This window comes from Clytia hemisphaerica, unplaced genomic scaffold (assembly GCF_902728285.1).
Source record: "Clytia hemisphaerica strain Z4C2 unplaced genomic scaffold, Clytia hemisphaerica genome assembly, whole genome shotgun sequence".
Classification (NCBI taxonomy): Eukaryota; Metazoa; Cnidaria; class Hydrozoa; order Leptothecata; family Clytiidae; genus Clytia; species Clytia hemisphaerica.
The window spans coordinates 786,965-920,712 of NW_027104274.1; the positions used below are offsets into that span (position 1 = coordinate 786,965).

Genomic DNA, 133,748 nt, shown 5'->3' on the forward strand with positions numbered 1-133,748 from the left:
AATTACCCATTAAAACTTAGCACTTTTTATAAAAGAAGGTGATGCAACATATTATTAACGTTTTTTTAAAGTTCATAATGTCATTATTGCAATTAAGTTCTTAATTACTCTTAAGGGGTTTGATTAAAAAGCAATTTATAAAGGCAATTCTTTATTAAAAGTGTTAAAGAATCTAAAACATAACTTTTATGTTCAGATACCAAAATCAATTTTCTGACTATGGTCAGAGCCCTTAATTCAAATAAAATAGCACACTGAAAAGATAGAGGCGATAGACCTAGAAAAGAACTTTCCGATGAACCCCAACATGACCTGAGAAAATTGCATTTGAAGTTAACGTACCATGGCTTAAACTTCTCAATAGTACTGAAAGAGTAAAAGAATGAAAATTGAATTCTTTTTCCTGCTTAATATTTTCTCACAATAAAAAACGATAAAATATTTTACAATTGTTTGAGTATTCTTGGGTGCTGGTCCCAACAATCGTCTTGATCATCGCAAGTTAAGAATTTGATATCATTTCCATCTTTACACAATTTAACCTCGTGGTAATGGTAAGTGTCCAGTGAAGTTTGAACATCCAAGCCTTGAAAAGGTTAACACAAGAATTAAAGATACACCCCTGTTTCAGTGCTTCGGATGATACCCTTTCAGTAGATATTAAGTTCCTTTAAAAATCTTATTCGTCTATAGAATTTATCTCTTGAAACTTGATTTATTTTGCTTACTAGAGGGCTAACAAATTAAATTATTTCTTTTAATTAAATTCTTGGTCAATTTGTTTTCATGGAAATGTTTCTTATAAAAAAATGTATTCGAATAATCATTGAAATTTTCATACCTGTTCCAGAGTTGCAGTCAGTTTGGTGCAGAGCAGCATCTTGAATATCAGACAAATCAACTACATGAACATGATGGGTAACATATGTGGCTTGTGATAATTTGAGCTCGTATTGCACTGAGTAAACGGTGGCAAAAAGTGCAACGAAAAGAATGACCTTCATTTTCTATGGACAAACAGAAAAAAAGGAAACAAAAAAAATTAAAGAGACCGTTACGTAATTTGAAAAAACTAGGAATCCTTTAAATCTTAGCCGTTAAGGCCGCGTTAAGGACAAACGTCCGGAATAATACTTAGGGACTAGCCGTATTATAAGGGGTTATGTTGTCAGAAAATCCAAAAAATGAACAAACTTTTATCTGAAACTTTCTTAAACAAGGCAAGATTCCAAAAAAAAAAATATAGATGTAGATGAAGATTCTCACCTAAATTTTCCTTCGATGAAGTCTCTTTATGAACATGTCCAAAAAAGCAATATTGAATATATCTCAAAAATACATTTACCCACCTTATAACAGTTTGCTTGCAAAGAAAAGCTGGACAAACTATCGAGGTTGTTCAGTTGTCTAAATTATAGGATTCAAATCCTTTGATTAAAAAAGTCCCTATTTGATACCAAAATAAAAGTTTAACTTTTTAAATTCAGCTGGACAAAAACAAAACAGATCAAGTAAAAGCTCCATGAATGTTCGAGAGAATTTTCATGTAGCGGTTTAATAAAAGGTTTCTTTCAATACATGAACCCAGGCTAGTCGATTTTATATGCCTTTGTCTTTATAATAGCGAGTTTATGTATTTGCACTTCTAAGGACGGTAGAGCGGTAGAGTGACTAAAGTGATTTGAAATAACCCGCAGTTCTGACCTACAAAACCGAGGACGATAAAAAGTGCTTGTTAACCGTTGTTCTCAGCTGGTCTAGATCTAGTTAGAACCTTACCGTCTCCGTCGCAAAAAAACACATTTACATAAACTCAGTAATATCTCGAGTACAGAGCTTCCGTGAAGTTACTAGACAAAAGTCTACTTCTGAATGAACTTTGCTTCCTGATGATTTTGATGGCGCTGATTCCAGTTAAGTAGAGCAAATTATACACCGGGCCAATTATCAGCGTCATCCAGTCTATCAAAAAGTGCCCCCCGGGCTATGAAGTTACAAGAGTTACAAACGCAAGAAAAATCATTTGTGAGAGCCTGCAAGAAACTGTACTACAGGTGGTTTTGAAGAGGTCTGCGATTCAGACTCGCAAAAAACCGCCCAATTAACTTTAAGAAGAAACTTTCGCAAATAGGCGAATTTACGAATTTATTTCACTTCTCGAGAATTATCTTCCGAGGGTCAAAAATTTCAATTTTATCTCATATATTTCCCTTGTTTTGTGCAACAGAAGAATTATACAATAAAGTTTTGGCCCTCAGCGCATCCTCTAACAGAAGGGAGCTATAGATCAGAGAATGTGACTAGAAAATCACGTTGTGTTCTCGTGAGATGATCTTTTATTTCTAAGAATAGCCAATTTTTACGTGGTCATTAATTAAATCAAAAGTTTAATACGTTAGACATGAGCCGGAGGTATCTGAACTTGCACGTGATTGCGTGATCGATGGGAAAAGGAGTGACAGACGGAAGAGACCCCCGTGATATCAAAACAAGAATCTCATTACAAATGGACTCGTATTTCAATTAATTTGTTTGTCAATTTCAATCTCCAAAGCCATTAATAATTCTCTACAGCTATTGTGACGTTATTGTTCTAATTGTATAAACAAAAGGCTCTCGAAAAATTTGCAATATATAAGGAAGGCAGCAAGCAACGACTTCAGTCAAAAGATAATCTACTGACAACATAAACATGATGCAAAGATGTTGCTTTGACAACTCGTTAGCAAATATTTAAATATCGTTTTTCTGTTTGAAAAATGGTAATATATAAAGGTATTCGAATTCAAAATGTTGTCTAAGGCTTGATGAAATGCTTAAGCACTTTGTTTTGGTCGGAATATCAAGATATTGGTAATAGGCTTTGAAAGAGAAAGTAAAAAGAATTCTTTGTTTGACGTTGTTCATAAACCATTTTATGGTTCCTAGTTGAAGCAAAAAATGCTAGTAACGACACTACAGTAACATCGTTTTGTTCAAGTCTTAATAATTTTTTTTTATTTCTAGTGAAAACAACAAATCCAAATTTTAGATATCGAAATTACAGATATCAAAATGAAGACAATATCAATCTCTTTATTGGTGATCTTTGCATCTTTGGCAATCTCATATTCAATGAACCAACAAGATGCTGGCAAGATTAACAAGTCGTGGACGAAATTGCTTGATCTTCAAAAGAAGATTGAAAATGATGTCAAGCGATTCGAAAATGAGAGGTCACCTCCAGCAGGTGCAATGAATTTAAATCCTAAAATCCAAAAGCTTGAAGACATAATTGCTTACTTTCAAACGCAGGCTAGTGATTCAACCTTTCAAAGTCATGTTCACAAAATCGAGTTTAAACCAAAGGATGATAAGAAAATTACACCGGAGAAATTCAAACGTGATATGATCAAAAGGTTGAAGAAAAGTAATTGTGACGACCCTAAAAAGAAGAACTTCGTTCATATAGAACGTACCGAACAAGTCTATTACCATTTCCATGATGTTATCCTGTGTAGACGGAAATCTGATGGCAAATTTTTGATGAAACAGTGTGATAATGCTGATGATTGCTGGGATTCACATCCAAAAGAATTGGAGATCGTTTTCAAACCTGGATATCAAGGCACAAAAACATATAATTGACTCTAAATCATGACCTTATGGTTAATGGATTTTAGATGGGAGATCTATGGCTGGTATTAATTAAGATAGATAGAAGTAGAATTGGCAAGGCAAGGTCATATATCTTCTTCCAGGGCAAAATTTGCTTGATAATGAACTTTATGGATTGTAAAATATAGTCTAGTCTGAGATCTGGTAATGACTCAAGCGCCTGGCATTAATAGAATCAAAATGACTTGAGCAAATCAAAATACTGTGAATATGAAAAATGATGTAAAATATTGTCGTCGTATGTAAATAGTAAATTGTAATGTAGGTTTGAGATATTTTCAGACTAACTAGCTAAATGTACCAATATTTGACTTTTTTCTAAGGATCAAGAAAATTTTATTCAAAATTCAATATTTCAATTTTCCCGTCTTCAGTGAATTGTCAAAGTATTTTGCTAACCTGATAACAGATGGTTATAATTTTTTTTCGCACGTAGTGAACCCCTGACGGCGTTTGAAAATTAACCATCTTAGAGAAAAGGTACAATACCGGCAATAATATTTGAGAAAAAGGAAATTCCCACGAAATTTTTATAGCCACAATCAATTTGGAAGCGCTCTTACTTAGGTTGGAAGGGTGGAGTTTTAACTCTGAGTTTTAACATGAGACTAAAGACTTAGGATCTTAGGATCGGAGGATTCAAAAGTTCAAACGGTCCAATGGGGCTCAGAATATGGCCTGAAAGTATACAAACCCCACCCAAATTGAAATATAATCTGACAAATAGCCCAAAAGCCACTTTCTCGCCCGAACTTTAAAATGCTAAAAACGAGGAACTAAACAAAATTCTCAATATATTTTGACCAATATTGTAGTCAGTTCTATGAGGAGAATCTTTTTACCCGCTGGGATTAATTAATCAATCCACGGAGCTTTGTTGTTGTATCCCGGTTCACTCTTAGCGATGTGTAGACCTTACACAATTGGGATAACCTATTATTCAGCTAGAATTCCGTTAGTTTTTAGCGTAGTCAGCAGAAAACAATCACGATCTGATTTCTGATATTTATCTTGATGGAGAGAGAGGGATACAAAAAAGAGCGGTATGGTTGACATAAAAGTTGACTGAAAAAGTATGATGATAAGAGCAGGCAATTTCCTTTTTTCTTAATTGCACTTTTTTTGAAACTCGACCCTAAGCAATTGACATTTTCAAGTAATTGATATCTCTTGAGATATTTTGGAGTGGTTCTCAAAAAGGCATCTTATTAAACTCAGGTTTCAGTAACATAAAGTAAGAGGTCTCAAGAAAGTCAGGTATATTGAGCCTAGGTTGTTACCAATTTTCGATCGGTAAAAATGGAACCTCCAGTACTTGAATATTCTTAAAAGTTGATTCCACATGAACGGAAAACATTATGTAAATGAAATTCGATTTCTTACTCCGTCCAAGTTTTTAATTTAGCAGGGAGACGATCAGGCAATAAAAAAATAAATCAACTTGAATAAATTGTCTGATTGATGTCTAAATTTAACGATGGCGCCATATTGATTATTGTTATGACTACTTCCTAGAGCTTCGAACCATTTCAATAATCTCTACTCCATACCTCATTGCAGTGTCTTCCACAGAGCCAACAGCTGATTAGTTGAATAGGACATATTGACTGATTTTATGTTACTTACTACCAATCAGCTATTGGGTCAGCGAAGTAATATCAGAAGACATTACAATGGTGCATATCATGAATAGTGATGTGATTGAAACAAGCGTAATAAAATTCTTACAGTCCGTCCTCACAGGTCAATTTCAGAGAAAACTAAACTGTGACACCCCCTTCTCACAGGCCCACTAGGAACCCTTCCCACTGGAAAAGTTGGACAAAATATCGTCCCCGGTGGAAAATTATCCTCCAATTTTTGTCCCACTGAAAATAATCAGATAAACCAATCCTCACTGCAAAATATTATGCTTTTTCCCATCCGCACTGAATTTTCTGACTGGAAAACAAAATAATTGAAATCCCCGCCCATAAAAAATATAGGAATATCAATCCCCATCAAGTTTCAGTCCGTTATTTTTATTCCCACTGGTTGAAAAAATCATACCGGGTCTGTGAGGGGGGGTGTTGTGATGCTCATGGTAGACCTTCAAAGAGTGAGGATACTATGATGTAAAATTTATAGAATGATTTTACCAGGAGTCACTTAAATTTTCGTATGCTAATTTTCCGCTGGGTAAGGAGGAGGTGGAGGTGAACCTTCCCTTAGCACAGGGAATAGGCCCTAACTTAACTTAGGGTTCACAGCGCTATGACAAATAAAAAGTATAGTAAAAAACGAAAACATTAAGTGCAAATGATAAACTAAATATAACTATCAATAACATTTTTCCATTCCACACGATTCAAAGCTTTCCCATACCACTCACATTTCAATATACCAACTTTATTCAAACTTTTGTAAACTCCACGCCCATACGTGAATTCAGGGGCCCCGCGTGGGCGCCTTTCGCTAACCCAGCATGTCAGCATCTTACGGGGCAAACGATCAGAGGGCATTCGGGTTACGTGCCCTAACCAGCGCAGTTGGCGACGTGTAACATATACATCAATAGAGAGCAAACCAGTGCGCTCAAGCAGTTCAGCAGTCGAAATTCGGTGGGATCTCACATGATTTAAGTTAACACGGCATATGGTGCGGACACAACGAGCATGAAAAACTCTCAACTTTCTATAAACAATTTCAGTAAGGCACCAGTGCTCAGAGCCATATAACAAAATCGCCAGAACAATGCCTTCGTAGACAGATTTTTTTGCTGCGAACGAAACATTTGTAGAACGGAATAAACAATTTCTCAAAGCTCCAAACGCACTGCTGGCTGCTTTTATTCTCGACTCGACGTCAAGGGTATCTTTACAATCACGCGATAGGATTGACCCCAGGTAACAAAAACGATCGACGATCGGCATATGGGATGCATCATCGATTTTGACATTACTAAGATTCGTATTATCGAAAGACAGGGGATCGGTATAGGTTTGGTTCGGAGCAGAAACAAACAAAATTTCAGATTTAGAGCTTTTCTCTTCGGTACCAACATGGATTTCTAGACCGAATCTTAGAAAATGCTTCACTAGTGGTGGAAGATAGGTTTCGACAGAGCTTCTTGATGTGAATAGAACTCCGGTATCGTCAGCATACTCAGAGTCCGGTAACGAAAACTGTTCACATTTTTTAGTTGAAGGTCGTCTACCGGTTAGGATATCGTCAAACTTGGTGTGGAAGATACAGACTTCTCGTGTGTGAGTGGTTCTCCAAGATATCATTACAGCAGCAAGGTAGAAAATGAAAAGGAGTGGACCCAGTATATCACCCTGTTTGACACCAATTATACTTTCGATCCTTTTAGTGATGTCATTTACAACAAACTTAACTTCCACATTTACGTGAAGTGATTTAAGCAGACGTACAAGTTTATCAGGGACACCAAAAATATTTAACACTTCCCAGAGAAGCTCGCGCGGTACTCGATCAAAGGCTTTGACCAGGTCGAGAAATAATATCCAAGTCTCTTGGCCGTGTTCCCTGCGCTTTTTCATTGCCATTTTTACTGTGAAGATCCCGTCAACACATCCACGCCCAGGACGAAAGCCGCACTGGGGTTCATGGTCAAGGGTTTCTACAATTGGGCTGAGTCTATTATGAAGGATGATAGCGATAATCTTGTAGGCAGATTCCAACAACATGATCCCTCTGTAATTTCCCGGTAGGCTTAGGTCTCCTTTCTTTGGTAGAATCTTGAGAAGACCAGTTTCCCATTCAGAAGGGGGGTTTTCAGAGTCCCAAAAATTACGAACAATAGTTCTTAAAAAGGTAAAGGTAGATTCATTCTCCGAGAGTGCTTTCCAGACTTGGGGAGTGATTCCAGAGTCACCAGGTGCTCGTTCCTTGAGGTTGCGAACGGCTTTCCGAATTTCTTCATCATCCGGACGATGATCAATACCATCAACAGTCTCTTTGCGATCAAGAGAATTCAAGACAGAAGCATCAAATACGGGCGTTCTGCTATACAATTGTTGAAAATGATCACGGAAGACAGTAGCATTTTCTTCCGGTGATGTGCATATAGTGCCGTTTGGCTTTCTCATTGAGCGTTCATTACTGTTTTTAACTTTTGTTAGACCAGATCTGATTTTATTCACTGTATCCCAAAATCGTTTTGTACCTTCTTTCGGGACACGGTTTAGTTCGTTGCATTGGGCTTGGATCCATTCGTTTTTGGCTTTCGATACTGCCTTCTTTAGACGTTTACGGACGGTTTGTAATTTCTTAACGGTAGATCGAAGCGGACGGTCAATTTTTCTCATCAAAGCTTTGTTACGTTCATCAATTAAAGGTAACAGTTTATCTTGGGCGGCTTGGAACCAGCCCGGTGAAGGTTTTCTAGCTCGGGGCAAGAGTTCATGAGAAGTTTTTATAATTGCTTCAGCAACCCTACTGTAGGTACTATTTTGAAGTTTGTTGTCATTGTCGTAAAGGGACTTGACTCTCAGACAAAAATTGTTCCTTTCATCTGGTATTTTCAATCTAGAATAATCTAATTGGACAAGTCTTTGTCTTGGTACAGATTTCTTTTTCAGGCGAATAATGAAACGTAGCTTACATTTGATTGCTATGTGATCAGAGAAACAAATGCAGCTTCAATAAATTTGCGGCATTTTTTGAAAAAACATATTGTTGTGAATGTGAATGGACTTTAGCCACGAAAAGCTAGCATTACACAATTGTCTTGATAGCAAAGCAAACAGGCTTTAAGGTGTGCAAATAGAACGTGTGGTAAAATAATTTGCAAATTTTACAGTCAAAATGGAGATTTGCCAAAATTACATTAGCTGACATTGATGAGTATTTGAGCCTCTTAAAAATAATTAAAAGGGGTTAAAACAGCTAATCGTCTTATCATTAGAGATCTCTCTTAAATTAACTCACTATTTTTTGTAGATGGGATCGGTATAGCCATTCAAGCTCTAACTAGTTGTTTTAAGTTATTTGATACGTCAAAAGAATTGATTTATTTGATTAAGATTTTTGATTAACGAAATTGAAGTAAATTCAGTATCTCTTTTTACTGAAATTATTATATTACACCAAAGATTACACCCTCTTCTCACAGACCCGGTACGACTTTTTCAGTCAGTAGGGGTAAAATAACAGATTGAAACACGATGTGGATTGATATTCCCATGCTTTTTATGGTTTGGGATCTGGATTCCATCGTTTTCCAGTCGACAAAATTCAGTGCGGATGGAAAAATAGCACAATAATTTGCAGTTAGGATTGTTCATTTGATTGAAGCACACGTTTTTTTAAGAACCTCCAAAATTTTTGAAGTCTTCAGATGTTCTTAAATTTTTGAGATTTAAGCTTAAAAATGCTTTTAACATTTTTGTCTGTTTTCCTAGGAAATCGGGTGTTTTAGAGTCTACGAAGCCTTAAAAAGTTCTGAACTTGTTCTTAACATTTTGGCCATCGTTCTTATATAGTTTGCTCTTATAAAAAAAACTTGCATAATTTCACACTGGAAATTGTATATACTATTCAAAATACAATTCGATTTTTAGCCTAAAAAGGAAGATTTTCGACAAACCAAAATCAGTGGTTAATGCAAACGTGGGAGGAATGTAATTATATATGAAGCAATTATGTTGATGGTAGGATAGATTTAAAGGAAGGATATAAAATTTTTTCTTGACGTAGATAAAGATAATGGAATCAGAACCCAAAAATATCAATACCATAACACGTAAGATAATTTGACTCATTGATTTGACGCTTGCTCAAGATTCAGTAGCAACGAAATCAAGCTATTTGTGTGAAATTTTCTTAAGCCCTCTCAAATTCATATTAAATATGATGTTTTAATCGCAATGAAAATTAATGCCGTCATCGAGTAAGGCTGCACTATGATCATTTTTTGGTGCCTCTTTACCTAGTTGTGTTCATTCTCTAAATATTGTCATGAGGACCTAATCCTAGGTCATCTCATATATTGGGTATCAGCAATTGATTCAATATGGCCCAATTTGAGACAACGTGAAATGACCATTCAGATCTGTAATCACCCTTTTGTAACCCGCTAATGACCCAGACAAATGGAAGGCAAAAGCAGGTCCATCAAATGAGCAATCATATAACCTATACCAAATTTAGACAGGACACACAATAGCGTCACGCAAAATATGTTTTGGAAATGCCTTAGCTCACCTGAGCGCCACAGAGTGTATGCTAATGAACTATGATTATTCTGTACATTATTATTGAAGCTAGTATTGAAGCGAATCAGCGTATGCGTCTTTTTCTAGTGGAAATGCGTGGTTCCTTTTAATATCTATAAAGTAAAGGGGTAGAACAAACCTCTTCAAACCTGAAAAATTCTTGAAAAACGAGTGGATACCACCAGGAGAATGTGACGAGAAAACCCTTGAAAAAGGTTCTAAAAGTCATTCTTTTATCCCCTGAAAGTTTAAGTAAAATTAAACAGGTTCCCTGTAAATTCTAAAAATTTTGTTCGACGCCGGAATATTTCGTCATATCTATATCCTTGAGTAAACATTAGCTCAACTCCCTCCTGGTTTATAGGTTGATTTTCGCCCAAATTTACTCAAAATTTGATTTGTATTTCCACTTTGATGTTACCTTAGTTTAATAGTTACATCCTTGGAAATCATTCAGTTATTGCAAACATCGTCGATGTTTTTATTTGGATGTTGTTTAATGAGTTCTAGCCCTAGTGTCCTGATTGAACTGGTCCTTGGCTCTTGAAAAAGGTGACGTAACCCCCATCAAAGGTTTAGGCCAGTTTTCTTATTTTTACATAAACAATATGTTGATACAATGTATTGCAAACAAGCTAAGTTAAAATTACAATGGTTTTATAAAAAATAACAATAGTAACACAATGTTGGTCGTCCGTCAATAAAATCCAAATACTAACAAAGTTTTTATGAAGATGACTAAATAAAACTCCGACATTATTTACCCCGATAAGGTACAAGAGCAGCCTCCGGCTAGGAAGCATGAAATATTTGTTATTGGGTCCCTTTCTCCTGGAAAAAACTATCTGGATCATATCATCTGTTCTTTAAAAATATTATGCTCCTTGGAAAAATATAACAGCTATTCTCTAAAATGCTCCTAGAAAACGAGACCTTTCAAAGAGCCCCCCCCCCCCTAGCGGACCCAAAATTCACGCCCACCATCACGCCAATTTTTTTTTCAATTTCACGCCATCACGCCTGAAAAATTTTCTTTTCGCGCTCATATTTTATTCTCTGAATAAATTCAGTTTTAGACCACGTTCAGACCCATTGGTATGAATAAAATGCCGTTATTATTTAAACTTAATTTTTGCCCACAAATAGGTGTCGTCAATCAGTTTTTTGGCATTCTCATACGCTTCAGTCAAGATTATATCATTTTTTATATCAGAAACACCCGAAAAATCTGGAAGGAATTTTTGACCTCTGTTTTTCTATTTTTAGTAATACACAGGGGTCAAATTCCAGTTTATTTGGGTGTTTCCGATAGGAGGAATGACGTCATTTTGACTTATGTATATAAAAAATTGTGAGCTGCAAATTTCACGCCATCACGCCTAAAAAAACTCGATTTCACGATCACGCCGGCACTTCATTTTCACGCAATCACGCCGTTTTTTTCAAAATTTCACGTCATCACGCCACGAAAAACCCTCCATCCACAGATATCTAAGCCCGAAGGGCTAGATTTGCAGCTTTAAGCTTTCTCCAGCAAAAAAAAGTGAAGCTAAAATTTGACTTTTTAAATTTCGTGCCGATGGATAGGATCTAGCATTTTGATTGTTTTCGGAGCGCGATATCAAAAAAATTAGGCGGCAAACGCTATTTCACATCTCTCAAACCGGTGAAATAGCATATTTTAGTCACGTGACTCTGGTAGGAAATCCTTCCAAAGATGAGCTTCACTTTTTGAACAAAGCTGCAAATCTAGCCCTTCGGGCTTTACAGATATCTGTGCCTCCATCACTCCATCACGCCAACCGGTGGGGGGGGGGGGCTCTTTAAGAAAATTATGAAGCTCCCTGGAAAAAAATCTGGCATCTGGTTGTGTTTTTCGCACAATTTAGCTTTCACGATTTATTTTTGAACAGATTGTCCGCTGGAAAATTGTATGTGTTTTTCCTTAAAATGTGCTCCTGCGTCCTGGATTTAAAGAACATATGTCTTTAAGACGACCCCTGGATTTTACCTGGGTGTTTTGAGGAAAGTCTCTCCTAGATTTATCCATAAAATTTACTCTCCTGAAAAAACAGCAACAGATCGCAACAGATATTTCAAAATCTGCCGGCGGCTCCTCTTGAAGGTATTGAAAAATCTACCCTTCTTAAGGGCGGGGTCGGATCATGCCCCCCCGCCCCGGAGAAAAAAGCATGGGGACGAGGTAAATGCTGACACATGTTGCAAATGACAACAGGCGCCGCGGCTCGACATTTTAAGTGGTCGGGCCACATAATATAGTGTCTAAGGAGGCGCCACCATGGTTGGCGCGGACGGGCTAGAAAATTTTGCGAATTTCACTCCCCTAGATTAGCTAAAACAGCCCCTTTTCTTGAAGAAGATATCTTCACAAATCCATAAAATTTGTTCCAAAAGAGAAATTTAGTCAGCAAATTTATTAATGTTAGACTGTGTTTTGTAGAGCCTTAAATGATAATGTATAAAATATATTCATACATTGATTAGTCAAGATGGATGAAATATCTGAAATAAAAAGAAGTTTACAAATCGTTTTCTGTAAATTTGCCGAAAATATTTAGTCGCTCAGGTTGAACTCTAACAAACTCATTGGCAATATCAATCAGGGATAGTGAATCTAATGTTTCTTTGTGTTCGTCATAGTTCAATTTTCTTTTTCTAACTGACTTTTCAAAACATTTGAAAAATTAATTTTTTACTTCAAAAACAATTCTTTACTCTGAAAAAAAGTGGTCGGGCCATGGCCCGACCGGCCCTACCGCTGCCGCGGCGCCTGGACAAACATTTAAAAAGAGCAGAATGATGGTCTGTGAATTCTAAGAATTCCATTCAATTCAATTTGGCCGGCACGCGAAACTTTAGCTACAGGAGCTTTCGAAAGCTCTCTAAAGCGGAGAGTAATGGCCAACTTTGATTCCACTTTCGTTTTCACGTTTTTGTTGTGATTTCTCATTCGATTTATCAGAAACAGACCTGTGGCACCCTGCAGCCTCTGTGTCTGAAGGTTAAAAATGATGGCTGACTTCCTTTATTTATCTACCAAATTTATCATGATGGTGACCTTTTTGTGTTGCTTTGAAGTTTGTAAGTATTTCAAAATAGCATGCTCTGTAAAACCTTTTTATTTCATTGTTTTTATATCAACTTTTGTTTTGTTTTCTCGCAGCACACACAATTTTAATAATTAGCTTTTCTGTGAGTTTTCTGCTAATCCAACAGCAGTTTGGTCGCTTTTCAATCCTAGACAGCTAGATATATTTTAGAACCACTTGAATGTTAACCAAGCTTGATTGAACAGAAATCTGTAATCGAACAGTAATACTAGCTAGACAGATACCGTAAGTTGGTCTAATGTCAACATCCGTCTTCAAATTTCGACACCCTTCTTTAGAGATGGGAACAATAGAAACTGAGGAAGGTCAGAATCGCTGATTGACTTTCGTTAGCGCAATGAGAAGAAAAAATCTTTAGTCTATCAGTGATTTTGACCTTCCTATTATTCCTATCTATAAAAGAGGGTGTCGAAATTAGAAGACGGATGTCGACATTAGACCAACTTACGGTAGAACTTAAGATTCCATTAAAGTTTGATTTACTGTAATTTCATTTGGCTCAGTAATTGAACAGTTACCGTGAGTGGTCCCAAATCCGACAGCCCTGCCTTGATCCGATGGGGTCTTTCAAAGATACTGTAAGTTGGTCTAATGTCGACATCCGTCTTCTAATTTCGACACCCTTCTTTAGAAATAGGAACAACAGTAACTTAGGAAGGTCGGAATCGCTGATTGACTTTGATCAGCGCGATGAGAGGAAAGATCTTTAGTCTATCAGTGATTTCGACCTTCTTATTATTCCTATCTATAAAGAAGGATGTCGAAATTAGAAGACGGATGTCGACATTAGACCAACTTACGGTACAAACCAAAATAAAAACAAACCTTTCACTGTGACGCAACGAATATACGATAGTGTCAACTAAACTGAGAGATTTGATACACTGAACTAATTGAACCAAATAACAATAATTGCTTCTAATAAAAAACATATTTTTCATTACAAAATTGTTAACATTTTAAACACGAGCAATGGATTCAGTATAATAGAGGTAATTATTTTTACAACTCGCACTTTTTTGGTCACATTAATTGACATCTTGACATTATAGTCATCTTGTTAGATATGTTTTGTTTCGAGAGTTCTTGCAATAGTTTATTGTTCAACTTGGACAGTTGGTCACACTAGGAAATCAAGCTTTCAGAAAAAACAACATCAGTCATCTACAGGATGTATTTGCAACAACAAGGATGAGATTACTAAAATTTTAGACATCGTGACCTTTAGTGATGTGGTGGTATTACAAAAAAAGCCTTAAAGCATTTTAGTACCATGTGTACTAAAATTCCAAATTAGGTGGGGTTCCAAATTTTAGGAAATTTAACTATTGACCGAGCATTTTAGGCAATACGAAAAAAATAAGAACTTTCTATATAAGATTTAAACACCCTTGTGTAACGAATTTAGCAAAAATTTTGTCCCCGGTTGGAAAATACCCTTGAGTTTCAGCCCCACTGGGAAATTGACTTTGATTTCATTCCTACTCGAAATTCCATGTTCAAAAATTGCACTCCAAAACCATCCCCACTGGGTTTTTTAACCTTGGAACAATAGAATTTCTATCCCCATTAGCATTTCAATAGGAATTTTTATCCCCACTGAGGAAAAAGGTTCCTAATGTTCTTAATGTTCTGCTTTTATATACTCTGGAATAAAAAATGTTTTCGAAGTTGAATGCTTTGTTTTTGTAAAGAATCATGGATAACTGGAAAGAAATAGCAAGCTGTAAATTAGAGCTGAATAATAACCTATCAATCTTTGCAATAACTAAAGTAGAGCAGAGCAAAAGTGTCTGGACTGTTTCTGAGTCTTTATCTAGAATAGAGAGCGATAGATCAGGTTCATTGACAGCCTAAATAACCAGAGTTGGCATTTCGTTGAAAGTCCAAAGACCCATTCTCTGAACTGAATTCCAAAATGAGCCTAATTTAGGTGGTCACTATGCTAAAATGTCAGAAAAGTTTTTAGTACATGGTGTACTAAAATCCTTTTCCAAAAATTAGGTGGGGGTATGTCAAAAATCACCAAAAAACCTTTTAGTACTCATACGTGTCTTGGATTTTACTACCGACATCCCCCTGAGGGGGTTGGTACTAAAATCTCAGACATCATGTTGATGCTTGATTAGTGATGTGGTGGAATATCCAAAAAACTTTAAAATCCTTTTAGTACCAAACAGTTAGTCTAGTTTAGTCACCCGCGTCCCACCGAAATGGATATCAAAGATTAATGCTGCGTAAGTGCTATATCGTTTGCTTGACTCGCAAGCAAAACAATGTGCCCCAAAATTTCTAAAGCAATTCATGAAAAATTAAACCGAGCCAACCTTGAAAACAAATTTTAGGTAAAACTTTCCAAGAAAAAGATCCCACCTAGATCCGTGCACTGGCAGGATAGGCTATTTCCTGGAAATTTTGCCAGACCACAAATACTGACCCATTTACATGTACAGAATTATTTTTTCTTTGGCGTGTAGTCAAGGCCTAACGAATTGAAGCACTGTCTTAGGAATTGAATGACAAAATATGGTTGGTTGATGCTGTTGCATGTCATTTTGTCTCTCAATTTTTAATTAATTGTTTGGGATCTTGAACTTGATTCAGGTAACTCTCCAGAACTCTCACCCTTGTTGTTGCAAATACATCCTGTAGATAAATGATGTTGTTTATTCTGAAAGCTTGATTTCTTACTGTGACTAAGTGCCAAAGGGGACTGAATTATCAAAAAGGTGATATCCATAGGCTAGAATTTTAAAAATTCTTTAGTACATTAGTACATGTCATCAGGAGGAAATGTGCCAGAGTTTCAGTCTCTACTCCTCTACTCTGTCAATGAAACAGAGGCCAACCATTTGCGCGAGCTCATGATTATGGTTGTAGCTTGTACTAACCTAGTCTTATCATTACGTTTCAACCAAATCCAGAAGGAACATTCTTCAGATTTTTCTGTATCTAGTTGTTTAGCGTTCTGGTGCTTTTTGCATTCATTCTTAACCTCTTCAATAATCTCCTTAAAATGTGCATGATGAAGCCTCTTGTGTCAATTTCAATAGTGATGCATTTGGCATCTATTCCTTCTGCCATGTACCGATCTACAAGATCATCGTAACGTTTCATTTTGTGTTCGTGTGCGTTGTCAATGTCCTCCCAGCAAACTGTGAGATCAATGAGCTTTAATGATCCGACTCTCCTCATCGGTGATGATCAGGTCAGGTTGCAGTGTTGAGTCTACAAATGGAAGGGAAAGGATTCATCAAGATCTGATTGCACTTCCATTGTCCCTCCCATTTGTCTTCCAAGCAATCTTCCCTCCGGCCAGGCTTGATGTAGCCTTTGGCCCTGTCCTTACAGTTCTGCTAGCAGGAAGTCATATTTTTCCATTTCAGAGAAGCGCTCTTCTCAAGGGGTCTAACTATCAATTCAAGCACTCAATTGTGTCTCCACAAGTACCTACCACTCCCGATTGGCTTGTTAAGTCCCCATTGGCAATTGATAAGTATGTGTTTGAGTGTTCCTTTACTGGTTCTGCATTTGCACGTATCATCCTCAGCTATTTTTCAGCAGACGAGGTTTGCCGGGGATGGTAGAGTGTCATAGGTCGCTGTTAGAAAGAAACTGATACTGCTTTTCTCTCTCTATTCTTTTCAGCTCACTGCTGCGTTTCATTGCTCTTTGGTTGTCATTGCACTGAATGCTTTGAAGTTACTGTGTTCAGTCAGTCTACGTGTGCCCAACCATGTCATTATGTTTCAAGATGTCTATCGCTTCATTAGCTGCTGTCTCTGCTTACCATACCATTTACTGAACGTCTTAACTTCTAGAGGGTCGTCATTTATTTCTTGGTCCCGAGATTACCGGAACATCATGTCAGTTCTGACTTTAGCACATTTGAACTCCTCCGAAATTGCAACTATCGATAGTTGTAAACTGCCTGTTTTATTGTAGATAGCAGACTTGTTGATCATTTTTGTGATAGCAACCTCGTACATCATTAAGGGCCATAGCACCCTGGGATACAAGGCATGTTGGAGGCAACATATTTTGAAACGCCTGGTCTCTGTGTCAAAATTACCCCAAAAATTTGATACATGGGTACTAAAATACCATTTCTCTAAAATGGGTGGTGGTATGCAAATTCTTGAAAACCCTTTTAGTACTCATATATATCTGAACAACCTTTTTCTAATCTAATTTTAATTTTCTCAACAGATAAAAGCATGCTTTATTATGGGTTCTGGCTCAACTAAAAAATCAAAGGAAGATAGAGAACCACGTATGGATAGTATCCAAAACAACAATAATTCTGATGAAGTATCTCTCAACAAAGACGGTGAAACAGTAGTAGATTTTCTTCAGAATTTCGAAAACCTGTTACAAACTTGTAGTGGTTTATTTGATGATGGTATCGATGCTTTTAAATGGGCAACGGAGAACTCGTGTAACCTTTTTGATCAACTGACAAGGTCATGTCTTCGGAATACTGCTGGTGGAAAGAGACATTTGGAGAGAGAGGAGCGAGAAGAAATCGCATCCAAGGTAGTGATATCTGATATAACAAAACATTTTACCGACTGTCTACAATATATAAGACAAAATTATCCAGATGCACTTGAGAAGGATGAAAAGTCTCTAAAAAATGAGTTTCAGTCTTTAGATGAGGAAGAGGACTCAAAAGAAAAACTTGAATTGACAATTTTGTTTCAAAAAATAATTTGTGCAATTGTCGGATTTTTTGTCAATAATGTTGATGTGAGTAAAAACTTTGGTGGTAAGTGTGTTGAAAATGGAACTGTTGGCATACTTCTTCAATATGTTGAATCTTATCAAAATATATGCTTTGAAGAGGACAAAACTGTAAGTCAATATGCTTTATTATTAACGCTTTAAATTGAAGGCCCCAAAATGAAATTTGCTCACCTTTGACTGAAAAATTTGAAGAGGTCTTGGTATGTACGTTTGAAAGTTCTTTTCACATTTTATATTTTTAAGCCCTTATAGATATTCTATTGTTTAGAATTTTCTGTTGTAATAAAATTATTAGCAAAAATGAATATAACTGAAAAAGTCTTTCATGGAAAGTGATGGTCCACCCTACTCCGCTTACTGATTCTTACGTAAAAATGAATGTCTAATAATTCAGATGATATTTTATGTTTGTTTAAACAGCATATTATTTTGTGGATGTGATGAATTTATTCATCAATAGAGTGCTTAACCAACCGAAACTGAAGCGTGATATGATAGTTGAAGCAGTGCAAATTTTTGTATTAATACTGACAGTTTCATGTCAATTAAAGATTTCTAAAATGTTTTTTCACAGGATGTCAAATTTGAGAATCTTCGAGAAAACAAAAGAATCCAAACAGTCAACAGAGTGTTGAGTTTCCATCATAACATTTCAAAAGATTTTTGTGAACACATGGTGAAGAATAAAGCGATCGAAACCATGGCACCTTATGTCAATAGCACCAATCCATTGCTGGCGATGAAATCATTGTTGGTGTTGTCACATTTGATCTCAGAAGAGCAGAATAATATGATCACATCTACAGATGGTAAGCTCTACATTCAAATTAAAATCGGATTTTCCAGAACAGTTCTGCGTTCACTGAAAAAGAAATGCTTAAGAAATCTTTGGATATTCAATATCATCAAGGGTAGGAGTTGAAGTATTCTCTTAGAAAAAATTCGATCTCTAAACGACCCTAAAGTGCATCATTGTAGGATAATTTGACACCGACGAGAATGTAAAGATGAGTAAAATAACACTGTCCTATAGGTAACTATCGGTAGATCAGAGACTATGGACAGTTTTATCTTTAAAGGTTTCTATTAAAAGCTAAGCAAAAGGAGCTTTGTAATTTTGTATATAATAGAATATCATTATTCTTTTTTCAGGTCCCATATCAATTCTTCTACAACACTTGGAAGGAGCTGCCAAATCAAATTCCAATCGTTACAATGGATTCGAAACTTCCGAACTTTTGATGGGTTTGTCCAAAATTCTGCAGAATGACCAAAATAAGAAAAAGGTAAACACAAAGTATTTTCATATCTCCAAATCGAAAGACAATTGACTAAATTACACCTGGCTAAATGTATGTAGGGTATTAAGGTATTTCATCGTCGTTGTGACCCTTAAGGGTAAATTTTAAACTTCCAAGAGTGCACTGTAAGTGTTGATATAAGATGGGATGAAAAAGAACAATTGGAAAATGGGATAACAAAAATTATGAATACACCGTCAGGGTAGATTTTTGTACAAATTCTTTCAAATTTTAACTAAACTCTAGTTTTCTTTTTTGCGCTGTGAGTGTTCAATTTTAAGAAGACCCCAACTTTTATCTGTACAAACAGCCGTGTCTTAAAATCGAATCCTCCTTCCTCCCCCCCTAAACTTTATATATATTGACTTTGAAAAAGATGGCCAGGGAGCAGAAAACTATTCTAATTAAAACACTGAAAGCCATAATTTTTATAGAAATCTATTTTTCTTTCTATTCGAAGGTTGGAGATCAAGGTGGTATTGAAATACTTTCCCAGATCATTTACAAAATCACATCATCAAACTCTGAAGACGAAAACAATATGAAAATCCTAGAGTTTGTTTTTAACTGTATCTATTTATTATCCTTCCACGAAGACAATAAAGAGAATATTATGAACAATGGTGTTATTGTACACGCTCTACATAATTGTTCATCAATGAACAATAAAAGTATTCTTATTGACGCACATGGCACCCTTTGGGAATTGAAAGATAAGAAAACACGTGTTCCCATGAAACACCATTATATGAGAAGCAAATCAATGAAATCGAAGAAGGCAACGCTCCCTAAACTAAGAAAGAAATCGAGAAGTCACAGCGAATTAGAATGGAATGAAAATCAGCAACTACCTAATGCGAGGGAACTCTCAGGTAAATTCACCTACCAACCCTTACTCAATCAAGATTTTTGAGACTGAGTTTACCAGGGTTAGTTGGTAAACACAAATTATTCAGCTTTTCGCGCTAGGGTTAATAGGCTTATATAAATGACATTTTCTGCTATTGTGTGACTCGCTGATCTCGGGTGATTTGGTTGTTTGCAACTGTTTGCAAGACTGATAGAAGAGAATATACACAGAACGTACTCGTTCGATTCATTTTTATAAATTATGGCATGGCTTTTTATATAAGCACATTAGAGCATTATTTACGGACACAATTTCTTTGTAAATTTCACGAAAACAGGCGCGAAATCATGAAAAAAGAACAATTAATGGCTATGTTTAAAAGGTTTTAAATTAAAATTAATGCTGTACTTTCTTCCAGTAAATGAACCAATATCAGGAGGTTCATCCGAAACTGAGGAAAAAGAAGAACAAGATGAAGAAGATGAACAACAACCTGAAGAAGAAGAAGATGTAGTGATAAAGGAACAGAAATTACAACATATTATGATCTCTTATCAATGGTCACATCAACCCATCATGCTAAAAGTATGTTCTTAGCAATACAAAAAGTGGGAAGTTTACAAGAAAAAAGGAATTCGTTATTGATTTTTCTGTAGTTTCTAGGCTTTTGTTCATGCGTTCAGGTTTTTACAAACAAATTTTAAAGGTTATCAAGACTGAAAAGTTACTTAAATCTTTATTGCTTAGACGATGACTTAATTTTTGTATACAAATATTTCCTTTCCCTCGTTAGGTTCGAGACAAACTGCAAGAAGAAGGGTTCACAGTGTGGATTGATTTGGATGAAATGAAAGGTTCCACACTGGAAGCTATGGCAAATGCAGTTGAAGATGCTTACCTCATACTCGTCACAGTGTCAAGCAATTACAAAGCAAGTGCTAATACTAGATCTGGTAAGAATCGAACATTCTCAAGTAATGCTAACAGACTCCTAATAAACAGGGGGTTCAAAATTTAATAGAGGAGTTTAACCCCATCCTAAAAACTCTAACTCGAATCTACTTTAACTGGATTAACTTTCGCGAGATTTACCCAGGAATTTTTGTCATTTTCGCGAAAATGAAACTCACAAATTGCGTGAAATCATTCATGTCTACCCGAAATTTTCTAAATCAGATTTTCAGCGTAAAATACACTGTAAATATGGTATTTTTCACGTTTAAGGGGCAATTTTCAACAAGTTTTTGACTGTTTTGCGATATTTTTTTTGAAAAAGCTGATTTTCCATTTTCGAAAATAGATCTAGAAAAATTTCGCATATTTTTTCGCAAATATCAATCCCATTAAAGTATAGAGTAGTTTCCAGTAGAGCGTTTCAAACATACTTGATTGTACATTGCATATGCATTCAACGAGCAAATGTTACCAATTGTATGTAAGAGCGTAAGAGGTACTTGTTGTTGTCAATGAAGCATTTCCTTAACAATTTTCATTGCATTCCATTAGAAGCTGAATATGCATTTCAACTGAAGAAACCGATCATCCCTTTAATGATGGAGAGAGATTACAAAGCCGATGGATGGCTTGGTTTCATCGTTGGTTCCAAATTATGGATCGATTTTATTGATGAGAACAATATCGAAAGCTCTTCATTGAATAATTTGGTGGCAGAAATCCATCGACAAGGTTTTAAGCCTGATAACGAAAATGAGGGTAGGTCAACATTTCCATTAATGAAAATTTAATTATGTTTTATTACTTATTATAGAGAATTACGTTAGTTAGGCTCAAAGTAAGAACCATTGTCCATATTGGATTGGTTTTCAAATTTTTCTTTTATGTATTTTTAGTAGGATTTCTGACTTATCTCTTAATGGTTTAAAATTTGTAATGTTGACCTCTTGTAAAAATTCAAACACCTTTGTCCACACTTTCACTTTTTTGCATTCAATCGATTTAGTCTTGAAGCCTCAGCCTAGTCCTCAACCATCCACAAAATTCAACGATCGAGAGGAGCTCCGGAGAAAAATTTCGCAATGGACACCAGATGACGTGCGTAAATGGATCACATCCAACGAACTGATAGTAAATGGTGACGTCATCGTTAAACATTTAGATGGATACGTTTTACTCCACTTATTTGACCTTCGAAAAGAGGTGTGTATGTATGGAGAAGATTGTTCGTTATTATACTCTTCCTCTATTGACAAGAAAGCGTATATAGCGAGTAGAAAGAGATTAATCCAATAGAATTAGGTTTTACCTCGAAAATGATATGTGGCTGAGTTGAATGTGCTCACCCAGCAAAAATCATTGACCTTAAAACCTATAACTCCCTTAGTTTATATGTCTTTGTGTCCGATGGAACTTTTTTACTCGTGTGTTTGAAGCTTTTCTTCGAAATTCTATCGAGGGTCTTATGTATAAACCCAACAAAATAAAGCAGGCTATGCCATTTTTTCCCATTTTCTTTAAAATGCGGAGAAGATTGTTGTGAAATATTGCTGGTGAGATAAAGGCCATTTTCTCACTTGATTATTACCGTTTGAGATTTCAAAGTTATGAACAAAGGTTCGAGAAGAACAAAAACACATTGTGACAAATCTGACTTTATAATCCTGATTAAAAAAAAAGTAGTAGAGTTTCCTCTCTAAATTTTATAAATCCCATCTTTCCTATACTTCATTTGATGTATCGTTTGTTCAGGAAGAAAGGTTTTAGACAATCAGTGGGAGGGGACATAAAACCAACCCACTCAACAAGCTTTATTTAGTGTAGTGCTCTTTTAATAAGATTTAAAAAAGAATGTATGCGAACTATATTACTTCGGATGCAAGCTCCTAACTTTCTCTGTATCACCGGGATACGCCCTGTATCACCGGGATCCCCCTAGCCACTGAAAAGTCTGTCTAAGAATCAAGAACTGTTTCAATCTCAAATACTCTGAGATTTCATCTCCATTAAAGACAACTATACTTAACAATTCTTGCACTTATCCCAATAGGCGAAACTTTGGTTCGAGTTTTGAGCAATCTTCAATCTTCACGTCAATGGACAGAGAATGTTTGTGCCCTGCTCTTTCAACTGCAAATTGAACATTGATATGTTTTTTATTTTAGGCTCCAGATACTTTCTACAAGTTCTTAAAGAAAGACCTCGCATTGGATACGCTGAAAAATCTATTCCAATTTGCGGACTGTCTGGCCAAACTTTTGGACGATACATGAAATTCTTAAGCCTTGAAACCAACACTGTGCGATGTATACAATGTGTGCAGAAAAACGTAACGATCGCCGTACTCTCTAATGTAATGAATTTGAAAATAGGAATATAATAACGACCGAAATTCCCCTGAGGACCAAATGATAAATAACAGCATTGAAAAATAATTCCAGTATGAGATTTATATCTATCATCCAAAATGAACAATGAGTATAATAAATTTACAAGAATGCGGAAATACTATGATATCAATGAAGTTATCGTCTTTTATGCTCCATACAAATCATTGGAGATTGTTTTTGTTTGTCTGCGTTTCGCTGTTTTGGTATGGATTGTATAACACAATGGTTGAAGCAAACAGTATGAGAAAGCCAAGTTCACCAATAGGTTGAAAGCACCGTCGCTTTTAAAAGCATGACCGGTGCTTTGAGTGTTTATACAATAAGTTGGAAGTGGCAGCAAGCAAATCACAAATAAAACGATGAAAATACCAAGAAGTTTGATAAGTTTAATCTCGAAAAGATTATTAAAACGTTTCTGATATGCTAAGTCAATGATAGAATGTTGTTTATTGGATTGGATTTTCGATTGTAGTTCGATTTCTTCCTCGATTCGCTGAAACGGCTTGGTTTGTATTTGTTTAGCGCTACTTAAATTACGACATTTCTCCGAGTTACAGTAAAACGTGTGAAGAAAATATTGATTCTGTTGTCTGCGTATGGTTGACATTATACGTCCGTATAAAACTACGATGATTATTGTTCCTGGAATGATTATAAAGGACACGTAATGCGTGAAAAACTCCTCGTAATTGGGAACATCGACGTCGAAAAGGTAGTGTGATACAAACACAATGAAGCATGTTAAGCACCAAGCTGCGATGCAAATTCGAATGTATATCTTACGATTGATGCGTCTATAAAAATCTATGTTGGTAACAGCTAGGTAACGAATCGCAACAAAAATGATCAAATTTAGTGAAACTATCGTCAACGCGATACGCGTCAATAAACTTCGGTAATAAAAGAGTTCGATGTGACTCTTTGTTGATCCTTCTTTAACAGCGATACATATTAAAGTTGAAACACCGACCAGCCAGTTTGTGATGGCACAGTGGATGAAAAATATTGACGTCACATTGAGCACCAGACCTCTTTTCTTGGAATACAGCATCAGTAATTTTAATGTGTTAAGCACAATGGATAAGATTGCGATTAAGAGTCGTAATTTATCGGTGACGTTTATGGAATCCATTTTGATTTTGTGGTAAGTGGTAGCACACTCTAAAATGACAAAATATGTTTGTTTATTTATATTTATTTATTAAATTTGACCATGTATTTATTTTTCTGAATTATTTTGATTACTGTACATAAATATTTTGTAGCTAATTAATTTCATAAACACTAATAGAAAAAATATCAATAGAATAAATAAATTAATATGTTGGTTGTAGATTGCAATGAGACGTGAAAGATTCTGCGCTTATTTGAAATTTTCAGTTATCTGTAAACTATGAATGCCGAAGTCTATGAAAAGTGGACGAAAAGATTTATACCTGAAACCAAATTGTCTAGTTATAACCTGGATCTTATTGCATTGCCATCCTTTCGTCTTCTTTCTCAAGTGATAATTGACAGCTTACTAATGAACACAAAATATGGCACGATAAAGCAATCGTGTGATTGGTTGAGAGGATACGCATCAATATATGTGTCCGTTAGATTATATAAAGCTATTAACAAAGAGAAAGTATCCGAATGATTAAAATAAATGATGACTTGTCATCAAATCATATTTCAGTGTCCGGAAAAAAAATCGGAACAAATTATATATCTATTTAAAATTTTCTTGTGGATACAATCATGATCGAAATATATTGAGATTTTAGTGTATTTTAACGTTTTTCAGAATTTAAAGTTCGGGCGAGAATTTGCCATTTCTTTCATTGAATATTTCGATTTTGGCTATATTCCAAGCCTTATTGGAGTAAATTTCAGCTTTTAAATCCAGAGATCCTAAGGCCCTAATTCTCGAGTCTCATGTTAAAACTCTATTTTCCAACTGTAGTTTAACGCGCTTAAATTAAAAATCTTTTGCAGTTTTTAAAATTTCGCAGGGAAATTCCCTTAGTCCCAAATATTTTGTCCATAATTGTAGTTCGCCAACCAGCCTCTGTTGCACTTCATTTCTTTCATTTTTCGGACGCCGCCATCTTGTTTTGATCTGTGCAGGAAGCTACGATCGTTTTCTAGTTAGCCAACATTGAGCCGCACAATGAAGGGAGAACAATAGGACGGCCCGACGGCTTCCCGTCTAACCATCTTCTTCAATCTATGCATGAACATATAATTACGTGATCCACTAGGGGGCATCCACATAGTACGTACGCACTAAAATGTCGAAAATCGAGTACCCATTCCGCTCCCCTGTATGTAAGCGTACGCAAATGGCTATACCCCTTCTGGTAAGTACGTACTTTTTCATCCCTCCCCCCTCGGTTGAAGAAAATTTCGAATTCAAATCGTTTGGTTCGGACCTTTATTTTATACATGAAACTCAATGTTTATTAAGAAACTTTTTCTTTTCCTTGATGCGTATAACAAGCGTAAAAGTCGACAAAGAAACAAGCGAAAAGGGCTATGAAAATTTTTTCTCTGCGTACGTACATTTTCCTTTGACCCCTCCCCTCCCCCTGTACGCAAGCATACGCTTTTGAGAAGACCCCCTCCCCCCTTAGTGCGTACGTACTATGTGGACGGCCCCCAGATTAGACTTCCTCATCGATAGGTTACCTTTGAATATGGGGACTACCCTTCTTTAACATTCATCCTGCATCCTGCATCCCGCATCTTCAATCATTTTATAATTTGATGTTTGAGAAGACGGAGGATTCATTTAGATGATGGATTTTGCGGAAATAAACAGAAATGCAATTAGTAGCTTCTAAAATCATTAACAGATGAAGACATGTTACTAATTATGCTAACATGCTAATTAAAAAAATCATAGGAAATCGAAACTAATCATTTAGGCTTCTAAGCCATCTTAAAGTAAAATTTTAAAAGCTCAAAAGCTTGTGGATGGTCGGACTAAGCTGAGACTGTAGCCTGTAAGCCATTATGCCACTCCAAAATCGAAATGCACGATTAAATAAAGTAAAACGCCTGGATTTGTCATTCTCGTCCGAACTTTCAATGGGACTAATTTCTATCTATATGGGGCAAAAAGTTTAAATTTTCCTATTTTTCCAACCCTTTGTGGGACTGAAATTTGATTTTTTGATTTCAAAAAAAGGCAAAAAAAGGCACCCTTAAGGGCGCCTCATACCCGTAACCTGCACTTGCCTTAAGTCTGTCTCGAAATAATTTGCAGCTGGAGAAAAAAATGGCTGTAACTTTTGATAGAATTCGATCAAGTTGCGATTTTGTGCTCGTTAAAAAGATATTCGTGAGTGGAACATTATCAAGTAAAAAAATTTAGAAAAAAAAGGAAAATGAAAATGAAAAATGAAGAAGAAAAATGACCAAAAGTCCAAAATAGATCATTTTTACAGCATAAAATCATGAGAAACACATGTATTTGAATTCAGCATACAGTAGCAGTAAAAGGCTGTTTTTTAAAATTACGGCCATTTTTGTCTCCAGCTGCAAATTATTTCGAGACAGACTTTAGGAACCCCTTCTCCCCTCGGGGCTGACTGTAAGAGTCGAAATGAGCAAAGATAAGAAAAAGTGCACTTGAAGAGTGTTAAATTTGGAAAACTGACCATATTATGCCTCAAAATGGTCAAAAAGAAAATGCATCGTGAAGGTGGCTAAATCTTCGCTGCACTCAAAGGGTCCGGTTTCAAAGGCCCAATTTGGGCCTGTACGGTCGTTTTTTAATCGAGTGCCCCCGGGATGTTTTCAGAAAAATTCCGGAAGCGACAAACACACATTTCAAATGTACTCTTCTATATATATTCTATCATTGCCAAATGAACTGTTACAATTTTGTATTTTATGTAAGTATGAGGAAACATTTCACGGGGGTAAAATTCTTAAAACTAATACAAGCTTGAACAGTGTGATAGCGACAGCCGATGATAAAAAATACTACAAATTCTAAATTCTTATCGCAATAATGTTTTCATAGGATACACTAACGAAACAAATCAAAATATTTTAGTACAGCTTATTTTCAATTTAATGTCTGTCAATTGACGACTGGGAAAAATTACAAGAGTTTAAAACGGGTTTTCCAAATAAAATAAATTATTTTTGAGGCGAAAATATTTTCCGGTCATTTCTTTTCAACGCATAATTGCTTAAGTACCAAAAAAATTGAATTCCATGTATAACGACTGAGGTTCTGTAAAATTGAACAAAAATCGAATGCGCTGCGAGTTACTTCGTGTCTTTCTCTGGACAGGGAGTCAAAAAACTTAATAAATAAACTTTAAAAAGTCCAGCAGAAAAAACGAAAGGATAAGCCCAAAAATAAATTCCGGATCACTCTGAAAAAAACTAAACTTTCCAGAAATTCAAATGATAAAAAAAGGTTAAAATTTACGCCGAAAAAAGCAATATATCAGCGAAATTTGCAAAAAACTAATCTTTATTTCCTACTTCTCTAAAATAAACATCGAACAAGAAATAAGCTATTTTTATAATTTTGATAAATTACGCATGTCCTAACAAAAAAAGTACAGTATATCATTAAATTTTTTACCGTCTTTATTTCAAAAAGGCGGGATAATATAAACAAATGGAGGGGGAACTTATATCATTATAAAAGTCATTAAATAAAACAACTGTCCATACTATGGATTGTAAAGTGTCTTTTTGCCAACTTTTCATGACACATTAGATGGGACACTTCTACGATTTTCTTGAATGGCGGGTGAAGTTGCCGCCCCATTCTTCTTTGATTCGTCAAGCGAGGGCGACTGGCGGGTGGCGCTTCCACCATTTCGATCGTGCATTATGTTCTTTGGGAAAGACGAAGCGGGAGCAGAAGAGTTCATCTTCGTGCTCGCGAATTTCTTGTCGCGTTGTTGGTCAGCCACCATTTTGTCTGGTGACGGATTCTCCTCCATCTTTTCGATGGAAGGGCTGCCTGTTGGTCCGTGATGTTGTTCCTTTTGGAAGTATTTCTTGGTATCTTCCAACATTTTCTGTCGCTGGATTTTCTTGAAATCGATCGTCTCGTTGGTGACGATGGGTTGTTGTTGAGAAGGGTGTTGTACCTGTTGTGCGATTGCCGTGGATGGGAAGTTAGGGATGTGTTGGTTGGATGAGGGTCGTTGTATAGGACCAACACTTCTATGAACGTGATGCTGAGGTTGTTGGTGTTGGTGAATGATGCTGGATGCCACGAAATGGTTTGGCAACGCTTGATTGGACAATTGAACGTGATTCATTTGCGGTTGACGACGTGCGTTATTCACATTCACACTGTGAGGCGCACTTCCTTTCAGGTAATTCATGTTGATGGAGCGATCAACAGATGGTTTGGAAGGATTCATTGATTGTTGTAAAGGTCTTGGGCGAACAGGCGCCACCAATGGATTAGCTTGTTGTTGCATTTGAACAATGTTTTGACGTTGTTGATTTTGCAATAACGATTGACCAGGAAGGTTCTGCGAGTGATGTTGGCGTGGTGGTGCTACTCCTCTTTGCGTTGAGCTTTGAGGGCGGAACATTGCGGCATGGATTTGATGCTGGGGTATTGGGACGGATTGTTGCATGATTGGCGGGCTCTGCATCAAAGGAGGCGTTTGAGTAGTCGGTTGAAAGGGTTTAGCGTTCACGTGTTTCGTCAGGTCAGTGTTTTGCTGTGCATGTTGCTGTGCAGCGATCGCCAAATGTTGAGGTAACGAAGTAGCTTGGTTGAGAAGTAAAGTGATGTTCGGATTGTTCAACGCATCTGAGTTGCGATACAGTTGATCTCTTCTTAAAGGGCGTCCTGAAGCGTGAACGGTAGTAGGGATGACACCCATGATACTGTTGATTGCGTTGGGGTGTTGTGTCTGCTGTTGTTGCTGTAATGGAAGGATGGGGATGGGTTGTCGTTGCATGCTGCTCGATGTCCTCTGGTGGTCAAAGTTCGAATCGTAAGACATGATCATTGGGTTGCTTGACAACGAGACGGGGGAGGTGAACAATGAGCCGTGGTTTTGTGAGGGGTATGGCACGGATTTTTGCGTTTGTTGCGTTTGGATGGTCGAGCCTGACATCATTTGCCATGTCATACCGGTGCCGTAAAGATTGCCTGCATTACCAACTTGTAATGAAGATAGTTGATTGTGTGGTAGGGTTGGCCCGGAGCTACCCAGCGTTGTGAATTGATTTGTGGCTGAGCGAAACGACTCGGAATAGTTGTTCTCACTGGTGGCGTATAAAGCATTTTCACGGTTATTAACGGGTAGCATGTAGGAAAGTTTGGAAAGAGGGTTTTGAGTGTTCGTATTGATGGTGCGTTCACCTTCAGATTTCGGTTGGTTCAAACGAGTAGCTTCGTGTGGTTGTGCGTTGGGTTGTTGAGCCTGTTGTTGGGGCTTAACTTTACAAATTTGCTGCTCAGGTCGCTTTGTCATATTCGAGAAACCAGATAAACTTGGTTTTTCGTCTGTTTTGTTTACAGAGTCGGTACTAGGAGCACTTTCAGGAGCTTTTACAGACACGACGGGATCGCTTTCCAAGAGTGAAGCTGAAGTATCTGCAGTCATTTCAGAAGATCCTGTATCTACAACTCCGATCGAAGAGACGATGGCTTGGGTATTACTGGTGGCTTCTTTGGCTTCACTCCACGGTGAAGTTTCCCACACTCTCCTAGTGTTAAATAATCGGCGGTTCATCTCGTTCATTTCTTGATCCATCGTTGGAGCTTGTGTCTTGTTAGGTGAAGGAGCACGACCGGGATCACTCGATGGTCCGGATACAATAGGTTCCGGTATCTTAACAACCAAGGGCGGTGAACCGGGCAGAGAACGCGTCTCGAGTGAACGTTCTTCGTCATCGCTTAGGGATTTGATAACGGAACGAGCCGTTTGATTTGCGTTTCTCTCATCCTCGTCCTGATATTGAAAAGAAGAAGAAAGAAAATGTCAATTGAACATCCCGATCATTCAGATTCCGCTGAACCACGGAAAGGGGTCAGGGCACAACATCATTTTAGAAAAGAATTTAAAAGGACAGCCCTAGACCCAATAAGCATAAATATGGTATAACATCAAGAGTGGTCAAAGCAAATTTTTCAGAAAATGAGCTAGAATGCTAAGCAACCCAAAGCCGGATCCGAAAATTGGATTTGCATTTAAAAAATATATGTACCTTGAAATCAGCAGATTCGATTTTGATATCAGGATCTTCACCAGTAGTGAAGCTACCAATAGACGATTGGGATTTCAAGGAGGGTTTCTTGGAACCAACTACTTTGTCAGCAGCCGACAAAATACTCTTTGCACTCTCTAGTTGAGCAACCTCTGTAGCAACAAACACATCATCGTTCACCATAGCTTTCTTGTGACTTGCAGAAACAGCAGGAGGTGGTTTTCTGTTAACATTTGGAGCTTTGTCGATTGTCCCATTAGCTTTGCTCGTTTTCGGTTTTTCGGAATCGTTGGACGTCTTAGAATCATTCTAAAAGTAAAGTATCATTTTAATTTGATTCACCATACTCAGCTCTAATATTTGCCCGACTAACTTAATTTTCTTGTTTTATCAGGCACTGCTCTAAAGGGATGCAGCGACGAATGTGATGATCTGATTAGCTTAATTTCACTCCTTTTGATGTAACCAAATACTCACGAGGTTTAATTATTGATATTCTCTGAATGTATTTGGCAAATCCTCTTGCGAACTTAAGATCAGTTTTCTATCGCTGCGAAACATGCTGATTCTATTTATTTTACGCGATATTACATTGGAGTCTCAATAACTCGAACACGCACGGGAAAAACACATTTGCACGGGAAAAACACATTTGCACGGGAAAAACACATTTGCACGGGAAAAACACATTTGCACGGGAAAAACACATTTGTTTGAATTAACGAGTAAGGTTTACAAAGCATTGTTAACTGAAGGAACCATAAAACTTGTTAAAATTGAGGAGAAATTCGAGTTATAGAAGGTCCAGTTAAAGAGTATGAGAGGAAAAAAGTTTGTATATTTTGCTTTTATAGTTTTATACCTTTCGTTGCCTGTCGGCAGTTCTTTTTCTTGATCTGGGATCTTCTCTATCACGATCAACTCTGTCCCTGTTATCGCGTTCCGATCTTTCACCGCGTTTACCGTCTCTTTCGTAGCGTTTGTTTCTATTATCGTAACGGCCTTTACCATCGTCGTAACGGCCCTTGCCATCTTCGTAACGACCTTTGTTGTCGTCGTAGCGCGATTTTCCGTCCTCACGTCTGTTGGAACCGTCTCTTCTATTCTTATCATTCTGGCTTTGGAAACGAGGGGGCTTTTCAGTTCGGTTTTCTCGTTTTTTCGGGTCACGTTTATCTTTCTTGACATCTGAATCTTTGGATCCTTGTTGCGATCTATTAGCTTGTTCAATCGTTTCTTTCTTGGATTTGGGTTTTGCAGTAGATGGTTTGTCAGTAGCCACAGTAGTGACCGAAGTGTCAGTTTTGGTTGACGCTACGCTAGCTTTCACCGTTTCAGATGTCGGTAATGTTTTGGTTGAAGTTGAAGATGGAGGGAGTTTTTCAGAGATGGGTTCCATAGCAGATGGAGAGATGGTTGAGATTGGTGTCAACGTTGGAGGTGTGACCAAAGGTGATGCAGATTCTGGTGTTGGGTGGCTTGGTACAAGGCTTCCCTAAAGAAAAAAGTGACAAAGTTTAAAAGAATAGTTTATTAAGGGGACCGATTTTCACGACTTTGATCTTTCTCAAATAAATTTCTTTAAATTCCAAATAGAATATGAACAATACACGATGACGCCAAAGATTCTTGAATTATTTTGACTTCTTTTGTTCATAAAAGACTGAGGATATATTGAATAACTCTACATACATACAAACAAAGATAAAAATATAGTTCAATAGAACTTACTTTTACTGAGGTCTGAGATGAGCTTGGTTTTCCAGTTCCAACAGCACGAGGGTCTGGTACTGAGGCGACCGCATTCAGCGTAAGCGGTCGTTGCCAGGCGTTCACATTACTGATGGGAAGCTTGGTCGCTTCAGATGGAGTAATAGTTGCGGGTGGTTGAGAGGTCCTCATGAGCGATTGAGCAGGTTCCCATCCACCTATAGCAGCCATCGCAGCGTTGCTACCTGAAGACACTGTAGTTGTTGACGCCTTAGAAGTGACCGACGTTGAAACACTGGTTACTGGTGTAGTTGCTTGAGATGAAGTTTCGCTGGATGGTTTTGTTGTTGGTGTCGTTGTTACCGGTGGTTTATTTTCTTTTGCTTGACCTTCTTTACGGTTTGCTGCCGTTTGTTGGCGTTCTTTATTCTTTGCAGCGTCTTTGGCAGCTTGTTGTTCTTTCTTCTGTTCCGTTTTCTGTTTCTTTTTCTCTTCTTCTCGAGCACGATCTCGTTGTTCCCGTAATTGTTTCTTCGACGTTACCATGGTGAAACCGTCGTCTTCGGAAATCGAATTTTTAGCGGATTGATCTTGTTGGGTGTTTGGGATGTCATCAATCACGACTACACTGCGAATGTTATTCAGATCGAATTCTCGAGAGATATCACGTTTCTTCTCTTCCCGTTTCTCCTGTGATTTCACTTTCTTGGGAGGTGAGTGCATCATGACGTCATCTGTGTTATTTTCATCCTTTTGTGTTGAGAGAGATTTGTTGTTTGAAGTATTTTTATCGGCAGCAGATGAGGCGTTTTCCTCTCTACTTTTCCGCTGTTTTCCTGGGTCCCCCACCTGCTGCCTGTTCGCTAAAAAAGGCGTCTTACCACCACGAACACTACGAGTTGCGCCTCTTCCCGCACCTCTTCCTACGCGACCAGTTTTGGCCGCTAGACTTCCACGTTTCTCTCTAGGAGCTGACGATGAAGATAGACGTTGTTTTCTGTCAGTGCTCACGCTTTTCGATTCACCGTCCAGTTCGCTTTTATCTTCGAACGATGGTCGATTTTCTTCAGACGACTTGAACTTCTCTCCATCCTCCGTCTCTTCATTACGATCTCTTCCGACTCGTTGATTAAATTCACGCCCACCGCGTCCGCCTCTTCCTCGTCCGCGTGGAACACCTTCAGGCTTTCCGCCACGTCCACGCCCACGGAATCGAGGTGGTGGTTCTTCCCAGTTGGTGGTGCTACGAGCTTCAAATCGTTTCCCTCTTCTATTTTCCTCATCAACTTCTCCCTCGGTATCACCTTGTTCACCTGGTAATAAAATCGATAGTGGGTAGGCTTACAAGGTACACTTTTCTACCAGGAGATTGAGGATGTAATACATATTTGCTGTTTATTTGAAAATATTTTTTAACTTAAAAGGTTAACCCTAAGAATAAATAATCGTCATCTTTTAATCAAAAGTCAAATATAATCACGGATATAGCGTGAAAGTCTTGGTATTAAGTAGACACAATGAAGCATTCATTTGAAATTTTAGTACACCCATTAACGTCTAAACTATTCATCAATCTATACATTACCTAAAAGGGATTTAATCAAAAAGAGGGCTTGACACAAACAAAGTATACAAAGATCAAAATAAGGTCAGAGTACAAATAACGACAAACATACCTTTATTGTATTTGTTGGACGATTTATCACGGTAACTATTGCGCGAGTAGCGGTCCATACCACCAGAGCCTCCACGACCGCGTCCTCGACCACGTTTGTTGAATTCGCGATGGCCCATTGAATCCTCACGGTCATCATACCTCCTCTCCGAACGTTCGTTTTGATGAGGTTTTGCTGTTGACTCTTTCTCGACCTCTTTCGAAGAGGAAGATATGGTTGTATCTTGAGACTTCTCACCATCTTTGCTCTCTTCAACCGTCGGTTTGGCAGATGGTTGATCGTCTGCCTTAATAGGTTGCACTGTTTGTAGTGTCGTTTCTTCAGATTTAGAGCCTTCTTTGTTCTCCACTGTGGCAGACTTAACATCATCAGTACTCGACGTCTTTTGGAAAGGTTTTTCTTTCTTTTCCCACCTCTTGTTTCCACCATCTTTGTTTCGTGGATCGTTTCGGTAGTCATTGCGGTCGTCACGCGTCCGAGATTCGTTTCGCTCGCCACGGTCACGCGTTCGTGAGTCTTTACGATAGTCCTTTCGATCATCTCCACGATCTTTACCACGTGTATCGCTGCGATCCTCTTTTTCTCTTGGTGGTCGATCTTTTCGCCAATCGTTTCTTTCTTCGTAATTCCTCGATTCACCTCGATTTTGTCGGTCTCTAGGACGCGTATCCTTTCTGTCGTCGCGGTTCCGAGAGTCGTTCCTGTAATCATTTCTATCTTCGCGTTTTCGATAATCTTGCTTCCTGTCATCGTAACTCTTATCACTTCTGTTGGAATCACGTTGACCAAGCTGTCGATCGCTCCTGTTGGCGATGTTCTTATCATCGCGCGATTCGGTCGGGCGGTCGTCTTTTCTATCTTCCTTTGGCGTCACTTCAGTTTTGTCAGTTAATGACTGCTTGCTACCTTTCTCTGTATCTCGTTTTTCGTTTTCGTCACCACGATACTTCACTTCTTCATTCTTATCACGTTTCTCATTGCGATAATCACGCCTGTTATTGTCTCTGTTGTCTTTCCTGATGTCACGATAATTGTCGCGTCGATCTTCACGATCCCTGTTGTTGAAATCGCGCTTGTCTCTGCGATCGTTGTACTTGTCAACACGATCCTTGTCAAATGGTCGATCTTTATCATACTGATTTCGATCTCTCCTATCACGAGGCGGTCGCTTATCGTCGTCTCTTCGCTCACGATATTCACCGCGGCGATCGTTGTCCTGTCGGTTGTCGCGTTGCTCATAACCTCTTTCTGTCCGGCCACTGAGTCTAGACTTTCGATCAAAGTTACGATCACCTCCTCTATCAGGACGTTCGCCACCTCTGTCAGGACGTTCCCGATCAAAAGGTCGTCTGTCGTTTCGTTGATCGTAGTTTTGTCGACCCTGCGGTCGTGGTTTGTTGCCTTGATATCTGTCAACATTGTCACTTCGGAATTTGTTTTCATCAGGCGATTGGCGTGGTTCTTCTGTCTTAATGTTGGTAGCGTCATCTTTCTGCCTTTTCTCTTCTTCTTTTTGAATCTCGACAAGTGATTTCATTTGATTATCTCCCGTAGTTACTTTCTTCTTATCACCCGATACAACATTTGCCCAAGGTGAAGGCTTATTGTTTGCTGGTGGACCTTGTGTAGTGTCAGAAGGTCGATCAGTTCTGGATTTCGTTTTGGAAGAGTCGTTATTCCTGGGAAGCCGCATTTCTTTGTAACGTTGGCCCGAGGGTGCATTCGATTCTGTTTCATGTCTTCCTTGACTTCTTTGTTCATCTTTTCGAGTGACTGATAGATCTTTAAGACCACCTTTGGGATGGATTCCTCTTCGGACAGTTTTGTTTTCTTGTTCTTTCGGATCGTCCTCGTCCCATGCAGTACGTACAGCTGTTTGTTTTTCAGGTTCTTTATCACTGGCATGGACTTCACTACTCGAGGAGTCTACGCTTTCTTTTCGTCGCATGACACGCATTTTGGAATTGTCTGCCTTGTTATTTTCTGAAGAAAGGAAAAGAGAATAACCATTGAGAACACGAATCGTGTTTATGAGTTCCGAGATTTTTCCGTAATATTTTTCCGAGCCTTTAGGCGAGGAAAAATCTCGGTAAAATCTCGGAACGAGTAAAATATTTCTCGTATTGAACTTGAAGTCATGCGATAACTTATTTATTGTCGACTCAAAAAAATCGCACTTCCGCCTTCTGTGTACGTGCAGTTTCAAATGTTTTTATTCGAAAATCTAATTCGAACGTTAGATTCGAACAAAAACATTCGATATGTTCCCATAGTGTCCTTCCCCCCTGGATTCAGGGGGGAATGGGTTTTGAGGTGAAAAGGACGTATAGGGGGGAAAGAATTTTTTTTGAAGCCAAGGGGGGGGGACGAGGGGGGGATGGAAAATTTTCATTCTAGGCATGGGGGGGGGACTCACCAAAATCAATTCAAAATTGAAAAACATCTGGTTTTATGAGATGATATAGCATAATGCTTAGTTTTATTAATATTATGGTTTAAAAACAACCATCCTTTCCATATATTCTTGAATTAGAACTACCTTAGGGAAAACAATAAGCGTTAAGTTCATCAAATTACAGCTTTTTAATTTTATGCTTGAGGGGGGGGGGGGGTGGTGCAGAAAATTTTTGGAGGCAGGGTGGGAAAAATGAGGGGGGGGATGGAAAATTTTTATTCTAGGCATGGGGGGGGGGAGAGACCCTGAAGGACACTATGGTTCCCGCCGAAAATATTCACACAAAAACAAAACAGAGAGCTTTTTTCGACTTTTACTTTGAAGTGTTGCACATAGCAGATTTTTCAGAGATGTATTTGAAAGTTTCTAGATTGATAATTCAAAATGCAGATGATGTACAGTATTCTTTCGATGAGAAGAAACCCTTCATCAATGGATTAATCGGATTGATAACATCAGTGTTTACTATGTTCTTGTTTCGATTTATGGAAAAGAATAGTATAGAGGAAAAGAGTCCCATGATGGAAATGTATGCTTGTAATAATGGCTAAAAAAACAACATTTTGGCAACAACAAAACAATTTGGATAATTTCTTGGTTATCGTCAAGCTGTAAACGTTCTGAATTTTAGAAGGAATAAATAATAATTGTTGAAGAATTGATGCTTTAAAGCCAAGGAAGTATTCTTGTAGAAAATAAGGAGGAGAACTTTTATAAAGATCGCCCGTCATCTGGTTTAATACAAGACATTAAGTTGTTATGTTATAAGAAATATTATTGGCAAAGAAGGCAAAGATTCAAGAATCTCAAGTTTTCTTTGGTTTCCATTGATAAAAAACTGTTTGGTTATCACACGGACGAATTTACCAAAAACTGAAAATATTTGGGTCGTGTCAAGTAGTTTTATAATAATTTCTATATACAGTTGACGCTCTCTAACTCGACGTTCTACTATTCGATTAGCTCCCTTATTCGATGAAAATCCAATTTCACTTGAAAATCGAATTAGAGAACGTCAACTGTAGTTCATCACATTTGATTTTTGCGTCTTTTATGGAAGAACTCCAAAGTAAAAGTTAATCTAAAAACAGTTTTGTTGCGTTTTTCCATTTGACTCCGAAAGTCAGTTCTTTTCGGCTGGTTTGTTTTGATTTTTCTCCCGCCGCTTACCCAGTCCCCCAAAAGTCAATGCGGTCATATTTCCAGACTAGGGAAATATGAAATATCGCAAATATTTCGATGTTCTCGACCAATCAAAATACTTATATTTTTTGGGTCGGCAATAAGTAGACAATATATGAGATGGAGACACTACTATTAGGGGAGTCTAGCCTCTCGAATTTCTTTCGCCCCTTGCTTTGCTAACCTAGAAGGGTTTGAAGGTTTGGGACTTTTCTACATAATATTCCGTTGCCGTTGACGTATTTCAATTGGAAGTTAGAAAAGCAGCGCATACCTTCATTTCTGTCTTTGATGTCAGATTGAGACCCTCTGAAACTCCTCCTGCTTGAATCAGAAGCTTCACTGTTATTTCTTGAACGAAATTTGGAGTCGGATTTCAATCCACTATCCAATGCACTTTTCGGTTTATCTTCCTTATACTGAGGTTGGTAGAGATCTTTCTTGGGTCGAGCCTTATCATCAGTTGTCCTAGACTTGTTCTCTGTAGAACCAGTTTCATCATCGAACGGACTTGGTTTCGTTTTCTCTTGTTTACGTTGGTCTTCTCGTACCGCGTTAGGTTCTTGCTTAGATTCAGGTTTAGATTTGTCTTCTTGAGGCATGGGCGGTTGTTGTTGCATCTGTTGCATATTGGGCGGGTACATTCCAGGTGGCATGTAAAAGAAGGGAGGGAATGGGTAACCTTGAGGAGCCCCCTGAGGTCCAGCACCAGAAGGCGGCATTGGCATTCTCCAATTCATCATTTGTGGGTGAAATGGAGGATATCCAGCTGGCCATCCAGGATGCTCTTTCTTCTCTGACGCCTATAGGAAAATATTGACAAAATAAGTTAGTTTTGACTTTTAGAATTATTGAGCTCATTATCAATAACTTCATCCATTCCCTTCGAAATAAAAACACTGAGGAGTGGCGAATGAGGAACGAAATTTTTGTTTGCAACACTTAGGTTTGAACCCTAAATCAACTAATTTTGTTTCATAGATTTTTTGCATATGGAATCCCCCTCAGGAAGATGAAGGTCAACTAGAGGGGGGATTGAATACTTTTATCTTTACGATCTTGATGAAGGATTTCATAAAATTCTATGTGAAGTGGGGGAAGAAAGTGTAAAAATTGGGTATTAATATCAAGCTGATAAAATGTTTCCAGATCGTTGTAAGGGATCGTTTTTAAATTGTTAAAGTTAAAATAGAGAAAGCAGTGAATTGATTGTTTGAGAAATAATTCAAGTTGGGGAACCGTAGAAAAAGGGTAGGCGGGAGAGAAGACCATCAGGGTCCCGGATTGGGACCTGAAAACCTGCAGACGACCTAATCTTTGTCTAAAAATACTTGAAATCTTCCTCCAAGATACGAATCGGGGTGTTACCTCTCTCCTTTTCTGATTTGGTGTCCTCTCTTTACCACGATCGTTCTTTTTACCAGAAGATCTATCATCATCAGATTCGTCAGACTCATCGAACACAAGTTTCGCGTTGTAATCGACTTCATCTTGCGCTGCTGCCCAACCATTTTCATCCTTCTCTTTGTCAAGATTTCTCAAGTCTGTATCTTTGATAGTTGACGGTCGCTCCATTTTACCTTTATTTTGATTGAATGGCGGAGGCATTCTAAAATTGAAGATGATAATTCATCACCAGAGTTGAATTGCAAGGCCAACTGCTTATTTCTAATAGTCTCTAGATAATAATCGAAATGATGAGATGAAAATGTCCCTGCTTCGTGTCAAAATGTTTGTCATAAACACAATGAAACAACAGGTTGATACGATCATTCTTTAATTTTTTTTCTCAAATAAATCAATTAATTTATTAAAAAAATAAGGTAAAAGATTGGACACCTAAACTTACCTTTGCATGAAATTGGGATCAAATGGAGGCATTTTACCGCCAGAACCAGGATAAGGAAAATAATATGGGTGAATCGGCATTCGGGCACCACCTGGACCTGGCATAAATGCCTGAGGAATGAAACAGAGACAATTTATTTTTAAAACAGATTTGGGAAATTAGACTAAAACATTAAGATATTTACATATACATTAGGCACTTTCCGCAGTCACAACGAGAACGGCAACGACAACGGCAAAACTTGTGAAATAACATATAGGTGTGAAAAAATAGAGAAGTTGCCGTTGTGGCTCATTTTTAATTCCGCAATTATTTTTCACAACGACAACGTCTATCATTTTTTTTAAAGTAACGAAAAACGAAAAACCTGGAGAAAATCTCGAAGCTTTTCATTTTCAATGCAAACTAAAAATACTGTAATGATCAGAATTATTTTGTTATGTTATTAGTAACGAGATTAACAAACTGAACAAATTTAAAATCAGGATTTCAAAAATTCAATACTTGAAACTTACACATCTAGCACAAGAAAAAAAGCTAAAAAATGATAAAAAGTTTAAAGATTCTGAAATATAATTTTCAAAATTGTCTTACTTTTTGCTTGATGTTGATTTTTATGCTAGAAAGATTTCGTTGTCTGACAACGCCAAAATGAGTGATTTGCCGTCGGGCACGAGAAGAGAAAACGGTTAATTGGGGTTTACTCAGAGTTTTGACAAGTTTTGACAGCTCAAAGGTGTGAATTTGATGTTTTCACGTTCTCGTTGTCGTACTCGTTGTGATTGCGGAAAGTGCCTAATTTATTTAACAAACAACAAAAGAGAACAAAATATTGTGAACAGAGTTGATCTAAATTTTTTGTTCGTTATTTTGAAACTTGTTTCTTTTGGTTTATCTACATTTTATTTAATATTGTCAAATATTTTCCAATTATTATGAGGCCAAATTGTAGCATTTGCGGTGAGAAACTCGTCAAAAGGCTAAAAAAATCAAACCTTATGAAGAATGAAAAAAAAAATAAGTGTGCCAAATTTCAGCTAAATCTAGCCATTGTTGATGTCAACAAGGATGCTTCAAAGTATTTGGGACATACACTTGGACAGACGGACAGACAGAAAGACATATTCTAGGATTCTAGTTCAACTCAAGTTGAGGAATGGTAAAATGAGCTATTTAAAATATTAACAAAATCAACTCACATATGGGTAAGGAAATTGATTGCCATTAAAGTTAGGATGATTTAGCATATTCGTAGCATTTTCACCAGGCTTTGAGCCATCTAAATGGAAAAGAAACGCAAGTATATAAAAAATACATTTACCCACGCATACAAAGTAGATGGATATTGATTTGGACCTACCCGATGAGGATTTTCAATAAAGAGGAATATAGAGAAAGAAAAATGCAAAATCGTATTGTTGGAAAATAAAACAGCTAATTAACAGTCAGAAAAAAAGTAGTTAAATGATTAAAGAAGCAAGCTTTTCATGAGAATGAAGAGAAAGGCAAGAGAAGAAAATAAAGTAATGTCAACATTGAATTCCTCAAGAAAATCCAAAAATCCAAGAAATTATCTTGAGCTAACAACAGCGTGGTTAAAATTCATAGGATCTCCAACAAGACAATAGCCTTGATTTACCTGATTGTTGGGGGGCCATCCCCTGAGGATTTACATTTTGATCGCCTTCTCCCGATGCTTCTCTTTTGTTTCCCTCCTGACCAAGTGTCGGAAACTCTCTTTGAAAATAAGGTGAATCTAAGAAAGAGAAAAAGTATACTTTTATGTGTTGATCAATAAATATAAGTGTAGTTTTTCATGAGAAACGTTTGTTTGGGCTCAACTTCAGGATATTTAATACTTATAAAGGCCTGATGTACAGTAGTGCTAAGGGGGACCCCCTTCTGAACATTCACAAAAATTGATCTCAAAAATTGTCCCCAAAAGTATTTTTACCCTATAACTGTGGAAAATATTGTGCTTTGTTTTGATTGCCTACCCGTCATCCATTTACACTCTATCTTATTGCCATTAAATTGCGAAGACATTGTTTTAAGCAAATATCCCGTTTGAAAATGCACTTGGGAAAATTTCCAATTCCCTTTCTTTGGTTGAGACGACCATACCCTTTTCAAAAGGGGGATATGTTTAGTGAAGAACACACCCTGGGCCCAAAAATCTAAATTTTTGAAAAAATGAAAAGAAAACCCCCGAAATTATTTAGCTTTCACGATGCGTTTTTATCAATATACAATGCATCTTCTACTCTAAAGGATAATTTGTAGGCAAAGTAACTTTTGTATTTGCTTGAAGATTCAAAATACTTGTTACAACTAATCGTTTTTCAAAGAAGATAACATTTCTTTTGCCTTCAGTTATAGGGATAGCTTAACATACGAAGCACCCCTGTCTTAGTGAGAAACATATATTCTTAAACAATTGTCTTGCTAAAATTAATCAAGTTTTGAGTTTTAAATACCCTGGCCTCAGTAACTGGGAGGACTACCAACTACTGCATACGAAGCTGACTATTAGGCTACATACGAAGCGGGCTATTAGAGTTGTACAAATAGAATTAATAATAAACCAGCTGCGCTGGAAGGTCAGCCTAAATTGCTTAATATGATTAGAAAGATATGTTGTTAAAGATTGATATGATTTACTAAAACGAGAGTAAAAAAATCATCAAATTTACGGTTGTATACAATATGGATTAACGAAAATATGCCATGTTATAATCTGTATGATATAATAATTATTCTCTTTTAATTAGGATAGATATTTAGATAATAAAAATTAGATATACAGATGAACAGCAACAAAAGGCTACATCAACAACAGATTCAAGAAAATAAAAATCCTTCCAAGGAAGTTAAATGCAAGGCTATCAAAAACCACAAAAAATTTATACACTTTTCATTTTTTATTAAGCTTAGACTTATAATTATATTCAAGCTCAAGCTGGACAAAAAATCAAAAAAGTTTCAAAAACAAAGATCCTGTAAATCAGTAAAAGTTAAAATGGTGTCATTCTTATTCATCTTAACTCCAGAGAAATAGTTTAGCTTAAAACTACATGTTTTTTATAATAAGCAATGAAAAATTCAAAATAAGGTTTACACTCAAAAGTTTTATGTTTAGCACACCCGGTGTCGTCCCAGAAAGACTGTAATTATTGTACTGTATTTTCCCTAATCTGAGCCTAAATATGCTTAAAAGTGCAATATTTATCTATTAAAAAATATTTAATCCATTTATATACATTTATTATTTATCATTATTAGTTCAGAATGTATAAGTGTCTCGCCATCAAATCACAGTGAAAAAATCTAAGTCTAGAAAAACATAATTTTTGTCAATAATTTGATGAAGAATACTCCAGCCTTTCTGAAATTTACATAGGAGCTGCACTTTAAATATATATACTTGATTAATTTCCATTTACGCTTGATCATAATTATCTCCAAGTCGGTCCAAAAAAACAAACGTAACTGCCAGTGAAAAACGCAAGTCTAGAAAAAAATCATTTTTGCATCAATAGTTTGATGAAGAACTTCGGTCTTTCTCAAATTCACATAGGAGCGGTACTTTAATATACTTGATCATAATTATCTCCAAGTCAGTCCAAAAAAACAAACGTAACTGCCAGTGAAAAACGCAAGTCTAGAAAAAAATCATTTTTGCGTCAATAGTTTGATGAAGAACTTCGGTCTTTCTCAAATTCACATAGGAGCAATACTTTAATATACTTGATCAATTTCCATTTACACTTTATCATAATTATCTCCAAGTCGGTCCAAAAAAAACAAATGTATCATAACTGCCATTGAAAAACGCAAGTCTAGAAAAAAATCATTTTTGCGTCAATAATTTGATGAAGAACTTCGTTCTTTCTCAAATTTACATAGGAGCTGTACTTTAATATACTTGATCAATTTCCATTTACGCTTTATCATAATTATTTCCAAGTTGGTCCAAAAAAACAAATGTATCATAACTGCCATTGAAAAACGCAAGTCTAGAAAAAAATCATTTTTGCGTCAATAATTTGATGAAGAACCTCTGTCATTCTCAAACCTACATAGGAGCTGTACTTTAATATACTTGATCAATTTCCATTTACGCTTTATCATAATTATTTCCAAGTTGGTCCAAAAAAACAAATGTATCATAACTGCCATTGAAAAACGCAAGTCTAGAAAAAAATCATTTTTGCGTCAATAATTTGATGAAGAACCTCTGTCATTCTCAAACCTACATAGGAGCTGTACTTTAATATACTTGATCAATTTCCATTTACGCTTTATCAATATTATCTCCAAGTTGGTCCAAAAAAACAAACGTAACTGCCAGTGAAAACGCAAGTCTAGAAAAAAATCATTTTTGCGTCAATAATTTGATGAAGAACTTCGTTCTTTCTCAAAATTACATAGGAGCTGTACTTTAATATACTTGATCAATTTCCATTTACGCTTTATCATAATTATCTCCAAGTTGGTCCAAAAAAACAAACGTAACTGCCAGTGAAAAACGCAAGTCTAGAGAAAAATCATTTTTGCGTCAATAATTTGATGAAGAACCTCGGTCATTCTCAAAATTACATAGGAGCTGTACTTTAATATACTTGATCAATTTCCATTTACGCTTTATCAATATTATCTCCAAGTCCAGAAGAACAAGCATATAAAATTTCTATCAAATCAAAAGAAAACACCAAGTTCGAGAAAACATTATTTTTGTGAATAATCAGATAATTAAGCTGTGAACTGTAATATATCTACACTCCATCAAATTCCAGTAATTGTTGGTGGTTATTCTATATTCAAGTCCAAAATGAAAAAATATGTTTTCATGCTACAAAATAATGAGGTCTAGCAGGTAAAAAATAACTCACAATTCAGGAAAAAACTTGAGCAAATAAGTTTACTTTAAAGAAAAGAACATCCTTATAATCTAACTCCAGTGTTGTATCTTTCTTAGTTATAAGTTTAAAAGCCACTTCGATATAACGATTGTATAAATAAAAGCTGGCAAGAGATAAACACCGAACGAACGAAAAAGCACCGCCTTGGCAGCCATATTGAATTGTTTTTGACAAATATCGAGAAACCAAACTTAGCCCGATTGGATGAATTGAAAGCGTATCCCAACCAGAACGCAGCCCTAAAAAAGCTGGAGAGCAAATACACAGATCGGGAAACCAAACTTAACCCGATCGGATGAAAACTTTAGAAATCGGGGAAACACATTTTTTTTTCTGACCCTGCTTCTTCTGCGGAATAATAGCGAAATGAATGCTCAGCTGGGGCTGACCAACAAGTGATAATTTTATGGACCTACCTGGTTATCAAAAACTAATCAATGAACATTGAAACAATGAAACACATAAGACATAACTTGACAAAATAAAAAATATATAATGAAAGCATATCTATTGGGAGAAACTATCAACACTATTGAAAAAGACTTGAAAAATAAGTAAAAAAGCTATTAAACGCTTTTCTTTATAAAAACAATCCACTATCAGAAAAATGCACAGCTTAATAAATAAGGTTTCTAGAAAACTCAAATCATTGCGCTCTACCATGACATTTTCTTCTTTTAGAAAAAATAATAATGACAAGCAACATGCTGAAAAAGTGACAATAATTGTACAAAAATTCAGAATGGAAAAATAATGAATAATGTAAAATGGTAAAAAGGAATGTTCCCAAATACAAAAAAAACCTTTTAAGCTGCTTTTGGCCCAAATTTGCCCCAAAAAAATTTCTTTAAAAATCTGGCTCCGTCACATTTTGGGCATTGTCATTTTGCATCATTGTGCAAAAAATCAGAAAAAAATAATGAGTCAAGTTTGAGAAAAGCTATATTTTCTTATTTGGTTAAAGGGAATTTCCCCAAAATACGAAAATCCGTTTTTTAAGGCGAATAAGAATTTTCCCAGGAAAAACCACTTCAGCCATTCTTTAGAGAATCTTGCCCTCCATCTTTGTACAAAAAATCAGAAAAAAGTAATGACAGAATTTTGCACAAAGTCCAAAAAACCCTATTTTTAGGTAGTTTTTGGCCCAAATTTGCCCAAATATATTTTTTTTCGAAAATCGGGCTCCGACACATTTTAGGCATTGCCATTTTGCATCATTGTGCAAAAAATCAGAAAAAAATAACAAGTCAACATTGAGAAAAGCTATATTTTCTTATTTGGTTAAAGGGAATTTCCCTCAAAATACGAAAATCCGTTTTTTAAGGCGAATAAGAATTTTCCGGGAAAAACCACTTCAGCCATTCTTTAGAGAATCTTGCCCTCCATCTTTGTACAAAAAATCAGAAAAAAGTAATGAGCCAATCCTGAGAAAAGCTGGTAACAGACGGACGGACGGACATCGGTTAATTTATAGAACCTCCACCAGGGCACCCGGAGGTAGGTCCAAAAATAATATTGATCTATGCTTATATTATATAGTGATTCTTATAGATAAAGATTCGTTTTTCAACCAAAAAATAATCAGTGTTTCTAGAAAACTCAAACCATCACGCTCTACCGTGACATTTTCTTCTTTTAGAAAAAATGATAATAAAAATAATAATTTGCCTAAGAACATTGATCTATCTATGACTATAAATAGTGATTCTTACAGATAAAGATTTGTTTTTTAGCCAAAAAGTTAATAAGTGTTTCTAGAAAACCTGAACCATTGCCCTCCAACGTGACATCTTTAAAAAAAACTAATAAAAATAATATGACTACAAGAACATTGATCTATGCTTATAAATAGCGATTCTTATAGATAAAGATTTGTTTTTTGAGCCGAATTTTTTTTTTTGAAAATCATTTTGGCCACCACCATTTTGCACCTTTGTACCAAAAATCAAAAGATTCTTATGATTCAATCCTGAGAAAAGTTAGTAACAGACGAACGGACGAAGGAACGAACGCAGGTTAATTTATAGAACCACCCCTGGGGTAGGTCCAAAAAACTGACTTAATGATCTCTCAACTACACGAAATGTTGCATCATGATTTTGCGGAATTTATAAATTTTTGCTTCATTTTCTAAAACGCATTACAAATTGCAAAATGTGATACGTTACTTTGCCCTTAAGTATCTGGGGCATACACTAAGATATCAGATTGCAGCTCAACTAAAGTCAAAAGAAAACAATTCTTTCTACTTACTATTAGGATTAAAATAGTGTTTCGGCCCCTTACAGACATAGATCAGGCCTGGCCATGAACAATACCTTGCCCGTGCCAAAATAGCACTCCATAAAAAATATGTCATTATAGCGTGCTATTAGCCCTTGCAAAAGGGATTTTGTACATTCTTGTATATTTTAGGGATGAGCTGGAGTTTTTACAAGATACTTGAATTGGTCATTTGAAGTGATAGAGATGACGCGTTCTTTAGAAAAAGTAACACAATTGTTTTATTACAGGTTAACGACCAACCAAATCAAATAAGAGCTTGTAAAAACTCCAGCTTGTCCCATATTTTAGGAGTGCTATTTTAGCACTCGCAAACCATTCTAGGTGTGTGCCAGCGTGTGCGAGTGTAAAAGCACGCCATCATGGCCAGGCCTGCATAGATCAATTACATAATAGCTACCTGAAGATTGTGAATTGGCTTTGCTGCCCCATTTTTTTGGCATCTGATCTGAAGTTTTGCCAGGTTCCACACCTGCATTTGGCCGAAGAACTACTTCCTGTTTCTCTTGCTTTTCTGAAGAATCTATTTTCGCACCATGTGGTGGTTGATTTGATCCAGATGTTGATCTCTGAAAGGAAAAACACTCAGTAGAAAATTCAATTTCAATTCTCCATAAAAAATTGCAGTTGAAGAACCTTAGGATCTGTGAATCCTTTCTGGGAAGCATGAGCAGTCACCTGATTTCTTATTTATTTTTTTATTTATAGTTAAGTTTATATATTTTTTAGTCTGTAACCTCAGACTCTAGTTCATGGAGTCCTCCAGCTTTTTGGTCCCCCCTAATATGAGCTAAAATCCCCCATCTGGCCTTCCCCCCACCTGTCTTTAAAATTTGTACTCCCCCAATTGGGAAATCCCCCTAGCCGTATTGTATAAGGGTTGCGAAGTGATGATCCAGACTCGCCTCAATTCGCAAGCTACTATAGCAAAAAAAGAGTCTCAAAATCCCTAGAAAGACAGGCTCATAAGCCTGAATGCCCAAACACACCAGGAAGGTCTGTATTTATCCCATTACTCCCCCCACTAGGTAGTGGACTGAATATACCCCCTATTCGCCTTTCTCCCCCATCAAGCTTGAAATTTTCACTTCCCCCCTGGCACCAAAATCTGATTCCCCCCCATCTTCCTGGGGGGGGGGGATGATCCCATGTAGTTGTCAGGCTTTAACAGAGCATCATCACAAAATGACTTCAAAAAATTTTTAGGTTTAGGTTTACAAAAGGTTTAGGTTTGGTCCAATCAATTTATATCAGTGAATCAAAAATCTTGCTTGTAAATACCTCCTGGTTGGAAGTCTGAGTTGTTTCCTTTTTCCCCCATCCTTGACTTCCAGTTGGTACTAAATTAACAAGTGGATCGTTTCCAAGATTTTCACTTTTTAACGACGCTAAATTAACTGGCTTAAGAACACGACGGCTTTGAACTTTTCCAAGTGATTGCATTCCATGACCACGATTTCCTAAAAATACAAATTCAAATTTCAAGATCAACCCAGATCAACCTCAGTTGTTATGAAAGTAGAGAAAAATTTAAAAAAAAGTTAACATATATAACGCCTGACACTGGTTAAAATCATTTCGAGATTACTTTCCTTCTTTAGAAACAGTACAGAGTCTTTTAAACTTTTTTCTACAAAAGATAAAAATATTTACAGGCTCTAAAGCATTGTAACCAGAACATGATTCTTTTATGAGAATCAAAACTATAAAGTGCACGTTCACAAACATCAATTTGTCAGATCTAACAAAATTAACAACGGCACTGTCATCAAATGACAACCAAACATACAGTACCAAAGGATTTTCTGTCAAGAACCTTGTAAACACTCAAACAACTTCCATCTTGATGATCTGCTGAGGCTAAGTTCTATCATTTTAGCGTGGTTTGAGGAATGAGCCGAGTTAGGAAAAACCATCCCAGCAGAATGGCTGCGAGCGCCCGCACAGGTGAAAACTTTTAAATCTGCCAATAATTTTCTCAAGCAAAGAGTATGCGAAGCAATTCTAGGTTTACAAAATAGTGTCGCAGATCATCAGTGGATAGTATTCTATTATCAGTATTCCTTTATTTTCATTTCTAGAACTTTTTCAAGAAAAGGATAAGTACAAAAGTTGTATTTTTCCTGTTCTATTCATACTCAGGCGAGTTACGGCGTGTCCAGCTCCAATGCAAACCAATAGCACTCATTTTAGGGTACTCATTCATACATCAAAAGAAGCGTATGTCAACGTACATTAACAAAATTGCTGTGTTGGGATTATTTTTTGCAACCAAAAAAAGTTATTACCCAAAAACATGGTTTTTGACGTCATAAAAATCAAAAATTGAATATCTCAAGAAGTACTCATCAAAATCACTTCAAATTTTCACCAAAAGTTTGTATCGATAAACTGTTTCAGTTGAAAGAAAATTTTTTTTTAATTTTTGATGACGTCGGCAAAAAATCAAAAAAACGAAAAATTGAAATTTCTGATGACGTAATCAAAAAATTTGTACTAGTAATCGTATGGTTTGGAGTGCAATTAACGATTAATCACGAGTAACAAAGGAGAAAATAGTAATTTGCACGAGTCCGAAGGACGAGTGCAAATTACGGTATTTTCTCCTTTGTTACGAGTGATTAATCGTTAATTGCACGACAAAACATACGATTCCGAGGTAATCGTCAGTAAATACATTCGAAAACCTCCTTTTTTTCTTTCGTTAAAAAGAAAACATTGCAGTGTAATTTTTCTTTGTTTTCAATTAAAAGAAGCTATTGTAACGTAAAATTTCTTTGTTCTTTTTTATATTGAAGAAAAAAAATGTCTTTGTTTTTTATTATATAGTAAAAAAAAGTCTCTGACACAGGACTTGGGAGAGAAAAGAATAAGGGGACAAAAGTGACCCCCCGCCGAAGAGTGCAAAAAATGGTAATAGTGCAATTAACGATTAATTGCACTCCTCTAAACCAATCAGATTCGAGTAATTTTGCACGGCTGACGATTAGTATATGTAATCACATGATAACGAGTGCAATTCGAATATAATTGCACGAGTTATTTTTTTGTTATTAATTTTCCGAGTCCGAAAGGACAAGGAAAATTCAAAACAAAAAAATCACGAGTGCAATTTTCGAATTGTACGAGTTATCATTTTTTTCTGCTGGTAAGTATTTTTAACCAACTCACGTGAGAATAAAGTCATGTGGTTGGTAAAAAATTAATCATGCCGAATGACGTAATTCAATAATTTAAACATGACGTAAGTTTGATGCTGTTGGATGGTTTGCAGAAATGGAATCTCAAATTTATTATCAATATGGAATAGATCTTATCGGAGGTTTTGATTTTTCTAAAAAAGCAATGCATTGTGGGATTGTTTGGGGAATATTACAATAGAAATCTCCTAGGAATTCCTTGAAGGAATTCTATTGTAATACTTCTGAAACAATCCCACAATGCATCGCTTTTTTAGAAAAATTAAAAACTCTGATTTAAGATCTATTGAATTATGCCTATGACATCACTTCATGATTTGGTAATAAATAACGATCTGAATGAGGTTTGTTTTGATTACTTTGATGACCATATTCACGCGAAAACCACTTTAGTTTTATTCAACCAATCAGAATGCTATGAGTATGCTATGGCAGAGAAATAAGGGGGGAGCAAAAAATAGCCTTTTAAAAAAGGGGGGATTTTTGTAATTTTTTTAAGATAAGGGGGGATTCTATATCAAGGGCTGCAAGAATCTATCAAAACAAGAAAAAATTGGGGACTAAAATTTGAAAATTGTTGATTGAATTTCAGATGTTATGTCTTTGGTTTTATTGATAATAATTTTCTTTATCTAAAAATATCTTCTTTCCTGTTTTCGTGCTCACAATCTCATGCCCACTTTTTTGCAGACCATGCTATATTGAAACTTTAGAACAACTTTTAACAGACCAAATCAAACCATAAGAACTATTATATATTATCCTCCCCAATTTTAGATAACGTTTTCAAGGTGTTTTGAGGGTGTTAAAAGTGAAAAATTTTCTTTGTCACCCGACCATGGTGGGCGACATTTTTTTCCAAATTCTTGGCACCCCCAACTAAAAATGGCTCGCCAGCCCATGAATCTGCATCCTCTCTTCCCTTTCTCTCTCTATTGTAAAAGTTTGTTTGCTGAAAAGGTAATAGTTGGTCGACATCAATGATCTTACTTGTGTTTTACTGCCTAAATTCTCTACTTGGGAAGACCTCTTGCTTCTTGACCTTGGTTTTATTCATAAAAAGTTTTATTTGTATCATTTGATTATAGGATCCAGTTTATTTCCAATGATTTCTTTTTATTGAATTATATTTAGTTGGATACCATTATGTACCCAATATAATGTTGATGGCATTGATATCAAACCGATCGTTGTACTTTGTTATTGTCAAACTCTAAAGATAAAAATCTGAGGGGGGGACTCCTCTTTTTTTTTTATTTTAAGGGGGGACATTCTAACAAGGGGTACTGGTAATTTTTGTTCAATTTAAGGGGGAGTATTCTTTAAGGGCAAAATTGCATTTTAAGGTAGGGGGGACTGAAAAGTAGGCAGAAACCATGGGGGGTCAAACTTATGGCTGGCGCTTCTGATGTGGTTTTAGGTCAATGTTTTTGTATTTTCTTAAAGAACAGGCCATTTCTCATGCCCTTTCAGCGTCCGGTCATCGGACGCTACCCCTCCTAAAATCTCTAAAATTTTGCTAAAAACAGCCTTTTTAGCAGAAAAACACAAGAAAAAGTGCCCTTTTTGGCCACCAACGGACACTGCCCTGCCTTTCTAAAATATGGCCTGAAGAAATATGATAGTAATTGGTTATCAAGTAATAATCATAAGGTTGTTAAGAAAGCAATGGTTTTTTGAAATTTTGGTACTCGAAATTTGATTGTTAATCGATAAGTGGTCGTTTGATTTACTTCGATCATTATTGATTACTTTGATAATCGAATCTATTGATTAGTACCGTTTGGTTTAATTATATTTGATTAGGTTTGATCTTATTCAATCTCAAAAAGGAATTTTTACAGAAGAAACTGGAAGAAAGAAAGATTTTCTCAGACAGGGCTGTGAATCAATTGAACATAATTGATAATCAATCGAACGTTTACGAATATCGAACGAACCAATCAAAATTTATTTCAACGTTATTGGAATGTTATCGGCTGTTTGATTATTATTTGACATTTGATGATGTTTGATTGATTTGATTGCTATTTTTCTTCAAACCAGACGTATTAAATCGAACCAATCGAACGGTATTTTTAATCAAACTTTGTCAAACTTAATCGAACTTTCTTGGCCGAATAATGTTCGACTAAGTTCGGTTGTCGAGCTTTAATCGAATACTCACACATTTCTCAAAATACAAAGTTTGATTAAGTTTGATTACTGATGAACTTTATCTAACGGAGTTTTCGTCGTTCGAACATTTCTCATTGTCAAACTTAATATGTTTTGTCGAACTTAATCGAATACTCACAATTTTAGCGACTTTTGAAATTGTCGTTTGATTAAGTTCGACAAAGTTCAATTTAGATAGAATAGAAAACTGGTGCAACTGTCAAATGTATTGTCAGACTTTTTGGCGGTTGGACTAGAAAGTATCAGACATCTGAAAACTCCCCAGGAGTACTTGCAGTTTTCTGTTCTCATATTTTGATTTGTTTAAAAATTTCAAAAATGTAATGCATACTGACTTTGGTTGGGCATTCTCTATTATATCACATCAAATGACAAAGAAATGTTTTAGAGATGAAAGATAAGTTTGTCATTGTGTAATGTGCAACTAAATCTAAATGCCAAACACCAACAGCCATATCACCAAAAATAGCAATCATGGATACTCCAAGCTTACCCAATGATACACTGAGTGATACCCAGGAGTCGCCAACTATGGCCAACCTGGACAAAAAATTTTCTGATATCTTACAAAACAAAACACTATCTACAGATGAGCTTTTAAAGGAACTTATACGCTCCAACTATTTGATCAGCCAACAAAATGAAACTATCCTCAGTAGGATCACTTGCTTAGAAAATAAAACAAACCAACGAATCGAGAAGATAGTGGACTCAATGAAGAATATGGAAGAAGAACTTTATCAATCCATCGAATCACAACAATTTTTAGATACAAAATACGAAGAGCAAAAAGTTCAACTCTCAAGACTGGAAACCAAGGTCAAGTCTCTCTGTACCGACATCAGTGATAAAGAGATGACCATCAACCAACTGAAAGAACGCCTGAAACTTACTGAAGCTTCTTTTTTATCAAACAAATCTGACATCAATGCGCTAGAACAGTATGGACGACGAGAAATGATCAACATATCAGGCATCCCTAGGAAAAACAACGAAGACACAGACAAGATTGTATTCAACATCACTGACAAACTAGGTATAGATCTGTACCTTGATGATATTGAAGTAACCCACCGCACCTCTCCCAAGATCAATGCACCAATAATTGTTAAATTTAACTCGAGACGTACAAGAGATGAAGTGTGGAATTTTCGCTACAAACTTAAAAATCTAAAAGCATCAGATTTCGGTTTTGACTCAAATAACTCTGTCTACTTTAACGAAAGCTTAACTGGACACAACAGGTCTATCTTTAAAACAACATGGGACAATTTGAAAATCCCTGGTCACTTTGATCGTGTAACTACAGAAAATGGTATAACTTGTGCATGGAAAACCTTCAACAAAGAACACAAGAGTGAAAAAGTCATCATTAGAACAAAGAATGACATTTTTAAATTGGTACCAAAAGGTCCCCATCAAGACAAAACAAACAAAAGCAAAAAATAACTTATTTCTCACTTTCTTTGTTGTTTATTATGTTTGCTTTTTTTATATATATTTTATATATATATATATATTATTATCATAGCTACCATATCCATTTTTAAATCAAACTCATATGAGCTCTGACATAGATATTTTGAAGGAATCTTCAATTTGCCACACCTGCAACCTTTTAGTATTAAATAGTGGTGTTTTTTGTGAGCTTTGTCACACCTGGCTCCATATCAAATGCATGAAAATAAATCAAAAACATTATAAACAATTAGCCGACTCACCATTGCCATTCTTCTGTCATACATGTATATCCAAAGAGCTTCCATTCTTAAACATAACAATTAACAATCTTAAAAAAGAAAATTTTAACTCTAACTATATTAAACCTAAACTTCAACAATGTCACAAATGTGACCAAATGATAACCACCAACAAATTCATTCATTGCCAGCTTGGTAACCATCCAAACCCATTCCACCTATCATGTACAGACATTCCAGATAAATCACAACTAAACTATAAAATATGGTCCTGTAAGGATTGTCTAAACTTTCCCTTTTCAGATCTTGATGAAGTCTTGTTCGATGACATTCTCACTACAAACCATATTTATAAAACTAAAAATAAGACAATATCTTTTGAAGATAATTTTGAACAGTTTAAGCATCTGGATAAACTAAACATAAACCTTGACAACACTAACTCGAACAACGAGTTACTAAACTTTGAATATTACCAGATTGATGATTTCATGAAGCTGAAACAATCACTCAACACAAATATTCTTTCAGTACTTCACAGCAACATTCGCTCATTCAACAAAAACATTGACTCTTTTTCTGACTTATTATCTATCTTAAAATTTAAGTTTGACATTATAGGGTTATCAGAGACCTGGAATACTGCTCTCCACGACCTACGTGATCACAGCATCAGTGGATACCATCCATTTGAAAGTCTTCATGGATCAAGTCAAAACTCGTGTGTTGGTTTTTTTATCAATGACACACTTGATTTTTCAAGAAGAGAAGACCTCTCAGTTTCATTCTCAGGTAAGAATTGTGAATTCGAATCCTTATTCTTGGACATAAACTTAGGGTCTGAGCATGTCCTTGTTGGGGTTGTCTACAGACACCCTAGTGGTTGTGTTAAGGAATTCAATCAAATTTTTGACACAAAAATCTTTAAAAAAATTCGAAATACAAGGAAAAAAATCATCATTATTATGGGAGATTTCAATATAAACTTAATTAACAGCAATTCTCATCGAAACACTGACATTTTTCTAGATAATATGTTACTGAACTCAATGCTTCCTTATATAACTCAACCAACCAGATTTACAGGTAAAACACACACACTGATTGACAATATTCATTATAATAGTATTTCCTATGAATGCCTTAGTGGAAACCTTATTCCACATGTCACAGACCATTTACCAAACTTTTTAATGATACCAACAATTAAATCAAAACCCACAAGATCTAAAAGACTCAAGCGTGACTTTTCCAATTTTGACATCCTAGAATTCAGGGCAAATTTACAACAGATAGATTTTACTCAAAAAATATTAAACATCAATGACGTAAACAAAAAATATGACTATTTTCACAGTGGCTTAAATATTTTATTTGAAATGCATGCTCCTCACAGGCTTACCACAAAAAAAGAACTGAGGAAAGAAGATAAACCTTGGATGACTGAAAAAATGATTAAAAAAATAAAATACAAAAATTTTGTATATGGCCAATATATGAGAACAAAGTGCTTAGAATTAGAAAAAGAATACCTCATTGCAAAAAAAGATATTACATGCGAAACAAATAAATTAAAATTTAATCACCTAAAAACAAAATTTTCAAACTGTAGTAAGAACATCAAAAATTTTGGAAAAACATAAATACATTCTTTGGGAGAAAAAAGACCTCCTCTTTTCCCAACACAATGAAATACAATAAGAAAACTTTTACCAAAAAGATCGACATTGCACAAACTTTCAACAGGCACTATTCTGAGGTAGCTTCAAACCTCATCAAAAACTTAAAAAATCCTTCAAACAACACTCCGAAAACCACAGCTGCAAGTCCATCAAGCTTCTTTTTCAATAAAACAACCAGATACGAAATCCTAACCCTCTTGAACAATCTAGATGCAAAAAAGGCCAAGGACTTGTATGATTTTCCTATTAACGTTATAAAGGCATCAGCTGATCTACTTGCTGAACCCTTGTCTCATCTTATCAACCATTCTATACAGAAGGGCATATTTCCAAATACTCTGAAACATGCCAAGGTCACACCTCTTTTTAAATCTGGTCCTAGAGAAGATATAAAAAATTACAGGCCCATCTCAGTACTGCCAATTTTTGATAAAATCTTTGAAAAAGCAATGCATAACAGGCTAATTAAATTTCTTGATGAACATAACTATCTAGAGGTCAACCAACATGGATTTCAAAAAGGTAAGTCAACCTCATCTGCTGTTCTCCACCTTAGCAGGCTCGTTAAAAGATCTCTTAAAAAGAAAGAATATGGGTGTGCCATCTTTCTTGACTTGGCTAAAGCCTTTGATACTGTGAACCACACCATTCTTCTCCAAAAACTCAACAACCTTGGAGTTAGAGGCCCCACTCTCAGTTGGTTTAAAAGCTATCTAACAAACCGTTTACAATCTGTTATAATAGACCAAGTCAAATCAGATCCTCTTGAAATGTCACATGGAGTGCCACAAGGATCCGTACTTGGTCCTCTGCTCTTTCTGATTTACATCAATGACTTAGCCCTGAATACATCTTTATCTAGTATCCTTTTTGCAGATGACACTTGTCTTTTCCTTAGTGACAAAGATCCTAATCAACTTAAAAACACTCTCAATCAAGAATTAGATAAGATCTCTAATTGGCTCACAACCAACAAACTTACTCTTAATGTCTCCAAATCAAACTTCATCCTGTTCTATGGCAAACATAACAAAATAAAGACTTTAACTTGACTATTTCAGGTCAGAGACTCCAAAACACAAACAGCTGTAAATACCTTGGAGTCCTCATTGATGACAAACTCAATTGGAAACAGCAAGTCACCATGGTAGGCACCAAAATCAAACGAGGAGTAGGTATGATACATAAAATAGGTAGGTTTCTTGCAAAGAGAAACCTGATATCGTTGTATTACTCACTCATTCAATCCCACCTAACATATTGTATTACATCATGGGGTGGTCCTGAGACTGCTGGGCTAAATCAGGTAAACAAATTAATCATTAAATGTAGTAAATTCATAAACAACAAAACTAATGATAATCCTAATGTAAACCAGGTCAATTTCAAACCGTTGAGTATCCAAAATTTATTTAAACTTGAAGCATGTAAACTTGTATATAAATTCTTGAATGGTACATTAAACAAATCATCTTCAGATTTATTCACTCGTCATCCCCGTCTCCATGACATCAACCATCCAACTAGGAGAGACAGTAGCAACAGTGTGGCTGTAACCCATTTTGATCAAACTGACTGTTCTGTTATGTACAACGCCCCCTTAGCTTGGCACCAGTTTGATTGCTACAAAACCACTAAATTCTCTATTCATACTATGAGTCATAATCTAAAAAAGGGCTTGGCCCTAACACAGTAAAAATATTTCGTCCGTTTTCCATTTTCTTATATTCCCATTTTTATCATAAAACTTGTGCTATTTTAAATCTTGTAGTCCATTTTGTATATAAATGTATAATACCAAAAACCTTAGTCTACTAATATCACTAATATTGGTAGTCAGTAGTAGTATTTATGATCCATATATTATAGCTATCTAGATTGATTTTCCTTTATACTAATGAACGGCTTTGAAAGCTTAGTATTTATGAGCTAATCGTTCTTAGTTTTTTATTCACTGTACATATCTTAAAAACGAGAAGAGACTTATCTTATCTTATCTTATCTTATAATGTTACGAGAAGAAGGGGTGTGTGGCTCTCTTATCTTGCCAATAAGTATAGCAAAGATGAGTCAGACTGTCAGAGATTTGGCTAGGAGGGAATGAGGGTAAAAAATAAAGATGGCTTACCCTGTCCTGTTTTTCCGTCCCCTTTTGATCTTTGAAAGCTTGGATTTATGTTGAATGATGCATACTTCTTACCAGTATCTTTTCCTTTATTGTTTGAATACTGTGACATGATGTAGCAAGCTTTGGTGAAACATGTAGATAGTTTTCCAGCACCCTAGAGTGCCCGGCTCTGGAGGGAAGAAAGAAGCAATTTCTTTACGATAAAATGGCGCAATATTGTTGAAAAGAAAATGGCGGATATGATGGCATAAACAATGGCAAAATTTTGGCTGTTCACTTACCCTTTAACCAAAGTTTCCAAAGAAAAAACCATATAAACAACCAATAAATCTCAAGCCAAAAGGTAGAAATGTATTTCGCTTGGATGCCCAAGATTGGGAGCGATATATTAGTCAGTTAGAAATTCTTTTCAGCCGCCATTAAAAAACTGATTCTTTCAGATCGACGCGAAGCCGCCAGTAGAAAATAGAAAATGAATAAATTATGCAGTCTGAGTTGTAATTTTTGCATAAATTATAGTGTACGTAAAACTAAAACCGGAACTCCGGGCATACACCGGTAGTAATATTTTACGGGATAGAAAAGGAGGACTCTTTTTTTTTGTTTCGGCGGGAAGATTTTTCTCTTATAGAACCAAAGGCGAGTAATAACGAAAGAAATGTTAACTTAAACTCTTACATATAAGTATGTTTTAGTTAGAATAATTTTTCTATGATATATCAATGTATTGAAAGCGGGAATTCCGAACCTATTCTTTATTTTAATCATTCATCAAAGGAGAACTTTTGCTCTGAAGGTGAGATGGATCAAATGTATATTTTGACGTAGTAATGATCAAAAATATATTTTACTATCGAATGGAAATATATGGATAGTAATATCGGGGTTTGTCTTCCACGGTCCTTTTCTACAGAGAAATACCGGACCACCAGACTTGTCGGTTGGTGCTATTGAGTTTAAAGCCCGAAGTGCTAGAGTAGAATCTCTTACCTTTCCCAGGCAAGGACAAGTGAAACCACGTATTTCCCATCTTGCCCATCCAGAACCCGCCGCAATCATGACGACGAACTGTATCTAGCGGTTCCTTTGTTTTTGAGGATTGCATTTTTTGAAAGCTAGCGATAGATTTTACTTTCAATCCGGCGTTTGTGTAAAAGCCACGCGCGAGCGTTCTAGATGGGAAATAAGTGGCTTCATTTCCCATCCAAGAGTCTCAAGTCTTGCCTTTCTGGCTTGGAAGTCAATAGTTGGTGCTATCTTATGTAATGTAAACTGAGCTTTAATACCCAACCATTCTTACGTCATCAGACAAACAAGTTATCATAGCATTAACCCAAAAACGAGGCAGGCGATGTTCATGACCTAATTTTATGATCAAAGACCTATTGAATGAAATACTGAAAAGGAAGCATTCATATCAAACACCGTGTCTGGGTAATGAAAGGGGTAAGGACCAGGGCATGAATGTACACCTAGAGTTGCCTATGCCTCTGATTAATTGTCAATTACCCTCAAGTAAGTATGTTATGATAAAAGAAATTCACAAAATCGATTTTAGATTAGACAGTAAAAATATTTCAAGTTTTATTATAGGGAACAGTATGCTTTAAAATATTTACAACAATATTAAACATTATCACAACGTGTATAAATTAGAACTTAAAAAAGAAAAAAATATATAAGCTAATCAAGAAATATACACAACTGACAAAAAAAATATTGGCTCTTGGGCCAAAAAGACAAGGAGTAATTGTGAATTGATTGTGGATCATCTTTACAGTCCATTTTGGGCAATAATCATACCTTTAAGATCAGAGTTCCTTTAAAGTTCCTTTAAAGACTTACAATATTACAGATCCCTATCCTTCAGGCTTCCCGAAATAACATAAAAAAATCGTAAAAAAAGATGGAAGTCAAGAGTTTTAAATGTATGCTTCGAACCCACTGCTACAGGCAGAACACATTCCAGATATGATAAAAGAGGGTTGTTGGAAGTCTAGGGCTTACTGCCCTAATACTTTGTACTGTTTCTACAGGTTCGCTATTGAGGACAATTAACTTGAAAGCAGAACTCCTCTTCTGAATTTACTGAATGTTGAATAAAAATTTCCCTGCAAAAATATAATCATTAATTATAATTACCATAATGTAAAAATCTTTTTACTTTTAATATATCAATTAATTAATTAACAAAAATCAAGATTTAAACAGTAGATTTTCTCTATGAGCTCAAGAAACCATGATAAGGCCTGCGAAATTCCTTTGTTGAGGTCACTCCTAACCTCTCAGATTTACCAGAATAGGCTGGTGTTATATGACATGAGTTATAAAAACTGAGACGATTTGCCCGAATAGCCTTGAGTCATAGAGGTTCAACTGTTTAAGAAAACATCAGCATCAGTTTAATAAAATATCACAACCCATTATTTATAAATTTCCCTTTATTGAATATAAATTTTTCCAATTTCGTTTTTTGATTTGTACCTGTGACGGTGACGGTTTCTCATCAATTATTGTTTTTACTCTCTTCAACCGCTTTATCGTTCTTCTTCCCCAAAATCTTCATCAACTTCTTGGACATGTAAAATGGCTTCTCCTTGGAACCATCGTGTCTTTCACAATCCTCCACTGCAAAGAAGAAGATAAATAATTCATGATAATGACCTATTATTATGTAACTTTGCTGGTTTTTCCACTTGATACGTCACCTGCAACCGATCAGCTGTTGTATTATTGACGTAATGTCAGTAGACATTACAGGCGTTTATTTCCTACTCATTTCTTGAATAGTAAGGGGCAAATTCTTAAAACTCGTGACAACTATTTCCAGGGTGGATTCTTTTTGTTTAACTCAAAAGAAGAATGTATTTAAGGACTTTTACACTAAGCGTCTTATGTAGAGAGACGTTGTGCGTTGTTTCTTTGTACATGGCTTTCTTTACACTAAAGAACCCCAAAGGCTTGGACCCCCTTTGTTACCTTAAAAAGCAAGCCCTTTGGACTTTTAAAAATAAAAAGTAACCGAGATATATGACTTACAGAAACAGAGGAAGATGGTGTTGATAGCCATCTCATAAACACCAAAGAAAGCGCTTGCTACAGCGTATGTTGCCACCGTCACAATCTGCAAAAAAAAAAGAAATTCAAACGTTTGGAACTGAAGACTCTAAACCAAAAAGAAAAATTCACGATCCACTTATTGGTTTGTGCAAGGTTGATTGAAAGTTGATTGTATAGGACGTTAAATAGGTATAGAGTGGGGTACCAAGTTGGCGTGAGTTTATAAAGATTCCCGTTTAATTATATCGGCAGTATATTTTGCTGGGAATTTTTTTCGCATTCTAATTGTCATAGAGGTTCCCTAATTCAAGGCAAAACAACAGACAAAATTTTAAGGGAAGGTAGGAAAATCTTGGGACGGGTTTCTAGTCAGAAGATCAAAATAACGTTGTTACTTACGATGACAGGGGCAAGGTTGTAATTCAAATCGTCTCGATTGCTGAAGAAGTAGAAACTGGCAACGCCTATAATTACGGAAATGAAAAATGTCAAAAGTTCTTTATAGTTTTACGGAAAACTGCATCTAGGTTATGGTTAACGTTGACGACAGAAGCACAATTTTTCTTTCCACTATCGAAAACAATGGAAATAAAGAGCTTTAAAGCTGGTGGCTTGACCATAAAATTTAGAATGAATAAAGATTTTCGTTATATCTTATACGCATGAATCGTTAGAAACATCACTCCATTACAACTTTCAGACTTACCCATAGCTCCGGTAACGGTCAATTTTCCGATGAACAAAAGGAAATCTGTCACTTTATCCAAAACAGCCACTCTATTAAATGAAATAAATAACATGTTTCAGATTGGTGTTAGAATCTTTTCAAGAATCAACGTGTCGCGAGCAATTTAACAAACGTCTCACCGTGATAAACCTTTTCTTTCATAAATTAACTCACGAGCAACGCTTACCTCGTTGTCAAAATATTTCCTATTGTCAATGATTCCCAGAGGAGTTCATAAGAAGCTTACTCTATTTTATAAAAGTAACAATTGAAGACTCAAGGGGTTTAAACAACTTGGTAATGGATTCAAAACGAGACAGACGTTGCACTCAAAAACATTTATGAAAAGGTCTATTGACAATAAAATGTTAGTTGGAGGAATTTGGTTACCCCCACAAAATATTGGTCACTTTTCTCAGATATGTTTTCCCCAGTAAGGTAACTTGCGATAAAGTAGCGACTCACCGTAAGATATTACGCATCAACAGGAAGAAGGCATTCTTAGCAGATGTGCAAAAGTTCTTTCCGTATACCGCAATCTATAATATTCAAAATAGAAACTTCAATACCATCATTTTGGGCATTTTCTAAGTTAGGAAATTAATTCATCACAACTAAAAATTACCGACCAAAATTTTACGATAGCAATTCTAGACACGCGAGCCAGTCGTTTATTTCATAGTAAAAGAAAATTATTTGGTATCGGATTCTTATTGTTTTATTTTCAGATATTTTCAGAAGCTCCACCTAAACTTTTCTAGTCCTACTTAAGCCTACTTCCACACCTCAAAGTTCATAATTTCAAGTTCCAGTCGATCAATTCAGGCCCGGCGAACATCGAAGCTGCGTGGCGTGCACATTATGAATACTTACTTCAATATATGCGTTCTTATTGAGGAATTTCAAGAATTTTTCCAAACACCAGAAGAAACATTTCAAGCATCTAGAGTAAAGAATAAACAAAAATTGATTCCATTGTTTTAAGACGCACAATAATGAAAAATAAGCGGTAAACACGACTCATCCTTCGGAATTCCCATGATTTCTACCGTTTTCTTACTTAGTGGAAAATACTACTAAGATTCGGCTTAACTTTTCTACAATAACCAGAAATCTAGACCCTCGGGTTTGGAAGATATCTGTGGCAAGCAAAAAGATGGATTCTGACTTCAAACTTACTTCAACAAATACTTTGCGACTGGACTTGGTTCTTTTCCACTTCCTGAAATTAATATCAGAAAAATATATCAGAGGCTATCCATCCATCCTTGACGACATAGAAACAAAAAGATATTGGCCAAATGTACGGCACGAGAGCACATGGATTACAAGTAGTTTTTGTATGTCAGGTTGAGTGGAAAATGCGAAGAAACTATAGACTTGAAACTTTGGCATACCCCCTTAAAAATAAAAGAGCAGCACCAAAGATGCGTAAAAGTTTAACCTTTCAATTTGTATTCCAGATATTCGAGAGCAGCTCTGATGATTTGTACGATCGCGATGATCAGCGAACCAAAAGCCAACGAACCACAATGGTATCTGAGAATGAAAATATCAAAAACATATCGTTTGAAAACGTGACGTATCAGTAAAGAAAGAAGTCCAAAGGCACACTCTGCTGAGGAATAAGTATAAAATTTATAACACCTAGATTTTTTGGAAGTCCGAAGAAAGTCTAGATTAGCAAGATAAGTAAAGTAGGATCAATGAAAGAAGACTTTCCAGCCGGCACAGAACTTATATTCTTATATTCTCAGAGTCCAAATATCTACTTTAAAACAATGCTGCACGCCAGCTAGCTTCCCAGATAAAATTATTGCTATTAAAAGGATCGAATGACTGACTTTACGGGTCACTAAAAACACAGAAGAAAGGGCAGGGTACATGACTGACGGAGTTTCCCTTCCTTCCGACATCTCATTTTACAGACGTAAATCAACCAAAAAAATTGGTCTTAAATTCTTTACGAAATAAAGCCATCTGTTGCAAATGTAACTTGAACTTATTCCTTTTCATCGCGTTAGACTAATTGAGGATTAAAGTTAGTTTGATTATAGGAGAATTATAACATTAAAAGAATGATGAATGAAAAAGGGGAGGGATACAATACCTTAGAGTTCGGCCCATCGAATACATAAGTGGAAGTTTGGGAACATCCTGTATAAGAGATAAATCATAATTTGAAAAAAAGTTATGAACAGCCATTGAGACTTTAACATAAATGTGTTAATCCAAAAAGTTAGATCATAATTTGAAGGTCGGTGAAAAACACGTTCTGTTTGATGTAGGAAGAATGAAAACTAGAATGAAATTTTATGTTACATAGTGGTGTAATATGAAAACTATAGCAAGTCACATAGTGAACAGGTTCAAGTTTACGCCTTAATTTATTTGCGGGAGAGGCGTACAAGGATTCTGATTTCCGAAATACCGAAGAATTGTGTTGTGATTTCCGAAATTCAGGGTAAAAATGTTTTAATTTCAATACGATTTTGCTTTCGGCTTATGAGCCATTTTGCCAAAATCTGGAAAAGATTTTGCAAGTTTTACTAAATTTCGAAGAAAGTACGGCCAATTTCCGCAATAACGAAATTATTAACGTCCCCAAAATTCCCACAGAGAGGCCTGTTAGAAGAGTATTCTTATTGAGAGAGGAGGCTGGGATCTGTAAGCCGAAAGCCAATCATGGTTTGGTCCGGCAGATAAAATTTGGAATATAGGGTGTTTTGTTTACTGGGAAACGCATTAAACTCAATTGCTGAGACGCGGTAATGGAATAATTCGGTCCCAGTAGAAGATTAGCACAGATTTTTGCTACTTTCTGTGAACGATTTGATTTTAAAAATTGCTTTTACTGTCCGGGCCACATTTAACAAACAGTTCTAAGACCAATTTCCCAAAAAATAAACCAAAAGGCAGAAATTACCGTCTTTTTGTCCCATGCCCAATACCATGAAGCGTAAGCACCAGCTAAAGCGCATTGTCCGAACGCGATGATGAAATTCATTATCCAAAACCATCCAAACAAGTGGAAGATTTGTAAGCGCAAAATGTTACTGGAAAGAAAGAAAGAAATTGAACGCATTTGTATTAATGAGAAACTTTGGATATGACTAAATTCTTGATTCACAATTAGAGTTTTGTTTTCCTCCATTTCAATAATTTGGTGTTGAGGCACCCTGAAACTCTTAGCTTGAAATGAAAATCTAGTCAACTTTGATTAATTTAGTAAGATACAAACCTAGGGCATCCTGCTGACAGACGGGACTAACATATCCGAGAGGAGTTTAGGTTTCAGCGCTGTTGTTTTTAACGGATTTTTAACTTAAGAGATGCTCATTGAGGTCGAAGCAAAAATGTACGGATTTTACATTGTTTCATACCATAAGTGGCGGTGAAAGAAATTGAATGTACACTTGAAGCGTTTTCTGATGCAAAAATGCAAAAACTCTTATTGCTTTCAATTTCTAGTCTGGATTACGTATAGTACGCTGCTTCGGTTTTTTGGTGATTTACAGACCGGCAGACCATGTAGCTGTTCGATGAATTGGTATATTTCAAAGAAGTTAAGTCTGTTTTATTTTTTGTTTTAGCAAGTATCATGCAATTTAGTTCCTTTTTGGTACTTACTCGTCAGTTTTGTATTGTTGGAAGCTGCAAGTGACATTTTTTCCAAATTCATCTGCTGCAGCGTCCTGAATAAAAAAGAAGGGAGTGAAATTGAAGTAACTTTTTTTAGCTTTAAAATTTTGAAATTTATTAGTTTAGTGAGCCATTTGAGCCATTGTGAGACATTTGAGCCTTGTGAGACATTTTTGTTGGAAAGAAAGTTATGGGCTGGAAAAACGGAGTTATGAAAAGACAGAAATCTTGTATTCATATCTCAAATAGACGGATTTTATTCTATAGTGAGTGATAAGAAATAAACAGAATTACCCAGTTATAAGACATCTAAAAACCCACCCCTTACCCGACACTGAATTGACTTACAATAGCCGAACAGATGCCTTCAGTTAGCGTATTGTTTTTTATTTCTTTGTACTCTGCCACTCCAGAAGTGACCAGATATACCATGACTGCCACAAACCAAGCGAACAAGATCAACTGCATCAACCATGGTACCAATGGGAAGAACAAGGTTGACAACATTGAAGATAAACACCTAAAATGGCGCAAATACATTTTCGCTGAAAGTTGCTGCTAATGGTTATTCATAAATGCTAAATCATTTCATATCCACGGTAATATTTCTTAAAAAGAATCATCTTGCTTTTCTATGATACAGTTGAAGTAATAAGTTTATACCTTTATTCACTAAAAAGTTACCTTTGATTCTTGTCGATTCGAACTTGAAATAGGCATCTAATTTGTTCGAATTGACGAAGAAAAATTAAGATCATTAAGATCATTTATGAAAGTTTCTCTTGGCAGCAAAATTGAATCTGGTTCGATGAAGGTTCAAATAGCAAAAAAAGATCCACTTTATTAGGAAGCTTAGAAGACACAAGATATCTTTTCTAACTTTGAGCCTTCTTTGATGAGTTGGATAGCGATGACGATCCGTTTTCTCAGAGCCAACAATAAGAGAATCAACACCAGAAGCACCACACCGCAGATAATACCTACACAAAAAGAACAAAAGTAAATGCCGTGTGAACCCAAAGGGCCCCAAAGGAGAAGATTGCTGATTGAAACTTTTGTTTCATTCCTTTTTAGCGGTCGAACTACCTAAAGCGTTAGTCACTTCTTTTTTCGAAGAAACTGGAGAGTATACGGTGGCAAGCATTTCGGGGCTGGGACTGGCCTGGTGATCGACTATTTAACCTACATTACCATAGTTCAAGAGAATTGATGTTTACTTTAAAGTTGGAAACTGTCGGTAAAAACTAAATAATTTCCATTGTAAACCTTGTAAATATTAATACTGATGACGTAATGACGTAAACAAGTATTGACAGATAAAGAGAATAGGGGATAATAAAATCCTTACCTAAAGCCAACCATGTTTCCTTTTTATCGGCGTACGAGCTGACATTGCTTAAGAATTCGAATTCGATGGAGGAGGTATCGATATCCGCAAGTCTCTTATACTCCATCAGACAGTAATATGTAGCTGAAATAATAGAAAGAAATCTTGTGTTATGTGCCCTTTGTTTTGACGTTGGCTTTCAAAAATTTACCAAGGAACGCGTAAAAGGAATTGAGGAAAATAGGCGTGAAAAGGATTTAAAGGAAAGACGAAAAATCTTATTATAAATCGACCAACTTTCTTATACATATTTCATTTTCTCAACAACAAGACTCTTTTGTCTTTGAATGTTTGGAAAGGAGAAATGATTTTCGCCTGAAAAGCCTATTACCAACAAAACAAGTTTTCTTTATCCTTCTTTAGACTTTGACATGGACGTTTATTTATAAAAAAATGAGGATTTCTATTTAAAATGTTTTCTTTAAGAAGTTTATTATTGACATCCTGACTGGTTGAAATTCCTGTCAAAAAAATCTGTTGATATTTTACTTGAGGCAATGATTTTTCTGGTAATTTGTTAGCTTGTCAAATGTTGGTTGGCTGTTGGGTATTTTGGGGTCAGGCTAACAGGATTATGGATATAATAGTATACAGGGATTATATATATTAAATCATAAAAGACCAGTCAAAACATGGTGGTTTATAAGTAAGTGATCAACTAACTATAATACTCCTTACAACCAAAAGAAACGAGTTGTAAATTTTTTTATACCAACTGCGGAGATATTTCAAACTGAAACCTGGGGGTAAAGGAAAATTATGACTGAGTTTTCTTAATAATGGAAAAAGGAAGAAAATTCGTCTCGTTTAGATTTTGCTGTGCACAGAAGGATAAATTGTTTTTTCTATGCTAGTTATGTGGATGGAGAAAAATGAAACAGTTTAATTAATTTGACTAAGTTAACATGATGATATGATTTAAACAAATTTAACTTGGTTTCATTTTTTGTTTATTTTTTTCGTAGCTGTTTGATATGTTATGTCTTTGGCACATTTTACCCGACATAAACAGTCTAAAGTAGTTCACATACAACTACGAGTAAGAATCATTTTCAGATCCTATGTCGCTTGTTTTCAGAAAGGGAATGTGCATGCATGGCATGATTGTCTTGGACTCGTTCGTTACATGATCGTGTTTTTTGATCACAGATATCATTTTCTTTTACACACTAGTTAGCCTATGCATCTGCATACAGATTTCACTTGAAGGCCTGTCAAGTTTTTAAAGTCAACGAACTAGTTTGCCATGTTGTTTTCTGGTTATTTTTTCGAATATTTCAATTTTGTTGGCATGATTGCTTGATCTACGAGTTCAATTTTTTTTGTTTAATGGCGTACTTAGAGAATATTTCAGTTGGATGGCGTGATTTTATTTTTTTTAGGCGTGATGATCGGGGACTCCACTTGGGGGGGGGCTCATAAAGACATCGTAGAAGACTTACCATAGCCAATGATGGTGAGAACAAGGTAAGTAGTCAACCAAACCATCAAACCTGCAACCCATCTGTATAGAGAGAAATAAATATATAGTTGGCAAGTATTTGCCTGTGTACAATACTTTGCATATTTTGCAAGTTATAAGTATGTCGCCGGAACGAGCAGCCAACCGGGAGTCTAATATATGATATGCGAAATAGGGCTGAAATGTAACATCCTTTGTACTCTATCTCTATAACAGTGAAAAGCCCAAGAAAACAAAACATACCTCATCATAATAATGTACAGCAGAGACACCACCATCGAAATTCCAAAGCCCCTGAAGGAAAAAAACATACGTATAAAAGAGGTCGTACAGTAATTATTGAGCAGAGTATTCTCTGCAGGACAATGGACTTTTTCATTACTCATACGCTTATCAATGTTAGACAAATTTGCGTTGACTCGCTCACAGCTAACTTCGATTTACGTTAATCAAACCCAACATGTGGATAGGGTCGATTAGTGTTACATAACGGCGTATTTTAGAATGTCATTGTATGATAGTCATGAGAATCATTTGGTTCATAAGATAAGGATGAAGGCTCTTTAGGTATATACTTTTAGTAAGAATGACCGGTGAGGTGAGAAGGAAAAGTTTGTTGAGTCATATTTTCCATTGTTTTTTGTGAAAAAAATAAGGAAAATTTATAATAAATTAATTATATAAAGTGTTATGTTAAATTCATAGGAGACAATAAACCTCCGCGTAAACACGTAAAAAATGTACAGTAGAAAAATCTAGTTGGGTTCCTTTCTTCAGGTTAACTGATTATACAATAACAAGTGCAGTTCAAAAATTATACTGATCAAGTGTGGTTCCATAAAGCATTTGCCACACCATCACCGTTTAAATAAGTTTAGATGAACTTTGACAGAGTATTATTGGTGGCAGCCTAATTACAGTTTACGCTCTCTAATTCTGTTATTCGATACGCTCTATTATTCGATAATATTAAAAATTACCGGCAACTCTAAAAAAACGACGTTGTAAAAGTCTATACAAATCGAATGGATGAAAATTCGATGAAAATCCAATAACCCTTAAAAATCTAATTAGAGCGTAAACTTTATGAGAAAGTCTTTAAACTCCACGTTTAATATTCATTTTATCATTGTTTCATTTACAGATATATAGTTGAATAGTACAAAAAATCGAATAATGAAAAAATTGATCATCAATGTAAGTGGGTTTGTTTTTATAGTGACCGAACAATGTTTAGAACGTTATCCAAACACGTTACTTGGGAATTACGACCGGCGCATGAGCTACTATAACAAAAAAGAAGGACAGTTCTTCTTTGACAGACATCGTTTAGCGTTCGAAGGGGTCTTAATGTTTTACCAAAGTTATGGCCGTGTCATGTGCCCACCGAATGTCCCCGAAGAGGTTTTTCAAAGTGAATTGAGATTTTTTGAAATTGAATGTGTATATTTGGATCAGATGGAAGAAGCAAAGAGATTCGTTGTCGCTACAAATCCAAACCCGAAAGACCTTCGAGAATTATCGTTGAAAAAACGTATTTGGGAGATCATGCATAACCCTGCTAGTTCATTTGGTGCACAGATATTAAGTTCTTTTTCGATGTGCGTGACTGTAGTGTCTATCGGTTTATCGTGTTATACCCAAGAACCAGGAGAAATGAAAATCCAAGCTGATACATTTCCTATTGAAACTGCTTGCTTCATATGGTTCACTTTAGAATTTCTATTACGTCTATTCACATGCCCGGAGAAAATCAAATTATTGAAAAGCTGGATAGATATCACCGATTTAGCAACATTGCTTATATTTTATTTTTCATTGGCATTAACATCAACTCAAGCGTCTTCGACGAGTGTATTAAGAATATTCCGTTTGGCGAACGCTTTTCGTGTCTTCAGACTGACTCGATTTTCGAACGGACTACGTCTCTTAATCTACACAATATATACAAGTCGTACAGACCTTCAACTGCTTTCTAGTTTCATGGCATTCTTTATTCTAATCTCCGGAAGTCTTGTTTACTTTGCAGATATTTCAGACCCTGAATCAGATTTCAATCAAGATGGTATTTTCTCTGGTTTTTGGTTTAGTTTGATTTCCTGTACGACCGTAGGGTATGGTGATATAACACCTATTACAGGACTTGGTAAATTTATGGCAGCTTTGACCATCACGTTTGGTGCTATGTTTATATTACTACCAGTTTTGAAACTGGTCAGCGCGTTCAGTGATGCTCTACAAGCAACTCGGTCGCTCTTGGAGAAAAGAGAGGAAGAGGAGGCCAAAGAAAATCAGTGATTAACGAGTATCATGGGATATCATCTTGCCTTTCCCCCCGGAGAACTCGATTTTTTTGTTGAGCTAACAATTGTCTTTTTTGAAAAAGAATGTAAATTTTGTTAGAAAAAAATGCAATTTTCACTTTGCTACTTCTTCACATTTCCTATCGTTTCCCCATACGCCCCTAATAATTAGAAAATAACCAAAGACTCATATGTTCGATCAACATTTCATAGAATCAGGATCTGTTCAAAAGTTGAACATAAATTCTTACCCTAATACCCAATACCACGTTTCTCGAACATCAGCAATAAGCTGAAATGAAAAAAAAAATTTTGTTTATTAAAAAAATTGAAAATTGAAGTACAATTTCAAAAACCTTTTATGAAAAGACACCCCTATCTCACTGACCCACTTGGATTGACTATAAGATGACCCTAAAAAGGGTCATTTGACGTTTAAGAACCTTTTTTTCGATTCTAGTATCCCTCAGTCTGGGGACAAGGAAATTTTTGACAAACTGTAAAATTTTAGAAAGTACCCTGTTCCAGTGGGTTATTGAAACCCATAACAAAGGCACAAGAACACAAAGAATAAAAAGTTTGTTCCTCCTATTGAGAATGATACCTCGTTAGATAAAACACAACTAGATAGTGAGGGTTTAATGTATAGCATACCTTTTCTCCAAGATTTTGTAAGTTCACTAAAACTGCTTGTGCTCTATAAAAAAATCTGATTTTTAAATATTTCGAAAATCAATATATGACATAGATTTTTAACGTAATTTCTAAAGACTTCAAATTAAAGGTCACAAGTGAAATTCCAATTACTCTTTATGCAATTTTCCGTTTTTTTTAATGATAAAGGAAAATAAAATAAAGGAAAGAGATGAGGGAAATACTGACACTCTAGCCCATCCGATAGTTTCTGTGGTGACATTTCTTCCATCTGTTGTTATTGGTCCAGTGGTATCCAAAAAGCTTTGCAGTGTTTCTCCTATCACTGTTGGCACACAACGGTATGCAACTAAAAACAAATTGTTAAGCTATAATACACTTTCCTAGCTATTTTATAAATTCCAGTAAATTCCAAACTGTTTTCTATTGAAGTTATAGTTAATCAAGTTGTTGATTAGTTCTTCATTATAGCTTTAATTTTCTAAAGCCTTTTTTACTTAATTTCATTTGAAAAATGTCAAATTTCAAAGGACAAATGGCATTATTGAGACCAGCCAAGGTTAGCCCTATAATCAACTTCAGGGGCTTGGATAAAAAAGTATACGATATAACTAAATTGAAATTCTGAACAATTTCTCTAATTTTAACTTACGGGCTTCACTTTGTAAGGTGTATTTTGCACAATGACCATTATCAACCAAATCACTGATCTAAAGATAGGAAAACAGTTTTGGATTTGATCATGATTTTATCATCAACGCCTAATAAACGTCATCATTCTTTGAAAATGATGAAAATAGAACCCCCTTCAACTTTTTTCACTTTCATTACTTTACTCAACTTAGGTGAGGCAACTCTGCATGAAACATATTTTTGGGCCACAAGGTCATTCTTGCATTGCAGTCAATTAACCAACCAGTGTAACCATACAGTGACCAAAATAATATTGCAAATCAACTCCAAGTATCCCTATCTATCACTAGTAAAATTTGAAGGCCATAGCACTTTTCAATCTTTAAATCTTAAGTATTGATTTCAAGCATCCCCCCCCAAAAAAAACCTTGATCCTAGAATTCAATGAATAAGAATGTCCCTTTTCCTCCATCTTAAGAACGTAAAATCTGGGACTTTTCCAGAGCAAACCCCGTTCTAATCGGAGGGCGGTAGACAGAATTCAATGAATAAGAATGACAAACAGTAAACTTACCGACTGATTCATTGGTGTATTGTCTTTGCAAAACAATTTACTTTTATCATTGCTGGTTTTGTAGTACCAGTTTGTTGTAGGACATTCTTTAACGCAGACCTAAGTTGAAGATAAAAAAATATTTTATCATCTGACATTTAACAAAAAATCACGACCTAAGCACCTACTACCACTAGTGATAATTGTAAACATTTCAAACCAGTTAAATTGTAAAATTATTGTATCAATTATAATAAAACTCAATAACCTTTCAAAAGAAGTCTATACAAACCAAAAATAAAAACAATTGTGTCCATATCACAAAATTGCATACCTGAGGTGTTTTACAACCAGTGATGGATAAAGATGTGACATCAGTAACAGATTGGACTGAAGTTGGTAAACATTCCAAGAGATCAAAGAAGAACAAATACTTCTGATCACTAAAACCAAAATTTGTAAAAGAAAATGTTTTAGAATAAGCTAAATTACCAGGTGTCCCAGAAAAAAAGGGAATTTTCTCGAGTTCTATTGACTATTCAATCGTTTTTCATTGGAAAGAGGAAGGATAAACTTAAATTATGAGGCTATTTGTCAAATTTGTCAACTAGATCAAAAGTTATGGTCCGAGTGCTAAAACATTAAATTACATTACAGTGACCCTTGATTAATTGAAAGCTTCAATCTGAGATGTTGCAGCTAATCTAGACCCTCGAATGATTCAAAGGAATAGTTAAACGTAAATAAGTGCTTTGAAAAAAATGGATAACCATTTTCTGATGAATAAACAACATGTGTCTTGGTATTAGTAAATTTAATACCCTCATTTTTTGCCTTTTTCAACTTATTTGAAAAGTAATGTTTCAGCATTTAGACCATAACTTTTGATCTAGTTGACCAAATTTTCAGAAAAATGAATTGAATACTTACGCATGGCTGCCAGTACCACAGACATTTCCTGTAATGAAAGATTTTAAAGCATTTCAACCCCTAGTAAAATTAAGTGTTTTGTTTGTTTCATGACAAGAGGAATTAAATAGTACAAAGGAAGACCTTTCAGCAACAGAACCAAAGATTGAGGGTTCAACCCCTGATAAGGTTATACCAAAAACTCCAAAATTGTACTTAATGGATCTCTCAGCTTTAAAGTTCAGCAATTAAAGAGACAGATCGAGGGTAATTAGAGAAATTCAGGTAGAAAGACTCTTTCCCTACCTTTGCGTAGATAACTATAAAAAAAAGAGCCTTCAGATAGCCTCTCACTGCAGTCACAAAAGACTTGATTAGAAAGAAGCTGGTTACATAAGCTTATAGTCTTAATAAAATATCAAAATATTGGTTACTTATGTAATATTTTATTACCATGTGAGTCTGTTGGGAACAAAAGCTTCTTTGGATCACCCCATGTGTATGCTAAAAGAGAGAAAACAGCTCATGACATAACAAAACATTCAGTTGAAGTTGAACACAAGAAAACTGAGCCAATAGCATCTTAAATCTTAGTTGTTAATATTTTATAGTAGTCTTAAAGACTAAAGTCTTATATAATCTAAAAAATACAAATCATAACATTAATAATCTTTCCAGTCATTTCAGTCAATCAAAATACAGGATAGTAAGGGGAAAGGAATCCCCGGTCGTCCAATTTTCTCTATTCTATGACAAAGTAGGCCATAAAAAAGGTAAAATGTCGAAATTCACAGAAAAAGGTTAATAAGCAATTCAAAGCAAAAATGTTAAGATCATTCTACAGGGTGATCCACGAAAAAGTTCGGACAGTTTTCAGTGTCTCGAGGCCGAACAAATGTCTCAAAGTGCTTGAAATTTTAATATGTGGAAAGTAGATATTCTAACTTAAAGTTTGAGCTATTACTTTTTAAATTTTACCCACAAGTTCCCTATTTATGAGCTTTTAAAGTCAAAATTCACTTTTCGGAAAGAGCAAAATTACAACAAAAAAGAGGTATCGAATTGTTTAATATTATCACACAGGAAAAAATTTTCGATTTCCAAGGTTGGAAATTTCAAGTTTTCTTAGTTGGAAAAAAGATAAAATCCAATGGAAAATCCAACCTGAAAATGTGGGACATTCTCCAAGGTTGAAAATTTTGTATTTTCCATGGCTTGGAATTTTCGTAAATTCAGGTTGAAAAAAGCCAAAATCCAAGCTTAAACAAGGTTGGAATTTTCGTAAATCCAGGTTGAAAAAAGCCAAAATCCAAATTTAACAAGGTTGGAATTTTTTAAAATTCACGTTGAAAAAAGCCAAAATCCAAATTTAACAAGGTTGGAATTTTCGTAAATCCAGGTTGAAAAAAGCCAAAATCCAATAGTGATGGCAGAGATGTGGAAAAGAGATCTTATACAAGGTTTTTGTTTTTGTGAACAGTCACTCGCTAGCCTAGGCTCGATGGCTCCCGGTCAATCTCTCGTTATTGTTCGCACAGATACGTGGTTGATCTTAGATCACTCACACAGCTCAGCAGGGCGCTATTTGAAACTATGACACAAGTACCCTATGTGCTTCACTGTGCGAACTCACTGCGATTGACCGAGGCCGCTCCGAAGAGACGCCTCGCCTGACGGAAACTTACAGCTTGACTGCTCACATTATAGCCTAATATCTAGGTTAGCTATACACCAAAACAGTTTTGAGCGAAAAATCGCTTGTGGTTTTCCCAAGGACATGCGCAGAAAATGGTTAGAAAAACGTAATTTCCACATGGATTTTTAACGTTTTTCAAAGTGTTTGGAAAAACACAAAATTCCAACCCAAAAAGTCTAGTTTACCAATCGAAAGAGTTTCAATTTCACAAAAATGTATTTTCTACATGGATTTTTAAACGTTGTCCAAACTGTTTGGAGAAACACAAATTTCCAACCCAAAAAGTCTAGTTTTCCAATCGAAAGAGTTTCAATTTCACAAAAATGTAATTTCCACATGGATTTTTAGCGTTTTCCAAACTGTTTGGGAGAAACACTAATTTCCGACCCAAAAAGTCTAGGTTTTCAACTTGAGGTATCAAATTTACTAAAATATGTATTTTCACATCGATTTTTGACCTTTTTTTTCAATTCCCAAACTGTTTGGAAAATAAAAATTTCCCACCCAAAAAGTCATGTTTTCCAACCAGCCTTGAAAAATTGTCATTTCTACATGGGTTTTCTTCACTTGATTTTTTAAGGGCATTGGTTTATTCTACAAAACCTATGGGTAATTTACGTTTTCCAAATCAGCTTAAGGTAATCGCTCAAATTTCCAACCTTCAATTATAAAACCAAAATTTCCAACCCAAAAATATTGAATTTCCAACCTTGGAAATCGAAAATTTTTTCCTGTGTCAATCAATCAAGCAAGGTCGTTAAATCGTTAGAAAAGAGCATGTCAGATATTTTTATTCAATTTTAAAACTTTTTTTAGATTCTTTACTTTCACAAAATTTATTAACCAGTTATTTGTTCAGAAAAGAACCACCACCATACACTTTCTAGCATATTCCAGGCAAACCGACACTCTCTGTTCTTTCATAAGACGCAACATTTTCATAAAGAAGGCAAATTTTGCCTATTTGCTAAATATTTTTGATAAAAATATTTACAATAAATTTATATAAATCTACTTTGTTGTTAATTTATTATTTTACAAACTTTAATTACCTACAACACTAATTAACGAGGTCGTAAAAAACATCAGCACACTTGAAAAACACAATGTTAAAGATAAAGAAAACAATTATAATTTGATACCTCATTTTTGACGTGTTTTTGCAATTTCTGATAATTGAATTTTGACTTTTAAAAGCTGATAAATGAAGAACCACTGAACCAAATTTAAAAACTAATAGCTCAAAGTTTAAGTTAGAGCATCCTCTATCTTTTAAAAAAAGATTGAGTTTATATTACTTTTATTTCAGACCCTAGCCATCGAAAACCGTCCGAACTTTTTCGTGGGTCACCCGGTACAATAAACTTTTATTTGAAAAGCATTAGGAAAATAAATTTTTGTAATTATAAAATTTCACTCACCCAGAAAACCAACAGCCAGCATACCAATCACATAAACAGCAAATAATAAACAACATATGACATCAGTACAACTCCTGTAATTAATAATTTACAGGTTTTATAACATTAAAAGAAAGTTCAATTTTCCAAGTTCCCCTTTTCCGGTTATCAGGGATAATTGTTTTTACTTTATCAAAACAAAAAAAAAATATTGAAGCTACTTTGAAAGAAGGAAATTCAGAGAAAAGAAACATTCAAGATTTCAGCGAAGAAATTGTCAATAAATTGTTAAATAGATTTAATAACAGGCAATATTTTTTTCTCTTATGAAAAATAGATCGAAAATTGTAGGAGTTGGAGAAAATTATATAAATCATTTCATTCTTTGTCCAGCAAAATATCTATATTACAATAAAAACAATTTAAAAATGTGATAAAGTATCAACTGCTTCCCGCTCCTGCATAAATCATGCTAAAATACCTCTTTAAAACAACCTTCAGGTCTCATAAAACATTACAATCTCTTTTCATATTAAAAAGGCATATACCTATTCTTTATTGGCCCAGCAAAGTTTGGATCATATTTCTTGGACTTTCCTAAAAAAGAAAAAAAAGTGTTTTAAATAATGTTTAAAATTTAGTTATATTTTATACTACTATCTTTAAAGGAATTATGTTTAAAGTGGATTACGTACCATATTTACCAGCTGGCTTTCCATCATCACCTTCACCATTGTGATCTTCCATTTCAAGAGCATCAGTTTTATCTCCATTTCCACAACACCCCATAGTTTTCAAATATTGTTTTTAAAACAATACCGCTGATTATTTTCTTTTAATACTAAAAACTAAATAAAAACGAAAAATTCACATTGACCATTGCCATTCATATGGGGGTTCAGAGGGTGTAGCCCCTGAAGTGAAACCCCACACTTTTCAGTTGGGTTTTTAAGATAAAAACAGCAATTATTGTGCTGTCCTTATAAGGGCAAAGATGTCAGAGGTGTTTGAAAAATGTTAAATTATATCGAGGGAAAGGTTTTTCGGATCTTTATAATAAAAGTGATTTTTTCAATTCTTCATTGCTCAATGACATGAAAAGTTCTGAAGTTACATGTAAAAAGATCCTTTATTGATGTCAACTGCTCCAACTTGGGACGAGTGGTCGCAACATGGGACTTGTTGATATCTGGCCTGTATTTTCACTTACTGTTAAATCTCTTTGACAACAAATTTGTTTTGATAACTCCACCAAGTTTATCAATCATACTTTCGGTCATCCCTTACCAAAATATTGACAAGAAAAGTATACTTTCAGTATATAGAAAGTATACTGCATTCATACTTTTGCTCAAATTTAAAGATTAAAGTATACTTTAAGTATACTTATCAAAATCAAAGCATCACTCAAATTAACAAAATTTGTACTGCATTTATACTGCAAGCAGAAAGTATAAGAAAAGTATACTGTTTTTATACTTTACTGTACTTGTTTTTGAAAAAAAAGATAAAAAGAAAAATAATTGGGTGCATAAATCAAAAAGTATACTTTAAGTATACTGCCCTTGGAGAGGGAAAGTTCTTATTTGTTTTGAAATCATTTTTCCTTTGTTAATTTTCATGCATGAAAGATTTTTCTAAAAAGAAGTGAATTTCATAAAAACTTTGAAACACATGAAAAAATTCTCTCATTAACATCAGAACATTAATGTGTGTGGTGTTGTGAGAGAACTTTGTTTTACCATTTTTTGAACAGTTGAAATTTTAGACATTTATAAATTTGAAGATGAAGTGTTTGCTAACAATTAGCAAAGGTTTAATGGATGATGTACAGCGACCTTGCTTATGTAAGTATATAGATTACCTGTATATTATTCAAAACTAATGGTGCACTATGTGAATGTAATGAATCTTGTTTGTGATTATACTAGTCTGTGTCAGCAGATGAGTTAAGGTAGTTTAAGTTAAACCTGATGTGAGTGGATACAGATTTTCTTTATCTGCTTAAGAGCTTTTAAGATTATTTACTTTCAATGTTACTGACAGTTACTTTACTTTCAATGTTACCAGATTAATAGTTTGGTTTTAAAATTTCTTCAAATTCATAAGCTTTATAGGCATGAACTTTTTAAATTTCATTGAAGAATGTGTTTTAAGTGGCCATGTGGTTAATACTAGCAATTTGTTAAAAAGTATACTTTATTTATACTTTTTTGCAGTATATTTGAAGTATATTTCCATGCAGTATACTTAAAGTATATGGAATATTGTTCCAAAAATTTAGTACTTTAAGTATACTTTCTATAACATCAAAATATATACTGAAAGTATACTTTTAGTACCTCTGAAAGTATACTTGCAGTACAATATAGAATATACTTAAAGTATACTGAGTTTTGGTAAGGGATAACATGTCACAATAACTTTCACTGATAGCGCTCCCTTTTTAACTTTTGTTTTCATTCAAAAATATGACCGGACGCCGAATGGAGAATTAGAGAATGCCTGCCGCCTAACAGCCTACCGCCCAATGGGATTAACAAATAGTGAGTGTGTAACTTGATGCGCGAGTGACGTCAAACACTCCATTGTTTTGCCACTAATTTGGTCTTCTTCGTTCCAGACACTCGCGCGTGTTCCACTACGGATTTTTTTATTTCGATTTAAAAACTTACTTGGTGCAAAAGAGAAATTGTGTATTTTTTAATACACAGTTCATTAAACTCAAATCAAATGACTTTGGAGGTTCGGTGAAATGGTGGTGAAATCAGGGGGGGTCGATAGTAAAATCTCAGACATATGACGTTTACTACGGTGGTGGTGTGACGAAAATTCGAGAAAAAAAATTACTACCCAAGGTAGTTAAATACTAAACAGGGTGGTATCTATGTGTTAAATGTTGAAAAAATTTTACTACCTGGGTAGTTAAAACTGGTAAAAATTAGCAAATTTTAGCTATTTTTGTAATTCTTTTAATTCTTTGGATGACTTTTCTGAAAAAATCTGAAAATTTTTATAATTTGAAAAAATTTTCTGTTGGAAAGTTGTTTGCTGCAAACAAAAAAATCTCAAAATTTTTTGTTAATATAATATAAAAAAGACTTTAATTCTAAGGGCAAAACATTAATTTTTGCACTAAAGTGAAAAATGTGTCACAGAAATAATCATTTTTTAGCTTTTTTTGCAAAATCAGTTCGAAAAGCAACCAAAAAATAGACGTGGTCTCCATGACAAATTGTCCCAAAAACTTTTACTACCAGGGTAGTAAAATACCTCTTCCAAGAGTCTGAGTGGTGGTATGTAAAAATTCGTAAAGATCCTTTTACTACTCATATATGTCTGAGATTTTACTACCGACCCCCCTGGTGGAATGGCCGTCCCATGTTGCATCAGATAGTCTGAAGTTGGAACAGTTGACAGTAACTGTTTTTGTGTCTAAAGCAGCAATTCAATGTACCAATTCCAGACTGGACGTTTTCTCAATCAATGAACGCTACGTAATCAGCACCGCCATTTAACAAGATGGAATGAGTACCCAATTCCCCTTTTCAGTGAGGATCTTATCGCGATTCTCAGATTTACGGAAAATACCAGCTTTTTGCTGATTTTTGCCTCGATTGCCCAAAACCTGTAACCTTTTTAGCTTGAGGGAAGAAAAAAATTAGAGTTTTTGGCTTTGCCAAAAAAACGCCTAGTCAAAATTTTTTCATCTTCGCAGGATCCATTCCCAACTTCAAAATACATCTTTTTGTCTAGGGGTTTGTTTGGCAAATTCTTCCTTCGAAGAATATCGATCACTTTCGTTTTCCCCTGAAGACCGCGAGAGAAAAAATATTAGGGCCCGCGCTCTAGGCGGGCGGCCTAGACTGGCTTTCGTTTTGTATAATTTTATAATGACGTATAAGGTAGCGTAATTCATGCAAAAATAATATGATAATCTTTTTGTTTTTTATTTTCAGGTATGCCGCCAAAAATTGACGTCATATCGTGTATGGATTTAGCATGAACAATAGGACCGACAGACTCGACAAAAGGAACAAACAATAAGACGACCCGAGAATCTTACGATGAGGGCGTTTTGTCTCCGCCTGATATCACGCCCACAGAAGACGTTGTTTAAAAAGCGGGGGTAAAGATAGTAAGTAATAGCTTTTGTAAGTGTTTATTTTGCGAAATATATAACCATTTTCTAATATGGTCTACAAACTAGCATTTCTAGAATTTTGATAATGAAAATTTAAATATATAATGAAGAAAAAAACAAACCATTTCAATTTTATTTATAAATTTAACCCCCGGAAAAATTATGTATTACCTATTACATAACTTTACATTTCCCGACTCGCTAACTCCCAGAGGAATTCCGATTGTAAACCGGATTGGTTAATTTCGGAACATCTTCATAATGGCAGATAATTTAGAAGTGTCTAGTGGAAAGGCTGTGTGAATTTTCAGATGTCAGTGGTAATTTTGTTGGTTGATGGCTTGTTGAATCTGGGAAGAAAAAAGGAAACAGGTATAGCTTTTTCTAACCAAGGATCTGAAGGATTCGAGCCACACTGCTTTTAACTTGACCTGGGCTAGATGAAGGTTTTCGTTAACTTCCTGTTTAACCAAAAGCAATGCTTAGTTAGAGATGATTAATCTGACCAGGCGGCGGTGTCAATCGAACTGTTCGATTATCGAACTAATCGAACTTAATCGAACCCTATCGAACGATAGCTGTTCGATTACCAAACCCAATCGAACACCTATCGAACCGGGAAAACTTTCGTAAAGTTCGATGACTGTTCGATTATACGATTATAGTTCGATCGCAGTTCGATGAATACGATTGAGGTTCGATCAGTTCGATTAAGATCGATGAAGTTCGATTGGTTCGATTAAATCGATTTATACCTTGCCACCCAATTTTTTATTTATATTCTGAGGGTGTATTGGCGGCCGCCCAAGGGCCATTCTCGCGGGCCATCCTATATCTATCCCATCGGATGGGACAAGCTGGAGCTTTTACAAGCTCTTTGGTGGTTTAATTTGTAAAAAAAAAGATTTTGATCAATATTACTTTCTTTAAAGAAAGAAGCATTCAGTGCCAGTGTTTTGATTTTAAACAACCTCGTAATTTTCTGAAAGGTAAAGAAAAGTAGAATCAATCCGACGCAATCATCAAACCACATCCTGACCACATCGAATTTTCATTGAACCACATTGAACTTAAATCGAACTCATTGAACATCAATCGAACTTCATCGAACAAAGAAAACTCATCGAACTAAATCGAACTTATCAAGAAACTTTCGTAAAGTTCGATAGCTGTTCGATCGGGTTCGGTAATCGAACAGCTATCGTTCGATTTTGTTCGATAAAGTTCGATGGTTCGATAACGAAAATCGGTTCGATAGGGTTCGGTTGACACCGCCTGGATCTGACTCTCTTGCTAATAGTATAGCAGAAAAGAGTCAGAACCAGATTTTTTTGGCTATCTAGTATTCTAGATCAGTAGACAGTAGATGGTAGATGGCGGATCCCCACAGCGCACAGCCCACAGATATCTGTAAAGCCCGAAGGGCTAGATTTGCAGCTTTGTTCAAAAAGTGAAGCTCGTCTTTGGAAGGATTTCCTACCAGAGTCACGTGACTAAAATATGCAATTTCACCGGTTTGAGAGATGTGAAATAGCGTTTGCCGCCTAATTTTTTTGATATCGCGCTCTGAAAACAATCAAAATGCTAGATCCTATCCATCGGCACGAAATTTAAAAAGTCAAATTTTAGCTTCACTTTTTTTTGCTGGAGAAAGCTTAAAGCTGCAAATCTAGCCCTTCGGGCTTAGATATCTGTCTGTGGCACAGCCTTGCTTTTTTTTTTTGGCAAAAAAAAGGAGACTTTGTTAACCTTTGTTTGCACATCACAAAAACTTCCATCTTTTATCAGATATAAAAAAAATCAACTTACCAATTACTAAGAAAAATATAAAACTCATATATACAGGAGCAAAAAGTAATCTGATATAACAAAATAAATAAAAAGTGTTTTTTGTCCAGCTAAGCTAAGTAAGGCCAGCCATGTTTGTTGTTTTTTGTCGCGATGATATTCCCGCGATGCGATTTCTCATTTTATCTTCCTAGCCTGTTATAGGGACCTTCGTTTGAAAAGCCGGTCCTTAGAATTCCTTCAATTCGCTACTCTCAATTTCGGCTGATTCCCCTTGCGCAAGAACTAAAATATTTAGCTCAGCTAGTAGACCGTTAAAACCTTTATTATGGTAACGAAATGGAACGAAACGCAACGAAATAAAGATGGCGGACGGAGCTGCAGAAATAGTTAATGTTAACAACAAGAATGACATCAACAACAACAACTTCACAGATGTAACAGATCTAGTGATAGAAATTTCAATCAACAAAAATGAACCATCCGTCCCTTTCAAAGCAAACATAAACAACCTCTATCGAGCATCAAGAAGTGATTTGATCAAACTCCTTGAATCATACCTGGACACCGACCAAGTCAAGCTACTCCGAGACCAGCTCTTCCAAATGCTCTTGGGCGATTTCGACAACCATACCCTCTCCATCCATGGCTTTGACAAAGTTCTCAAAACCACGAAAAACCCTACTCAACACCTGAAACAAAGGCAAAATACTGATGCAACTGTCAACGATATCTACATCATTGGGTTAAGCCTAGCAGAAATGATCATTGTAGACAAACTGGCATACATGATCCTGAGACCATCCAGCATCACCACCCCACAAACACCACCTGAAATTCCTTTCCAAAACGTAATCGAAACAAATAGCAAGGAACTTCTTGGTCAAATAGATAAACTGACTAAAACAGTTAATGATGTCAAAAATGAAAACCAGGAACTTAAAAACTATGTCAAAGAACTAATACAAAAAATGGACCAACATTTCCAAAAAGAGCACGCGCACCCTGGAAACCAACCAATCCAACCGACTAACACAGCAGCCTCTGAAAACACCCGTAATCCTCCAAAAAATTCAAGCCCCATCATCTTTGGAAACCGACTGCCTGGAGGAAACCATGTTGCCGGTAAACCGAAACCATACTCTCTGTTTGTTGGAGGCTTTAAACCGACTCTAACCGAAGACAATGTTTGGGATATAGTAGCTAATGAAATTAGACTGACAGTAGTCAAAGTGACATTAATTCACCAGAACCATACAAACCAGGCTTTCAAAATTGACATTGATCCGTTTGAAAGAGAGAAAGCCTTCAACCCAGACATTTGGTTTCATGGTCTGGTTGTCAAACCTTTTAAGGAAAATATTAGAAAAAAGGTCAACTACAGAAACCAACAGCCACACATAAGACAAGACAACACTGAACAAGACCAATATCATTCCGCCAACCCCCCACGATTCAACAGGAAGCAACAGAGGACGCACCATCAATCAAACAACCAACAACCTCAAAGGGACATCACCCACCAGCATCAACACCCAACTAGAAACCAGAAACGTCAACAACATCCCGAAATTCACCCTCTTACCCAAGCCTACAACGGACAACGCCGTACTGATACTAACCGACAAACACAGCGACAACAACGCAACAATCACCCAACTGTTCACACAGAGAACCGACAAATCCGATATCCCAACAACACAGATCAAGACAACCAGTTTTTCATCCCATACCCTACCGACTTCCAGTTCGCCAACCAACAACCTAACTTCACACATCCCAACAGATTTGCATGCCTAGATCCAACAGACTCTTTCAACACTCAAAATGGAGAATACTAATTTCATATCCCTGAACTGCCATGGCATCAAGGCAAATTTCAAATACATTGACTTCCTATCTTCGACATACGACATTATTTTTCTATCCGAAACATGGATAACGGAAACTGAAAAAATATTACTACACAACTTCCAAAAAGACTTTTATATTTTCTTCCAACCAGCCAAACAAGGCTTGACAGGTCGCCCTTATGGTGGAACAGCTATGATGATAAAACGTACATTACCCTCTCCAGAACTCTTATCGAAAACAGACTTCAACACAACAGTTAAAATACCTTTGAAAAATTATGACTTGCTTATAATTGGAGTATATCTACAATCTGTCAATAACAACCCAAACGTTAGAGATATATATTCATCACAACTATCAAATATAGGTGGAATTATCAAACAATTTGAAAACAGCTCAGAATGCATCATACTAGGCGATTTCCAGTCATGCCCAACAACCCACCCATCAGGAAGAATCGGAAAACCAAATTCACTAACCGATCACCTAAACGAATTCATCAGAACATTTAACTTAACACCTATAGATATTACAAATGGTACCGGCCCATCATACACTTATCACCATGCTACGCTACCAAACCAGTCTTATATCGATCATATACTGGTATCGAATAACATCCTAGATAAAATAACAAACATCAACATACTACAACAACACTACCTCAATACTAGCGACCACCTACCCATAGCTTGTAACATGAAAACTGACTTCTCACCAAGCTTCAATCACGAAATAAATGACCCAAACGCCATTCCAAACTACCTATGGAAAAATGACATTTTTGTAAATAATTTCAAAGAAACTGTATCAAAGCACCTATACCGCTCCAAAAACTCAAACATCACCGAAGAGATAACACATCTACATGACACATTAAACAACTGTGCTATTGAAACTTACAATAACCTTAAGCTCTCTGACTTCCATTTCATTAAGACAAAACCGTGGTGGAACACAGAACTTACAAAGAAAAGGAAAATTTTACAAAAGTGCTTTAATGATTGGAGAGACCGTAACTTTACCAGAGAACCATCAGACATCTCATATAATCGATATCTTCTTGCAAGGAAGGACTTTCGCTCATCATCAAAAAGGTGCAAAAACCAAACAACTACGGATCACTTCATAAATGTAGAGAAAATTAAAACTTTCAAACCACGTTCATATTGGAAACAAATCCGACTCCAAAATTCAAAGGATGACAAATTATACACCATCAACAACAAATCAGACGTAAACGATATCAACCAAGAGTTTAGTTCCCACTTTGATAACCTTCTGAACACACCCAGAACTGAAAACATCAATAACACTATTTCCAACAAAAAACTTCATGAGCTGCTAGCAGACCTTGAAAAGAACAAAACCTCCGACTTCTACGTATCAGCTACTGATGTTGAAGAAGCAATCATGAGTTTGAATAAAAACAAAACCTCCGATCCTTTCAATATCAAAGCAGAACACTTCATTCACAGCATTTCTCCCAACATGCTATCCTACATTACACCCCTCATCAACGACATTCTCAATACAACCGATCTACCACCGGCATTATCAACATCGATCATCGTCCCAATTATGAAATCAAGCAAAAAACCAATCCAAGATCCAAACAACTACCGTGGAATCAGCCTGATCCCAATACTCACTAAAATCATGGAGAAACTAATCATAAACAAATGTCCCTCACTGAAAAACCACAAAAACTCTCAATTTGGATTTACATCTGACGCGTCTACCATCCATGCGGAGCTTCTCATCAGAGACACTATCTCGTATTACAATGCCAAAAACACACCAGTATATATATGCAGTCTCGATGCTGAAAAAGCCTTCGATTGCTGCAACTGGCTACTCCTATTTGAAAAACTGAAAAGCAAAAACCTTTTGCCTGAAACTGTTTTAAAATTTCTAATCAAACTTTACGTCAACAGTGAAGCAGCCACAAGATATAGGAGTAACACCTCTCATCCCTTCCATTTATCACAAGGAGTTCGACAGGGATCGCTCCTCTCACCATATCTCTACAACATTTATACTGAGGATTTAATTGATATTGTACAGGATCTAAACCTTGGAACCTACCTACCTGGAAATATAAACACCTCTATCATTGTATTCGCGGATGATATAATCCTACTCAGCCCAACCCTAAGCCAACTTCAAAAGATGGTCGACACATGTACAGATTTTGGATTTCAGAACGGACTCAAATTCAACATATCAAAAACCCAATTTCTCATTTCAGGGAAATCACCGATCGAACACCCCAAACTGTCCCTCAATCACAAAGAAATCCATACCAAGTCACAACTGAAACACTTAGGCTTCAACTGGCAGATGTTCAAAGACAAACTATCGCTAAGATACCACCAAAACTCACGCATTTCTGAACTCTGGGCAACTACAGCATCTCTCACCTCTTGTGGTATCAGGAAAATGCACCCAGCAACAATTGCAACAATCTTTCGATCAATTGTCGTTCCCAAAGTTCTCTACGGCATAGAGATTACAGACTGTACAAATAGTTTCATTGAAAACATAAGCAGACAGTGTCGCTCAGCACTAAAGCATCTCCTCAACCTATCGAAACATAGTAGCAATGATCTAATCAAATACTTCAACCTAGACTCGATCTCAAATGAAATTACCAACCGCCAAATCAACTTGGTACAGCAACTTATGAGAAACCCTTCAACGTCAAAATACCTTCTGACTCTACTAAATACACCCTACGACCTGCGCTCAGTATCAATTTTACAGAATATCTTTGATACATGTACACAGAATAACGTTGACATCATGGATATCCTAATCACCAAAAACAAACACAACAAGCTAAAAACATCCTCTACACTAACAACTGACAAACAAAATGAACTTAATCACTTACTTTCGAACTGGCATATATATGAAAACCGACTTCTACTAAAACAAATTTTAGAATCAAATATTCCTAGGACTTAGTGTTTAGTACATTTAAATTAAAAACAAATCCCTTTCCTTGTGAGTTTCTAACCCCTTTTTCTAATCAACACAATTACATCTCGTTATCTCAATTCTCTAGCCAAACGTTTGTTTACATTTTTGGTGATTCCCCCATGATGGTCTCTAGCTTATGTTCCATTGTAGCCTCAGCTCCTTTTTCCGGGAGATTCCCTCTCGGGGAACTCCCCATACGATCCTTTTTTACAGCGGACGTCTTTTTAGGTAGTCTAACTAGGGCCTTCTCATCCTGTGCGCACGGAACGAACTTACTTATATCATATTCTTATGTTTAAAAACGAAAGAGAAATATTTTACTTTTTAACTGTACATACAAAAAAACACTACTTTATTATACATAGCATAGATATTTATATACCATTTCTATTGGTGATAAAAGAGATATCAATAAAAAAAAAAAAAAAAAGAAACCGCTAAGTCCAATCGGCGGACGACCAAATGGACAAAATCACAGCAGCAGGACGCAGGAGGGAGCAAAACCACAAAACAAAACCAGCAAGAATGAAATGAAAAGGAAACAGGGAAAGTTTTTTTTTTAAAAATTGATTGAAAATACTTTTACAATGCAGTCTCAGGGAGTCAGAGGAATGTATTTTATTGTAGGAAACTTATTCACTAATATATAGGAGTCCCAATAAAATTGTAAAACACTTGTCTCATTATTTTCTATTCTATTTGGTTGAGCTGCAGGCAGGCAGGAGACTTTGTTTGGGCTAAGCCTATTTATTGTCACAACTATAGATGCTTTCAATGACTACCCCGTCAGCACCTTGGACTGACTACCCAATTCCTCTCACATGGCATGGGTTGACTCGGGCGAAGGTTCATAGACAAGACCTTTTTGCCAGATTTCCAGAGGACCCTGCCGACGCACCGGACTTAACAAACACCGGACACGCGAAAGTCCGGTGTAAAATGAGAATTTTTTTTACCACCGGACAATCTCTACACCGGACTTAAGGAAGTCGGATGTCCGGTGTCGGAGAAGTATATTTTTTTCCACCGGACAATCAAAACACCGGACTGTTCATAAATGTCCGGCGTCCAAAATTCCCTGTATGCAACACCGGACTGACACCAGAGTTATTGCGTCCGGTGTAGCGGAAGGATACTTTTTGCCACCGGACCAATACACCGGACAGTCCGGTGCGTCAGCAGGGTCCTATTTCCAGAGCGCGACGAGCAATTTTTTTCCCCGATAATTTTTCCTATCCGTCATTCTGTGATTCAAGGGGTATTGGGTCATTACCAGTTAGGGTCAGGGTTGGACTCGAGAGTCACAATATAGGGCCAAAGGCCCTCTTAGGGGCACTTGTACCCAGTCGTAGCAGCCCTTTTAGGGGCACCCAGTAGGGTTTCTATTTTTTTTTTCTATTTGGTTGAGTTGCAGGAGGCTTTAGAGGCCTATTCTCGCAACTATAGACGCTTACTAATGAGCGTCTCGTCAGCACCTTGAACTGACTACCCAATTCCCCTCACATGGCATGGGTTGACCTGTGCGAAGGAATGTTCACTTGCCAAGTGAACTGTCGTGAGTGGGAATCGAACCCTGGCCTCCTGCACAGAAACCAAGGTCGACTACCACTATACCACGACACCTTGATTACGACCCTCGGCATGGCCCGAGAATTCTCGGGCCTCTTCGGGCACGACCCTCGACATGGCCCGAGAATTCTCGGGCCAAAACTTTTATTGGAATGCGCATAAAGCCCGAGGATGGCCCGAGGATGGCCCGAGTTTTCGGGCCGCGGGCGGGCCTCACGCGGGCTAACTTTTGAAATCATGATTTAAACCCACGTGTAATTTCAGGACTGCATTTTTTCAATATTTTCAAGAGGAAAAACTTGATTTCACTTAAATATTTGCTATTAAACTGGTCCTGGTTTTAAACTTTGAAACATGGTCCACGAGGAGTTTGTTAAGTTTATTTAGCAAGATGAACTGGATGAAACGCGATGAAATAAATTAAAATTAACATTTCACACATTTTCAACGTCATTTTAACGTTTTAATTTCATTATGACTGGACAAGCTGGATAATCAATGGAATCTTCTGACACAGGCACAAAGGTATAGGTTGAACAGTTTACGTCTTATATCGTAGCCCGAACGTGGCCCGAATGATTCGGGTCAAGTTCGGGCCAAAAGAATTGATAGGGTCTCTCAGCTCGAACATGGCCCGAAGAGGCCCGAGAATTCTCGGGCCATGTCGAGGGTCGTCTTCGGGCCATGTTCGGGCCGAGAGACCCTATCAATTCTTTTGGCCCGAACATGACCCGAGTCATTCGGGCCATGTTAAATGTTAAATTGATTCAGCATGTCCAGTCAAACAAAATAGTACAAAATAAGATTTGTCTGTTTTGTTTTCATCACTCAAAAAAACTTTACAAGCTTCCCGTGGACACGCTTCAGTTTAAAACCAGGACCAGTTTACTAGCAAATAATTCCACCCTAAGTATATTTATAACTTAATGTTTTCATACCAAATAAGACATTTAATATTTATATGAATTTACAACACATTCATATATTTAATATAATTAAGAGAAACCAAGTTTTTATCAAAGTCCTGAAATTACACGCCTTTTTAAATCATGTTTTTAAAAATCGGCCTGAGTGTGACCCGCGTGTGGCCCGAACACGGCCCGAATTCTCGGGCCAGCTCGGGCCATACTCGGGCTTTACGCGAATTCCATTAAAAGTTTTGGCCTGAGAATAGACCTTTTTTCAAAGAGGACGTCCTGTTGAATAATTATGTAGTCCAGCCATAAAAGCAATGATAGAGCCATGCATAATTACTGTATCATGCATATTGTAATAATTATGCATGGTTTTATCATTGTTTTTCTGCTGGACTACATAATTATTCAACAGGGTGGCCTCTTTGAAAAAAGGTCTATTCTCGGGCCATGTCGAGGGTCGTGTAGGGTTGGGAGTGTCACCCATATATATAGGTTTGTCCGTTCTATTTAATTTTTTATGAATTGCTGGTTTCTGCTGTGCGGCGATGGCTCAACAGATAGAGCGCTGGCTTCCAAATCCAAAGGTCTTTCTTTGGTGTTCTTTTTTTTTTTTTTCTTTTTGGTTGAGTTTACAATTTAGGTACCCCCAAAGTTATTTGGATTCTTAGGTAGCCCCCAGGATTTGGTACCCCTATTGAATTATGTTTTTTAGGTACCCCCTTTTTATCACGTAGCAGAATAGAAGAATTTCTGCTCTTTTGTCATTCCTGAAATCCCATCAAAACCAACCACACTTCCTTTCATTTTTTCAAAATTTTAATTTTTGGGGCCTGGGGACGAGTTTTTCGCCAAAACGAGGCTAAAAATTTGGGGCAGGCTGGAGACTTCAAAAATGGTATGATTGGGGTGAAATTTTGCACACTTGATCCTTGGGCAAATCCCTGGGGGTGTTTTTTTCATTTTTTCAAAATTTTAATTTTTGGGGCCTGGGGAAGAGTTTTTCGCCAAAACGAGGCTAAAACTTTGGGGCAGGCTGGAGACTTCAAAAATGGTCCGATTGGGCTGAAATTTTGCACACTTGATCCTTGGGCAAATCCCTGGGGGTGTTTTTTTCATTTTTTAAAATTTTGATTTTTGGGGCCTGGGGACAAGTTTTTCGCCAAAACGAGGCTAAAACCCAAAATGCTATAATTTTTCTTAAGCCATTAAGTTTACAATTGGGCCTACGAATGATTTCAAAGATACTGAAGTTGAGCCAGTGCGGTTAGACGTTCGACAGTCAAATAAGGTATATGGAACTGCATCCAAAAGATTTTCACAAGTTATAAAAAAACATAACAACTTCAAGATAGAAACGCTTGGTCAGCAAAAATGCAATATTGTTGAATTTTAATCTCTTTCACTGGGGTTATTACTGTGAAATGTGGAAAATTATAAAAACAAAGCTGTGGTTGGATTTAGTTGGAAAGTATGCAAAACATATGCAAGTTTACACAAAGATTAAAAAGACAACAAGGCATCTTATAAATGAATATTATAATCATTAGAACAATAAAAGATTGAATTTCTCAATCCAAAAAGAAATATTCACAGAACAACAAAAGAAATTTGTTCTTAAAGACATAGCATATTCTGTTTTCATGACATTAAGAAATTTCACGAAGACGGAGTACACACATCAAACTTTCAAAACATGCAAACTGAAAAGCTGTAACTATAATGACGTCACACATTATCAATGTTTTGATTTGATCATTTGGCGGCTCTATTCCCAGGAGAATAATTTACCGTCAGCCGAATAAGGATTATTTTTTACCTTCGCTGATGATTTTTCAGTTTGAATTTATGTCTAATGTTATTGATTTTTGAAGTGCTTGTTCTAAGAGATGAGGGAATATAATTATTTTTAGTTTTCAAGAGAAACAAATTTAACCTTTCTTCTACAAGATTACGCTTTAAAATAATGCCAATTATGCATGTAAGTTTTATATTAATACTTCTTTTTGCATATGTTTTGCATACTTTCTAAGGGAATTTCACCACGACAATTCGGCCACCATAATTTTTGCATACAATTCAATATGGCGGATGGAAAGGCGAAAAGGTCTATTCACTTGCCAAGTGAACCGCTGCGTATGCGAGTGTTAATCAAACCTCAGTCGCTTGTCCAGACGGTACTAATCGCTAAATTCGATTGTCGAAGTAATCGAACAGCCACTTATCAATTAACAATCGAATGTCGAATACCAAAATTTAAAAAAAATTGTAAGTATTCGATCACTTTCTTAACAAACAACCCTTCAAAGACTTGATACCATGGAAAAAATGACGTTTTTTTTGTTTTTTTTAAAGACATATCTTAGTAATTGGTTATCGAAGTAATCAATTGGTTATCGAAGTTGTCAAAGTTATCGAAAGTAATCAACCGTGAAGTTTGGGTAACTTGCATCAGTGTAGGCTAACATGCATAGCCCTCAAATGAGGTAATGGGTAAGGGAAAATTTTTTAGGGTAGGCCTTATGGTAAAGTTTGTTGCTTCTTTTTTACTGTGCAGATTATGGACATATAATATGGTGTTTTTTTGAAAGAGGGACAAATTACCAGTGCGTCACAAAGTGCAATATTTCAATCGCACAGTAGCGCACCAAAACACCAGCCTTTTTAAGTTTTGTCTCAAGACTAGAACCCCAATACAAGACATTTTGAATATCAACGTTTGTGGCAGGATTACCCATGCATGTTATTATAGTAGCTAGTCGTTCAGAGAGAACTCAACAACCTATTCACTCAGTTCCGCATATTAAATTACTCCAGTCATTCAGGCCAGAAGTTATCTGCTCCGTATTACAGAAAATAAACCCTAGTACTTTATAGCACCATGTGTCATGCGGGGGAAGATTTGCAGCGTTATCTCATTCTATTTGGGAGAATGTGAGCGTGCCAATTTGAACAAAACTTAGTTGTAGGCATAATCTAATTCCCCACTGGTTTTACTTGCATCCACTGAAGTATGGAGTAATTGGTTATGTAATAATGTGACAAAAATGTGAAATAGAAAATAAAAAGACACAAAAAGGTTGAATTCATGGATAAAATGAAAAATTGAACATAAGATTCTCAAAATCTTTTTTTTTAAACCGAAATTTTGAAAATTTGGCAGTCTGTAAAGCAATGACAATAAAAATTTAATACCAAAGTCAATTTTTGGTATCAATTCGATTTTTAGAATTTCAGGGTCGCCCGGGCCCGTAAAACAACTACAGTAATCAATTTGGTCTCGCCTTATCATTTAAAGAAAATCTGCTGGAGTAATTACTTATTCAAAAGATTGTCGCGTTCTCCCGAACAACTATAGACCTTCGCATTCGCCTGAAGGATGAATTTGAATGCAGTAGTTGTAAAGGTTCACTCACCATTGTCTTTTAATGAATGATTTTTTTATAAGAACATACTCCTAAATAACATACGCTAAAATTCTCCCGAATTGGCACGCAATTACGGTGCAAATCTTCCCGCGCGATGTCCTATAAAGTATTAGCTCGAGTATTAGGGTTTTATTCCTGTCATACTTAATAGGTATCACACGGTACCGAATACAATATGGGATATGTTTTTCGAGTTCAAATTTTTCGTCATATAGTGAGAGCTACAATGTTCTTCGTGTGCACAGACTTGTTAAAAATAAAAGCAAACTAACTTTTTTAAATTATCAATAATTAGGTCTATAAGATCACAAAAATGTGTGGTGAGAAAAATTTTGACTCAAATATGGCTCAAATGAAAGATATTTATCCAAGGATTCCAAAACTTATCACAACATATACCTGAAAATCAATATTTGAAAAGCCATAAAGGAAAATAGCTCAAATAATGACGTCATCAATGACGTCATTGGCAATTAAAAAAATCATCGAAATCAAAGAATTTTTGTTTCATTTGAAAGAGGACCTGCTTGGGAACAAAAAATATTACTACGGAAAACCTTGAATTTCATTTGATAGGAAGTTATTCTGTGAAATGCGTTTGACTTGACTCTCAAGCTTTTTAAAGATTCCTGGGCGTGCCCGAAGCTAACCGTTTGCAGGCAATGAAATTACAAATTTGCTGACATGGGCTTATAAGGAGAAATTCACATTTTTTTGTAGTAATTATTTTTGTTTACTAGATGATCCTCTTTCAAACAAAACAAAAATTTTTCGATTTTGACAATTTTTTAATTGTCAATGACGTCATCGATGACGTCATTTTTTAAGTGATGACATCACATGGGGATGGTCAAGATCTTTCACACCACTTGTTTTTGGGATTTTTTTGACCTAATTGATCATTTAAAAAAGGTTAGTTTGCTTTTAACAACTCTGTGCACATGAAGGATGTTTTCAGAACATAATGGCTCTCACTAATATTTTTCTAGCCTTTAGGCAGGGAAAATATAGAATTCTCTGAACAAGAAAAATATATCCAATACTGTACAAGTAAAAGTGTGTTAAATGGTTTATCATCAACTTGTAAGGATATCAACAAAATTTTCTTTCTCTATTTTAGTGTCTTTTTCTATCTGGTACATAGGTACATAAGTTGAAGCAGCTCGTCAATCAGGAGGTAGAATTAAATCTTTTAGAAGAAACTCATTTCGTTCACATATATTTTTAAGTCTCAGAAGATTTGTATAAAACAAGATATATGTAAACTCGAGCTAATATACATTTGAAAGAGTATCAATAAAGGCTCTTTTGTGTGAAAATGTGTTTTTATTGAACATATTTTATCATTTAAAAAAAAAAATTCTAATCTCGTCACACTTCTTTTTACACAAGCATGGGCATACTTATGTCGGGCTAGTGCACATGCGTGAACCTTTCTAAAATATTGTTGACTCAGCATTGTAGACCTTTCATCAAAACAAAACCTTTAATTAAAAGATACTGAAGTTGGACAAATCTAAAATTTCTCTCAAATCCAGAGGAAAAGAAGTTTACAAAAATTTTTGTTGCAAGCAAAACTTTAGATTCTGTACTTTGTTATCGAAAAGTTCTTTTTCAAAATTTTTAACTTTAACAATATTTTCCAATCGCTTAATAGCTTTCTTCTAATGTCCCCAAAACGTGGGTTTTGAAATTTAGCGATTTCTCAAGACCTCATTATAAAAATATGAACATAAATTTTTGACCATGGTTGAGAAATGAGGGAGGGTTTTGGGTATAAATTCTTTTGATAAAACTTTTACAGTAAAAGTTGTTAAATGCAGTTTTTTGTGCTAGAAAATAGCTTCAAAACTCATCAAAACTTAGAAAAAAAGTCCAAAGATCAGGAAAGAAGACAGAGAGAAGTATCAGGGTATGTCTCCCCTAACGCAAATTTTAAGAATAACCATCATTCTTTCAAAATAACAAAAACTGTCTAATTCTGACTAATCTTAAGGTCAGAATCCTCATTTTAATAACGACGTATGTTTTCGGGACCACCCCCCTTTTGGGGGCCATATACTGTAGTGTTTTAATAGACCTTATCAGAGTTTTTGATTTTTCTAAAAAAGCGATGCATTGTGGGATTGTTTCGAGTGTATTACAATAGAATTCCCTCGAGGAATTCCTAAGAGATTTCTATTATAATACACTCGAAACAATCCCACAATGCATCGCTTTTTCAGAAAAATCAAAAACTCCGATAAGGTCTATTGCAAAAAAAATCTTAAAGAATGTAACTTTTTAAAACTTGTTTTTTTATTATAATATAAAGCTTAAAACTGCATCTTTGGTTTAAGACCTTTCAGTCAAAAGTAGTGCTAATGGGAGTAGTAAATCCATGATAGTTGAATCTTAAAGTTAACTAAATATTTTAGCTTTTACAGAAACTTAAAACCCTAAGTCACCATAAAATCTAATTTTTATACCCTTAGTATTGTTTTTTATGACTTAGCAATGAAATTCATGTCCTGGGAAGTCATGTCTCTATTGAAAACTGATACAGTATGTTAATTTTTGATGGTTTTGACAATTTGCAAAAAGGGAACTTTTCATTTTTGCCAGGGGTCAGTATTAAAATCTCAGACATTGTGGTGGTTAGTGATGTGGTGGTATATAGAAAAATTTCTTATTTTCTCAAAACAAATTATTTCCCAAGAACACCTAAATAGGGTGGTCTTATTGTCAAAATGTACATAAACTAAAATACATGTCTCTAAAATCAGGATGGTGGTATGCAAAAAAATTCTCAAAAAACCCTCTTATTTATAGTCATATTTGTCATTATTTGTCTAAGATTTTAGTATAAATCCCCTGTTTTTGCACAACTTTTGATCTAGAAGATCAAGTTTGACAAATTACCCATAAAAATTTAAGCTTGATTCTTGAAAAATTTCTAACTTGATGCAAAGCCTATGCCAAATTATTTGCTGCATTTAGTTACTAATGAAGTGACAAAGCACAAAAAAACCACTCTAAATATATTCAGGATAGTATAAGTGTGCCCATTTCTGGGAAATGAATGATCAGGGCTGTTGTAGTTTGGGAAGAATATTCTCTGATGAAGGGGGCAATCCTGAAGGAAGCTAAGTTCTCTCTCTACCAGAATTTACTTTAAAGCACTCTGTCTGGACACATTAATTACTTTTAGGTTTTACAATGCAAATTTTGTTTATTGATTTGTTGTATCAATTTTCGCTTAATGACTTTAAAGATGTTTTTATGTTCCATAATCCGAACTTACTATTTATATCAATTATCTGGACTTTTTTCATGTTTTTTTCACACGTGGAAAAGGTATATGGTATTGTCATGTGACCACACTGTCAAGCAAACTGATTAATAAAATTGTTTATATTTCCTTTGATTTGATATTTATTTTTAAATTGAATTAGAAAACAATTTACAGAAAAAAGGAAAATCTGCTTGTTTTTTTTTCAAACAGGATATGATTTTAATGAATTTTAAACTTTCTTCTTTATATATTATATTCTTCCTTGTCATTATGGGAGTTTATTTATATGGTTAGAAAAAACTAGGCAAACATAAGAAGATCTATAAAATGGACACTCAGATTTAGAAAAAAATATTTTGCTATCACAGGCAGGCCGATTTTTGATTCTTTTTTCAAACTTAGGGTTGTATTTTTTACCAAAAGGTATTTTATTTTAACCCAAACGCTTTTAGGGGACTGGGTTTAAGTTTACAGGGGTCAGATGTCTTCAAATGTAAGTATCTTATTGTGAGCACAAATTGCAGACCATTGTTGAGACTGTGGTTAAATCAAACCCAAGCCGTTTTCCTTTGTTGTTTTTCTGGTTTATTGACAGTTGTATTAATTCAAAGCAAGGAGTGACGAAAGCTACTCTAAGCTTTGATTTTCTCTCAACATATAACATTTATTCTTTACACTTAATATTTCTAATCAAGGTAAAACAAATAACAATCTTCAAAGTAAATATAAAAATGTGAAATTATGGAGAAGTGAAAGCAAATGCTTTTGATTCGAAGTTTGTTATGCTATGCTGGAAAAAGAAAGTACACCCTGATGAAAAGTGTTATACTGGTAAGTGAAAACCTTTTTTTATAAAAACGAGAATCTTCAATGAAATATTGCCACACATCTTTCTCACATGTTTCACAGCTCCGATAGAGCTTTATCCCATTGCATGGATGAAAATTTCTATCGAAATCTCAATGGAGCTAAAATATTCAGCGTTGATGGTTTTGGAATGCAATTTTATACATTCAATTTTAAATGGGGATGAAATGAAAGTCAATTTCCCGATGGTGGTTGAAATTACAGGGTATTTTTTCCAACGGAGATGAAAAATTTGGGCAAATTTTCCATTTGGGTGGGTATCACACAGGGTTTGTGACGTATGGGGTGTGTTACCATGGTTACTTTAGTTCAATTGAAATGAAAATGTTCTACTTTTTTTTCGGGGCAGTAAGTGTTTTAACAGGGATATAAAGGGATGATCAAATCAAAGTCACATGACCTGAAACGTGAAAATACGAAAATATTGTCATTGTATCTGGTAAGATTGAACATTAATTCAAATCAAACCAAGTCAGATGGAGCACAGCGTTACGACGTTAATGTCTTTAGTGTCCAACATTCTTCTTTCTCAGACTTCCGTTTTCAAAAAAAGCAAGTTTTTTCTGCCTCGATACAAATTGCTGTAAAATTCAACTATTCCCTGGTAAACTTTTCATGTAAAATCGATTTTCCTGCTAAAAAGAAAATTTTACTTTGAACAAAGTCCGATTTTTGGACGTTATTTTGACGTTCTATCAGCTGGAACAGAGGAAATCGTAGATGCTTTCAATAAGAGAAAATGAAAATTGATCACGGCATAACCTTTTGTTTATGGTGAACACAATTTTTCACGAAGTCTCGACTGGGTTTCTCTTGCCTTTGTTTGAATGAAAAATATCATTATCAGTATGAGTCGAAAGAGAAACTTTTTTAACGCGGTTGTAAAATATACCAAATTTAAAATGTTGTACAGTTTATACTCACACTCTGGAAGTCGCTTGTTGATGGTGGTGTCCCTTTAGCTACTTATATATGAAATCGGCGATCGGTGATTCATGATTCGAAATAAAAACTCTCGATCCAGAAAAAAGTACTCTTTATTCTTATAGTTTGATATTTTTTGATGATACACACTTCAGACAAGGTACAAAAAGCTTGACAGCATAAAAGGTGTATATCATCAAAGGATTTTAAGTAATTTCCTGAAGCTTTCATTATAACTGTTACACCAGATTAATCAAAAGCACTCGAAATATAGATAACTCCTCTACTGTAGTAATGTATTAAAAGTAATTTTATCATGTTTTTTATAATTCATAATTCTTTTTATTGCTTTCTTACATTTTTCTGCTTTTGCTTGTGAAATTTTATTTTCTTTGTATAGAGTATCATATCAACCAACTAACACATCCTCCGCTAACTAAAACTGCTGAATAGCATCAAAATACTAAGAAATTTATCATAATTCGTAGATTGATCACTTGAATTGAAATCGGACTCCTTCACTCCTCAATTTCGATCGCTTTTTTCTGCTTTACTTTACGGTTCCAATCTCATTCCTATCGTGACAGACTGCCTCTGTTTGTTGTTATGAGTTGTGTTTTTTTTCTGTGAGTTTAGATTTCCTTCTTCACGGAAAATTGGATCTTCTCGATGATAAGAGGCAATGCTTTAATTTAATTTTAACATATTCATGTTGAAAGTGAAGTTTTAATCGTTTCCCGCAATACAACTATCGGCTAGGGAACTGGAAATCAATTTACAAGGAAAAATTGTTCTCGGCGCACGGTATTATTAGCCTATAGCTTAATCAAATCAGTGAACTGTTATCAGATAGAATAATATCTTACTTTGGCTGCGTCATTGTCTATTCAGATTCCTTTTGTTAAAAGTGATTATTGGTCGTAAAAACCAGTTTCTCAAAATCTGAAGCGTGGATAAGAAGCCATTTATAAAGGTAGAAAATTCCCGTCAAAACTCTATACAGATACAACTGAGTCTCTGCGGTGGAGTGCAAACTCTTTCTAGCATGCGAATATTGACGTTACTTGATCGCTTAAATCCAAGCGCATCTTACATTTTTCACAAGAGAGCTCCTACGCTTGTGTTTTCGATACCGTTGTCGTCAAGAAGGATTTTCCTTGTATTTTTTTCTCGAAGTCCCCTCGAGCGCTGACCGCGCCGAGGGTTATTCGTTCCTCGGTACTAAACGTTTTATTGCCCTGATCTGGGCTATTTTTTATGGAAAGGCATTATGAAAAAGTATGTTATATATAAAGATAATTTGTAAAACATGAATACTACTTTTAAAAAATATCAGAATACTAATTCAGGAAATAACTAGAAGCTTTTTGGATCGTTTTCAGTATAACTTGTTGTTACTCGTTCTACAAAGGGAAGTAATGGTTGGATTGCCACACTTTTCGAAGTTTATTGTTGACCTCGTTTACAAATAAATTAAATACTATAATTTCAAATTCTGAATCTTTGACCAAGACGTGACGAAAGGGTGTACTGTTAATGAGGTTCATAACTTCACGAGTTTCATTGTATTATTTTGCTGAATCTCTTATAATGAGGCCCCAAGCGATTTTCGTGATGGCATGATAGGGACTTTTTTCTAGTGTGATTACGTGATTTGGAATAATTTTTTTTCGTGATTGCATGATCAGAGGTAAAAACTTGATTGTGATTTGAAAGGTTTTTGAGCCGGGATGCGTGATTATCCAAGTTTTTTGCTGAATTTGCGTGATTGTGATCGAAGACAAAAAATTGCGTGATATCGTGATCAGAGCTACCACAGGGGGGCCTCTATAATAGGTACCGTTAGCATCTAGGACGACAGATTTGAAAAAGTACGGCAAGATTGAACAAAGAGACCTTAGGGATTGATGTCTGGATCGCAGCTAGGTTCTATTCTTTTCATTAACAATTTTTTAATGAGAATAGTTTCGTTCGTGCTATTTCAAACTATTTCAAAATGAAACTCGGGGTATTAATACCTAATTTCCCTCAATGTCATATCATTACTATTACTAATACCTCGAGAATTATAACGTCATTTTTTTACAAAGACTTGACTGCATTTCAAATTTGTCCATGTGATATTAAATCTAGATAAAATCGGATAAAATTAGCCATTTGATTTTAAGATTTACTTCACGTCCTCATTCAAGTCGCCGTCCTAGATGCTAAAGGCCTCTGTAATGAATGGGAAAGGAACCACTTGATACATTCAGTATACATTCAGTATACAGCACTCTGTAGCGTATTGTCAAATGAAATAGTGAGACGATGATAAATTTCTGTAATACGTGTTACGTTAGCTAGTGAATATTGTGTTAAAAAGGAAAGAAGGGAGACCTTTTATGAGCTTCGACTGAGATTTGTGAATTATTCATGAATCCAAGATAGAGGAAAATTATAGAGAATTCAATGCTTTTTATTTTACGTTTCTCCTGAGAATATGGATGTGATATCGCCTATTTCGTGTATTTTGTTGGATTTTTTGTTACAGAAGTTCTCTCTTGCTAGAATTTTCATATTATGATTTCAGCAACGCCCGAAGTAAAGAAGAATTTTTCAACCGTTTTAGCAGAAAGATCTAGTCTGGTCTAGTCGAAATACGTATCTGGTTATTGAGTGTTTTATTTTTATTTTAAAGTCAAAAAGAATTATTCCAAGCCAGCTCCTATTATTTGATAGATTGCGATAAAGACCACTAAGAAAATTTATGAGATTGTATCTTGGATTTTTTTGGAATTTTTGAAGATGGATTTCTCGAATAGACATTGATGCTTTTCGGTTTTACTTATACTTGTCGTTGGTTTCTTTTATCAAGGGGTATGTAACCGTTCTATTTCTTTCTTATATAATCGATCAATTATTAACGCTGCCAGATATTGATGTTGGACGGGTTTTAACAAATTACATTTATTGATTTGGTTCGTTTTTAGATAATTTTCTATTTCTGAATTAAATGATGACTGTTCTAAAACTGAATTTCTTGAAATTGAAACTTCCTTTGTCTTTTTTAATGCCTGAAAACCAGATGGAAATATTCCTCAGATTCAAAAGCTTTTTGATAATTGATCGGTAGAGTTGAGCAACACGCCCCCGTGTCTCAGTTACAGTAGGACCCCCTCCCCCTTCTACACTGGAAATTTTACCTTAAAAACTTTTACGGGGTTACCGTAAACAGAACCACCGAACCAAATTTAAAAGGCTATATACGAAATTTGAAGTTTGTCTTTCCTCTTTACAATGATAAAAGGATTCATTAAAAGTTCACATTATTTTGGACACAGTTAGCCATCAAACCCTTATACTTTTTTCTGGGCCAACCGGTATACTTGAGATACACGCAGTACAGAAACAGGGCTGTAAAATCGTCTGCAATTGGTAATCGAGATTGCGAGATGAATGAAATGACCGATTAGCTTTCGAATTCAATCAGCAGACGGTTTATTGATTTAAAACATGTTGCGAATAAAAGCAACACCCTTCATCGATAATCCCTATTGCATTTGTTTTTTACATTAATTCCAAATAGAAGGAATAAGATATAGAAAGGGTATTTAAAAAAGAAATACACAGTTATTGCATAACGTGTCCATTTCTTGTATTGAAATAGGCTTGTTACCAGACAACCGGTTATTATCTTTTCAAAACGGTATCTAATACAGTATAATGAGAACAGGAATATATTTAATTAATCGTCCTTTTTTAATGCATCTACAAAAAAATGAAAGCGTTTAGAGCATCATAGCTTTTTTATTGAGTTGACATACTATACGTGTACAGTATTGACGGATCTTTATTTCAATTTTCTCGCTTCCTTCTGGTATGTGTTTTTCGTTTTTCGTTTTTTGTTTAGTTCTTACCCTATTTGGGGGTTTAAACTATCATGCGAAGTGGGGGGATAGACTGGAACCGGGTTGGAAAATCGTATATAGGATTCAAAAACTTACATTCACTTTCACTTTTCACTCAATACGTACATAGCTTCTTAGAGATATTTCTTACTTCCTTAGTTCGATTTACACTTTCATTATTTTGCTTGAAATCTTATAGAAACTTTTTTTTTGCGAGGTAATAATTTTTTAACTGTGGCGAGAACTAATTTTGGTTAATTTCGAACTTGGCTATCCTTTCAAACTATGTAATATAATTTTTGACGTGTACAGTATTGACGGATTTTTAATTTAAATTTTCTCGCTTCCTTCTGGTATGTGTTTTTCGTTTTTCGTTTTTTGTTTAGTTCTTATCCTATTTGGGGGTTTAAACTATCATGCGAAGTGGGGTTATAGACTGGAACCTGGTTGGAAAATCGTATATAGGATTCAAAAACTTACACTCACTTTCACTTTTCACTCAATATGTACATAGCTTCTTTAAAAAAAAGTGTTCTGTTTTATTTTGATTTGGTTACACATCGCAAGGCTTTTTATGTTTCACTTACATAGCTTATTAAATATTTTGTATTTCTTTTGTTCGATTTACACTTTCATTATTTTGCTTGAAATCTTATAGAACCTTTTTTTTGCGAGGTAATAATTTTTTAACTGTGGTAAGAACTAATTTTGATTAATTTCGAACTTGGCTATCCTTTCAAACTATCTAATATAATTTTTGAGCTCGTACAGTAAGACGCTGTTATAGAGAAGGGATACCAAGATACCAAGAAATTTGTGTCTGAAAAATCTTGTTTTCGTAGAAGAAAATCTGCTATCAGTTTTGAGTCTATCCTATGAAACAACACTAAACTAATAAGACCAGCAGACCCTTTTGATTGGGGCCAAAAGAAGCCTACAGAAAGGTTTGATTTTATCAACTTTCTACGACAAAAACTTGATAATCACATTTTATGCTCTTCAAGGAAGCATGAAATTTCTTTTCGGTTGAACTCGTGTTATTCGAAAACTCACTTAATTCGAACAGACTCTGTGGTCCCCTCAGAATTTACCTTGAAAACCTTACAAGAAAACTCCTTTAATTTGAACCCCTGTAATTCGAAAAATCATGTAAATCGAACAGATTTTCAGATCCCATCAAGAAATTTTAATAATGTAATTCGAATTTTCGAATTTTTTGATTGATGAGGCTATCGAAACTCTCAAAAAGATGACCCTTTTCGAATCATCGAACGTCATCCCACTGATTCAGAAGATCTCCGAGGAGATTTCCAAGAAACGAGAGCAGAAAACGAAACAATCGACAATCAAAGACTTTTTTGAAAAATTATGAATTGACTTTTAAATTTTAAAACATGTCTATGTCAAGATTATTTATACTAGTATTTCATTATTCTAGCTCGAAAACACAAAAATTTTTCAAAATTCTTTTTTCATCAAATCAGGTCAAAAATATGAAAACAAAATTCTTGGTTCCTTGAGAATTCGAATTACATGAGTTCAATTGTATTTTGGTATCCCTGCGACCCCTTGTAAGCTTTTTTCATGGATTGGATGGGTGTCATGAGCTGGCGGGCAGTATTCGACAGTCTCTTTCCCGGGGGGGGGGGGGGGTACTTAGGCAAAAATGGATGATGGGTATGTGCGGACGGTAAGGGTCGGTTTTTTTCATATTTCAAAGTCTCTCTAAGTCTCCCTAAGGGTCACCTTTTCAGCAAAAATCCGTCTCTCTAAGGGTCGGTTTTCGGAGGTCCCGTCCGCACATACCCCTCATTCGCCAACCCTAGTACCCCCCCCCCCCCCCGGGGTCTGTTTATAGGCTGGTTGACAAAATAGTGATCTAAAAAATGTCTTTAACCTACTTTAACAGTTTTAGTTTGATTTTTTTTTTCATAAGGTTTTTAAAATTTAATTTTTTTATTGCCAGATGAGTGCATGTATTTTCAAATCAAATTCTCTAACCCTGTCAGAAGGCAACCTTGAATTCGAAAATTAATTGAGTCTAACCTTTTGAATGTCGTCATACAATATTTATACAATAGACGATATCGGCTTTCCGAATTCTCCCCGAATGATTACCAATGATGCATTGCGCGGAAAGTCAATATCGTCCGTGAATTTTTTTGCGCAATGCATCATGGGTAATCATTCGGGGAGAATTCGGAAAGCCGATATCGTCTATTATCGGCTAGATTTATCTGATGTTGGAAGACGAAATCATTCAAGGTAGCAATATACCTTAAAAGGAACTTATTTTGGCGAGAACTAATTTTGGCGAATTTGGCGAATTTAGACAAAATTCGCCAAAATTGGTTGCCGCCAAATTAAATATTTTGCTCACTCGCCAAAATAAGTTCTCGCCAAAATTAATTTTTTTGGTATTCTGCCTAAATAACTTCTTTAGCTCACAAAAATAGCTCCAAATAAGGCAAAATAGAATAGATTTACGCTGTCCTTCGCCAAGATTAGTTCCCGCCAAAATTAAAAATTTTCAGGATTTTTGTCGCTCGTCAAAATTAGTTCCTGCCAAAATAAGTTCCCTTAAGGTAATCACACCTTAGCTATTAAAATAGCATTCACTCCTAGAACCCCCCCCAGTCATTTGTGTGATGACGTTGGGTTTTTTTGACGTGATTGTGTGATCAATGTTAAGCGTGATGCGTGAGTGGGTGAAAATTCGAATCGTGGTGCGTTTGATGAGGATGTGCCGTTGAGTTCGAAAAACCCTTGAAAATGAACAATGGGTGTACTGGGGATAAGAAATCACGTTCACTCCTTAACGTACAAAGTGTCCTTGTCCTCGTACAAAGTGTCCTCAAGAATTTCAATTTCGTTTGCGAAATTTAAGACACACTTTTTTTACAAAGGCTAGCAAAAAATTTCGGTGGCATAGACAACATGATGTCATTTCGTAAAGTTGTTTTGCTAATTCAGCATTTTTAAGATGAATTAATTACCACTAGCAATTATATTACTTATATTTACTATGTCAGAATGATCATAATTCCCAATTTTTATTTTGCAAGGTAAGATTCTAATAATGCAGTTACAGTTAATACAGAAATAAGCTTTTAACTGTGATCTGTCCTCGACGATTTTCAGGTTTCCTTTGAAGTTCAGGCAAGAAATTTGTGTAGTTCCTCGCTTAAGAACAAGCTTTCTTTTGATTGTTGGCAAACCACTAAACGTCAATGAATGTTCAAAACCTGAAACTAAATGAGATAAAACCTCAAAATCTTTATCAAATTTGATTTTAATAACAGCAAAAAAGTAGCTTTGAAAATCTCGACTTACAGTTTAACAGCGCTCGACACATACATTTCATCCATCCCAACTAGAATATTTATCACAATCGCTATTACCAAAAAGTTCAATATTTTTTTCGCAATATTTCACGTAGTTTTAAGTGGTTTTTTTAACATGGCTTTATAAGTTGTTGAGATGAGAATCTCTTTGAGAAAACTTCCCTCGTTTTTTTTTTATTATAAGAACTTTAAAATTATGTGACGAGCCCTTAGGTTCTTACTAGCTTGTACTTTATTTATCGTCTGGTCTTTTTTTTAGTGTAGCAAATATCCTAATATCTTGATTTTTTTTGGCAAACAAATCACCCTTTTTTTATCTGGATAACACCTAATTTGTTGAAGAATGGAATTGCTTTATTGCAAGGAAGATTCTAATTTTACTGAGCAAAGAATAGAATATAGAAGCATTATTTTCATTGTGTTCTTATAAAAACCTTTTTCCACAAGGTATCAAAATGGAAAGGTATTAAAAAAAACCCGTCAAATTTTTAAACGATATAGATCTTTCGTTTCAATAATATTTTAGTTTTGCTGGCTTTCTCAAAAAAAAGTTGATGATAATTGTTTCTGAGAGATTGAAAAAAGATACGTGCTAAATCAGTTTTTCAGATGGAAATAGATCACATTTCGATCAAAATGCTTATGAAAAAATCGGATGCAACGATTTCTAAGTTGCCATGACAACATAATAAGTATATATTGTATGGTTTTTGATGTTATGTTCATGTGAATAGTATGTTGTAAGAAAACTACTTGAATAGAGATTATTTGCTGAAACTGCTCAAAAAAAGCTAGAGTAAAATAACAAAAAGTAATAAGTAGCTAAGGGGGGAGAAAACCTGCTGAATAACATGAAATATGATGGTACGTAAATATTTAATCTCAAAGATTTTTTTCTTGTCTTGCTTATCACACGCAAAATCATTTTGATTGTATATATGATAAAGAGCTCTTCAGGGGAGTCGTTTGCTACATTTCATGCGTGTATGTTTTATGTTTTTAAATGGGTTTGTCTGAACTGATCGATATGATGATTTCGCCTAAAATTTTATCGCCCAAGTTTTTATTGAAAGGTAGGTGATGATTTTGTTGTTTTTGGATTTTTTTCAAAACACTTTTGCCGAGCAAGCTTTTCTTTTTTGAGTTTTACACAGGGCCCACGCCATTCAGGGGGGGGGGGGGTGCATGATCTCCCTCACTTTTTTTTTAAATAAATATATGTTTCCAACTTTCCACAAAATTGAAATTCATGCGTACTTTCAAAAGCTTAGTTGCTGGGCAAAATCAGTCTGAAATAAGGTCATTAGATATATTAGGGTGACTGTCGAAATCGCAATGTTTTCCCAAATCATGGCTGAGCCTTCTTAGTATATATTTTTTTCTTGTTTTTACAATTTGCCGAGACCATTTTATCTTTGATATTTTATATTCAAGTTTACGCTTTTTTTTTGAACAACCCACATTTTCGGCTCAGGAATGGAGTTGTTAAGGATTTTCCGGATTTCAGCCAAAAAGTTGCTTATGGGTTTTGAGCCAAAAATGACTAGCAACTTCAAAGATTTTGGCTTTTTATCTCTTTTTATGTCCAAAATACCTCAAATTAGGTGTTCAAATACCATCTGTTCACAATCTAATGCCAAATAATGTCGAAAATGTCTCTTTTTTTTAAGTATTTTTGGTTGCTTTCCCGGTTCATGCTCAGTTTCAGGGCTAGGTTGCTAATGCTAAAAGTAGTGGCTTATGTTTTTACTATTGACTAACTCGGTTGGTTGCTTTTAAGAAGAATGTGTACTTTCAAGTCCAAATTATTTGCTTCTTATTCACAGTCACTTTATTAGAAATATCTTCGTTGAATATTCTCTAAAGATGAGGAAATAACCTGGGTTGCAATAAGGCATTGAGACGATGAGTAGATTTAGCCAATTCTCAAAGAAAATGTATATGCCAATTGTATAGAAAACGTTTTGTTGACTTACACAAATGTGTAGTTAAAACTGTCCCCTAATTAGTAAACCAATATCCAGCCATTACAGATTATATGCTTCTTTATAAGAACATTTTAAGATTACGTTGAGGCTCTATTGTTCTCATTTTTTCTTGTTAGGTTTACTGCATCATTTTATCACGTACGAAAATCTGAGATTTCCTATGTTACAAATAACTTTAAAAGAAATATTTTCTTCAACAGTTTTCGTTTCTATTAAACCAATTAAAAGCTCGTAGAATGCAGAGCTCTTTTTATAAATACCTACAAATCCCCTATAGAAAACTTCCCGGCTTAGCACGAGTCCATTCGACTGATCCTATAAAGCTAAGAGTCAATTTTATTATAAGAATCTGAGATTGGATGAGATATAATTTCTACAATGTATAGCAATGTGTCCTCCCGTAATGCCTTTATGGCAACTCCTGAACTTGGGCACAGGATGTACGGTTACACATTTTGTGGATTGCATTGTGGAGTCACAAGAGTGCTCAAACTGCGAGCAGCGAGCAATACATAATGCAAATAGTGAGCGTCTTAAATGAAGACTCTCCACCCAATCCAGGAGTGCTCAAACTACAAAAGCAGTGAGCCAATATACAATGTATAGCAATGTGCCCTCCCGGTTATTACCTAATTTCTAGATTGATTAGGTTTAGGAAGAAATGGAGGTTTCCAAGATTTTCACTTTTTTCAAATTTGGGATCATCTCGACCTTTTTTAGTAGAATGCAGAAATTAATACATTGATGTTGTCTTTCGATGCAATGTAAAGCTGTTTCGATAGATGTACTTCAATAAACTGAACGCAAGTTGTGTGCTTATTTTACCACATCTTTCTAAAGATTTATCTTTCAAAGCTTATAAAACCCTTTTGTATGAAAATTGGTTTAAACGCTTGTCATCATTGCATACTGTAGTGTACATATGACTCGTCATGGCATGTATTTGTCATTCTTATTTGCTCTAATACGATTATTCTTATAAACTTTTCATCAAACTATCAAAATTTGTCAACGACATTCTCCCCTATCATATTTCTAATAGGTGGTAAAAACTTCCTACTCTTTGAGCAGAAAGAGTTTCATTTCATGAGGGTTTTAAAAACGTATTTAACGATTATCGGCACCCCTGCATTCTTTGAATTTACTCTACTTTTTACATTTAGTCGGCCAGTTTTGTATTTAATTAACATCATATCTTCTTGTAAAATTTCAGGCAACATGCCATAAAAACCAATAATTTTTGGCTAAGCCTTGCCTGTTTTGAAAACTTTAAAGATTTTTATCTAATGAACAAACTTTTGTCGGCTGATATTTTCGCGATTTCCACGAATGTCGTAAATTTCGCGATTTTTCCACCTCGCGAAAGTTTTTGCTCGCAAAAGTTTGAACGCCTAAAGTAATTTCTGTAACCAGAGGCCTAGATTGTTTTGGATTTTCTCCTTGATTTAGGCCAATGTTTGTTTTTCTTAATTTTCTCATAAAAAGTGTTTATTACTTCCCTGTCAAGGGAAAGTGACCCAAATTTTGAGACGGTTCAATCTTTTCGCGATAAAAATTGATCCTGACTTTTCATCATCCGACAAAATATTTTCCCTATTAGAAAACGATTCCAAATTTTTCCCGGTATATATCTAACGCGATTGTTTTTCTCTGATATTTCATGCTTATGCTCTTCATAATTCTGCTCTTTCGCAGTTGTTGGCCATTGAAATTCAGGAAAGAATTTCTCCATCTTTACACAAATCGCTAGTTTCAATTATCACATTCTTGATAAAATCGTCCCGTGCAAGTTTCATTTTCCTTGAAGATGAACTTTTTTTTTCATTTTTTGTAGGTTCCGCTTCAATTGAACCACTTCCAAAAAAGGAACAACCTTCGGCCTTAATCATCGTCAACCACGAGGCTCTAGATCAAGACACCCTCTACAACAACAACAATAACAGCAACCAGACCTTGCAACAGGAACGTCCCATAACACCTGTTATTCGTGTGTGGGAAGGAGATTTCGAACTTGTCGACCCGTGCAGTGGAAACAGCTTAGAAGCAGAATCGATCGTTGAAAATCAGGGCGTTGAAACTCAATCAGCACCTGATAAATCGTTCTCAGCTTGGCAAGAAAAGGAAAACGGTATCAACGTATCACACAAATCAACTTCAATGTCGAACCACGAAACTCTCGGATTGATGTCCAAAGATGCTGAGGACGAAGGAGATATAGAGCTTGATGAAATCGTCAGCTTTGATAGATCAACCGAAAGCAGTTCTACCGTCTTAGAGAAAGAAGGACTACTGAAAGCTACACAAAAAGATGATGATCAGGCTAGTTTATCTAGCCTGGAAGAACACCAAACACCCTCGTTTGCGTCCTCCAGGCTTCGGACTTCGGTTGATAGCGTCCAGGAGAATTACACTCGTCAGCATAGCGAACCAGTGGTTATAGAAGCAAGTGATTTTGTTGTTGAAAACTTATCCACTGTTAAAGAAACAAATACGAACATAAACAGAGAGGATCGGGTTTCATCGACAAGCAGTAGCAATGTCAGCAAAACTGAATATCAACATGATAATCACAAGAGTCAAACATTTGTTAACGAAAACATTGAAATGTCTGAACTAACAGTTGTCGAAGATAGAGAGGATTTGAGGAAAACATCTCTTGCTTCATCACATACTGATGAAGAAACACATCTATTTCAAACGTCAACTCCACATAGAGGTTTGTCTCTCCCTTTTGTTGATTTTTAAGATTTGCTTTCGAGAACTTTTAACCTTGCAAAGTACTACTTGCGATCCAGCTAGACGCTTTTATTAACATAGGATGGGATTCAAGGCTGGAAAAGTACAGATTTACTGTCGTATAGCAATAAAGATCAAGCAGATTTACGGCCTCAGCTCTAACTAATACCCTGTCTCGTCTATCCGGTGAAAAGCCGCGCTAAAGCTATAAGAAGACAAGCTTTTCAATATCCCTATCAACAAGTGAACTCATGTTTGGCCTACTAGTAGAGAACCTTCCCTTTTTGATTTAAGATGATATCTATATTTAAAAGCTTGTCAGTGGGGTACAATATTTGTTTTGATTTCCACTTTTTTTCGTTATTATACATGAATCCCTCTAAACGTCAAATTTTCATTTTGTTCTTCTCTCACCCTCGTTGATTTATAAAGTTGTTACTACTATGCATAGTACTGCAAAGAAAACTTTCAATAAGATCTCTTGACAGAATTTTTTTTTGACTTTTAGCAAAGTTACAAGTGATTTGCTGTTCTTATAAAAATAGTTTTAAAACTAATGGCTTTTTAAATAAAGGTATAAAAATTGATAGGAATTTTGGCTTAGATTAAAAAGATAACTTTTCTCTTTGAACATTCTCTGCGATGCTTTTCGACGATTGTGTGTGAGAGAGAGATTAGATACCGACTTATATTTCCTTGTTTAGAGAGATGTGAAAGAGGATAGTACATTTGGAAATTCTTTCTAGGGAGTATAAAAGATTGGAGAAGATTCAAAGCACGTTATTTTATGAGATGTTCCAAAAAAGTTGATACAAAAACACCCGAATGATTGGTATTCTAGACTACCAAGTGATCTTCAAAAAGTTTTATTTTCCCAACTCAAAAAACAAAATTTCAAATCTTTTTTTTTTAGATAATACAGTGATGACGGACGTTGACGTGGTACAAGGTGTCCAAGACGTCTCTTACAACAACGACGACGACAATGTATCTGTAGCCTCCGAAACGTCTGAAGGATCTGAATTTCTCGGTTCGTTGGGAATTTACATAGCTGAAGGGACTTGGGATTCCGACCTTCGCGTTGATTTGGATTTACAACTAGGCCGCGATGAATGGCAAACTCGATTTTCGAACATTGAAGGAGGTAGGTAGTTTTGTTTCTCCTTCTATAAAACACGAATACACAACAATGACCATTGCATCAAAAAATATTTTTTTGTTGACATTTTGCTGTCAGTCGTTACAGCTTGATCCAACCTAATATATTGCCTCTAACCTATCTTTCTCCAACGGTTTATCAAGCAAATCAAGGTCTTTAAAACATGGTTCTACTTTAAATCTCATTAAAAAAGTATTCTTAGGTGCCTAATTTAACACCCCCCTCACCCACCGTTTGTTAATTTCGATTTTGGGTCCTCACCCCCCCCCCCCGGCTTCTCATGTTTTATTAAGTTACGTAACATCTGTCATTATGGAAGCAAACGTTCGATTTGCGTAAAGGATCACCTCTAAGGATTAGAAGATTTGCTTCCATAATGGTGGAGATAGGTAACCTAAGAAAACATGAAAAATCTCTTTATAAAGAAAATGTATTTTTCATCTCATATCATTTCTTTCATTCCAGATGCGACATTGGAAGGGTGGGGAACTGATCTACGTCAGATTGCTAAAAACGATGACGATGCACAAAATTGGCGATCTTCGCTGTCAGAGATCTCCAATCTCGATGCAATCTCTTTAAAATCTGATTGGAATAGTTCAATATCGGAAAGCTTGATCAAATCCGATAAACCAGAAGATTGGAAAACGGATTTCAGCGAGCCTGAACCGCTAACGAACGACCGGTTGCAGTGGAAATCTTTCCTCACCAAAGTCAAAGAACGTATTTACGACAAGAATGAGTGGAAAACTACATTTCGGAAAATCGGAAATCGGAAACGAACAGGTGGTGATGATTGGAATTTTAAACTGACCGATAAATTTCAGAGTCAAAATGATAAAGACAGAGACTGGGGTTTTAAGTTTAATAAATTAGGTAGTGTAACGTTGGGCGAAGATGATTGGAGGATACAAAAGAAACAAATGGATGTACGTAGTGATGATCGCTCGACACATTGGAAAACCAAATTTCAAAAAATACAAGAGAAAAATGAAGATCCAAAAGCATGGCAAACACAATTCCGTAAAATGGAACCTATACCGGAAGACCGGACATGGAAATCCGATATTGTTCCGATTTCTAATGATCTAGGTACTGAAGCGGACTGGAATATAAAGTTTATTGATATTGAGAAAAACGGTGAGCGGCCCGAGGATTGGAACATTGATATGAAAGATGTGCCGGATTCTACTCGCGATCCGGCAGATTGGAATATCAAGTTTAAACAACTAGAAGAACATCTACAAAACCCTAAAGAATCATGGGGATTTAAATTCAATCAAATTTTAGAACATACCGAACTGGATAAGCAAGAATGGGCAACTGAATTCTATAAATTAGACAAAGGTGAAAATAATAGTTGGGACATAAAATTTAATCAAGTCGAAGAACTAGGAGAACGAGAACTAGACTGGAATCTGAAGATTAATGATATTGAACTGGCTGATGGAGTTGAGTAGCTAGTCTGAGCTCTTTTCTCTGACTGCTTTTTAACTTTGGTAGTTAAAGCGAATTATCATGGTGTGTTTGAAAGTTGTACTTTGACGTTTCCATAAGATGTTCGTATAAGCCACAGATATCCTATATAAAACGCTAGATAGAGCTACTCTGTAATTCCCAAGCTACGGCAGTTGTAACAAAGTAATGCACCATCTTTGTTGAGTAGATCATAGAAGTAGACCACAGCTCGGTACCGGAATTTTGTTAAATCAAATAAATAACCTGTCTGGCACGTGAGGAGTGAGAGAATGGACTTGGTCGATCAAATTGCCGACGCTGAACTGTGGCATGGTTTACTTATTAAAGATGACGAATTAGTTTGCTTTAGCTAGGGATGAAGAAGCACCATCTAGTGTTTTGCGAAATTTTTTCGAAAAAACGTGTTTCGCGTGTATTAAATTTCGCGATTGCCGACTTCTGGAAAGTTTTCGCGTGTATTAAATTTCGCGATTCACTAAACTAGGTATTTTCAGAAAGTGGGAATATAAAGCAAGAAAAAGACTGATTTTTCTTGAAACACAACGTTTTTGATGTAAAAATGCTAACAAAATACTAAGAAAAATTTTTCGCGTGTATTTAATTTCGCGATTTTGTAATTTTGAAAAATTTAAACAGTATTAAATTTCGCGAAAATTGGCCAAAAAACTCGCGAAATTAAGTACCCGCGAAAATTTGTAACACGCGAAAATATATACCAATAATGTATGTGGTATAAGCGGAAGAGATATGGAGAATATTTTGTTCTGAGTGCAGTATTATTTATGTACATCTGTAAATATCGAATAGTTATTTTTATATAATGATATTTTATCTTATTTGATAAATGGTTTTTGATTATCATTTTCTCGTTCAAAGGGTTTTAAACTTTTCTTAGCTGCTATTAGCCTGATTTTCATTAAGAAACCTTGCTAAATTTCTGCTATCGGGTGTGGTGATTGGTGTAAACAAACTTGGCGGGAAAAAACACTAAAAATAAGCCTTAAGCGGTTGAATTGCAATGGGAATAACTTGGATAAAAGATTGCTTTTCAAAAGGAGGCAGAAAAATAAAAAAACGAAAGATCATTTTTGAAGATAGCCTCCCCCTTCCCAAGATGCACGAAGGGTTAAAGCGAAAGGACTTTAGTACTTTACTATCTTTTCGAGTAAGAAATTTCAAACGCATTCTAAAGTCTATTCACGATAAGTGTGCACTCTTTTTTCATTTACCTATACCTTTTGAAGGAATTCTTCAATTTTTATAAATTTGGTATCATTGGAAAGATGTTAGTGAGTGGAACAATTTGAAATTAAAAAATCTTTAAAAAAATTATAAAAATGAAGATGAAAATAAAGAAGAAAAAAATGAAGATCTTGTAGAAAGGTGATATGACTTTCATTTTCACTGAAGTGGCTCCTTGATTATCGAACATTATCACTGTGAAAAAATTTCTCAAAAATAATCATTCAGTCAAAAGATATCAAGCAAAGTTATAAGCTGATTGACGTCTAAAAACGGTGTTTTCTGCTGTTTTTTGCTGTTTTTTGGGGTCAATCACTTATCAACTTTGTATCATAACTTTTTAATGAATATATATTTTAGTAAAATTTCTTCACAGTGATGATCTCCTAAGATCAAAGAATCTCTCCAGTGAAAATGAAAGTTATAGTACTTTTCTACAAGATCTTCATTTTTTTCTTCTTCATTTTCATGTTCATTTTTAGAAATTTTTTAAACACTTTTTTATTTCAAATTGTTCCACTCAAAAATATCTCTCCAACGATACCAAATTTATAAAGATTGAAGAATTCCTTCAAAAGTTATAGGTGAAAGAAAAAAGAGTGCACACTTATCGTGAACAGACTTTAGGGTCACTTTTTTCACCAGTCTTGGTAAAAATTTTGGAATGCGTGTTTTGGATTAGCTGACTTTTACTTGTTTGTGATTCGAATTTTGATAATACTCCGTTGTAAAATAAATGTAAATATTTTATTAGTTGAATACAATATTGGAAATATTATAGCCTGTAGTTGATTGAATTTCAAAATGTAGAAATATTTATCTTATACCTATGGCTTACATGAGATGAAAAATACGTATGTTAAATTTTCTCAAGCCTTCACAATGCAGAGTGTTGACTTCATTTATGGGAGTTTTGTGTTCTTCGAGATTTTACAGTATGTGGCCCCCAAAACGTCGATCAAATTTAAAATTTCTCTCAAATCTAGAGGAAAAGAGGTTTTACAAAAATTTTTGCTGCATGAAAAACTTTTCAATTTCAACAATATTTTTCAATCGCTCAAAGATAGCTTTTTCTAATGGGCCCCAAAACGGAGGTTTGAAATTTTTGTGATTTCCCGAGATATCTTTAAGATATGAATACAAAGTTTTGACCATAGTTTTGAAATGTGATTTAGAGGGTTTTGGGCATGAATTTGTTTGATAAAAATTTTACAGTATACCCCTGGTTGTCAAAACGCAGGTTTGGGGCACCCAAAACGTAGGTGTAGTTAAAATCAAATTATTAAGCCCAGTGGTAAAAGGGGGAGAAACATGAACATATTTGTGTTTTCCTTTAAATTTACAACCCGATGGATGTAAAACTTATGGTTTTTATTAAATATTTCAAGATTCTCGATGATACAAATTCCAAACTGAAAATTTAGAAATTTTCAAAATGACAATTTTGATGTAACAACGTCTTAATCAAGTTTCTGAAAACCAATCTCTTTTGAAGATAGTTCCATTCATGAATGGAATATGCTGTGAAAAATATTAACTGAAACTGAAAATATTAAGCTTTAAAGGTATTCTTCTCCTTCATTTTGCAAAAAAATGACAGAATTTGCCGTTTTTGCTGATTCAGCGAAAATTTTATATGTAATATTAATTTTTTGATATAAACTATTATTTCAAGCTGATAGGAATGGAATTCCAAGATTTTTTGCTGTGTCTCATATTTAGAATTTTCGGTTTTGTCAATGCTGGTTCTAGGACCCCAAAATACTGGTTGACCTTTAAGATGCTATATCTTTGACCCATCCTCTAAAGTCACAGATGTATCTGCATTTTCTGAAAGGCATTAGGTGTAGAAAGTTTCCTATACCCCATTTTCATAACTTATTTTCACTATCCATGGAGCTAGAGTCAGTTATATGCAATTTTTATCTAATTTTGGTGTTGAAATATGTCCTTCAGACGCAAATATGTTATTTTGAAGCTGTCTCAAACCATCAAAAACATGCTCATTTTTAAGTATAACCATCATTCTTTCAAAATAAACAAAAAACGTCTAATTCTGATAAATCTACAGGTCAAAATCCTAATTTTAATGACGATCTACGTTTTGGGGCCATATACTGTTAGTAGTTGTCTTACTGTCTTTGGGACCTTTAGTGATCCATTTATGATGGTATTTTACTCCCGGGGGGGGGAGTAAAACCTTAAAAAGTGGCCAAAATGACTAAAAGTAGACGCAAAATTCAAAATTTTTTCTTATTTCCACCCTGAAGTTGTCAAAAACACCAAAAGTCGACCCTGGAGATAAACATCTTGAAATTTAGTAAATTTTAGACCCTGTATGTCAGATATCTTCAGAGCTTAAAAAGGGACCCTGACCAGTGGCACGTTCCCGTACCCAATTCTGCCTAAGTACCCCCCCCCCTGGATTTTACTAAAGTTTATTATATATTTTTTGACAACTTCAACTCATAAGAACAAAGCTGGTTGCCGAATATAAGATTCCGTACCTTAGAGCACAATGGTGTATAAGAAGAATTATTAATGGACGAGAGACGAAAGCATCAAAAAAATATCTGGGTACTGGGAGAATCAACTTACACAGTCAAACTAAAAAATTTTAATCCCAATCTGGTAAATACTATATTATTCTTTAAAACGAGTAACATTCGGAGCACAATATATAAAATAAAATTTTAAATGAAAGGGCCTAGGTCATTTTCATGACTTTTTGTTTCACCCCTGGCTGAAAAATGATTAAAAAATGAACTACAAACTTTTTTGTCCTTTTCATCTATAGAAATATCAATTTTAATTGATAAATTATAATTTCAGTACTATTTTTGATAAATTTAAATTTTATAAAGATATTCTGAATTATATGTTTAAGGATGGAACGTGAGATAATGACTATCCATTTCTCATTGCTTTCTTTGTTCTTTTCTTTTGTTCCCTTTTATTTTCTTTCCTTTTCTCTTGCTCTCTCTTTCTTTGATTCTCCGACGTTTCGCTTCTTCGTCATTTTGTTGTTCTCCTCCTTGCTGGTCGGCCGATTTCTCTTCAGTTGACTGTTCTCCTCTGGTTGCTGTGTCTCCTCCGTCTTGTTGGTCTCCTTCGGTTGTTTGGTTTCCTTCGGTTGCTTGATTTCCTCCGGTTGCTTGTTCTCCTCCGGTTGTTTGGTCTCCTTCGATTGGTGGGTCTTCTCCGGTTTTTTGGTCTCCTTCGGTTGCTTGTTCTCCTCCGTTTGTTTGGTCTCCTTCGGTTGCTTGTTCTCCTCCGTTTGTTAGGTCTCCTTCGGTTGCTTGGTCTTCTCCGGTTGTTTGGTCTCCTCCAGTTGTTTGATCGTCTTGTTGGTCTCCAGTAAATGATGACCTAATGCTTTTCTTTCCTACTTTGAAGACCTTTTTCTTTCCTCGTCTTTTGCTTTTTCTACTTTTGATCCTTCGACGTTTCGCTTCCTCGTCACTTTTTGAATTTTGCTGTTGTCCTCCATTTTCATTTTCTACTTCTCCTTCTTCTGGCTCTCCTCCTTCTTGTGGTTCTTCTGCATTTTGTTGCATATCATTTTGCTGTGTTTCATTTTGCTGTGTTTCATTTTGTTGTGTTTCAGTGGGTGGTGACCGGATGCTACTCTCTCCTCCTTTGGCAACTCCTTTGTTTCTTTCGTATCTTTGTTTCTCTGTCTGATCTCCTTCTACAAGATCTTTCATTGCCTCGTACGGCTGTGCGATCCCTCCTGTGAAGGGGGCCCCACCTTCTTCTGTATCAACAACTGGGCTTACATCTGGAGGGGAGGTAGTTGAAGGTTCTGGTTGTGGTAAGGCAGGAACAGAGAGTTCGGGCTGTGAGATGACCTCAATCGGTAGTTTTGGAGGTGGCATGGTTTCTCGAGGAGGGGGTGTTTGGGTTTGAGGAGGAGGCGGAGGTGTTTCCGGTGGGGAAGGTGTCTCGGTAGGTGAGGGTGTTTTCGGAGGAGAGGGTGTTTCCGGAGGAGAAGGTGTTTCCGGCGGAGAGGGTGGACCAATGGGTGTTGAGATGGGTGTCATTTGTGTTGTTAGGGGCGTTATCATTTGTATGTTATCATAAGCTGCTAAGTGTAGACTGAAACTGAAATGTGGGTCTCTTGAGGAGTCAAGAACAGCAAAGCCAACAAGACGAGGAGTGCTTGGATTCTATAACAAAGAAATTAATGATTTCTTACTCAACTGATTTTTCTAAGCTAACTTGAAGGACATTGTGAAAGAGCAAAAAATTACGAAAGATTGAGCATCGTCACTAGAGAGAAATGACGTTATGTCTATGTCAGTCCAAGGGGTAAATCACCCGAATAATTGTGTTCAAGATTTTGATTTATTTTTTATTTATGTTTTATTTTCAAAATAATGTTTTATTTGTGATTTATTTGTGATTTATTTTTAAGGTGTTCGAGATTTCTTTTAGTGATTTACCCCCCCCCCCCTCATCATAGTGTCCTATCCCCCCTCTTTTAAAATGGGGGAATCGTTTTCAAAAATCTAGGGGTGCCAATCAAAAGGGGGGAGAAAAAAATAGCTCCAAAAGTCAAGGAAGAGAAAAAATCGGAAAAAAAAAGATTCTTCTGCTCCTGTAACCTTTGTCTGATCATCTAGAAATAAATGTTCTACATATTTCCATACGCAATGCGGACCCCCGGACAATGCGGACCCCCGGGCAGAGGGACTTTTTCATGTTTTAGGGGGGTGAACCAACCTACTAGGACACTATGCTCATGTCAGTCAATAAAATTCCTTTCTATCAAAAATATTCGAATGCTGCGTTGTCTGTTGGGTAGCATTACTTTCAGCATTAGAGAGAAAAAAATAGCTCCAAAAGTCAAGGAAGAGAAAAAATCGGAAAAAAAAAAGATTCTTCTGCTCCTGTAACCTTTGTCTGATCATCTAGAAATAAATGTTCTACATATTTCCATACGCAATGCGGACCCCCGGACAATGCGGACCCCCGGGCAGAGGGACACTATGCTCATGTCAGTCAATAAAATTCCTTTCTATCAAAAATATTCGAATGCTGCGTTGTCTGTTGGGTAGCATTACTTTCAGCATTACTTAAGTTTTCACTAACCGCTAAGAACCACTCCACTCTTTTTTATAAGCATAATCTTTGTAAGCATATTAAGGCTCAAATTTGCAAAAAGACAGTGCTAAGCATAGCTCCAAGTTGGAAAATTTATCATTCAAATTTTGTTTCGAAAATATGGAAACAATGAGACATGGAGGTAGACAACGAAAATAGTTTGAAATAGAATACTGTACGCCTTTCTTTCAGAGGGGATTAAATCATAAAAAGGTTAAGATGAAAATGAAAATCAACGAAAATTGACGATGTATTTAAATAAATATTAAACGTAAGCATATGAAAGGATTAAAAGTGAAAATGAGAAGTCAAAAATGAGGATGTGTTGAAAAAACTTCCGTAAGCATATGACCAAGCATAATTTGAGGCTAAATGGGAATGTATCCGGGGGGGGGGGGGGGGGTACTTAGGCAAAAATAGGTGCTGGGTATGTGCGGACGGTAAGGGTCGGGTTTTTCACCTTTCAAAGTCTCTCTAAGGGTTACAAAAATCAGGAAATTTCAAAGTAGTCTCTCTAAGGGTGGGAAAAATCTCGATTTTTAGAAACAAAATTTGATTTTGAGAGAAAAAATTACAAAAAAGTCTCACTAAGGGTAGGAAATTTTTGAAAATCAGAGAAAATTTTTCGAAAAAGTCTCTCTAAGGGTCACTTTTTCACTTTTTCACTAAAATTTGGTGTCTCTAAGGGTCGGTTTTCGGAGGTCCCGTCCACACATACCCCTCATTCACCCCCCCCCGGATAATGAGCCTCAGCCTGAATTTCACATTTGCTTAATAACAACAAAGTGAGTGTAGTAGTTTTACCTTTAAATAAATGCTGGTTTGAACCCCTTGCGAGTCGCTTATATGAAATAAACTTTTTCAGATATTTTCAAATACCCGTCTCTGCTCATTGTTTTTGTTGCGAGAAAAAGTTTTCCGCTAAAACAAGAATTGTTACGTTGAATATTGTTATATACCTTAATAAATCTCGAGATGTAGTTTTGATGTAGACCAGTCAATGGGACATCGAGACCATAATAAATGTCTACCATCATGTTCATTGCTATGGAGAACCATCTTTGTAGAATTTGCTGGAAGTGACGTTGTGTGTTGAAGCAACTCTTCCTATTAAATTGCACAATGACCTTAGATCGAAAATAAAATGGAATTTATAGAATTTAAATGTGAATAAAGGTTTAAAATCTCGAAATCTGGGTTAAATCTGGATAGCTCTAATCCATACTTAATTTTTAGTTTTCGAGCAGTGTGAGTGTTTTCTAGACTATTGAAATAGTAACCAATGATACTATAGATAACGTTCACCACGTTCGCTTTGCAAAGCTATTTCCAAACTAATCTCACGGCTTTTTCCCCCACTATTATTATCAACATTCCAGTTTTGCCCGGTTTGTGAGTACGAAAAAACGACTCATGTTTTCGAACACGTCAGGAAAAGGTTGCTATCTGGACATTCTTATATCTCAAAATACTTGATCTGATGGATAATATTTCCTTTATTTTAATTAACTTAATGGAGATATTTCCGGGGGGGACACTCATATGGTCCGACCCACGGCATGTGCCACCCTTAAGGGTAGGTTTTTCGACATCCTCGAAATGCACTTTAAGGGTGAAGGGGTTTCACGGTTGGCGGAGGAGTGGAATCAGCCCTTTCTTCGGACGGAGTAGCGGAATTTGGCGAAAATTTAGACGGAATTACGGAAATTGGGTTCTCTGACGGAGACGGAAAATTAGACAATTTTAGTGCGGAAAAACGGAATTTAGCAAAAAAATTTGCGGAATTTCGGAATTGGTAAAAGATATTCAAAATTTGCGGAATTTTCGACAAAAAAATTGAATTTCAAAGGAATTTTCGGTGACGGAATTTTGGTTCAATTTAAGACGGTTTGACGGAAATTGGAGAAAAAATTGGCGGAATTGCGGAATCGGGTACCACCTGAAACCCCCCCCCCGGTGAACTGATTTGTTTTGCATATTGTGTCGACATCTCAGGCTCATTTTCAGATGGCTTCAGCAAAATAAGAGATGAAATCAAACTACATTGTAAGTTTCAGAATCGTTCGGTAAAATACCTGTTCACTGCTCAAAATCTGCACTAAAAGGGCACATACTGTCGTTTAGAAATCGAACGCCCCCTGGAAATATTTAGACCAATATCTTATTCTCCTATTCTTATCTTACTTATTATCTTTGTATACTAATAAGTGAAGACTGAGTAGGTAAGTGAGACTATTATTACTAGAAATAGTGAATTTCAAGAAGCAGCCACCGACGTAAAACTTGTTTTTCAGCTGGAAGAATTTAGAAACTTTTAGAACTCAGATTCCCAAATATTCTGGTCATAAATTCATATTCAGCACAGATCTGATTATGATTAGAACAGATATCGTTTTTTAAGCTAATTCTCCATTTTTAAGAACAGATCACCACTTCCAGTAGGGCTTACTAGAAATTTTGTAGATGAAGCATCTTTGATGGCTTCTTCCCTGAAATGAAATTCAGTGGTACTCATCTTACCTCATCAATATGTTCCATGAGGTCATTACTTTCTAGAGTCTCCTTGAAATAAGGATCGCCATATCTTTCAACAGTCGAACAGCTTGGTGAGATGGTAATCAGAACACCAACCAGCGATGACTTCGTTCGCAGACGGTTGAATTCTTTCACAAAAACATCAAAGTATTTGTTGCGGACACCACTCATGAAAAAGTTGATTCCATCAAATCGTTCTCTAAAGTAAAATGAGAAGAAAACTTTTTCTATACACTTTTTCGATCATAGCCGCCAATTACCACGCGGGCATTTTTTTGTCCGTTGTACCACCCTAAAACCGACCCAGTCTTTTTTTCGCACCTATAGACAATAAACAAAGTGTAAAAAAAGGATTGGATTGAGTTTAGGAAGGGTAAAACGGACAAAGAACGCCTGTGCAGCAATCGGCGGCTACGGTCGAAAAGATGTATTCTCTCTATATATCTATCATTTTGCATTGGATCTGTTGCGGGATGATTCAGTTTTCCTTGCTATATTCTTCTCTCTTAAATTAAGTCGTCCCTATACTATTGATTTTTTTTTGTTCCGGGGGGGGGGCACCCGATTGAAAACGACCGTACGCGCGGTACAAAATTAGGCCTTTGAAATCGGAACCTTACAGTGCAGAGAAAATTTAGCAAAATTTGAATAAGTTTGGATGAAAATCGACCCTTATGGTGTATTTTCTAGGAATTATTTGACCATTTTTAAGCGAAACATGGTCAGATTTTTCAAATTTTGCACCCTGGTAGTTCACTTTTTCTCATCTTGTTCATTTCGACCCGTACAGTGCACTTCAAGTTTAAGAAGCTTGGAAAGTACGGTAGGACGTTGACCTTGAGTGCCCCCGGGGTTTTGTTCATGTTTTTTCCGATGTTATGTTTTACTACGGTTATTTTTATTCAGTGTCAAACCTTACAAATAAAAAAAAAGGCGAGGAATGCAGACTTACCCTAAGAATGGTCTAGTCTTAACATGACCCTGACCAGCGAAATACGTCATCCAAATTTTCTTGGCTAGCTTTTTTGCTTCCTTCTTTTTCTTGAAATATGATTGAGGACCACCGATTCCCAATAAAACTTGCTTTTGCAGCTCATGACATCGTCCAATCCCAACCGAGATATCGATACATTGGTTTCGGCCAATAGAATTTTTGCATTTGAATTGCATTGGTTTTCCATCTAAAGAAAGATTGCTTCTTAGAGGTTTTGAAAAGTTTACTGGTTTGGAAGCAACAGACAAAGCTGCTTAATAGTGCATATGAATAAAAAAAACGTTTGATGACTTACTTTTGAATTCAATAAATCCCACAATAATTTTTGTGTAAGGCGAATACTCGCATGTTTTGGCCAAATTGTTTTTATTTTTCGATTTCGCGTTCCAAAATCCGATGACAGAGTGTTGTGCACTGATAGTTCCTAAAATGAGAATTAGAAGTAAGATGAAATTTGAAAGGCTGCCGTAAAATGGATAACCACGCGTTCTTGTTTAAATGACCATGTTCACTAAAGTCTGTCTAGGTATAATCTGCAGCAGAGACAAAAAAGGTTATAACTTTTGATAGAATTTGAATTAAAGTCTGTCCACATATAATTGGCAGTGGAAACAAAAAAGGCTGCAACTTTTGATACCTTTCGAATCAGATAGCGTTTTTGTGCTCGTTGAAAAGATAATCATGAGTGGAATAATTTCAAATAAAAAAATCTGATTTTATCTTGAAAAACGAAGATGAAAAATGAAGAAGAAAAAAATCAATTTCTTCCCTATTTGAGCTATAAATACTTATTTCACAATAATGGAAATTTAATCTTAGCTTATCTTCATTGTGAAAAAAATTTTCAAAAATATTTATTCAGTCAAAAGATATTGACTTAATTGTGCAGCTCATTGACCTCAAAAAAGGGTACTTTTTGCTGCTTTTTGCTGTTTTTTGGTCCCAATCAGGCCAAGACTTTTGTCCATAACTTTCGACTGAATAAATTTTTTTGAAAATTTTTTTCACAATGAAGATGAGCTAAGATTCACATTTTATTATTGTGAAATTAGTATTTAAAGCTCAAATAGGGAAGAAGTTGATTTTTTTCTTCTTCATTTTTCATCTCCGTTTTTCAAAATAAAATCAGATTTTTTTATTTGAAATTATTCCACTCGTGATTATCTTTTCAACGAGCACAAAAACGCTATCTGATTCGAAAGGTATCAAAAGTTGCAGCCTTTTTTGTTTCCACTGCCAATTATATGTGGACATACTTTAGATAGCGGTTTTGTGCTTCTTTTTAAATCTAAGATATTTTTTGATTGTTTTTTTTTTGATGATATTCCACTCTTCAATATCTTTTCAACAAGCAAAAAAAACACTATTCAATCCGAAATCTATCAAAAGTTTTTTGTCTCTGATGCAAAATATATAGAGACAAAATTTAATTGTAACTTTGCCCGCCGTATGTTGTCTAGCCACTTATGCTAAGCAAAGTTCTACAGCGATAGGAATCAAGGCTCAAAGCTTCACGCATATAACCATGTGTGTTTTACAGTGCTGAGTCTTTTCGCTATTGTAGGTTTTAAGACATAGGTTAACTAGATGCATATACATTATAAGTTTATTAAAAAATTCTTTACCTATGCAGCATAACACCAGAGCCCCGAACAAGCTCAATGATTTGACCATCTTTCTTCTTCAATTGTTTACTCAACAATGAAAATGGTTTGAAAATGGATTGCCACAAATTGAGGCTACCATAATAATTTGATGCCATGTTGATCTGATCTTTTTGTTTTTGTGCACTGTTCCCATCAGGAGTATGCTGTGAGCCCGCAATGGCCGCTCCAAGGGTCAAAAATTTGGTAGCTCATTTAAGCATGGTTTTTAAATGGCTGAAATCGTTTTCACAGCAGGTTTGATTACGAAATGCAAATACGATGAAGAATGTCATATTCATTCAATGCCAGTGAATATGAGATAATTAGAATATAAGAGTTTTAAAAGTTTAACAAATAAAAATCCATTTTCTATAGCTCTTTTCGGGAATTTGATGATAAAACTTTAATTTTTCCTGGCTATTAAAAGAATTGAATTAATTAAAAATTTTCGGAAAAACTTTCTAAATTAATACATAAAAATTATGACTGTTTTTTCTACGAAAAATTGTGATGAAAAATTGTTCAAAAAGTGCTATTTTCAAGGTTTTGAGACAGAGAAGCTTTTACAAGAGTTTTCCCTAAAGTTTACTTTTAGTTTGGTTAAAGATACACCATCTAATGAAAAAAATGTTTTTTCTTCGCCGAGAATAGGGTTCTCGAAGTTGAAATACTCTTCTTCGCAAAAGTCTTCATCTTCTTCTTTTTTAAATTCTTTCATTGTGATTTTTAAATTTTCAGATACATGAATAGTTGGCCTAACAGAAAATGTATAACGTCCATAGTTTTTTTGGTTACATCAGGCAGAAATCCGAGAAATCTATATTTTGAACATGGCAAATATGAAAAATTCACTATGGTCAGAGCCCTTGTCTAATACATGAGTAATTATAAACAGGGATCGGAAAATGATGGTTGGAAGCACTTAGAGTAACCACAAATAGATGGTGCCATGAAATACAAACATACAGTAATCAGATAGGTCGAAACAGAAATGCACGTTTTTATTAGAACATAATTTGGGCTGAGCCAGGATGTGTTTTTTTTTTACGAGAAATTTGAGCCTGAAATATTGGTAAAAAATTACGTACTTCAATTCAATTTGAAAGTTTTCATGAATAAAGATTTTTGTGCAAATTTTGGCTAATCTTTCAATTTTCAATCTTTTCAGGCTGATGTCACGTTATCCCCCCCTCTCACAGATCCGGCAGGATTTTTATCCCCAGCCAGTGGGAATAAAAGTAACGGACTGAAGCTCGATAGGGCTTGATACTCTCGCCCATTTTTTTATGAATGGGAATTTCAATTCGCTTTCGTTTTCAAGTCAGAAATTCAGTGGGAATGGGAACAATAATAAATATTTTGCAATGAGGATTGTTTTTTTTATTACTTTCAGTGGGGACAAGAATTGGAGGATAGTTTTCCATCGCAGACGATATTTTGCTTTGGACAATTTTTTCAGTGGGAAGGGTTCCAAGTGGGTCTGTGAGAAGGGGGTGTATAACCTTATCGAATTACCAATTTCAAGTGTCAAGAAACATATTTTGCTAACCCTCTCTCTGACTCTCCCCCGCTTCCGAAACGGAAATAATAATGAAGAGAGTGAGTTAAAAAACCATATAGAGGCTAATTATGACTAGGTGGGTAGATATATCTCCTCAGTGTGGGTAGAATTTTTACTCGCTGTACAATAGAACTAGAGAAACATCGTGTTTCGCGTTGAAGTTGGTGTCTAAGTTTCTTCAAGTCCTCAAAGAAGGCGCAGTTTGATATCCGTGCCGTTTATGCATTATTATATATAATATCGCTTCTGAGAAAGGATATTATCAGCCAGCAGCTAGAGTACACACTATTTTATAAGAATGGTGTAAATCCAATTCATCATAGATATTCTAAAATTTTGTGGGAAAATCATCCTAAAATATTGTTAAAGCATTCTTAGGTTAGGATCCTAATTCAGACTAGATTTAACATTTAGTACGTCTCAAGCATAATGGTATTTTTGTGAAAGGAGTGCGCCTTAATTGAGAATGCTCTACTAAAAATGGCATTCTTAGCATGAGTAGCCGAATTGCATGATGGTGATATTCTGAGCATTATTCTTGATTTTTTGGCCATTTTCCTCATGGACATTCTTATAAAGTGTATTCTTATAAAGAATAGCGTGTAATCGACGGGCCTCTTACGAGAGTAAATATATTTCAAAACGTTATTTAGGGTCATGTTTGAAAATCTTACTTCGTCTTGCTGGTGTTCAACTAGTCAACTGTGTAATGTTTAGATCTGTGCATGCTAAGGTAACCGGATGTAAACGTTTTCTAAGGAGAAAGGTAACATGCGTGGCTGTAAGAGGCCAAAATGGAAGCAGAACCAAACTTGAAGCAGCTAATCGCCTCGATGAATTCTATTGTATTTAACAATAGAAGTTATTTACACGCACTTGAAGTGAGAAATTATTATGAAAGATCAAATAACGATTCAGGGGGTAATCATATATTCCTTAAAAATCAGAAATGAGACTAATATACTTTTTATAAGAACTTACAGTGAGCGTAAGTTTTGTGGATTGAAGAGAGAAGTTTAAGTCTTTTAAGGGGGTAGTCATATGAGAAATTTGAAATGTCATTTTTTAAACTTTTTGTTATATCTTGTGAAGTAGTAAATATTTTTCAATGAAACTTTCCACAATTGTGGCACAACTATAAAGGATATGAAAAATTAAAAAAAAATTCTAAAAATAGCAAAGACGGGGGTAATATCGTCCAGGGGGTAAAAGCTATAAAAATATTGTGTCAACCTTTTAAGAAAAGCTAAGAAAGCTATTCAAAAAATTTTTTCTGGTGAAGGTTAGTATTATGAAAGTCTCCAGAATGAGTGGAAAATTTTTTCAAAAATTCAAGCCAGGGGGTCTGGAACCTAAAATTTGTACTTTTTCAGTTTAAAAGTCAAAAAATGATTTTTTTGAAAAACTGCTTCATTCATCCTGAGGCTTACCATAATGGAAAACTACCCTGAAAATTTCAAGTCAATAGCTTTTCTCAATCCTGAGAAAAGGCTGACAAGGTGCGCGAAAACCCCCTAAAACGTGTTTTGAGAAAATGGCGCAGAAAGTTGAAAATAGAGGTTTTTCTCAATTTTTCTGCGATACATAGACCGTTTTACAAATTTTTTGCTGTGGTTGACCAAAATGGATTGACACATAACTTTTAATGTTGAAAAGGTACTGGAAATACTAAAATAGTCCAAGTTTTTTGAAAAAAATAGCCTTCCACGTGCTCCGGGAATCTCCATAAGTATTTTGCGTCAACTCTGCGTACAACGCGTAAACATGGCTTTAAGTCAATAAAAGTGCATTTTCTCATCAAAAAACATATTGCCAACAAAATATATCATCCTTGTGCTCTCTCAAATCTGTTTATATCATTTACAGTTGAATTTCAGTGTTGATTTGACGTGTCTTCAGGCTGTCAGGTTGAACGTCAAACCATGCATAGTTTTACTCAATTTTCCAGGATCGCCTCTGGCGCCATGAGTGCCATGATTCATCAAAGACTAGATTTCCACTGGATTTAAGACTCATAATGGATACATCATTGAATGTGGTTGGTTCCTTGCTTCAAACTTTATTCAAAGTCTATAGTCCATCACTTTGAAAAGTTTTTTTCGGTGTACAAGTTTTACTGTTCGAAAACATCAGTTTGCAGAATCAAATTGTTGCTTTCACTCAAATTATAGGCTTCCAAAGCTTTCCCAGATGTGAGAAATGAAATGAAACATTCAATAATATCATAATTCAATCCAAAACAATACATAAGCTCAGTTTCCATGTCAAAAACACAAATGACTGCCTCCAAAATGTGAATGTTTTTTAAAATACCACTTCTTCGGTTACCATCTTTAATTACGTCATATTAAGAAATCCCGGGAAAAAAGGCGGTATTGACTTAGACGCCCAAAAAGGGCGTAAAAAGAACTTTCATTTGGTATGTCATGATGCTATGTTTAGAGCAGCCATACGGAAATGAGGACCTAGCAACGGATGCGATTTCCCGTTGCTAAGGAGAAAATTGTATACCAGGGCTCATAAGAAACCCAATATATCGGCAGATATTTATGCTACGGCCTTGAAATTTTCAGGGTATGTTCAGGAAGGATAAAGGATCCTAAAAAGCCCTAAATCCCGAAATTGATAAATTTTTCACCAATTTTCAAAATCTCATATGACTACCCCCTTAAGCAATGTAAAGGCGTTATGTAATCAAAGATTCGGATTTAGGTTCTGCTTCCAGTTTGGTTTAGGTTTTGAATATCACGGAACCAAGATGGAAGCACTTGTGAAAACATTAAGAGAATTAAAACAATTAAAATTATTTTCGTTTTGATTTAATTTGAAGTGTTTTGGATGTCAATATCCCTCAGTATCTCCCTAACACATCTCATAGTATTCTAATTTAGAATCTGCTTCCATTTTGGTTCATGTGTTGAATATAGCAGAACCAAAATGGAAGCACTTGTAAAATCATAAGAATTCTATGTTATGTACTCATTTACATATTTTCATTTCGAAGTGTTTTGGGAGCCTAACGGTCTAATTCTTCTTTAGAAAGGTATTCCGAATTGCGATTTAGATCTGCTTCAATTTTGGTTCTGCTATATTCAACACCCGAACCAAAATGGAAGCAGATTCTAGATACGAATCTGGGAAACTGTTTTAGGGAGATATTGAGATCCAACTACTTTGAAATAAAAATAAAGGAGTTAATAAAACATAAAACCAGTTTTCCTTATGTTTTTACGACTGCTTCCATTTTGGTTCTGCTATATTCAACACCCGAACCGAAATGGAAGCACATTCTAGATAAGAATCTGGGAACTGTTTTAGGGAGATATTGAGATCCAAAGACTTTGAAATAAAAATAAAGGAGTTAATAAAACATAAAACCAGTTTTCCTTATGTTTTTACGACTGCTTCCATTTTGGTTCTGCTATATTCAACACCCGAACCAAAATGGAAGCACATTCTAGATAAGAATCTGGGAACTGTTTTAGGGAGATATTGAGATCCAAAGACTTTGAAATAAAAATAAAGGAGTTAATAAAACATAAAACCAGTTTTCCTTATGTTTTTACAACTGCTTCCATTTTGGTTCTGCTACATTCAACACATGAGCCAAAACGGAAGCAGATTCTAAATCTTAGATTTAGAAAGATCCAAAACACTTCAAAGAAGATTAAATGTTACTGTTAGTGCTTCAATCTTGGTTCCATGATATTTTTTTAAAACCTAAACCAGAATGGAGGAAGAACCTAAATCTACTTGGGAATATCTTTCAGGAAAATTCTGACATCAGAGAACACATTGAAACGAAAATAAGTGAATCTCTATTGCCTAGAATCAATTTTCTTTAAGATTTGTCCGAGTTTTACCGGTGCTTCCATTTTGGTTCTGTTGCTGTATTAACCAAGCAGATTAGCTGTAACAGTTCTTATAAAAAGATAAGATTTTCAACAGCTGATCTTTCGGCATAGACTAGTAAACTAGTCGTTGAAAACAGACCCATATACAAAAAATCAAGCTCCAAATAAAAAGAATCGAAGGGGTGAAGTTGCGTCTCTTTTCTGAATTTCAACGACTAGAAGCTACTTCCCTCAAAAAACGTTGTTTAATTTTACAACTTTTTTTACGTTTTTGAGAATCCATCCAACTTTATTGACTAAATAATATTTCATAGTAACATTGAACATGGGAACATATAAATAAATGAGCATTTCTAAAAATGCAATAAACAGAAAGAAAAATAAATGCAATCACGCACGGGTCAGACATACAGAAATCTGTATGTCTCTCCTTACAATTTTAGGCGAAGAAAAAAAGGCGTTGGAAGTAGCTTCTAGTCGGTTATTTTCCTTTTCTCTCACGTGCGCTGAATATTTAATTAGTGTTTACATTATTTGATTGACAGTTTTATTATAAGGTTATAAGTAATAACCGACTAGTTTACTAGTCTACTTTCGGCATTGTTAAAGTTACGCAAAGTCAGGAACATCTTTTTTAAATAGGCGGCGTCTTTTATTAATAAGTTGAAACCTTTAAACAAGATCATAAAAAAGAGAAAGAGAAAAATGAATGTTTAAAACATAACCCCCCGTTCCATTCATCTTGCTTCGACTTTGGTTCTGCTTCCATTTTGGCCTCTTACAGTGGCAGAAAAAATAACCCAGCATGAACGAGGATAAATTGTTTGTCCCTTCAATCGAGCTACAGTGAGGTATTCATTAAGTTTTGATGGAAAGAATTGAGAATACCGGATGAACAACATATCATCATACCTCGAACCGAGTGAACAGTCAAAAATTTTCCACCCAGGACACTTTTATTCCAGCCCCCCCCCGCTTATTAAGTTTTGAGATTTTTTCCAACCCCCCCGGCTATTAGGTAACCGAGAGTAGGTGCACAATAAACGGGGGGAGGACCTAATTGCCATGGAGTTGGAAATTATACTTCTGAAAACCCAAAATAAGGTAAATATAGGAATATAGGCTAAAATCAGGCTATTTTTATTCAGAGCAAAATTTTGACAGCTGAAAATATTCTTAAAAATTAATAAACCGGTGGGTCCTATAAGGTCCGGGGGGTTTGAAAATTTTCGAAAAATTAACAAGCAGAGCGGGGCCGTTTATTTGGCGCAAATGGCTCTGGCTACGAGATTAGAAAAGACAGTTTTTCTTTTATTAAGAATGACGGGAATACGGGGTCACAGATGATATATTTTTAATTTTGAGTTTGCAAAATCACAACAATACTATTTCGCGGGTGTTTTGAGAATTAATTTGAAAGACTAAAACTAACGGAAGAATATCGACTGCTTTCCGAAACTTAGAAGTCTGATCTTTACCATGAATATGATCCTTGAGTGTTGTTTTGAAATAAAACGTGGTAAATATGACAAACAAATGCGGAATTTACACATTTCCTCGGAAACGTTTCATGTGGAATTTAAATGAATTGTTCATTGACAAAATAAAACTCATTAGTCATTCAAATCTACAAAATCAAATTAGATTTTTCCTCATAATGAAAGGTTTAATGATCGAAACAAAGCAATAAAGATGCTCATCAACCAACGCGTCAACCTCTAATTAAAAATTACGAAAATTGTCAAAAAATCGAAAATAGTTGAGGGAAAGAGACTGGAATATACGGACATGTTAGAAATTATTCACATTTTTATATAATCAAAAAAAAAACATCTTGTCTTTTCGTGCATAAGTAGTTATCAGATTTCTGCTCATTGTATCAGATGTCACATGCTAATCATGAAAAGACAACTCAAAAAGTGCAACGTGGTACGAGAAAGAGGAAAAAAGAGTTTTGATTACTTTGCATGAATCATGTCTTTTTTGTAAGCATATATATGAGGACTTTGAATTCTAGATAAAGGCTTTTGAGGTTACTTATCACAGACAAAGCTTCAGGAAAGATATGATAAAAGTAATCTTATTGTAAGGCATACTACGTGACTCAGACCACAATAATTTAGATCAAGGAATTCCTCTCTTTAAGACACAAAGATTATCAAGTGTTTTTCAGGAAGGGAAATGAAAGTAGTACAATATCATATTCTGTTCTTATAACTCTTTATCTTTTCTAATAAAAAGATGTTGATAATTTCATAAGTTTGTTTGATCTGTTAATATTATGATTCACTATTTTCAATTTCAAAGTCTGATATCATAATGTGATGACTTTCACAGAAAAAATCATAAAAAATGCTAAGCTAAGGTTATTTCTAAATTTACACACCAGGGGAACTACAAAATTTTTAAACAAAAATGAATTTAGACAAACATTAAACAAAATCATGTCTCAACATATTTTGGAACTATCCACGAAAACAAACTACTGCACATACACAAGAAGGGCAAAAAACATAGAAAAAATGACATTTGTAAAGCACATTTTCATTTAGATTTTCATATTTTTTTTCTCAAAAAAGGGTTATTTACATATTGTACAAAATTTAAATTTAAAAAAGGGAACGTCCTTTAGGAACATTCGTGGTTTTGGATAGAATCTTCTAAATACTATCTTATTCTTATTTTTTATTATTTTTTTGGTATATATCCCAATGTACATATTATTAAGATGATATAGACAAAATCTTAAAGCTATGATGAATAAAATCCATAGCAAATAAACATTTAGAAAATCACAGAAGGACACACACTAAAAATGCAATCAAATATTATACGCGACAAAAGACCGAGTAGGAGAAGAGTACAATACCCTTTTTTATCTTGAAAATAGAGAGCGCTTGCTAATCAACAGAGGGAATTAATAATGAAATGAGAAAGAAAAAGGGTTGAGATCTACATAGAGGGAAGTGTAAAAATATTAAAGGGACAGACTGAAAACAAACGGAGAAGAAACAAAAAGTTTTAAAACAAATGAAAAAGCAAACATGTCTATCATGGCGAAGACTTTGCTGCATTAAAATATAGTATTCAGAATGTCTATGTTTGACCTCATTGTGTGTATTTAAAGTGCTGTCTGTGGCCGAAGCATGGGACCTTTAAACAGATATCGTCGATAGACGTTTCTTCAAAATGAATCACTACAATGAAAACTGTTGAAATTTTAATCAAACCATCCAATGTTTATTAACGTCATAGAGATAAATGGCGACCACACTTTATTCGGAATTCAGCTTGAAATTCAAAGCAAAGATGAATCAAGGCTTCATTCAAATACATGAGAATTCACTCATTCAAATGCCGGCATATTTTCGAGCATCAAAACTTGCTTTTGAAAGCATAATACAATGAAGCAATTTTGAAGTGGATTCCTCTGATAATATAAAAATGATTACTAAACAATATTCAAACGACGTGTGTTCAATTAAAAATGACATTTTCATTGTTTTTTCATGATGACAAAACCAAAATTGACATCCGATAATTATTAATCATTACGTAATTGAGATCAAACAACACAACACGTATCAACATCTAATACTTTCAACACCTCCCACTGAAAAACATGAAAAAACTTCCCTCAAAGCTTCTCAACATGCCACCATTGCTGAAACAAACTTGTTCCTCAAGTCCAAACTTTTATCTGATTCTGAATGAGCAACAAGATTTCCAAACAAGGAAGACAAACTTGTAACAGAAAAATTGGGTTCTTGTACTTTCTGGTCGATATTTGGAGTCCACAATGAACGAAGCCGCTTACGAGGGCAGTCACTTTCCAAAATTTCAATTGAATGAAGCCTCTTTTTTGATCGTTTTAATGGCGACGACTCGTAACTTGAACAGTTATAAACAAGTTTAATACTATCACAACTACAAGCCGAACTTTTATCTTCATGTCCAATATTTTCTTTCATTTCAATCGATTCATCATGATTCGAAACAGTTCTTGATAAAGCGTTGACTTTGCCAATAGATCGTGTATGAAGTTTCGTAACAACTGAGCTCTGTTTCTTTGATAAAGGAGACGGTGTGATTCTTTGTTGTTGTTGGGAAAAGTTTCTATCCTTCACTGGAACCTTGTCCATATCGTAATCTTCAGTGTCCAAATCAATGATAAGTCTTGATTCTCTGTAGTTCATTAATGGTTGTATACGAGTCTTTCCAGTTTCTGTTTCTCTGCTGACTTTGTTGAGTAGTGAGTTGACGAGCAGATTCTTGTGTAACTTTCCTGTACCTTTCTTCTTAGCCTTCGAGTTTTCAATTTTAGCAAGCGATATTTCAATGATTTTTTCTGTGTCAGACATAATTTTCTTATATCACTTTTATTGAAAACAGTTCTCTTTCGTCCTCAGTTTTTTCAAAATAAACTGAAGAGAGATTATAATCACACACACAAGCTGCTTTTTGCCAGAAACTTTTCCCGAATCAATGTTTATGAAATGAATGAAACTACTAGTACAAAGGGCGGCAAAACCATGTGTTCTTACGTCATTAAACTTTTAAGCCAATCAAATTTTGTTTTGATCAGAGCAACAGCCAATCAGAATCGGGTATTAGCTTTTTATTTACGTTTTGCGT

The 133,748-nt window shown here is 35.5% G+C and overlaps 6 protein-coding genes and 2 long non-coding RNA genes across 11 annotated transcripts; 4 read left to right on the forward strand and 4 right to left on the reverse strand.

Annotated features, from left to right (window-relative positions):
* Window positions 1-398: 398 nt before the first annotated feature.
* Window positions 399-1,358, reverse strand: LOC136816812 (uncharacterized). Its single transcript, XR_010847985.1, has 3 exons — window positions 1,267-1,358; window positions 842-1,007; window positions 399-586 (listed from the first exon to the last, which is right to left on the reverse strand). It is a non-coding gene; the product is annotated as an uncharacterized lncRNA (long non-coding RNA).
* A 15,858-nt stretch (window positions 1,359-17,216) lies between these two features.
* Window positions 17,217-24,538, forward strand: LOC136816770 (uncharacterized). Its single transcript, XM_067073089.1, has 9 exons — window positions 17,217-17,860; window positions 18,327-18,561; window positions 18,905-19,038; window positions 19,514-19,925; window positions 20,322-20,488; window positions 20,697-20,856; window positions 21,410-21,616; window positions 21,864-22,060; window positions 23,023-24,538. Exons 1-9 carry the CDS (start codon window positions 17,234-17,236, stop codon window positions 23,128-23,130), a joined length of 2,247 nt encoding a protein of 748 aa, XP_066929190.1. The 5' UTR covers window positions 17,217-17,233; the 3' UTR covers window positions 23,131-24,538.
* Window positions 24,539-27,073: 2,535 nt separating this feature from the next.
* Window positions 27,074-57,893, reverse strand: LOC136816774 (zinc finger CCCH domain-containing protein 13-like). The gene is made up of 14 exons (XM_067073096.1): window positions 57,688-57,893; window positions 57,407-57,575; window positions 47,800-47,978; window positions 46,919-47,087; window positions 40,953-41,069; window positions 40,513-40,592; window positions 39,314-39,423; window positions 38,833-39,073; window positions 37,739-38,267; window positions 33,828-35,810; window positions 32,173-33,464; window positions 31,304-31,936; window positions 30,442-30,750; window positions 27,074-30,185 (listed from the first exon to the last, which is right to left on the reverse strand). Exons 2-14 carry the CDS (start codon window positions 57,513-57,515, stop codon window positions 27,963-27,965), a joined length of 7,974 nt encoding a protein of 2,657 aa, XP_066929197.1. The 5' UTR covers window positions 57,516-57,575; window positions 57,688-57,893; the 3' UTR covers window positions 27,074-27,962.
* LOC136816778 (uncharacterized) lies at window positions 54,326-56,517 on the forward strand. The gene is made up of 2 exons (XR_010847981.1): window positions 54,326-54,388; window positions 56,340-56,517. It is a non-coding gene; the product is annotated as an uncharacterized lncRNA (long non-coding RNA).
* Window positions 57,894-59,900: 2,007 nt separating the features above from the next.
* LOC136816775 (choline transporter-like protein 4) lies at window positions 59,901-76,682 on the reverse strand. Its single transcript, XM_067073097.1, has 27 exons — window positions 76,528-76,682; window positions 76,381-76,429; window positions 75,854-75,927; window positions 73,190-73,240; window positions 72,758-72,785; window positions 72,162-72,270; window positions 71,849-71,947; window positions 71,294-71,351; window positions 70,870-70,990; window positions 70,642-70,684; window positions 70,239-70,279; window positions 67,928-67,978; window positions 67,665-67,726; window positions 66,184-66,306; window positions 65,716-65,815; window positions 65,184-65,355; window positions 64,824-64,888; window positions 64,120-64,249; window positions 63,304-63,350; window positions 62,638-62,732; window positions 62,373-62,415; window positions 62,067-62,136; window positions 61,659-61,732; window positions 61,173-61,243; window positions 60,866-60,930; window positions 60,446-60,530; window positions 59,901-60,034 (listed from the first exon to the last, which is right to left on the reverse strand). The coding sequence occupies exons 1-27, from the start codon at window positions 76,619-76,621 to the stop codon at window positions 59,913-59,915; spliced, it is 2,142 nt and encodes a 713-aa protein (XP_066929198.1). The 5' UTR covers window positions 76,622-76,682; the 3' UTR covers window positions 59,901-59,912.
* Window positions 68,762-70,063, forward strand: LOC136816813 (potassium voltage-gated channel subfamily A member 10-like). The gene has a single exon (XM_067073138.1). The coding sequence runs from the start codon at window positions 68,861-68,863 to the stop codon at window positions 69,980-69,982; it is 1,122 nt and encodes a 373-aa protein (XP_066929239.1). The 5' UTR covers window positions 68,762-68,860; the 3' UTR covers window positions 69,983-70,063.
* A 19,783-nt stretch (window positions 76,683-96,465) lies between the features above and the next one.
* Window positions 96,466-112,549, forward strand: LOC136816772 (uncharacterized). Of its 4 annotated transcripts, none has more exons than XM_067073091.1 (4): window positions 96,466-96,619; window positions 108,636-109,517; window positions 110,451-110,681; window positions 111,162-112,549. In XM_067073091.1, exons 1-4 carry the CDS (start codon window positions 96,571-96,573, stop codon window positions 112,154-112,156), a joined length of 2,157 nt encoding a protein of 718 aa, XP_066929192.1. In that variant the 5' UTR covers window positions 96,466-96,570; the 3' UTR covers window positions 112,157-112,549. The 4 variants fall into 4 exon arrangements, with proteins under 4 accessions (XP_066929192.1, XP_066929193.1, XP_066929194.1 ...); XM_067073092.1 differs by lacking the exon at window positions 96,466-96,619 and adding an exon at window positions 100,375-100,438; XM_067073093.1 differs by lacking the exon at window positions 96,466-96,619 and adding an exon at window positions 105,545-105,677.
* Window positions 112,550-116,261: 3,712 nt separating this feature from the next.
* On the reverse strand, window positions 116,262-124,117 carry LOC136816773 (uncharacterized). Its single transcript, XM_067073095.1, has 6 exons — window positions 123,678-124,117; window positions 122,348-122,476; window positions 122,011-122,239; window positions 121,044-121,257; window positions 119,483-119,650; window positions 116,262-117,586 (listed from the first exon to the last, which is right to left on the reverse strand). The coding sequence occupies exons 1-6, from the start codon at window positions 123,724-123,726 to the stop codon at window positions 116,336-116,338; spliced, it is 2,040 nt and encodes a 679-aa protein (XP_066929196.1). The 5' UTR covers window positions 123,727-124,117; the 3' UTR covers window positions 116,262-116,335.
* Between the last annotated feature and the right edge of the window lie 9,631 nt (window positions 124,118-133,748).

Bases quoted from the DNA above. Each gene is read 5' to 3' on its own strand.
- LOC136816775 (XM_067073097.1), bottom strand. From the start codon at position 76,621: ATGGGGTGTTGTGGAAATGGAGATAAAACTGATGCTCTTGAAATGGAA. The intron at 62,137-62,372 runs GTAAGTTTGAAG...TCTTTACTCTAG, and splicing joins GTCGCAAAGTATTTGTTGAA to ATGCTTGAAATGTTTCTTCT. The intron at 61,244-61,658 runs GTGAGTCGCTAC...TTCATTTAATAG, and splicing joins TTGATGCGTAATATCTTACG to AGTGGCTGTTTTGGATAAAG.
- LOC136816774 (XM_067073096.1), bottom strand. From the start codon at position 57,515: ATGTCACAGTATTCAAACAATAAAGGAAAAGATACTGGTAAGAAGTAT. The intron at 39,424-40,512 runs GTGAGTTGATTT...TTCATTCCTCAG, and splicing joins ATCAATTTCCTTACCCATAT to GCATTTATGCCAGGTCCAGG. The intron at 30,186-30,441 runs GTACATATATTT...TTTCAATATCAG, and splicing joins TCGAATCTGCTGATTTCAAG to GACGAGGATGAGAGAAACGC.
- LOC136816772 (XM_067073090.1), top strand. From the start codon at position 105,817: ATGGGTTTGTCTGAACTGATCGATATGATGATTTCGCCTAAAATTTTA. The intron at 109,518-110,450 runs GTTTGTCTCTCC...TTTTTTTTTTAG, and splicing joins AACGTCAACTCCACATAGAG to ATAATACAGTGATGACGGAC. The intron at 110,682-111,161 runs GTAGGTAGTTTT...CTTTCATTCCAG, and splicing joins ATTTTCGAACATTGAAGGAG to ATGCGACATTGGAAGGGTGG.
- LOC136816813 (XM_067073138.1), top strand. From the start codon at position 68,861: ATGAAAAAATTGATCATCAATGTAAGTGGGTTTGTTTTTATAGTGACC.
- LOC136816773 (XM_067073095.1), bottom strand. From the start codon at position 123,726: ATGGTCAAATCATTGAGCTTGTTCGGGGCTCTGGTGTTATGCTGCATA. The intron at 119,651-121,043 runs GTAAGATGAGTA...TTTCGATCTAAG, and splicing joins TCATGGAACATATTGATGAG to GTCATTGTGCAATTTAATAG. The intron at 117,587-119,482 runs GTATATAACAAT...TCTTTGTTATAG, and splicing joins ACATCTCGAGATTTATTAAG to AATCCAAGCACTCCTCGTCT.
- LOC136816770 (XM_067073089.1), top strand. From the start codon at position 17,234: ATGGGTTCTGGCTCAACTAAAAAATCAAAGGAAGATAGAGAACCACGT. The intron at 18,562-18,904 runs GTAAGCTCTACA...TTCTTTTTTCAG, and splicing joins TATGATCACATCTACAGATG to GTCCCATATCAATTCTTCTA. The intron at 22,061-23,022 runs GTGTGTATGTAT...TTTTTATTTTAG, and splicing joins TATTTGACCTTCGAAAAGAG to GCTCCAGATACTTTCTACAA.